The sequence below is a fragment of the Malaclemys terrapin genome, chromosome 5, assembly GCF_027887155.1.
Source record: "Malaclemys terrapin pileata isolate rMalTer1 chromosome 5, rMalTer1.hap1, whole genome shotgun sequence".
In the NCBI taxonomy this organism is placed as follows: domain Eukaryota; kingdom Metazoa; phylum Chordata; order Testudines; family Emydidae; genus Malaclemys; species Malaclemys terrapin.
In genome coordinates, this window is record NC_071509.1 from 8,963,827 (window position 1) to 9,105,705 (window position 141,879).

Genomic DNA, 141,879 nt, shown 5'->3' on the forward strand with positions numbered 1-141,879 from the left:
CTTAGCTCTCGTCCCCTAACGCCCCTACTCTACTTGCGCTACATTGATGACATCTTCATCATCTGGACCCATGGAAAAGAAGCCCTTGAGGAATTTCACCATGATTTCAATAATTTCCATCCCACCATCAACCTCAGCCTAGATCAATCCACACAAGCGGTCCATTTCCTGGACACTACTGTGCTAATAAGCGATGGTCACATCAATACCACCCTATACCGGAAACCTACTGACCGCTACACTTACCTACATGCCTCCAGCTTCCATCCAGGACACACCACACGATCCATTGTCTACAGCCAAGCTCTAAGATATAACCGCATTTGCTCCAATCCCTCGGATAGAGACAAGCACCTACAAGATCTCTATCAAGCATTCTTAAAACTACAATACCCACCTGCTGAAGTGAAAAAAAAAAAAAAAACAGATTGACAGAGCCAGACGAGTACCCAGAAGTCACCTCCTACAAGACAGGCCCAACAAAGAAAATAACAGAACACCACTAGCTGTCACCTTCAGCCCCCAACTAAAACCTCTCCAGCGCATCATCAGAGATCTACAACCTATCCTGAAAGATGATCCTTTACTCTCACAGATCTTGGGAGACAGACCTGTCCTCGCTTACAGACAACCCCCCAACCTAAAGCAAATACTCACCAGCAACCACACATCACTGAACAAAACCACTAACCCAGGAACCTATCCTTGTAACAAACCCCGATGCCAACTCTGTCCACATATCTATTCAAGTGACATCATCATAGGACCTAATCACATCAGCCATACCATCAGGGGCTCGTTCACCTGCACATCTACCAATGTGATCTATGCCATCATGTGCCAGCAATGCCCCTCTGCCATGTACATTGGCCAAACCGGACAGTCTCTACGCAAAAGAATTAATGGACACAAATCTGACATCAGGAATCAAAATACTCAAAAACCAGTGGGAGAACACTTTAACCTGTCTGGTCATTCAGTGACAGACCTGCGGGTGGCTATATTACAACAGAAAAACTTCAAAAACAGACTCCAAAGAGAGACTGCAGAGCTAGAATTGATATGCAAACTAGACACAATTAACTCCGGTTTGAATAAGGACTGGGAATGGCTGAGCCATTACAAACGTTGACTATCTCCCCTTGTAAGTACTCTCACACTTCTTATCACACTGTCTGTACTCGGCTAGCTTGATTATCACTTCAAAAGTTTTTTTTTTTTTTTTTTTTTTTCTCTTAATTAATTGGCCTCTCAGAGTTAGTAAGACAACTCCCACCTGTTTATGCTCTCTGTATGTGTGTATATATATCTCCTCATTATATGTTCCATTCTATATGCATCCGAAGAAGTGGGCTGTAGTCCACGAAAGCTTATGCTCTAATAAATTTGTTAGTCTCTAAGGTGCCACAAGTACTCCTGTTCTTCTTTTTGCGGATACAGACTAACACGGCTGTTACTCTGAAACTTTTCAATGCTTCAGTCTCTACGTCTTTCTAAGTCAAACTTGATTCTGGTGAACTATGGCCTAATGATTTTCCTTAGCTACAGCCAAAAGTTTAGCATCACAAGGTCGTGATCACTTCCAATATCAGCACCAGGGAAGCTCCCTGTTTTAGCCCTGTTGATCCCAGAATGAAATCGGTTTTGCACCATGATGTAGTCGATTTGGCTGTGATGTAAACCATCAGGTGCATGCCATGTTGATTGTCTGGATGCTTTATGTGCTCCTAATGTGTTTGCAAGAACCAGATTGTTACATCTGGCAAACTCCAAAAGTCTCAGTCCTCTCTCATTGGTTACTGCATTATAGAAAGGGCCACAATTATGTCGCCAATCTGCCTGGGTGTCAGTACCAACGTTAGCATTCCAATCTCCCGGTACAATCAGGATATCTTTCTTCTATACCTTATCGATGATGTCTTGGAGCTGATTGTAAAAATCTTCAATTTGCTCATTGTCATAGTCTGTTGTAGGGGAGCAGGTAAGTGTCAAGAGAGGCCATAGAGTTGTACCACTGTGATATTGAACGGTACTGCCTTTAGACGGATGGAAATAAGCCTGCTGAATATTGGATGGCATCCTCGTACTGAATTCTTGATATCTTTATGCACAAGAAATCCTACACCATTGACATGTTTGTCCTCTCCACTGTAATAGAGTACATGGCCTTCTTCCGTTAGTGCCTCTCCAAAGTTCTTCCATCTGACCTCAGAGATTCCTAGGAGGTGCCAGGTGTATTGTTCCATTTCGTACATGAGTTCTTTCAACCTCCCTATTTGTCTCAATGTCCTGTGACTATGGTGATGTTATCTCTTCCACGGATCCTTTTTGTTGGGGTTATACCAGTGGTATACTTGTTGTGTCCGCCTTGGTGGGAGATGGTTGCCGCTGTCATTATTAACCTGAGACATGGACCCTTACAGCAGAACTTGAATGGAAAATACAGGTAGTAGAGATGAGATACTTCCATAAAATCCTGGGCATCTCCTACTTCAACCACGTCACCAATGAAGAGGTCCGCAACATCATCACCCAACGCACTGGGTCATGTGAAGACTTCCTGATGAGCGTGAAGAAGCGCAAGTAGTACGGCGATGTAACACGATCATCTGGCCTATCCAAGACCATCCTCCAAGGGACAGTACAGGGGAAGAGAAGAAGGGGAGACAGAAGAAGAGATGGATTGACAACATAAAAGAGTGGACCGGAATGGACTTTGCGGAGACTCAAGCACTGACACACAGATCAGCAGGGATGGAGACAATTGGTTGATTGCTTATCAGTGATGGTGCCCCAATGACCAATGCGGTTATGGGAGGTGCTGCTGCTGATGATGAAGCAAGGGTAATAGAGTCAGTTTTCCAAACAAAACAAAAAACGTAGAGCTGCCCCTGGCAGTGCTGCTGCCAAGCCAGTTTCCCCCCATTCTGTATTTGTGCATTTGGTTTTTCCCTAAGTGGAGCACCTTACATTTGTCTTTGTTTAATTAAATTTTGTTGACAATAGTCCAGTTCTCCAAGTAATCAATATCCCTCTGAATTTTAGCTCTGACCTCCAAAATGTTGGCAACCCCCCCCCTTAGCTTTGTTTCATCTGCAAATTTGATCAGTATGCTGTGGATATTCCTACATCCAGGTTCTTAATAAAGATGTTAAACAACACCGGCCCAGAACAGATCCCTGTGGAACCCTACTTGAAACCTCCCTCCAATCTGACATCATTCCATTAATAGTTACTCTTTGTTTGCCGTTGTTTAACCAGTTATGTATCCACTTAATGGTAGCTCTGCCGAGCCTGCATTTCTCCAGTTTACTTATCAGAATATCATGTGGTTCTGTGCCAAAAACCTTGTTAATGTCCAGGTATATCATGTTCACCATATTTCTTGCTATCCACCAAACCAGTTACCCTATTAAAGAAGGAAATCAAGCTGGTTTGGCATGATTTTTTCTTAGTAAATCCATGCTGGCTGCTAGTGATCACCCCTTCATCCTCCAGGGATTTGCAAATTGAATGTTTTATACATTGCTCTAGTAGTTTCCCAGTTATCAAAGTCAGGCTGACTAGTCTATAGTTCCCTGGCTCCTCCTTTTCCCATTTTTAAAGATGGTTACTATGTTAACCCTTCTCCAGTCTTCTGGGACCTGCTCTGTTATCCATGAGTTTGCCAGTGGCTCCGAGATTTCTTCAGCTAATTCCTTCAATACCCTCGGGTGAATTGTATCAGGCCCCGCTGATTGGATTCATTCAAATTGGTCAGAAGATCTGACATGTTCTTTACTTATCCCGATCTCCAGCCCTTCCCCCTTATTGTCTATGGTAACTTCACTAGTTGTCTGGTCATGTTATTTTTAGTGAAAAGATTGAAGCAAAGGAGGCATTGAGCAGTTCTGCCTTCCTATCATCTTCCATTACCACTCACCTTCTCCGTTGAGCAGAGGGCCCGCACCAGCCCTGATTTTTCTTTTTTGTCTGACACAGTCTTTTGTCTCTAACATTTCTTGCCAGCTGTAACTCATTCTTTGCCTTTGCTTTCCTGATTTTGTCCCTACACGCCGGCACTATTCCCATGTATACTTCCTTGGTGACGTGCCCCTTCTTCCATTTTCTGAATGTATCCCTTTGGGCTTTTTAGGTCACTAAAAAGCTCCTTGTGCAGCCACATTGGCCTCCTGTGGCTTTTCTTATCTTTCCTCTGCATCGGAATAGCTTGATATTGAGCCGCTAATGTTACCTCTTTTAGGAACTACCAGCCCCCTTACAGTCCTTTTCTTCCTAATTGGTCTTCCCATGGGACCTTGCCTGCTGTTTCTCTGAGTCGGGTGAAATCCGCCTGTCTAAAGTCCACTGTCCTTGTTTTGCTGCTCTCATGTTCTCCTTTCCATAGGATCTTGAATTCTATCAGATCATAATCACTTCCTCGCTTGAACCTCCAAAGTTTTGAATTTTCCTCTCTGTTGAGAACCTATGATCTGTGAACAGGTTCTAAACGTGGCAAAACAACTTCTCCTCGCTTGGACACACACACTTCTAAAAATATTTTAAAGATTGGGATAACACTCAACAGTGAGAACCCAATGACATCTGCCCCTGCATAGGGGTGTCAGAAGGAACTCAGAGAGTCCCTTCCACCTCATCCAGTCTGGCACAGAAGGCAGATGTAATTTGGCTAGAGGCTGTGTGTGTGTGTGTGGGGGGTACAATGCTCCAGAAGGGGTGTGGGTGTCTAGGTGGGATCATGGCCCTGCCCCCAACCGCTTCCCTAGCTGCTTGCCAGGAGACAACTAGCAGGCTGCAATGGAGTAGTAAGTCCCATTGTTCTCCAAGGGGAGGGATAGTGTCTTTCGAAAGCATAATGTAGCCTGACACTGACATTCCAGCTGTGCACCTGCTCCTGCTCTCCAGAACAGCTCTGTTGCTGAAAAAGCATAATTTAGCCCTTGGTGATGGAGGTTTTTTATTTGGGGCTATGGGCATGATGACCAGGATAAGCAGGTATTTATTGCCTCTAACTTTTTCCCACTGGCTATGTAGTAACTCTGCTCTTCCCCCTTCTCCCTTTAGGGAGTTCCCTCCCCACCCATCTAACAGTGTCAAACTACACTTTCCTGTTAATGGAGGAGGCTTTCCCAACCCCTTGTACGGCAGCATTTGACATGTGGAAAGGACAATGATGTCAAGAATGGTTGCCGAGGCGACAGAATGTCCGAGTGCATGCACCCTGTAAAGAAATGCAGTGGTGGCTCAGGCCTGGTCTCTGGCTTCGTTTTGCACGAGCATGAATTTCTCCTGAGGAGCTAAATGGGATCCAGACCGTGGGTGAGATGTCTGGAGGCAGGCGTCAGCCAACTCTAAAGGGAGAACCGCTCCGAAAACTATACTGGACACAGGAAAATGATTTTCAGACAGATAAGTGACTTCTGTATACAGGAGTAATTGGATCTCTACAATGGTGGGACCTCATCTTGGAAAAATGCAGTGACTGATATTTGGTTCCATTAAACAGGAATACCCAATGGTATAGGAGAGACTAACTGGCTGTTCCTGAAGTCCCCATCACATTATGTAAGATTAAGAGACCACTTAATAAAATTACAAGGTCAACTAATTTCAAAAGGGTAAATGAGAAACATTTTTACTAAGTCCGTTGTAAGGAATTGGCTACAGTTTGTAGCACGGCTCTCTCTGCAGGAGAGAGAGAGAGAGTCGAGCTGCTCAGCTGTGTGACATCAGCCTTCTGTGGCTAATCACTAACGGCAATTCTTTGTTAGGCAGGAGCCTGTGCTTTTGCGGTAAGAAGGATCCGAGTTCTCTCCCTGCGATAGCCTTGAAGTTCCACATGGCCATGATGGTGTACAGAATGCTGTTAACTGGGGAGGCTGTCAGATGGCCATAGATTTATTACTGCATAACTTGTGGAACTCCCTGAAAACTACATTGATGCAAATACTGAAGTATCATAAGTTTCCAAAAAAGATCCACCATCTATGAATAAGAATAGTGCCCTTCAGTTGCGTTAGCTAACCAACAAATGATGAGGGCTATCGATATTCCGCCTTTGAACTGTCGACTACTATCAGCTGGAATCCCCGAGGAACCCCCATGGCCCAGTACATAATGTTGTTAATACGCTGTAGTACAGTCTCGGGACTGTTTGTTTTTTACACATTTTCCACAGAAGCGATCGATATTGGCCCCTGCTGAAGGCAATATGCAGGCCTTGCTGGAGCACTGTCCTGCAGCAGCATGACCTAAGCAAATAACTCATGATCGCTTTTTAGTCTGAAAAGTTCTCTGGCTACTTCTCAGGACAATGTTTTACAACTGTGACTGTAATTTGCCCCCATGGAGAGGGCCAGCATAGTCATAATCCTGCTTAGGTCTCAATTTACTAGGCGCCTACATCCAAATCCACAAAGGGACTTAGGGGTCGTGACATTCAACTGCTATACAACGAATGGGGGGAGAGAGGTGCTTAAGAATGTCAGCATGCTAAATGGGGAGCTGCCTAGAGTAGCCAATGGGAAATGCCAGCAAGAGAGGTGTGTCCTAAGTCCCACCCCTCTCTCAAAGTTAGGCATCTAAGTCCAGGGTAGAAAGGGGGGTGCCTCACTTTGCTTGTGATTCACAACCTGGACCCCCTCTTCTGGAGTCAGGCAGTGTAGGTGCCTATAGTGTTTCTTGTGAGAAAGACTTAGGCACCTGCCTCACTCCATCAAAACAGTAACAATGCCCATCCTGTCACTGTTAGCCCCGTGGTTAGTGCAGCCACCTGGTATGGTAGAGACCTAGGTTCTATTCCCCCTTCCATACAGACGGTTTAGTAGAGCATGTGCTTAACTTCAGGCACGTGACCCATGTTAGTCAATGGGACTTAAAAGTTAAGCATGTGGTTCAGTGCACTGCTAAAGTCAGGCCTCAAAGGGTACCCAGAGCAGGGAGGGGCAAAGGGCAGCTACAAATCTGCTGTGTGTTCTTTACCCAAAAGACAAGAGAAGCTCCACTCTAAATAGTACAAAAAATTAGAGTCCGCTCAGAATACCTCTCACTTTAATACATTGATGCAGTGAAGGGTGAGGGCATCCTCACAGTTGCTCCAGTCTGACAAACGCGAGACAGCTTTTTTTAATGGAAAACACACGTGTTATGGATGCAATTGATCTGATGGCTATAGCACAGCAAAGCTGATTAGATCATTGTAACTATATGCAGTGAAGTGTCATTCTTGCTTTTATAAATAAAGGTCAAGCGCAAGGCACTTCCTGTTACTCTTGCTGACATGTGGCTGCCCTTGAATGATTCAGAGGCTCTACACACTGCTTGGCAAACAGATGGGTTTGGGTTTGTTTTGTTTTTGAAACAGTTGTTGACGTATACAAGCACAACGCAGGATCTTAAAGGGACATGGTTAGAGCCATGCAAAGTGCAAAACGTATTCCAAAAAAACTGTTCACAAAAATCTAACCTCAGTAGAAATGAATCCGTACAATTGTTTACACTTCTATGGAGATTTACTACTTTTAAAAGAATAACTTTTCCCTGCAGAGTTTGCAACACAAGCATTACATCAGCAAAAATGCTGTGTGAGAACCAGCACCCGAAACTGATTAGAAACGGACAGCATCAAAATATTAATATCTTGCACTTTCCATAATGTTTTCATTTATATATCTTAGGGCTGACAAACGATTAAAAATTAATTGTGATTAATCGCGTGATTAAAACAATCGTGATTAATCGCACTGTTAAACAATAACAGAAGACCATTTATTTAATTATTTTGGATGTTTTCTACATTTTCAAATATATTGATTTCAATTACAACACAGAATATAAAGTATACAGTGCTCATTTTATATTTATTTTTATTACAAATATTTGCACTGTAAAAAACAAAAGAAATAGTATTTTTCCATTCACCTAATACAAGTACTGTAGTGCAACCTCTTTATCATGAAAGTTGACCTTACAAATGTAGAATCACGTACAAAAAATAACTGCATTCAAAAATAAAACAATGTAAAACTTTAAAGCCTACAATTCCATTCAGTCCTATTTCTTGTTCGACCAGTCGCTCAGACAAACAAGTTTGTTTACATTTGAAGGAGATAATGCTGTCTGCTTCTTGTTCACAATGTCACCTGAAAGTGAGAACAGGTGTTCACATGGCACAGTTGCAGCCAGCATTGCAAGGTATTTACATGCCAGATGCACTAAAGATTCATAAGTCCCTTCATGCTTTAACCACCATTCCAGAGGACATGCGTCCAGACTAATGACAGGTTGTGTTCGATAACAAACCAAAGCAGTGTGGACCGACACATATTCATTTTCATTATCTGAGTCAGATGCCACCATCAGAAGGTTGATTTTCTTTTTTGGTGGTTTGGGTTCTGTAGTTTCTGCATCAGATTGTTGTTCTTTTAAGACTTCTGAAAGCAAACTCCCCACCTCATCCCTCTCAGATTTTGGAAGGCACTTCAGATTCTTAAACCTTGGGTCGAGTGCTGTAGCTATCTTTGGAAATGTCACATTGGTATCTTCTTTGCGTTTTGTCAAACCTGCAGTGAGTGTTCTTGAAATGAACAACATGTTCTGAGTCATCATCTGAGACTGCTATAACATGAAATATATGGCAGAATGCGGGTAAAACAGAGCAGGGGACACACAATTCTCCCCCAAGGAGTTCAGTCACAAATGTAATTAACACATTATTTTTTTAACGACTGTCATCAGCATGGAAGCATGTCCTCTGGAACGGTGGCTGAAGCATGAAGGGGCGTACGAATATTTAGCATATCTGGCACGTAAATACCTTGCAATGCTGGCTACAAAAGTGCCATGCAAATGCTTGTCTCACTTTCTGGTGACACTGTAAATAAGAAGTGGGCAACATTATCTCCCGTAAATGTAAACAAACGTATTTGTCTTAGCGATTGGCTGAACAAGAAGTAGGACTGCGTGGCCTTGTAGACTCTACAGTTTTACATTGTTTTGTTTTTGAGTGCAATTATGTAACAAAAAAAATCTACATTTATAAGTTGCATTTTCATGATATAGAGATTGCACTAGAGTACTTGTATGAGGTGAACTGAAAAATACTATTTCTTTTGTTCATAATTTTTACAGTGCAAATATTTGTAATGAAAAATCATATAAAGTGAGCACTGTACACTTTGTATTCTGTGTTGTAATTGAAATCAATATACTGAAAATTTCAAAAAACATCCAGAAATATTTAATAGATTTCAATTGGTATTCTATTGTTTAACAGTGCAATTAAAACTGCAATTAATTGTGATTAATTTTTTAAATCATGATTAATTTTTTTGAGCTAATCATGTAAGTTAACTGCGATTAATTGACAGCCCTAATATATCTTAATGCTTAACAAAAGTTTATAAGCACTGCTATTTCTAACATGCAGATGACAAAAACGGAGGTACAGAGAGGTAAGAATGACTTGCCAAAGTTCACCTAGTGTGTCAACAGACTCAGGTTTCCTTATTCCCAGCCTGGGCCTTTGCCACAAAGGTAAAATTCACAAGATTGATTTCATTATCCAGGCAGAAGTGGGAAAAGCTTGAATGCAGATTTTAAGCTTCTTAAGGGTGGGACCATCATTTTGTTCTGTGTTTGTACAGCACCTAGCACAATAGAGTCCTGATCCATGACTGTGGCTCCTGCAATATACATAATAAAAAGCAAGCAAATGACATGAATAGTGAAGAATGCATTTGATTTTAAAAAAGTCTACTGGATTTAATATCTGGCAATACTACTAGTGACGTAAGTAATGAAATCTTTTATTTTAAAAAGTTGATATTTGACCCCAATAGTAGCGATAGTGCAAAACTGTGGGCAAAAAGTCTAATGCAATCCTTGGATGCATAAATAGAGAAATCTTGAATAGGAGTAGAGAGATTATTTTACCTCTGTATTTGGCACTGATGTGACTGCTTCTGGACTGTTGTGTCTGGTTCTGGTGCCCAGCATTCAGGAAGGATGTTGATACATTGGAGAGGGTTCAGAGAAGAGCCACGAGAATGATTAAAGGATTAGAAAACGGGCCTTATAGTGATAGACTCAAGGAGCTCAATCTATTTATTTTAACAAAGAAAAGGTTAAGGAGTGACTTGATTGCAGTGACTTGATTACAGGTTCCTGGGGAAGAAATATTGAATGCTCTTTGACCTAGCAGAGAAAGGAACCGCGGCCAATGGGAGCTGCGGAGATGGCACTTGCGGGGGAAGGCAGCGCGCAGAGCCGCCTAGCCACGCCTCCGCCTAGGAGCAGCAGGGGGAGGTCGCTGCTTCCAGGAGCCACGTGGAGCCAGGTAGGGAGCCTGCTGGCCCCGCGCCAACCGGACTATAAACGGGACTTTCAATGAAGATCAGAAATGCCGGTTTATCGATCTTGCCCGGTGGTAAAGTGCTGGATAACACAGCTTTTACTGTATATAGCAGTGACACCAGCCGATTATGATTTAAAGCTAACTGAATTAGGAAGGGTGTTCGCCTCTAAAATAAACAGAAAAGCAATGGCCCCAAACACTGCAGTAAACAGTCCCTTGAACCATTAGCAGTTCGGATCGTGACTGAGTGCAGAAGACGATCGTAGCTCTTTTTATACAGCATCAACATTTTCATTATACCCTGATAGAGCTTTGCAAAATCTCTTATTCTAATTAAAAAAAAACAAATGAGTTGATCCTCAACTTTCTTGCTAAGGGAGAGGTGCTAATTAGAACTGGGCTCAGATGCAGGAGCTGAGAACCGGATGTGTGAACAGTAATTCACATACGAACCATAATTTCTCTTTGATGTTTGGCCCTTTTAATTAATTTTTTGTAAACAATTTGATTGTCTTTTATTTTTTGTCTGTTCACTAGAAAGTTCAGGGAAGTAGAGAGAGCCGTGATTTCTCATGCAAATGCTTTCGGGTGAATGTTCACAGCACTTTTATTTTATTATTACAGACAAGGGCCCCATTGTGCTGGGTACTATATAGACACATAATGAAAAACAGTTCCTGCTATAAAGAGCTCACACTCTAAATAGAACAGGACAGAAAAAGGGTGGGAGGGGAAATAGAGGCATGAAGAGCTGAAGTAACTTGCCCAAGGTCATACAACAGGTCAGTGGCAGAGCTGGGCACTATGGCCCTATCCACTAGATCATGCCACTTCAAGTAACTTATTCAAGGCTGCTTCCTGGGTAGGGAGCAGAATCAAATACCATATGATTAGGTTACAGAACACAAACATCACACTAGAAATAGCAAATCATTGCAGCAATACGAATAGTCCATTGGCTGATACTTAGTCACCTGAAACGTGTCCAACATGGCTTTGAAAATACTAACAAATCTGTAGCAATCCAAGTCTATGTTTGCAACCTTTGTGAACAGAAGTTATTCCCTAGGCATTGTTTGCCCAGCTCTAGTATTTATCTGAGGTCCCCAATTTGTGATGGTGTTTGCTGAGATCACATCCCAATTCTTGCTGATCTGAGGTTCTTTTTGCTGTTGGCAGAACAAAGCCGTGGGATAGTGTTTACGTACTGTTTGTCTAATGTCACGGTAACAGGACGCTTAGCACCTAAAACACCATGTTTCATCAGCCTTTTCTTTTACTTTGAAACTTAAAGCAAAAAAAAAAAAAAAAAAAGTTTAAACCAAAACATTAAAAAAAAAAGCAGATTACGGGTTTGTCTACACTGGGATTAAAAAACCCACGACACTGAGTCTGAGTCAACTGATTTGGGCTGGTGGGGCTCAGGTGCCGGGCTAAAAACAGCAGTGTGGATGTTCAGGCTCGGGCTGGAGCCTGGGCTCTGAGATCCTCCCCCCTCACAGGGTCTCGTATGCTCAAGCCCAACCATTGACACTGTTATTTTTAGCTGTCCGATCTGAGCCCCACGAACCGCAGTCAGCTGACCCAGGCCAGCCGCAGCTGTGGTGTGGGTCTTTTAGTGCAGTGGAGATGTACCTTTAGAGATATATGAAACGTAGACACTTGGTCAAATTCTAATCCAGCATAAATCCAGATTTAAACAGGGGTAACAGAAAACAGAATTTGGCCCCTAGTAATAATGATACTTTCTAGTAGGCTTCAAAGTTTATATTCCTTGTTACCCTTTTATCTACCTCAGGATACACTGAAGGATGTGTTCAGCCGAGGACTAGCTGGACTTTGGGCCCAATCCAAATTAAGTCAGTGTCAGAAGTTCCACTGACTCCAGTGAAATCAAGACTGTGGTGGTCCAGTCTAAGGTCTGAAAAAAAAAAAAGAGAATAGAATTGGCCAAACTTTCATCCCTCCCCAGCATGGAGTCAGTACTTAATGAATGCCCTAGCACAGTGTGAGGGGCAAAGAAACAGATAGCAAATTGAGATCATGACTCCTTGTGGCTATTAAGGAGCTCATAGGGATTTTTATATCTACAAGAGTAGGGTTGCCCTGATTTCCTAGCCAAAGTCCAATCTGGGTAATTACATCCTATCTACCTAGAAATCCCTCTTTTGTTTCATTTGCACCCAATATTCTTCCCTTCTTGACCTAATCTGCAGTGTGATGCTGCTTTCTGTGTCCCACTCTACCTGGCAATAGAAGCAGAGCACCAAAGTTCCAGTGTCCTGGTCTAACCGCTAGGCATCACTGCCTCCTTTTTGCACCTTCCCGGGAAAACATAACCCATGTAAAAAAATTCTAGCAAATTTGTCATTCTTCTTTTACCGGTACTGCTGCTTTTTCCTTTCTTATTCTACATGCTGGACACACATCAACACAGTCTGCAGCTTCTGAATTATGTTATAGAGACTTTAACGTCACAGCAGGCTAAATAGTTTAACAAAGGAAAATTGTGTGCCTACTTTAAAGAGAAATAGCTTGTTAATGTTCCCTTGGGAACCAGCCATCAGTCTAGCTTGCTGGATTCCTTACTGAAGTGTGTGTGGGAGGGGAAATTCTACTTAGAAACAGTTCTGGTGCATAGGAGGGATGCAAGGTTCTTCACCCTTCCCTGGTTTTTAAGCTGGTTGATATGGACTGGTTTTTGACCCTTGAAGTGCCCCTCTTTAACAAGTGGGAGGGTGATGCTCTGACATCTACTTAGGTGGCTTTCAGCTGTGTTGCTGCCAGCGTCTAACCAGTGTGTGTGATGGAAGAGCAGACTTCTATAAATAATTCCTCTTTTTGGGGATTTGAGCTCCAGCTGCCAGTATGAAGAAATACTGGAAACCCATTGGTACCTGCTTTTTTGGTGCTATAAACGGACTTCTGCCCTGGAGGTCAAGCATAGTCCCTTCCTAGCTGCCCTGAGGGTCATGTTGCAATGATGATATTTCCACATTTAAGACCACCTCCTGTTGCTTCTGTATTTGCTGTCTTTTTGTTTCCTCCATGCACCTGGCCCCTTTATACAAGAGGTGACCTGTCTAGATGCTATTGCCTTTCTCCTATGTTGAATTTGGCTGGCTGGTTCTATTTTTCTGCCTCTCTTTTAAAATTCAGGATTGTTTTTATTGAGTCAGGTTCATGGTGCATGGATCTGCCACTTTCCAGGTAGGGGTGCTGCTTCTACACCTCTGTGTCCCTTCCCATTGCCCCACATGGATGTATGATTGGCTAGGATGCAGCATCCCAAATCTCCTCCCAATGGAGGGAGGAAAATGCTGCAAAGGGAATTTCAAGAGATTTCCTCCTCCCTTGTTTGTTTTAACCACGGGGTGACTTGAGCCATTGTTTAATATTGAGATGATTTATCGTTGTTAGATTTATTTACAATGCACTTATCCATCACTCTAGACATCTTGCAAAATGGTTATTGAATAGTAGTAGGGATTAGCCTTCCTTAATATAGCTGAATTATTGTAGTTGTGTATGAAACGGCAGATAGTGTAGACGGCCTTTGAACAAAGGACAGTCAGTCTCTGTGAACAAGGTTTTTGGAACCAATCATAGCTTATTTTGGGATATCCTTCACATATGATTTGAATGAAAAAAACTTTCAAAGAGAGACTGCCAGGTTTTTTCTGGTCCCAAATGTAGGTGTTGTAAACCTTTGGTAGAAATATTGTCATGACATTGCAGGAGGAGGTGGGGAAAGTCAATGAGAACTGGGTTTTTTGGGTTTTTTTTTTGATTGTTAACATTCCATGCTTGTGTTTGTGACCCACATTCTGTAGCATTGTGCTAAGTATTCGCCCATTAGCACTGCCTCAGAAAAAAAAACGTAGTAGTAGAATTTTATATCTATTTTAGAATATTTCTCTCTAGCACACATTTTGTGGTGTAGCACTCTGCACTACTTTTAAGTTAAGTGCTGTGACACGGGTAAGCGAAGTGCTCTGGCTCTGGCCAAGGTCGTAGGCATTCGCTAAGAACTGACAAACTCATAGCTGGAGACCAAACCAGCTCACCTGTATGTTAGTTTTGTTCAAAATAGATATTAGTCTTATAAGAATGTATTTAGTGTTTAGAGTCTATGAAATGCTTGTAAGTTGCTGCATGCATGAATCTCACTTGTAATGTCTGCATTGCATGCTACAAGGTAAAATATAAGGCCAGGTTTACATTACAAATTTACATCAGTATAACTAGGTCACTCTGGGGTGTGAAAAATCCATATGCCTCAGCAACGGTTATATTGACCTACCCCCTGGTGCAGACAGTCCTATGTCGATAGGAAGGCATCTCCCGTCAAGATAGCTACCGCCTCTCGCAGAGGTGGATTAACTACACCAATGGGAGAAGCTCTCTTGTCAGTGTATTAACGTCATCACTGATGTGCAACAGCTGTGCAGCTGCAGCGTTTTACGTGTAGATCTGTCCTTAGTTTGTTTTATAATTGTAAAAATGCCTCCTCTGAACTTCTGAACTCAGGGCAGGTGTACACTTAAAACACTGCATCATCCCGCTGCAGTTTAATGAAGATGCTCTAAGCAGTGGTTCTCAAACTTCTTTTTTTGTGTGGACCACTTGAAAATTGCTGAGGGTCTCAGCTGACCACTTAATGATCTTTCCAAATGTTGTAACGTTAGCTAACTATTGTAAAGCACTTTGGATAAAAGCGCTGTAAAAAAAACCCCTTAATAATTAACATTTTTTGTTCTACAAATAAAAGCACACAACTCATATTTTAATATCAGTAGTCTTACCTTTTTAATGTGATGGATGTGCCCTCTCTCCCCCCACTGCGGCAGCCCCCGGGCTGGGGCTGGGAAGGAGGGGGGTCTTTCCCTGGCAGCCGCAGCCCTGGAGCTATGGAAAGTCGCCTCTTTGGCCACCACAGCCCTGCATATCCCAAATTCCCCCCCCCACCTACTCCCTAATTCCCCCAAGGCCACCACCTCACCTTACATGTGCGTCTTCTCCAGGGTCCAGGCACCTAATTAGTGAAGCCACGTCTGCACGGCTCCAATAATTAGGTGGGTGGCCCTTCATTCTCTCATGTGTGGCTGCCCAGGCACGCACCTTAGAGGGAACTACCTGTGGACCACCTGAATGGAGCTCAGTCTGTGGACCACAGTTTGAGAACCTCTGCTCTAAGCCAATGGGGAGAGAGCTCTCCCGTTGGTTTAGTTAATCCACCTCTGCAAGAGGCAGTAGATACATAGCACTGTCTACTCCAGTGCTTAGGTTGGTATTACTACGTTGTTCAGGGGTATGGCTTATTCACACTGCTGAATGATGTAGTTATACAGAAGTAATTCTGTAGGGTAGACCAGGGCTCAGGTGGGAAGAGGGGCTCCCTCAGCCCATCCAGGAGGACTATCAAAAATTAAGTGGGCCATCATAGGACAAAAGCTTTGTTAATTGCCCCCTCTACCCATTGGGAAGTATGTGCAGAAGGCTCATCCCATCAGTTTGAATGCTGGAAGAAGGAAATAAAAATAGTTGACATGAAAATGTTTCATCTCTTTGCTGTTTGAACTCTCAGAGGGCCAGACACACTAAACTAAGGCAGAGATCCCTAGGAGTTACCCCTGGGTCCACCCTGAAAGACATTTTGAATTGAGAGATTACTACCTCTCTGTTATCTTAAGGAACCGCAGATGGTAACTCATTTGTGTGTGTATGCTTGCTTGCTTTAACCTGTAAGCAACTCTTGTTTCTTTTTCCTAGTTAATGAACTGTTAGTTAATTACAGGACTGGCTACAAGCGCTGTTGTTGGTGTGTGATCTGAGATACAAATTAATTTGTGGTATTTGACTGGTCCCTTGGGACTGGAAGTAATCTGAATATTTTGTGATCTTTGGTCTGGGAGACCAGTTATCATGTCCAGCTTGCCTGGGTAGCAGGATAGACTGGAGACCCAAAGGGGACTGCGTGTGACTCCATGGTAAGACTGTTATAGTGATCCAGGAGTTTACATTTGTTAGTGGGTTGGTGAAATCTAATTATAGAACATACCATCAATTTGGGGTGCCTGCATTTTTGACAGTCTGTCCCGAGGTTGGCACCCACAGTCATGAGCCACTCCAGACATATGCATCCGAAGAAGTGGGCTGTAGTCCACGAAAGCTTATGCTCTAATAAATTTGTTAGTCTCTAAGGTGCCACAAGTACTCCTGTTCTTCTTTTTGCGGATACAGACTAACACGGCTGCTACTCTGAATCCAGACATTGTGAGAGTGGTGTACATTTTTGCTTGATTAGTCAAATGTCACTAAAGTGGGGACTCAATCAGAGAAATGCTGTGGATTGAAGGCATAATAAAATACTGTATCTGAGATTTATAACTACATTTGCTATGTCTGCTTGATCTTTGCTTTTTTTATATTTTAATGTTTAATTAAAATCTTTTTTTTTAAAGATTGCAGAAAGCAAAATGGGTTGGTCTTTTCAAAATAAACAAAACAGCATAAGTGATCAAAAAGTAAATTGGACAGTTCTGGATTATTCTTAAATTATCTAAAGTATAACACAGTTTATTTTTTTAAAAAGTTATTGTTTTAATCTGACAATGTCCTATTCGAGGAAAAATTATGGCCTGATTCTACAATGACTTAAGCACGTGCTAAGCTTTAAGCACGGTAGTAAGTCCCTTGACTTCAGTGGGCCTGCTGGAGTGGTTAAAGATAATAATGTGCATAAATCTTTGCATGATTGGAGCCTTACTCTATAAAGCCTGGTGTCGCCCAATGGATTGGGCCCTGCAGTTGGAACATCAGTATTATTAAACTGTTAATTTGTAAACCTAGAGGATAATAAGGTGATAAGCAATAGCCACCATGGATTTGTCAAGAACAAAGCATGCCAAATCAACCTAGTTTCCTTCTTTGATAAGGTAACCAATCTAGTGGATAGAAGGAAAGCAGAAGACGTGATATATATGGACTTTATTAATGCTTTTGACACAGTCCCACATGGCATTTTCATGAGCAAACTAGGGAAAGATGCTCTAGAGAAAATTACAATAAGGTGGTTGAAAGACAATGCTCAAGGAGTAATTATCAATGCTTCACTGTCAAATGAGAGGATGGATCAAGTGGGGTCCTGCAAGAGTCCATCCTGGGCCCAGTACTGTTCAGTATTTTCAATGACTTGGATGATGGAGTGGAGAGTATGCTTATAAAATATGCAGAGGACATCAAGCAAATGGGAGATAACCGGCAAGGCAGCAGTGCTGCGTAAGAGGACGTGGGTCCTAATTGTCCACATTGTTCATTGGACACAATATTCCAGCTGAGGTCCCCTCAGCACTGAGTAGAGCAGAACAGCTGCCTCCCATCTCGTATATATGACAGTCCTGTAAATGTATCCCAGAATGAGATTAGCCTTTTGCAGCTGTATCGCATTGTTGGTTCAGATTCTATTTGTGATCCATTATAACCCCCAGATCCTCTTCTGCAGTACTAACTGCCAAGCTCTTGTTCCCTATTTTGTATTTGTGCATTTGGTTTTTCCTTCCCACATGTAGTACTTTCCACTTTTTATTGAATTCCATGTTGCTGGTTTCAGAGCAATTCTCTAATTTGTCAAGCTCATTTTGAATTCTAATCTTGTCCTCCAAACTGCTTGCAACCTCTCCCAGCTCGGTGTCATCCATAAATTTTATAAGCATATTCTCCACAGGGTTATCCAAGTCATTAATGAAAATATTGACTAGTACCACCCAGGACTGACCTCTGTACATCACTAGCTACGCCCTCCCAGCTTGACAGTGACCCATTGATAACTACTCTGAGTATGGTCTTTCAAACAGTTATACACCCACCTTAATAGTAATTTTCATCAAGACCAGATTTCCCTAGCTTGCTTATAAGAATGTCATGTGGGACAGTGTAAAACACAACACTAAAATCAAGATATACCACTACTACTGCTTCTCCCATCGCTAGGCTAGTACTATTAAAGAAGGTAATTAGGTTGGTCCCTGGGACGGGGGGGTAGGATGAGGTATTTCGGGGATGGTGGTTTGGGATCCATTGGGTATTGGTTGGATGGTGATATAGGGACTATGGAGGGCTGGACTCGTGTATTTGTGGAATGGTGGTATAGGGGACTTGGAGGATGGGGATGGTAGCATAGGGCAGTGGTTCTCACCCGGGGGTCCGTGAGCCCTTTCAGGGGGGCTGCGGGGCCCTGCGGCTGAAACCCGGTGCACCGAGCCCCAGCCCTGAAGCTGGGACCAGTGCGGGGCTGAAGCCGACGCCCTCCCCATCCCAAGCTGGGAGCGGTGCGGTGCGCGGGGCTGAAGCTTGTGCCACCCCTCCCCCCCCCGACAGGAGTTGAAGGCGCCATCTCCCCTGAAACCGGGAATGGCACCCTCCCAAAGCCAGCACCTCCCCCCGAAGCTGGGAACGGTGGGGGGCTGAAGCTGGCAATCCCCCCCCCCGAAGCTGGGAGTGGCCTGGGGCTGGGGCTGAAGCTGGCAAACCTCCCTCACCCCAAGCCAGGAGCAGTGGGGGGCTGAAGCCAGGAGCCCCCCTACCCATACACAGCCCCTAGATATCCCCTGCCTGTACCCTGAAAGGGCTCACGGTTTTCAAACTTTTTGAACTGAGTCCCCGCTTTGAGTTATATTTTTTGGTTGCGTCCCCCCACAGCCTAGACATGCTCAGTCAGGGGTGGAGGTGGCGCTCCCTCCCTGGATCCCGCAGTGCAGAACGGGCTCGAGCCCTGCCAGCCCTTGCTTCCCGAAGTAAAACTATGCCTATGGGATCCCCCTCCACCCCCATGGCCCCTAAACAAGGGGTTCTCAACCTTTGTCTTGCTGAGGCCCCCCTCATGCTATAAAAACTCCAGGGCCCAGCAGAGGGCGGGGGCTGGGCTAAGGTACCGGTGGTGTAGGGGCCACGGGGAGGCAGGGACAGGGTATGGGGGGGACCAGGCACTGGGGGGCTGGTGGTGTAGGGGTTTAGGGGTTGTACCAGAGTATCGGGGGACTGAGGTACGGGGGGCTGGGCCGCAGGGGGCAGGAACAGGGTATAGGGGGCAGGGTACCAGGGGAATGGTGGTGTAGAGCAGGGGTTCTCAACATTTTTCTTTCTGAGGCCCCCACAATATGCTATATAAACTCCATGGCCCACCTATGCCACAATAACTGGTTTTCCATATATAAAAGCCAGGGCCAGTGTCAGGGGGCAGGAAACAGGGCCTTGCCACAGGGCCGCCCACGAAGCTATATTGTTCAGGCTTCGTCTTCAGCCCCAGCTGGCAGGGCTCATGGCCCTGGGATTCAGACTCATGCGGTGGGGCTTTGGCTTTCTGCCCTGGGCCCCAGCAAGTCCAACACTGGCCCTGCTTGGTGGACCCCCTGAAATCTGCTTGCAGCCACCCAGGGGGCCCCGGACCTCTGGTTGAGAACCATTGAGGCTAGGGGGCTAGGCCGGGGTATTGGGTAACTGAGGTATGGGAGGGCTGGGCCTGGGTACTGGCTTTGTAGGGGCTGTGGAGGGCCAGGGTATGGTGGGGATGCTGGTATAGGGGCCGTGGGGAGATGGTGTTGTAGGGGCTGGGGAAGGGGGCTGGGCTGGGTATTGGGGGACTGAGATACGGGGGGGTCTGGGCCAGGGTACCAGTGGTGTAGGGGCTATGTGGGGGCCGGGTACCGAGGGGATGGTGTCATAGGGTCTGGGAAATTTGGGGACCTAGGTATGGGGGGACTGGCCAGGGTACCAGTGGCGTAGGGGCCGTGGGGTATTGGGGGGGGCTGGCCGGGGTTGCAGTGGTGTATGGGTTGCGGGGTATTGGGGGGAGGTGCGGGGGGTTGGCCGGGATAGCATTGGTGTAGGGGCTGCGGGGTATTGTGGGTGGCTGGCCGGGGTTGCAGTGGTGTAGGGGCTGCGGGGTATTGGGGGGGGCTGGCCGGGGTACCAGTGGTGTAGGGTCTGCGGGGTATTGGGGGGTGCTGGCCAGAGGGATGGTGGCGGAAGGGCCGGGGGGGGAGGCGTGGACAGGGTATGGGGGGTAGGGACCGGGGGGATGGTGGCGGAAGGACTGGGGGGTGGCAGAGTATGGGGGGTAGGGAGGGGTGGCGGAAGGGCCAGGGGGGCAGGGTATGGGGGGTAGGGACCGGGAGGAGGGGGGGACAGGGTATGGGGGGTAGGGACCGGGGGGATGGTGGCGGAAGGACGGGGGGGGTAGGGACCGGGGGATGGTGGCGGAAGGGCCGGGGGGGGGGCAGAGGATGGGGGGTAGGGGCCGGGGGGGGGCAGGGACCGGGGGATGGTGGCGGAAGGGCCGGGGGGGGGCAGAGGATGGGGGGTAGGGGCCGGGGGGGGGGCAGGGACCGGGGGATGGGGGCGGAAGGGCCGGGGGGGGCAGGGTATGGGGGGTAGGGACCGGGGGCGGAAGGGCCGGGGGGGGGCAGGGGATGGGGGGTAGGGACCGGGAGGAGGGGGGGCAGAGGATGGGGGTAGGGGCCGGGGGGGGCAGGGACCGGGGGATGGGGGCGGAAGGGCCGGGGGGGGCGGGGGATGGGGGGTAGGGACCGGGGGCGGAAGGGCCGGGGGGGGGCAGGGGATGGGGGGTAGGGACCGGGAGGAGGGGGGGCAGAGGATGGGGGTAGGGGCCGGGGGGGGCAGGGACCGGGGGATGGGGGCGGAAGGGCCGGGGGGGGCAGGGACCGGGGGATGGGGGCGGAAGGGCCGGGGGGGGCAGGGTATGGGGGGTAGGGACCGGGGGCGGAAGGGCCGGGGGGGGGCGGGGGATGGGGGGTAGGGACCGGGGGGGGCAGGGACCGGGGGATGGGGGGTAGGGGCCGGGGGGGGCAGGGTATGGGGGGTAGGGACCGGGGGCGGAAGGGCCGGGGGGGGGCGGGGGATGGGGGGTAGGGACCGGGGGATGGTGGCGGCAGGGACCGGGGGCCGGTGGCGGAAGCGGGGGGCTGGGCGGCGGGAGCGGCGTGGCCGGGGTGCTCGGTCCGTGCTCCGGGGGGTGTTTCCCACGCGCGGCGCGGCGCGGCGGCCCCCGGGGCAGGGGCAGGGCCTCGGGCCAGGCTGCCCGGCCGGCCGGCAGCGGGGGGCGGGCGGGCGCAGGGCCCGAGGCGGAGCCGGGGCGGGCCGAGCCGAGCGGGGAGGAGGCTGCGGAACAGGCCGCCGCTGGTTGTCGCCTCTCAGCGCAGCAGCCGAGCGGCAGAGCGGCAGAGCGCCGAGCGCCGAGCCGAGCCGAGCCGAGCTGGACAGGCTGCAGGAGCCCTTCGCCGCCGGCCCCCGCACAGCCAGGTACCCCCCGGCCCAGCGCGGCTCCGCCGCCAGCCTCCGCGCTCCCCGGGGCGCAGCCTCGGAGCCCCCCGCTTCCCAGGAGCAACTCACAGCCCGGGGGCCCGGTTCTGCTTGGGAGGGGGGAATCGGGGTGCTCTGTCCTGTACCCCCCCAGTCCTCCCCTTTAGGACCACAGACCCCTTCCTCCCAGTACCCCCCAGTTCTGCTTGGCAGGGGGGGAAACTGTGGTGACCTGTCCTGTGAACCTCCACCCCCCCCAGTCTCCCCTAGAGAACCACAGACCCCTTCCCCCAGTTCTACTTGGGAGGGGGAATTGGGGTGATCCATCCTGTAACCCCCTATTCTTCCCTAGATAATTCTCCCCCCCCCCTTTCCCTAGAGGAGCGTATACCCTGTCCCCACTGGGCACTGATGTTCTGTCATAGCTTCAGCTGCCCCAGGATTTGGGGGGGGGGGGCTTTCCCCCTGGGGACCTACATACGAAACAGCCTGTGTGGATAAGGTGACCAGATAGCAAGTGTGAAAAAGCGGGTGGGGGGTAATAGGTGTCTATGTAAGACAAAGCCCTGAATATTGGGAATGTCCCTATAAAATCAGGACATCTGGTCACCCTACTGGTAGATGTTATTCCCCCCGCCTCCTCTCCCCGCTTTTCAGAACCCTGCTTTGGTGTGCTTGTTTCAGATTCTTCTTGTGTCAGAGTCAGACTCCTGCCATGCAAACGCTGTGCAGTTAGTGCTCATTGAGGCTCCTTTCTTGACCTCTTTATGGGCTTCTGTTGTTGATGTTGCAAATTGATGGATGGAAAAGCGGGGAATCCTGAAACAAAGCCGGTTCCTTTTCCCCAGTCACGTTATTACACAGGGTTTCGACACTGACTACCGCTGCGTCTCACTGCAGTTTGAGATGTGCTCCACTTAGATAATGCACAGGGAACTGTGTTTGTTTGTGCATGCACACTCCAAAGCATAGAGTATATAATAATCATAATAACAATGGGGGTGTGTATTTTTTGTTGAGTTCACGTTTCAATATATAGAAGTAGTGAGAAATCTGTGTAATATCCAATGTAGCTCAAGGCCAGACTTACAAAATTGTCTTGGAAATGTACCAGGCACCCTCCAAAATTTCCCAACTCTTCTGTGCTTAACCTTGATAATATTAAGGAAACAGCTAATTATATTTTGACTCATACGTTTTTGAAAATAAAATTGCTCCAGGCAAGTAGAATTGTGCAAGGTGGGTGTGAGACAATTATTAATGGCTTCAACCTTATCTTTATGTCAGCTCATAAAGTAGTTGTGTGGGGTTGGTAATATATGTGTGTGAGTATATTTATATTAAGGAGTTTTTCTGGTAATAGCATGACAGTAAAGCTCCAGTAATAAATGTCCTCAAAATTTCAAGATTATTGATGTAAACTATGATCTGCAAATGTTTCAAGTATGCATTAGGTGTTTCTTGTTTGTCCCTGGGCTTAATAATGCTGTGGTTTTGGCATTAGTTTCTGATCTCATGTACTCAAGTAATTTAACTGACGGCAGTGGAAAGACTCCAGATTTACATTGGTGTAACTGAGATCAGAATTTAGCTCCAAAGCTGTAATATTATAATACCTTGGTAGCATTATAACGCCAGAGTCATCGTAAAACACCATATATAAATTACGGGCTACGAAAGCTTTGTATTTACATCAATAATCTCAGGATTATGGTGACATCATGAGAATAAAGCTCAAGTAATATCAGCAGAAACATCCTAATAAAAAGTGTGTGTATTCGATATATAAATAATAATACCCCACCTCCAAATCCACGTTGTAATCTAACCAAGATAAAGTTGATGCTTATCAATAATTGTCCTCCTGTATATGATACAATTACACACGCATATTAAAATCCATTTTGCGTATTTATGTGTAAAATTACACACACCCACTTTCTGATCTGACTTAGACAAGGATGAGGCCAAAACTCTTGTCCTTACCTCACCCTGGTGTGATGCAAGCTTTACTTAATATGCACAATATAGTATGCTGTTCTGAGAGTAACCAGGCTGGTTGATTTAAGGACATGGTGTCAGTTTAGAGCCATCGCAGTGTATTGTGTAAGAACGGGTGTGTGTTTTGAGTCACTAACAAACTCAGTGTATTGACATACTGATAATACTTAGCATTTATATAGCCCCTTTCCTGCTTTTAGTGCTAACCAAACATTCATTAATTCCTTACAAAACCCTTAGGAGTTGGTGAACAGTTGTCACCATTTTATACTTGGGGATATTAAGACATGGAAAAGTCAGGTTCATAAATGGAGATTAGAGCCCTCTTTCAGTCATTACCCCTCTGGACTATGCCTCTTTATTGAAAACAGTCTGATATTGCCAGTCCTGGACAGGCCTGCTCACTGTTAAACTTGTATCTTTCCTGCTACTGCTTCTTCTTTTTTTAAAAATATCTGTAGTGCTGAAGGTTGGCAAAGTACTTTAACAAGTTAATTACATTACTACTGAAATGCAACCACCTCTGGGGTGGAGGATAGCAACCAGCTTGCACATACTGTTGTCTGGGGTGTGGAAATTGTGGATGAACTAATTTGAAAAATGCCATGGGATCTCTAATGTCCACATTGAGCAGACAGAACATCTGCTTTTTATGGGTCCATTTGCAGGACCCTCTGCTTTAAAGTACATGCATGGAGCGAACTTATCCGCCTCAGCCGGAAGCAGCCTTAACGTTTTGGGTTTGGCCTCTGAGACAACTTTTTGTGGGTCCCCACTCCTAAAATATACCGGGATGGCCTAAGAAGGTTGGAGAGGGTTAGTAGGGTGACTTCTTGGGTACGTGTACTCTTGAGCTGGGGGCATAACTTTCAGCATGGGAATATGTATATACTTGAGCTTTGATAGAGCTAGTGCGCTAAAAAATAGACGTGTAGCTGCAGTGGTGCGGGCAGCAGGGTAGGGTAGCTGCCTGAGAAAGTACCTAGCGAGGGGGTGGCCAACCTGTGGCTCCAGAGCCAAGTGCGGTTCTTCAGAAGTTAATAGGCGGCTCCTTTTATAGGCACCGACTCTGGGGCTGGAGCTACAGACTCCAACTTTCCAATGTGCCGGGGGGTGCACACTGCTCAACCCCTGGCTTTGCCACAGGCCCTGCCCCCATGCCACCCCTTCCTGTCCCCTCCCCTGAGCCTGCAGTGCCCTAACTCCTCCTCCCCCCCCAGAGCCTCCTGCATGCCACAAAACAGCTGATCGGGAGGTGCGGGGCGGGAAGGGAGGCGCTGATTGGTGGGGCTGCCACTGGGCAGGAGGCCCTGGGAGCGGGGGCGGAGAGGGAAGCTGATGGGGGGCTGCTGACGTATTACTGTGGCTCTTTGGCAATGTTCATTGGTAAATTCTGGCTCCTTCTCAGGCTCAGGTTGGCCACCCCTGACCTAGGGTCTTCGGGTGAGGGTGTGTGTGGGGGGGGTTATATTCAGGCAGCTAGCCCACGTTGCTGCCTGCACTGTAGCAATCACTTCCATTTTTAGCACATTTTTAGCTTGATCCAATGTAGTGCACATACGTCTGCTTGAGCTGTAAGATACACCTTCAGCTCAAGTGTAGATGTACTGTTTGGCATACCTAACTGGCTCATTTCATAATAATGGTGGTTTGTCCACCCCGCTGCAGAAAACTGTCTTTCCAGGGAAAATGACTAGAATTTTTTTTAAATGAAAGCTGAGATTCTTTTTTTAATTACAAATCAGAGTGGGAAGGACAAAAGCTTTGACTCTGAAGGTTGAAGCAGGGAGTCAACCCTGCAGGGTCTTAATTTATATAAGTACATATTATATATCAAAAGAAATATAAATAAAAATGCATATCCCATGCACTGGGTGCCTTTGACAAAATACTAAAGATAGATTCTACCACATTCACAGATCTAGCAGCCTCTATGAGCGCTATTAACCAACCAGAAAACTAATAAATGTAGAAATATCCTCACCTGTGGCCATAGCCACCACTCCTTTTCATAGCCACCACTCCCAAAAAGGAATGAAAATATATTGAAATATTGGGTTTCACAGAGTCCAGGTGTTCCATACCTTGGAGGAGGGGGTGTGTTTGGCTATGAATAGTAATAGTTGTACTCTCACAGTGGTCACCATGGTAAGCCTTTGCAATTGCCACTTGCAAGTAGCTAACATTATTACTATGGTATTTCCTGTAACTAATTCTAGGAATAGTGTGGGTGGTAATGCGAACTATTTACAACAGAAGATTTTGATGGCAACCACTACTAGAGCCAAAGCCCCATGTGCTGCACAATAAACTAGGCTTAAATGATGTCGCAAGATCTTTGGCTTCTGTATTACAGTAGCTTCATTTAAAGTGAGGTTCTACTCTGAAAAATGCCCTTGTAAAAATATTATTGTGGGGTTCTTCGTTTCTCGGTAACTTCTTTTTCAGCAGTGCTCTGTATACATGTAAAAATATTTTGAGATGTGTGATTCTCTTCCCTGCCCCCTTCCCCCCACCCCCCCAAAAATACCCCCCTCCTAGCTTTGCAAACTCAGCCTGAGCTCTGTTTGCACATCATACCTATAATAAAAGTTCTGCAGCTTAAATTAGCTCCCCATTGACACAAGTGCAACCCCATTGTCTTCAACTGGAATTGGCACCAATAACTTTTTGAATAAACTGGTGTCTTTGTTTTAACGACAACATTTTTAAATAAAAATGAGGGTCTTTAATGAATTTAGTATAAAGGCCTCTATTGTCTGGATATATTTATTTTGCTTTTCCCCCACACTTTCAGTTCCTGATGTGCTGCAGATTTTTGTCTTGACAAGCTATAACTGCATCACAGAAGTTGTCAAGGGAGATGCTGTGGGGAGTGGTTTGGCAGCTGGGTAGAAGACATTTGGGGGTTTTGGCACCTGGGAAGGCATGGGATGCAGTTTGGATTGTGAGATAAGAACATTAAATGGATACCTCTGATAAAATGATCAGAAGCAAAATACTTAATGTTGACTTTAAATTGTTATCTTCTGGTTTCATCACTGAGCTGAATGGGATAGTAGACTGCTCTCTAGAGCCACTGTTTAAGGTTTTCTGCATATCTCAGGAAGACAACACTGTTTATTCTGTATTTATGTTTTCAAGGTTACCTTCAAAACCCTGAAGACTAGAAACTTGTGCTTAGATTCTGAAGCACTGCATCACAGGAAGAGAGATTTGCAGCCACAGAACTGAGGCATACTCAGAGCCTTGGTCATAGAACATTTCCTCTTCAAAGATAGTTTCCACATCATCCCTCTGAGATAAATATTATCTCCATTTTGCAGCTAGGGACACAGGCACCAACTTTCCTTGGTGCCGGTGGGTGCTCGTGCCCCACTGCCCCTGCCCTGACTCCGCCCCCTCCCTGCCCCTATTGGACCCCTTCCCAAATCCCCGCCCTGGCCCCGCCTCTTCCCCGTGTGCACCGCATTCCTCCTCCTCCCCCCTCCCTCCCAGAGCTTGCTGCGCGAAACAGCTGTTTCGCGGCGCAAGCACTGGGAGGGAGGGGGGAAGGGGGAGAAGCAGGATGTGGCGGCGTGCTCAGGGGAGGAGGCAGAGTGGAGGTGATCTGGGGCAGGGGGGGCGGGTCGGGGAGCTGCCGGTGGGTCCAGAGCACCCACCAATTTTTCCCTGTGGGTGCTCCAGCCCCGGCGCACCCACGGAGTTGGTGCCTATAGCTAGGGAAACTAAGGCAGGGAGGTGAAGGCTACATAGAAAATTCGTAGTAGAACTGGGATTAGAGTTTATAGGCCAAATCCTCAGCTACTGTAAGTCAGTATAACTGCATTGACTTCAAAAGAGCTACACCAGTGGTCTCCAACCTTTTTAAGCACAAGATCATGTTTTGAATTTAAGTGCAACCCAGGATCTGCCTCAAAGAAAATGTGAAATAACAGTAATCACACAATCCCAAACACCCTTTCCTTGTCCCAACCCCTCCCCATCTTTAAGGCCCCATCCCACTCACTCCACGCCCCCCCCCCGTTGCTCGCTCTCCCCCACCCTCATTCACTTTCATCAGGCTGGGACAGGGGGTTGGGGTGCGGGATGGAGTGCAGGCTCTGGGCTGGGGCTGAGGGGTTTGGAGTGTAGGAGGGGGTTCAGGGCTGGGAGAGGGGGTTGGGTTGTGGGAGGTGGTGTGGGGTGCTGGCTCCGAGAGGGGGCTCAGGGCTCAGGCTGCAGGAGGGAGTGTGGGGTACTGGAGGGGCTCAGGGCTGAGGCAGGGGGTGGGGTGTGGGATGCAGGCTCTGGGAGGGTATTTGGGTGCAGGAGGGGTTTCAGGGCTGGGGCAGGGAGCTGAGATGTGGGAGGGGTTCGGTATTTGGGCTCCAGCTGGGCGCCACTTACATCAGATGGCACCCGGGCAGGTGGGCTCCCCCATCTACAGGCACTGCCTCTGCAGCTCCCATTGGCCGAGATTCCCCGTTCCTGGCCAATGAGAGCTGCAGGGGCGGTGTCTGCAGACAATGGCAGCGTGCAAGACCCCCTGCCTCTTCCCTCCAGGAGCTGCTGCCGGACATACTGTCCGCTTCCGGGAGCGGCGCGGGGCCAGGGCAGGTAGGGAGCCTGCCTTAGTCCCTCTGTGCCACCGGACTATTAGCGGCCGATCTCCCTGTTTGGCTTATCGTGATCACTGGTGGTGGATCTTGGAGCCTGTGACGATCTCAGTCTCAGTGACTGAGACTGAGATCGTCTGTCAGAGGCTCCACGATCGTGATCTATCGGTTGGTCACCACTGAGCTATACTGATTAGGGGGATTTGACCTCATGAATTCATAGTTAAGCTGTGTTAAATTTCTGATTACAGTTTTTTTTAAAGCGCTATATCGACTTTGTTGACATCCTGTACCAATTTAATTTAAATCGGCCTTTCCTTTTCAAAATTAACAAGGTAAAGGTGTGTGAAAGGAGAGGAACCACCTGAAACAGAAAAATTGTCATATTCTCACAGTTGATATAACTGACAGACAGTGGTAGATCTCTTCCAAAGAACTGATAATTGTGTGTTCTGTTCTTCATGGTTCATTATTTTGCTGGGTAATGACAGATTTGTTTAAGATGTTTCTCCATAATTAGCTAAATTTAATTCATCGAAGTATATTATTGGCCTGTTTAGAATTACATGTTTTCATGCCACGAAGAAAAGAATAGGTTTTATTTTTAGGTTTGGTTCAACACTGAAGGGAAATAAACACGTAGTTCACTAATGCAGAAATAGTCAGTTGCAGCTACCTTGTAGCTGAGGTGTCAAGAGAATAACCTATGTTGTCTCAGCAGAGAGAGCTGAAAGCAATACAGTCTTACACTACCCCTAATCCAACTCTCCTGTACCTAGGGAGTACTTCTCCCGCATCACCGAGAACTTAGGATCTGTAATGTAGATGTGGCCTATAGCAGCATAATCAGCTAGTGTAGACAGCATATGTCAACAAGAGGAGTTCTGACGCCATAGTACCGCCACCTATAGGCGGCGACTTCCTCTGTTCCCAGGGGGTGCTCAACCTCCGCTCTGTCCCAGGCCCTACCCGCAACCCCCACCCTGCTTCTTCCCGCCCCCGCCTCGCCTCTTCCCCCACCTTTTCCTGCCCCCACTCTTCCCCCTCCGCTCCAGCACCTCCTGCACGCCGCTGAACAGCTGATCCGCGTGCTCAGGAGGTGTAGAGAGGGAGGGAGAGGAGCTGATCGGGAGGGGGAATGGGCGGCGCTGATCCACGAGGCTGTCGGTGGGTGCTGAGCACTATTTTTTTTCCCCCTGGGTGCTCCAGCCCCGGACCACTCATGGAGTCAGCACCTATGCCACCACCTCCCCGAATGGCGTTAGCAAAGCCTCGTAGAAGTTGTATGATAAGACTTTGTGCCTCTGTCATTTCTAGTTTATTTGGCCCTTCAAAAAGCATTTGACAAAGTTGCTTATAAGAGACAATTAAGAAAACTAAGTCATGGAGTGAGAGGCAAAGTACTATCCTGGAGAAGAAACAGGCTAAGGCAGAACACAAATGAAAGCTAAGCTTTCAATATGGCAGAATGTTAACAAGATGTCCCAAGGTGCTGTTAGAACAAATGTTTAATATAACAAAGATCTGGAGGAAAGCGATCGTAATAAGCTATACCTCTAACACTCACTTGGGGAGTGGGTTGAGCACTATTCCTGTCTTGGAGTCCAGGGCACACGTCGACTTAACCCCGTAATGTAGACCTGCCCAAAAAAGCAACCAAAATGGTGTGCTGCTTAAGGAATAGCATAGAAAATAACACTGAAAATACAAATGTTGTAGTTGTGTTGGTCTGATGATATTAGCCCTGGTCTACACTACAGAATTACTTTGGTATAACTACGTCTCACAGGGGTGTGGATTATTGAGCAACATAGTTATACTGATCTAAGTGCTGGTGTAGACAGCACTATGTCGCAGGAGAGCTTCTCCACCGACAAAGCTACCGCCTCTCATGGAGGTGGAATTATTAAGCTGATGGGAGAGCTCTCTTCCATTGGCTTAGAGCAGGTGTAGTCACATTTTTTTTTTTCAAGGTCCAAATTTCTTGGTCAAGATCCAGCCACCAGAGAAATATTTTTCACACTGCAAGTGCCCCTGTTCAATGAATGCATACATTGCTGTGTAATATACCCAGGGCCTATTGCTTATTTTTGAGTGCATTAAATGAAAAATAAAATCAAACCATTGTATAACCTGAAAATAACCTCCAAGAAATATGTAATAAATTACATCTGAGACTTTGAGAAAGTACGTAGATAAGATGCAAATATTAGCATTAAAATACTTTTAGACAACTGTTTTAAGTTTTGAATGTGTTTTGTCAAATAAAATTATTGTATCCATATGTGTATATAGAGAGATAGATAAACATATTCAAAACTTTCAAGACTTTTGTGGTTTATTTAATATAAGTATCAGGGTTTGAAAGAAAATAACCCCTAGTACACGTGAACTCTTTATCTTTTATGATTCGGGTCTTTCCAATAACAAATACACACCCACCTACAAGTGTATTAAGCAAAAGAATCATGAATAATTGCTGTGAAATACCTGTTAACACTGTAGTATCACTACTGAAAATGTAATTTTATATGGCAATAGAAATTTAAAATAAAATATGTGTGAATAATGTATAATTATACGATTTGCCATCAGTGGGAAAAGTGACAGGTCCTCTACCAGACAAGGGCCTAGAAGTTTGGCGTGAGTTCAGTCAAGACAAGATGGAGACAATTGCACAGACGATTATCAGTCAGAATGGAGTGTAGGAAAGGTCGGAAGTATGGCAAGAGACCACCCTGGCTTAACCAGGAGACCTTCAATGATCTGAAACCCAAAAAGGAGTCCTACAAAAAGTGGAAATGAGGTCAAATTACAAAGGATGAATATAAATAAATAGCCCAAGTATGTAGGGACAAAATTAGAAAGGCCAAGGCACAAAACGAGATTAAACTAGCTAGAGACATAAAGGGTAACAGAAAAAGCTTCTACAAATACATTAGAAGCAAGAGGAAGACCAAGGACAGGATGTTCCTTTTACTCAATGGGGGCAGGGGGGAGAAACAATAACAGAAAATGTAGAAATGACAGAAGTACTACATGACTTTTTTGTTTCAGTTTTCACCGAAAAGGTTAATAGGGATTGGAAATCTAACATAGTGAATGCCAGTGAAAATGAGGTAGAAGCAGAGAATAAAATAGGGAAAGAACAAGTTAAAAATTACTTAGACAAATTAGGAGTCTTTGTGGCACCTTACAGACTAACAAATTTATTTGGGCATAAGTTTTCGTGGGCTATAACCCACTTCGTCAGATACATGGAGTAAAAAATACAGTAGGCAGGTATAAATATACAGCACATGAAAAGATGGGCATTGCCTTACCAAGTGGGGGATCAGTGCTAATGAGGGAGATTGGAGTGCTAATCCAGGGAGATTGAAGTGTTCTCCTACTGGTTTTTGAATGTTATAATTCTTGATGTCTGATTTGTGTCCATTTATTCTTTTGTGTAGAGATTGTCCAGTTTGGCCAATGTACATGGCAGGGGGCATTGCTGGCACATGATGGCATATATCACATTGGTAGATGTGCAGGTGAACGAGCCCCTGATGGTGTGGCTGATGTGGTTAGGTCCTACGATGGTGTCCTTTGAATAGATATGTGGACAGCGTTGGCAACGGGTTTGTGTCAGGGATTGGTTCCTGGGTTAGTGTTTCTGTTGTGTGGTGTGTAGTTGCTGGTGAGTATTTGCTTCAGGTTGGGGGGCTGTCTGTAAGCGAGAACTGGCCTGTCTCCCAAGGTCTGTGAGAGTGAGGGATCGTCTTTCAGGATAGGTTGTAGATCCTTGGTGATGAGCTGGAGAGGTTTTAGTTGGGGGCTGTAGGCGATGGCTAGTGGCATTCTGTTACTTTCTTTGTTGGGCTTGTCCTGTAGTAGGTGACTTCTGGGTACCCTTCTGGCTCTGTCAGTCTGTTTCTTCACTTCCCAGGTGGATATTGTAGTTTTAAGAATGTTTGATAGAGATCCTGTAGGTGTTTGTCTCTGTCTGAGGGATTGGAGCAAATGCAGTTGTATCTCAGGGCTTGGCTGTAGACAATGGATTGTGTGATGTGGTCTGTATGAAAGCTGGAGGCATGTAGGTAAGTATAGCGATCAGTAAGTTTCTGGTATAGGGTAGTGTTTATGTGACCATCACTTATTAGCACTGTAGTGACCAGCAAGTGGATCTCTTGTGTAGACTGGTCCAGGTTGAGGTTGATGGTGGGGTGGAAATTGTTGAAATCCTAGTGGAATTCCTCAAGGGTCTCCTTCCCATGGGTCCAGATGTTGAAGATGTCATCAATGTAGCAAAAGTAGAGTAGGGGCGCTAGGGGATGAGAGGTGAGGAAGCGTTGTTCTAAGTCAGCCATAAAAATGTTGGCATACTGTGGGGCCATGTGAGTACCCATAGCAGTGCCGCTGACTTGAAGGTATAAATCGTCCCCAAATCTGAAATAGTTGTGGGTGAGGACAAAGTCACAAAGCTCAACCACCAGGTTCGCCGTTACATTATTGGGGATACTGTTCCTAATGGCTTGTAGTCCATCTTTGTGTGGAATGTTGGAATAGAGAGCTTCTACATCCATAGTGGCTAGGATGGTGTTTTCTGGAAGATCACCAATGGATTGTAGTTTCCTCAGGAAGTCAGTGGTGTCTCGAAGATAGCTGGGAGTGAAAGAATTGTAATTCAAAAACCAGTAGGAGAGCACTTCAATCTCCCTGGACACTCAATAACAGACTTAAAAGTGGCCATTCTTCAACAAAAAAACTTCAAAAACAGACTTCAATGAGAAACTGCAGAACTGGAATTAATTTGCAAACTTGACACCATCAGATTAGGCCTAAATAAAGACTGGGAGTGGCTGGGTCACTACAAAAAGTAATTTTCCCTCTGTTGATTTTCACCCCTTCTTGTCAACTGTTGGGGATGGGCCACATCCACCCTAATTGAATTGGCCTCATTAGCACTGACACCCCACTTGGTAAGGCAACTCTCATCTTTTCATGTGGTGTATATTTATACCTGCCTACTGTATTTTTCACTCCATACATCTGATGAAGTGGGTTCTAGCCCACAAAAACTTATACCCAAATAAATTGGTTAGTCTCTAAGGTGCCACAAGGACTCCTTCTTGTTTTTGCTGATATAGACTAACACAGCTACCCCTCTGAAATTTGACAAGTTAGATTTCTTCAAGTCATCAGGGCCTGATGAAATACATCTAGAATGCTCAAGGAGCTGACTGAGGAGATATCTGAGCCTTTAGCGATTATCTTTGAAAAGTCATGGAAGATGGGAGAGATTCCAGAGGACTGGAAAAGTGCAAATATAGTGCCCATCTATAAAGTGAGAAATAAAGACAACACGTGGAATTACAGACCAGTCAGCTTAACTTCAGTACCTAGAAAGATAATGGAGCAAATAATTAAGCAATAAGTTTTCAGACACCTAGAAGATAATAAGGTGATAAGTAACAGTCAGCATGGATATGTCAAGAACAAATCCCGTCAAACCAATCTAATAACTTTCTTTGACAGGGAAGCAGTATATTTGGTATATCTTGACTTTGGTAAAGCTTTTGATATTGTCTTGCATAACTTTCTCATAAACAAACTAGGGAAATACAACCTAGATGGAGCTACTATAAATTGGGTGCATAATTGGTTGGAAAACCATCCCCAGAGAGTAGTTAGTGGTTCATAGTCAAGCTGGAAGGGCATATCGAGTGGGGTCCTGCAGGGATCAGTTCTGGGTCCAGTTCTGTTCAATATTTTCATCAGTGATTTAGATAATGTCATAGAGAGTATACTTATAAAGTTCCTGGACAATACCAAGCTGTGAGGGTTTGGAAGTGCTCTGTAGAACAGGATTATAATTCAAGATGATCTGGACAAACTGGAGAAATGGTCTGAAGCAAATAGGATGAAATTGAATAAGGACAAATGCAAAGTACTCCACTTAGGACGGAATAATCAGCTGCACACGTACAAAATGGGAAGTGACCCTAGGAAGGAGTACGGCAGAAAGGGATCTGGGGGTCATAGTGGATCACAAATTAAATGTGAGTCAACAGTGTAACACTGTTGCAAAAAAAGTAAACATCATTTTGTGATGTATTAGCAGGAGTGTTGTAAGCAAGACACGAGAAGTAATTCTTTTGCTCTACTCTGCGCTGATTAGGCCTCAGCTGGAGTATTGTATCCAGGTCTGGGCACCGCTTTTAAGGAAAGATGTGGACAAATTGGAGAAAATCCAGAGACGAGCAACGAAAGATACAAAAGGTCTAGAAAACATGACCTATGAGGGAAGTTTGAAAAAATTGGGTTTGTTTAGTTTGGAGAAGAGAAGACTGAGGTGGGACATGATAGTTTTCAAGGACATAAAAGGTTACAAGGAAGAGGGAGAAAAAATGTTCTCCTTAACCTCTGAGGGTAGGACAAGAAGCAGTGGGCTTAAATTGTAGCAAGGACAGTTTAGATTGTACATTGGGAAAAACGTCCTAACTGTCAGGGTGGTTAAGCACGGGAATAAATTGCTTAGGGAGGTTGTGGAATCTCCATCACTGGAGATTTTTAAGAGCAGGTTAGACAAACAGCTGTCAGGGATGGTCCAGATAATTCTTAGTCCTGCCATGAGTGCAGGGGATTGGACTAGATTACTTCTCGAGGTTCCTTCAGATCCTATGATTCTATGATTACGTGATTTAATGTTATTCATTGTTGAGAATGCTGACTCACACATGTACGTTGAACCAAGCATAGTCAAAATGTTAAATGCCATCTTCCTTAAATATGTATAATTGCAATCCAGCACAAGAGTTGTCCAGAAAGTTTCAGATGTGCACCTTACACACTTCATCCGCTTGTAAATCAGTACGCTCTGGCTGTGGTTTTGCCTTTTTCAACATCTGGAAAGGATGCTTTTGCTTGATCACTCCAAGTGTCATTTGCTTGTACCATGAATGGGTTCCTTACAAACAGGAAGATGATACACCGCTTAATAATGTCCGCATCTGGAAAAGGTTTCCTGTGTTTGCCATTACCCCCACACATCTCAGTGAATCTTCAGTAGCCTTTTCCTAAGCACGAGTAGCCTTTGAAATAATATTTGTGCTCTGAAAATATGCATCCTTTAATGAAGTGATCTTGTCTGATCTTAAATGGGAGCCCAGTGGATGTTTGTAGTCAAAATCCATGGGCTTCATTTCGTAGTGCCTTTTGATGTTGCCGCTTTTAACGATAACCACGGTCTCTGTACAAATTAAACATACTAGCCGACCATTTGGATGTTGTGGCAAAACAAAATAGTAAGTGTCAGTCCACTCTTCTTTTTTTGGATGCCATGTTTGAACACGGTGCCATTAAACATTGACAGCGCCAGAGGTGGGACTACTTTGGTTCACCTTTGCTCCTCCTGCTGTTCCTGCGGCTCTTCACCCCCCTCCCCAGAGTCCAGGGAGAGGGGGTGCAGGGAGGGAGAGAAGAAGAGGGAGAAGCACAAGCCCTTTCCTTGTCATAGAAGTAGAGGGAAGGGAAGAGCAGAGCTGCCGGAAGCCTCTGAACTTTGTCTTCTCCTTCCTGTCTCATGTAAGAATGGCGCCTGCTGAGGGACAGGGGCAGAGAGCATTGCCTACTTCCTGCAGCAGCCCTGATTGGCTGCTTTTTCTCTTGCTGCCAATCAGAGGAGGTTTCTCCAAGACAGACAGGAAATAGGCACCCCTCAGAAGCTTAGGTGGAATTGTGGACATTTTAATAGCAGGGTCCGTGACCCAGGGGCGCCATTTCAGATTTTGATTGGGGCAAAGGGCGGCGACTTTAACTGTGGTTCATAGGGTTGCCACCTTTCTAATTGCTGGTAACCGGACTTTCGAGGCCCCGCGCCTGCACCGCCTCTTCCCTCAAGGCCCCGCCCCTGCTCCGCCTCTTCCCCCAAGGTCCCACCCCCATCGTTCGCTCCTCTTCTTTCTCCCCCTTTCGCTCGCTGGATTGTCTCAAAGAATCTGCCCGCAGGTAGGAGACAGCCCCACGGTAATGGGATTTTTGGTTAGGGTGCCATTTAGGGTTGCCACATCCCCTTTTTGACCAGACTTGCTGGTCAAAAAATGGGAACGTGGCAACCCTAAATGGCACCCAGACGCCAAAAACCGCATTGTCTGGGTAAAACCTGGATGGGTGGCAACTCTAGGTTACAGGAGCTACAAGGCTGTCAGCCCTGGGCAACGGGGCTCCTATGGTCAGCCCTACACGGGGTTTAAAGTCAGCCAGAGCCCCAGTAAATATTTTCAAACCTGTGGGAACCCCGGTGCCTCCCATGGGCCGAAACTCTGAGCCCCAGTGTCTCCCGTGGAGCGGAAGCCCCGACTCCCGTAGGGCTGAAGCCCAGAGTCACAGCGGGGATGCAGCCCTGAGTTCCGGCGCACCCTGTGGGGCTGAAGCCCCGAGTCTCGGCATGCCCTGTGGTCCGGGCAAAAGCCTCTGACAGTCCTGATTTCGCCCAAAGTGCACCTGTTGACTACCCCGGCTTAGAGCGTCTTCACCAGAAGCGCTGCAGCTGTGCCGCTGCAAGTTAGTAGCATAGATTTGCTCTTAGAGAGACAAGGTGGGTCTGGTAATCTCTTTTGTTGGACCAAGTCTGTTGGTGAAGGAGACAAGCTTTGGAGCTCTTCTTCAGGTCATCTGGCGTAAGTAGTTAACATGTTGTAATAGACCATTCAAGGTGAAGTAGCCAGTTAACACCTGTGCAGTCAGAGGACAAAAAGGGGGCGTTTGTGGATTACAGATTGTAGTAACAAGCGTGGGTGGCGGGTATAAGAGCCTCCCCAAACAGCTGACCTGCCGCCTTTGAAGTGTACTGCCTCTGAAAGGGCACCAGGGCTGTGGCCCCGTCTGTGCTCATCCTCTTCTCCCCGAGGCCCTGCCCTCGCTCTGCCGCTTCCTGTCCCTGCTCTGCCCGCATGGGGCCTCAGGGGAGGGGGTGAAGAGGCACATGCAAGCGATGAGTGGCAGGTGGGTGGGGGGCTTAGAGGAGGGGGCGAAGAGGCACAAACGGGGCGGGCAAGGAGGCAGAAGCAGTGGGTGGGCGGGGAAGCCTTGTGGGAGCGGTCAAAGACATGTGAGCAGAGGGTGGGGGAGGCCTCGGGGGGAGAGGCAGGTGGGGGGCCTCTGGGGGAGGGGCGGGGCCACGGGTGGAGTGTGGGCATGACTTTGGGAGAAGGAGGCCAAGTGGGGGCAGGCCTCAGGGCATGGCCACGGTCTGGGCATGTCCAGCTTCTCCAAATGGAAGAGCCACGCACCACCCATGGTAATAAACCATAAATCCAGTGTTTTTATTAAGTCTGTGATTTTAGTATCCAGCAAGGTTATGAATTTAAATTCCCAAGCTCATCTTTTGAAGGTGCTGTGCCGGTTTTCTTTGAGAACAATACCAGAGAGGTCCGATGTGGCGTTATTGCTTTGTGAAAAGTGTTCGCTGATGGGTGATAGGGTGTTTTTATCTTTTATCTTTTTTCTGTGTGAGTTCATTCAAGAGTGTAGTGATTGTCCTATTTCACCCACATAGTTGTTATTGACGCATTTAGTGCAAATGTCCCTCAGAGATTCCCGCCACAGCTTCAACAACCACCACCCATCCATCAGTCTCTCTCTAGAACACTCCCACATCAGCATCACCTTCTTGGACACCACAATCAGCATCAACAATGGATCCCTATTTACAGGAAACCCATGGATCACCACACTTACATTCACAGATCCAATAACCACCCCAAACACACAAAGAAATCTGTTATCCGTAACCTGCACTCAGATACCACAGAATATGCTTTGAGGAGAAAGTCTGGGATATGCACCTTAACACACTTAAAAACCACCTTCACCAAACAAGGAAACTCCATCAGAGAAGTAGATTACATCATGGAATGGGCCACCCAAATACCCCAAGAGAACTTGCTTCAATACAGGAAAAAAAAAAAAACCTCTGACAACACCCCCTACTGGTCACCTACTGCCTTACACTGCAATTCATACTGGGTATCATTAAACAGATAAAACCCATACTTGATGGGAACTACATCCTGAAAGACATCGTTTCTGAACCTTCTCTTCTGGCCTTCAAACAACCCATCAACCATGTCAAGCTCATTATTAGATGCAAGCTCCCCACAGATCAGGACACACCAACTCAAAGCAGCACCAGACCCTACCATAATAACAGATGCAAAACCTACAGACATATCTCCACTGTTGCGATGATCAGTACCCCCCACGATACACCTTTCATGATCCATAGGTCCAACAATACCTTAAAAAGATGTTCCTGGGAGCTTAAATGCATAACTTTGCTAGACAGTAAAAATCATGGACTTAATAAAGACACTGGATTTATGGCTTATTAGAACAATCTATAACCCGCTAATTCCCCTTTTTGTCCTCTGACTGCAGAGATTTTAACTGGTCACTTCTTCTTGAAAGGTCTCTCTTGCGAAGTGTTCCACCTTGTATTTAGCTGTGACACTATGAGTACCTTTCCCAGACCTGAAGAAGAGCTCTGTGTAAGCTCGAAAGCTTGTCTCTTCCACCAACAGACATTGGTCCAATAAAAAATATTACCTCACCTGATATGCTCTCACCTGGAATACGGTGTTCATTTCAGGTCCTCCTAAGACAAAAAATAAATAAAAAATGCAGAAACAGAAAGGCTTCAGAGATAGGTGACAAAAAGGATTAGAGACAGGAAGATATATTTTCATGGGTAGAGATTGAAAAGACTCAGGTTGCTTAGTTTAGAAATATGATGAACATCAGGGGATGTGAGCGATAAACAGGGCCCTCCTAGGACATTTTTTTAACAGTACAGGAACAAATGGACCTTCAATGAAATTGAGGGCCAGCAAACTTAAAGCTGACAAAAGGAAATAATTTTTAACACATAATTAACTTGTGGAGGTTATTGTCGAGATATCACTGAGGCCAAGGACACAATAGGGTTTTTTAAATGATTAGACATTTCATATAGATATTGAGAACGTCCACAGTTACATTAGATAGAAAGAACTTGTTAGAAGGGATGTTGAACACTCCATCAGACCTTAAGCCAAGTACTAACTGGCGGGTGTTAGGAAGAAAATTCCTCTGTGGGTAGACTGTTCAGCACGTGCTCACTTTGGGTTTTGTTGCACCTTCCTCTGAGACATTATGGTGTTGGCCTACATCAGAGACAGGATACGGGGTGATTATTATTTGTAATAAACCAGGGTCCCATTGTGCTAAGACAAGAGGGTGATCTAGTTTGGCATTTCCTGCTTTCCCATAGCTACTCTTCCATCAGAGGCTCTCCAAGCACATTGTAACAATCAATGAATTCAGCCTCACAGTAATTCTGCGCCGATGTAGCGCAGTAATGAAGACAAGCCCTCACATGGTGAAATGGAGTTGTGAAGAAGCTGAGTGATTTGCTCAAACTTCCAGAGGAGTCTTTGGGACAGCCAGGAATGAAATTGTGGTGTCCATATACGCATTCATTTGTTCTAGTAAATCCATGTATCTTGCATTTACAGGGGATGGATTTAATTACTGTTATTATTTATAAAGCTCCATACCTATGTATGGTGCTTTATTGTTCAGAAAGAAAATAAGGGCTCCACCGCCAAGAGTTTAGACAGATAGAATAGAAACACGTAAGACTCTGGCACAAGTGAGGCTGCAGACATTGCTGGAGGGGAGGTCAGTGATGCAATGCTAAGCAAATGATCAGTTATGTGTTAAGCACAGACAACGTGCTCGGGGCTGTACAAGACGCAAAGAAGGTCCCAGTCCCGTAGATCCTTGTATGCTGAAATATTTAAAGAAGGAGCAGAAAAGAGATTGCTTGGTGCATGGGAAAAGGGAAGTTGCTCCAAACACAGGGTGTAGTGTGGAAATAGGCTCCAGATCAAAGGTAGGAGAAGGAGAGAGAGGGAACAGTGGTGCAAGAGTGCCCTGACTACTATGGTCCTATGAAAATTGTTGTAATAAAAGGAGGGGGCACTCATGAGCTGCTGGGTTTCTAATTGAATAGTGGGAGCTGCATGCTAAATTTTGCTCCTGGTATTCAAATGCAGGGTTTCACAAATTCAGGTCATTTGTATTGCAGAGGATATTTTTCCTGTATTCCTCTTTTGGGAAGCGGGGAAAGAGTAACTCCCAGTGTTTGGTCCCACACAACAACTATTCCACACTTCTTTTCATATGGTGCATAGAAGTTTGCATGAATTACTATAGAAATGTTGAGGAGAAACCTTTTATTCTGGTGTCACTGCTGCTGTGTTTGTGTGGGTGTATATATATATCTTATGACTTTATATCTTTTGACACATTATAAATCAATGCACGGAGTGGGTAGGGTTTTCATAGTTCATGGGAGCCAGGTGCTGCAGGAAATAGTGTTGGTAACGCTCTTCTTTATGAACTGGTATTGAACCAACTCCTTAACATGGTCCTCTTTTGCTTGAGGTGCTGTCACTTTTATGGGATGTAAAATGTAGGCCCTGACCAGCTGTGGCCAGTTAGGATCTCCTGGCACTCTTCAGACTGTGTGGTGGACCAAATTATACAGAGTTACGAACACCTTGGGAATGGAGGTGTTCGTAACTCTGAACAAAATGTTATGGTTCTTTCCATAACATTTCCAAAATGTTAAGAGTTTACAGCTGAGCATTGACTTAATACAGCTCTGAAACTTTACTATGCAAAAGAAAAATTTTGCTTTCCCTTGCTCCTACTACAAGTTTACGTTTAACACAGGACTGTACTGTGTTTGCTTTTTTTCTTCTTTTTTTTTGTCTCTGCTGCTGCCTGATTGTATACTTCAGGTTCCATATGAGATGTGTGGTTGACTGGTCAGTTTGTAACTCAGGTGTTCGTAACTCTGAGGTTCTATTGTAGTTTGGATACCTATGTTCTGCCCATCTAATCTCTCCCTTCAATTTTAGTTGGACAATGATATTCTGCTTCACTTCCTATCCTAAACTGTTATGAACCATGGTGTCACCAACTGCTGTTAAACAGCTGATGCATTTCACCCCAGAAGTACATTTCAGTGGTGGGTAAAATTATTGCTTTGCATGTACAGTTGGTAATAGTTGGGCATTTGGGGATGAAAGATGCTATTTAAACAGAAGGCATTATTACATAGAAAATGTACGGGGACAAATGTTAGAAACATTATTTATGAAGATAAGCTACTAAACTGAAAAAAGAACAGGAGTTCTTGTGGCACCTTAGAGACTAACAAATTTATTAGAGCATAAGCTTTCGTGGACTACAGCCGGCATGTATGAAATCTGTAACATATAATTGCAGTTAAACTACATTTAAGCACATCATTTGAAATCACTGCTGTCCTTTAAATATACATGATAACTTAAAATCTCAGCCAACCTCAATAGTAACATATTTAACTGGTGTTTGATAATTGTCATTGCTTGATTATTATTGTGTACTTAGTAACTTAAAATCTCAGCCAATCTCAATAGTAACGTATTTAACTGGCGTTTTATAATTGTCATTGCTTGATTATTATGTCCTTAGTAAAATGATTCTGAGAAGCAATTGAATAACAAAGGAAGCAATTGGATTGGCATTTGATAGCTGTTGGTGGTTCTATGTGAAATGAATTTGGTCTTTTCTGGTTCTAAACGGACACATGTCCACATCACACAACACCTCAGTGACACTAGTTGAAATCCATATGGGACATCTTGGATATTATGTTCATATCAATTATCATGGGGTTTTAAAAAGAATATTAATTATTCATGCACAAGGCAATAGCCCCCTGTAAACTGAAAAATTTAGATATATTCATTTGAAACTAAAGGGGAAATTTTATATAACAGAATGTCGTTATCCCAGCTGAAATTTAGCTGCTCCCATTTACAAGCTTAACCTTTAATTGAGATTAATTTTCCTATGTGTCCCTGTGTAGACAAGCCTCAACAGTGTACAAAGGGTGTTTTTATGCGGTTAACTGGAGGAGCTAACCCCATTGTAAAGGCTAGCCTGGATATTCCTGAAACATGCAAGTGACAAATGTTTGTGGTTTACCCCTGGGATTAGTTTATGTACATCACTTACTTCTACCCTTACCCCCTCCCCCCTTCTTGCTATCAGGGAGGATTGATTTAAATCAAAGCAATTTAAATCACCAATTTTAATTGTGATTTCCATCAGCAAGCAGGAAACCTTGATTTAAATAATTGATTTTAATTGTTTTGCATTTGTACTTTTAGCTATTTTCCTAAAGAAAGGTGGATTCTCATTGGTTGATAGCTATTAAAAATATTGATTTGCAACTAAATATAGTCTTTACACTAAATTTGGTGCTTCTTTTTGCTAACCAGGAGAATATACACATTTATTTAAATAATTCTATAGCTTAACATATATTTATTCAAATTTTTACATTATTATTATGTTAGAAAATGCTGAATGATGCATTTCTTGTTGACAATATGATTAATTTTGTATTTGTGTCAAGCTCTATTTGGATGGACATTCAAATTCATTAAAAAATGCACAAAAACAGCATTTTAAAATTGTATTATTAAATAAACCTAAAAGTGCTGGATACATAAGAAAAAAGTTTATCAAAGAGTTTATTAAAACTAGTTTTGCATCTAAAAGTAACTGATTTACTGAACAAAGAAAGTTATTGAATTGAACTGATTGTTTCTGGTCCCCATGTCCTTCAACATTTTAGAAATAGAAGATCTCATAGTCTCTCACACCTAGTTTTTATTCATAGAAAGGAAGAGGAAAACAAGCTTTCCTGCTTTTTCAACTCCCAATTAGTTTCCTAACTGTGATTGAACTAGTCATTGAATTGAGCTAGTTGAATAAACTGAAATGAAGAAAATATTCTCTCTGCACCTGCAGAAGCGGCTACTGCTGTCAAAAGCTGGTTTAGCACTTCAGTAAACTATGGTTGCAAGTGCTTAGCCAGTGACTTCCACCAGGTCAGTGGCTTGAGTTTCTTTAAAGCTTCAACAGCAAACATGTACTGCTTCATATTTTTTGTATTTAATTTAAATGATTTTAATGGATTATAATAAGTTGAGACCGTATCATAGGTTGTCAATTTAAAATTAAATTTGAAATATGCGTATTTTAAAAAATAAACTTTTATTTAATTTAAATAAAAAAATCTGATTTAAAATTTTTGATTTTTTTTTCCTTTTTGTTCTTTTATTTTTAATCCACCTGGCTTGCTGTTAGTTCTTATGGAGCTTTACCTGTCTTGTCTGAGCAGATGTAAGCTTTTCATATACATCTTTTATATGGAACCTTGTCCAATGTGTGTCTCCTGCTTTCCTTGGACTTTGAAACATCTGGCTCTGGTAGCCAACAAATACACTATATTTTCTCCTTTAAAAAAATTGTTTTAAGTGAACTTAATGCTGGCAAAAATAATTTTATTGACGACTTTCGACACCAAAGTTCTCTTTTTCTCACTGAATAGGTACAGCACAAGCAGCCGCTGTGCAGAGTTCCTCACCAATGTGTCTTTACCCTGATCTGCAGGGAGAGGTTGGGTGGAGTATCTCTGACATTTTCAAACCCGTATGCCTCTGGAGACTTGCTAACAAGGGTGTCCGTTAGGATGTGTAACAGGAAAACAACTCCGGGCTTGTCTACACAGGCAGGGAATGTATTCTGGAATAAAATAGGATGTGAATTTAAAAAACAATGGCTCCCAATGTGGATACTTAAAAAGAAGCATGCCTTTTACTGATTTAGCTTAATCCATAAAGTGGATTCTAGTCCATTTCCCTGTATAGACAAGCCTTAAGACCACAATTGAGTTCTTATATATGCCACTGAACAGCTGTCAGATACATGAGACTGTGTTGCAGCTGACTTGGCCAGATTTGAATTTTTGACCTACAATACAAGTGAATTATAGCTGTTTGTTGTGCAGTGCGAGCTTGTCTGAATTGTGTTGAGCAGATGGTGGTTACACAATTTGCCATCATAATTTAGTCTGATCGTTTTCTCCCCTCTCTTTCCCAGCAGCCCCCCACCCAAGCCTGACTAATTGGCCTGCCTCGCTCAGCCCCCACGCCAACTCTCAGTAGTAATGTGGTACACTCTGAGCAGTTCGTCTACAGTGCTAGTAAGAGAAGAGAAGAAACGCTCTTTCCAGCTAGGCTAATGAAACTAGGTCATTTGGACAATTTAAAAATCAATTTCATTTATGCATTCCCCTATTGATTCTACATACTGGCAAAGAATTTCTCCTTCTGCCTGTGCTGTTGTCTGGACACATAACCTGTTTATAGATGTTTAAGGCCTTAAGGGACCATTATGATAATTTTATCTGGTCTCCTGCATAACACAGGCCAAAGAACTTCATCCAAGCATTTCTACATCAAGCCAATAACTTCTGTTTGAGCTACAGCATCATTTTTAGAAAGATATCCCGTCTTGATTTAAAGGCTTCAAATAATGGCGAATCCACCAGATCCCTAAGTAAGTTTTTCAATGCTTAATTAATCTCACTATTAAAAATTTCCACCTTCTTTCTAGTCCAATTTTGTCTAGTTTAGGCTTCCAACCATTGGATTTAATTATACCTTTTTCTATTACATTAAAGAACTGTTTGTTATCAGAAATCTCTTCCTCATGTAGGTACTTGGAGACTGTGATCAAGTCACCTCTCTGAACCTTCTTTGGGGTAAGCTAGATGGATTGAGCTGCTTTAGTCTCTCATGGCTAGGCAAATTTCCCAGGCCTTCAATCATTCTTGTAGCTCTTTTCTCAACCCTTTCCTTCTTATACATCTTTTATATGGTACCTTGTCCAATGTGTGTCTCCTGCTTTCCTTGGACTTTGAAACATCTGGCTGTGGTAGCCAGATGTTTGTTGTCTCTTCTTTTTACCCATCTGTCCCATCCCACCAGGATCTTGTAGTTCTTATTTATGATCATATTTAGATTTCAAGCTGCATGGGAATGGAACCTTGTCTTACACCTATGGCCATATAATTCTAAGGGAAGAGATAATTGCAGTCATCTACTTTGACCTTCTGAACAGGCCATAGAATCATCCCCAAATAATTTCTAGAGCAGTTCTTATAGAAAAAACATCAGTCTCGATTGAAAAATAGTCATTGATGGAGAGTCCATCATGACCCCAGGTAAATTGTTCCGGTGGTTAATTGCTCTCACTTAAAAAATTTATGCTTTATTTCCTGTCTGAATGTGTCTAGCGTCAGCTTCCAGCCATTGGATTGTGTTCTCAGATAGACTGACAAGTCCATTATTAAATATTTCTTCCCCGTGCAGATACTTACAGACTGTAATCAAGGCATCCCTTTACCTTCTCTTTGGCCTGGTCTACACTGGGGGAGGGGGGGGGATCGACCTAAGATACGCAACTTCAGCTACGAGAATAGCGTAGCTGAAGTCGACGTATCTTCGTTCGACTTACCTCACGTCCTCATGGCACGGGATCGACTGCCGCCGCTCCCCCGTCGACTCCGCTTCCGCCTCTCAACGCGGTGGAGTTCCAGAGTCGACGGCAGAGCGATCGGGGATTGATTTATTGCGTCTACACTAGACGCGATAAATCGATCCCCAATAGATTGATCACTACCCGCTGATCCGGTGGGTAGTGAAGACATACTCTTTGTTAAGCTTAATAGATACACTCAAAGAGCTCAATCACTATAATGCAGGTTTTCTAATCCTTTCATCATTCTTGTAGCTCTTGTCTGAACCCTCTCCAATTTATCAACATGCTTTTTGTATTGTGGGCACCAGAAGTGGACACAGTGTTCCAGCAGTGGTCACACCAGTGCCAAATACAGAGGTAAAATAACCTCTTTACTCCTATGTGCGATTCCCCTGTTTATGCATCCCAGGATCACATTAGCTCGTTTGGCCACCGCATCACACTGGGAGATCATGTTTGCTCATTATCCACCACGACTCCCAAATCTTTTTCAGAGTTAGTGCTACCCAGGATAGAGTCCATTAACCTGTAAGTGTGGCCTAAATTATTTGTTCTTAGATGTATACATTTACATTTAGCCATATTAAAATGCAGATTGTTTGCTTGCGCTCAGTTTATCAAGTAATCCAGATTGCTCTGTTTCAGTGACCTTGCCTCTTCGTTATTTACTGCTCCCCCAATTTTTGTGTCATCTGAAAACTTGATCATTGACGATTTTATGTTTTGTTCTAGGTAATTGATGAAAATGTTAAATAGTGTAGGGCCAACAACCTTGTGAGACTCCACTGGAAATACACCATCTTGATGACGATTCCCCATTTACATTTAAGCTTTGAGACCTGTCTGTTAACCGATCTGTAATCCATTTAATCTGTGCCAATTTTATATCAGGTTAGTTTTTTAATCAAAATGTCATGATGTACCAAGTCAAACGCCCTACAGAAGTCTATTATATCAACACTATAGCCTTTATGAACCAAACTTGTGATCTCATTAAAAAAAAAAATTAGTTTGACAGGATCTGTTTTTTCATAAACCAGTGTTGATTTGCATTAATTACATTACCCTCCTTTAATTCTTTATGAACTGAGTCCCATAGCAGCCACGCCATTATCTTGCCTGGGATCGATGTCAGACTGACAGGCCTATAATTACATAGGTCATGTGGTGGTAAGAACCAGGTCTTTTCTACTTAAGGTTCCAGTCCTGCTTCTATTGAAGGGGGAGGGATAGCTCAGTGGTTTGAGCATTGGCCTGCTAAACCCAGGGTTGCAAGTTCAATGCTTGAGGAGGCCATTTAGGGAACTGGGGTAAAAAAATCTGTCTGGGGATTGGTCCTGCTTTGAGCAGGGGGTTGAACTAGATGACCTCCTGAGGTCCCTTGCAGCTGTATGATCTATGAAGTCCATGACAAAACTCCCACTGGCTGGGAGTGAGAGAAAGAATAACTTTATCTGCTTCTGTTGTGTAAACTTCACTTGAAGTCACGTGTCAGGGTCTGTTCTCTGTTAGACCAATGTATGTCTGTCTGAAATGTCCACAACAATTGGCTGTTGGGGACGTGTCCTAGAGTTAGTTGAAATGTTTTTGATGGAACAGTTATCCATTGAAAAAGGCTGTATCTTTGAAATTGAAATTTTTGCGGGAGAGTGTTGATTTCAATATAATTTTTGATGGTAAAATTTTTTAAATTATTTGAAATTGAAATGGGAGTATTTCATTTCAGCTTCCTTGTTTCAATTTATTTTTTAAAATGTAATTTTAATATTTCTGTATTTACATTTTGACATCAGAACAAAACATTTCTGTCAGGGTTTTTTTCATGTTTTCTAATTGAAATATTTTTGGAATTTCCATACTGCACATTTTGACTTTTCGTACCAATTCGGGTTGAAGTTTTTTCGAAATGTCAGAATTTCCCATGGGAAGGAATTTCTGTTTTCCCACCAGCTGTAATTTGTCCATAAATGACTATGATTTTCAATATGGGAATAAAAGGTAGGAGCAGTTGACTTCTTAAGCCACAGTGTCATGGGGTGTACAAACCCCACACTGAGCAACGAAGACTTAAGGGCTCATTTTGGGCTCAGCTAGCCCCGCCCCACCATGCCTGCAGCAAATGCTCCATCTGTTGGAGGAATTAAAAGGCAGCGAATTAGCTCAGTTGGCGAGCAGTGCTGAAGGTGAGCAGACCTGCAGCCCACAGCTCCAGCAGAGCAGAGTGAAACCTAAAGGCTCTGATGCAGTTGCCCAAAGGGGCCCTCCGTGAGGGAAGGGAGGACCCTCCGCAGAGACAAGGAGAGAGGAAAATATCCTGTGGCCCTGGACAGTGGCGACTCCCTTTTTCTTGTCTTTGATTTGGCTTTTCCCACCAGGTGAATGCCTTGGACTGAGGTGACTCCAGGTGGGGGAGACGAGAGGAAGAGGCCCAGGGAGGATGGGTCTTGGTTGCCAGGTTACTGGTAGCCCAAAGGGCCCTGGGTCAGAGCCCGGTGGAGTGGGAGGGCCTGGGCTCCCCTCCCAACAACCCCCTTGGCAGTCTGGGGTTGTGGCCGTGACCACTAGGCCACGCTTCCCAACCAGACCCTGAGTGGAGACAATTACACACAGGCAGTCAGAGCCCAATTCTCATCTCACCCTGGTGTGAACTGGGAGTAATTCCATTTTCTTCAATAGATCTACTCCCAATTTACAGTGGTTTAAGTGAGATCAGAACCAGGCTTCCGTCTTTATAAAGAAACACTGATAATTAATCAACTTTTTTTACAGTTGTGCCAAAAGACCCCATTCAGGATTGGGGTCCCATTCTGCTGGGTGCTGTGCAAACAAAGGCATGTAGTCCCTTCCCTAGGGAGTACACAGGAGAAGAAAGTGAAGTGGTGGAGGATGTGGGGCCATAACTTAGTACTCTGCTGCCTGGCTTGTCTGGTTTATTTGTTACCATTTGCATGCCCCTATTCCAAGGCAGACTGAATGTGATATACTGATGCAGTTATGAAGTGTACTTTCTATTATCCAATTAAACAACTAGCTAAATGTGAGTAGCAGCACGTAGGCACAGAGGACAGTAGGCTGGTCCAGACTAGACATGTTCCTTATTTCTCCTGCACTTGCAGAAAGTGGTTTAAGGTTAGTTCAAAGACTGCTTTGAAGACTGGTTTTGTATAACAGTTTAATTTCATTTTAGGCCCATAAATGCATCACGTTTGTTTCCTTTCGAGTTATCACATGGCAGCTGTTCTGTTATGAAAAAGTTCTGAAAAATCTGGTTTTCACATTTACACTACCAGGATGGACAGGGCAGACCTCTCAAATAAGTCTCTCCAACATTGGGACTGCCAATAAGAATAGACCCTGTCTATGCTAGCAGCATAATTATGTTTAAAAATGCTTACCTGTTGTAATTGTTAAACCCCATTTTAAAATCTTTTATTAAAAGATTAGCTATTTAAAATGGTTAAAACTCAGTTTAGACGCAAGGGCGTTTCAACACTGGGAAACTACCATATAATAACACGGAACTCTGACATGTAGCAGACAGGGGTGGCTCTATGTATTTTGCCACCCCAAGCACGGCAGGCAGGCAGATTTCGGCGGCATGCCTGCGGGAGGTCCGCCGGTCCCACGCCTTCGGCATACCCGCCGCCAAATTGCCACCGAAGCCGCGGGACCGGGAGACCTCCCGCAGGCATGCCGCCGAAGGCAGCCTGACTGCCGCCCTCACGGCGACCGGCAGGCCGCCCCTCGCGGCTTGCCGCCCCAGGCACACGCTTGGTGCTCTGGTGCCTGGAGCTGCCCCGGTAGCAGAAACATGATCTCAAAAAGCTATGTCATAATATGGAAGAAAATGTAGTGTAAACAGGGTTAGGAAGCTTGCAAAGACCAGAGTACAGTAATTGGAACAAACAATTCAGTACTCAGAAAAAGTGAACTTTTTAAACCTCATGAATGCTCCAGAAGTCTTGCTTTCCTTACTGAGAAGGAAAAAAAGGTGGTACAATAAAGTTGGCCCAGGAACAAATGGGTATAAACTGTCCATGAATAAATTTAGGCTGAAAATTAGAAGAAGGTTTCTAATCATTAGAGAAGAGAGGTTCTGGAACAGCTTTCTAATGGGAGTAATGGGGACAGACAACCTAACTAGTTTTCAGATAGAGCTTGACAAGATTTTGAACAGGATTTTGTGATGTGGTAGCAGGGGACTGGGCTTAGTGACTCAGGAGATCCCTGCCAGTTCCTATGTTTTACCTCTTTGAAAAGGTTTGTCAATGTAATGACTTGTCATAAAATTTAAGAATCTCTATAGAATAGAAAGATATTGTAATATCCACTTCTTTCTTCGCATCAAGCTTTATTCTTTAGAGGTGCTTCCTTGGGGGTTAGAGCTTTAATCTTGGTAATAAATGTAATAATGGTCATGATTTTCAAATGTGACTAGTGATTTTTGAGAGTGTTTCTTTTTGGGTGTCCAGTCTAGCATCTTAAAAGGGACTGCGTGCTGAGCACCCACCCCTCTGAAAATCAAGTGCCGTCAAGATGTCTCAATGTGAGCATACAAAAATCACTAGTCTCTCTTTTTTTTTAAATATTGACCTATATTCCTGAAGATGACATTGTAAAGAGGAGGACAACTTGAAATAGTATGTTCCCAACCAAGTACTTTCTATAGAAAGGTTTGGTTGAGAATGTTAATCAGGACTTTTTATAAATTGAGGAGACTTTGCTTCCTCCCAAGTTTTCAAAACAAGCTTTCCAAAAACAGGGACTGTGCTTCATTCACGTATATTTTTTTCCTTTTTAAACTCGAAGTTGGCCCAGGGGGAAAAACAAACAAACAAACAAACAAAACCTCCCCAACCTTCTCTGTAGGACAAACCCTCGTGGTTGCAATGGAAAAATGAGGTGGGTCAGACTGGCTAAACAGGAAGGGGAAATAAAAAGAACCTTACACAAGGGAAACTCTCTAATCTAAGTTTAAAAAAGAATCCTCCTATGAAATAACTTGTCTTTAAGCATTATACTTTGGTTGACATTTACATCTGTCTAATCTTACTGTATTTCTTGTGGACATGTCATCTGATCTGTAGTAACGCATTCACCCTGTAGTTTCGGGCTTGATGTAAGAATTAGTAATTGAAATTATATGGTCCTGTGTTAAGGAGATGAGTCTTAACATCTTAAATGTACACGTAAGGGTTTTGGAGCCCTTTACAAATATGAATGAAAACACCCTTTTGACGTAGCTAAATATTATCCTTTTATTACGCATGAGGAAACTAAAGTGTAGAAAGGATAAAGTGTGACATGCTGAATGCAATCAACTCTCCTCAAAATACATGGAAATTGAGGGTACTTACTAGTTCATGGTTAGAATTTTATGTTTATTATCCCCGATCACACAGGAAATCTGTGGCAGGGCCAGGACTAAAACACAAGTCACCTGATTCCTAGTCCTCTGTGTAAGCCACGTGACCATTCTCCCTGCCCCTAAAACTTCCCCTATTTCTAAAATGTCACTTTCCTTCTTAGCTTATGCTTAACTTTTCTCTTTCTGCATAATTATTTACTTCTGGAAGGCGGTTTGAGATACAGTTTATTAAAGATGTGTAACACAAGATAAAGTTCCATTTGTTTAAAATGCAGTATATATTGGTAATCATTAAGAAATGTCACTCTGATTTTACCAATGTCACTCTAATTAAGCCATGGTGGGGAAAACTGAAAGCCGTGTTGTACAGATAAATAAACCACGGATTATGTACATCCTAGCGTACATAAGGCTAGGATCCAATGATCTCAATCCAAGAGCTCAGCTGAAGCAATTTTACTGTCACCAGAGCCCCAAGATAGAATTTCAGCCGTATGCTCTGTTTTGGTGAAGGTAATAATATGGAAACAAAGAACTGTCTGTTGTTACCATGCATTACTAGTGCATTTCTATCTCTTCTACTCTTCTCCTCCCTCATTTCACCAGCTAGGTCTTCTCTCTGCTCTGGGTCCAGGCACTAGTAATCATGAGGGCAGTGGAGAATGGCTTCTGGAGTTACAGCAGGGATAAATTTGGCTCCTTCAGTATAAGATGATTTTTCTTCATGGTAACATAGTGATGATTTGTCTTATTTCCTACAGCTGTCACCAAACAGTTAAAAGTTAGACATCAGCTAGCTAAAAGCTTCTACGTGCCTTTGCCACAGAAACATCTGTAAGATAAAAGGATGTGCATTTCATATTAAAAAACACACCCTTTGATCAGCACCAGGGAGATGTCTTAATCTTCAATAAGAGGCTTTTTGATTGAAACTTCATGAAGAAATTGGGAAATATGGGTGTATCATAAATCTCAGAAGCCCATCCATCAGTGTTACCAGAGAATTTAGGTCTGGTTTACACTGAAGTGTTAGGTTGACCCAGCAATGTCATTCAGAGGTGGGAAAAACCCATCCCCCTGAGTGATATAGTAAAGCCCACCTAACCCCGGCTGTAGACTGTTCTAGGTCAATGGAAGAATTCTTCTGTCAACTTAGCTACTGCCTCTCGGGGAGGTGGATGACTTATACTGACAGGAGGACCCCTCCCATTGATTTAGTTGGGGTTGGTCCTGCTTTGAGCAGGGGGTTGGATTAGATGACCTCCTGAGGTCTCTTCCAACCCTAATCTTCTATGATTCTATGGTGTTGGTAGTGTCTACACTGAAGCATTGCAGTGCTGCAGCTGTAGCGTTTCAAGTGTGGACAGGTCCTTTCAGGAAGCCCCATCCCATCCCATCCCATCCCATCCCATCCCATCCCATCCCATCCCACCCCACCCTTCTTCAACAAATTGACCTTGTACTGTATGTTCTTCCTCTACACACTACCTTTGTGACACTCGCTGCAGCAAGAACTGCTTTGGATTAATGATAATTTTCCTCTGTAAGAAAATAACAAACTTTTGAAATAACATCTGCTTTGTGTCTGTTTCTAGTTAATTATATTTATCAGGCCTCCCTTCCTGCCTTACACCTGGAATTTTAAAACGAGGTGTGGCGTGTTAAGGTTTATGTTGTAGGTGTTGCATAATCCTTACGTTAGTCTCTTGTGTGGGGCTAGTGAGAATTTAGGATTCTGCTGCTTCCTCTCATGACAGTACTTGATGGGCAATTAGAATTCTAGAAGAAGTCAGGCAAGGGAGCCCTTCTCAATCCGTATCCACCCAATGGGTCAAATTCTGCACTGATTGACTTCAGCAGAAATAGGCTAGGTATGAATGATATTGCTGTGGGGGATGAATCATTGTAGAATTTGGCCATGTATGTCTTTGGTTAGAAGCCAAGGCTTCCATTACATTTAATTATTTTTTCCTGTGGTTTGCAAGGGAAAGGTGTGGTTACTGCTTAAGGGTGGCTTTCAATCAAAGACTCAGAATGTGCGCGGCTTTCAAATATAGCATACATGATGCTGTTTAGAGAACTGCTGCTACTTCATGGCAGTCTGTAATGTCTGGATTCTAAGATGTGGTTCTTTTGATGTAGTGTCCTTAATGCAGTGTGTCCTGAATAGGTGGTCCTGCCTATGCTGTAGTAGACACAGTGAACATAGCTTCCTTCAGTGAACATAGCTTCCTTAACTGACTCACCTCCCTTTACATTGGTGAGTTGTACTCAGAACTCAGGCATCGCTCCTTTGCTTACTGTAACGCGTTTACAAAACAATCAAAATCCCAAAGCATTCAGAAGTCTAATGCGAATATGGGCATTGTCATTTATTTGATGCAGACCCCAGTTTGCTCAGTGCTATATAAACATTATAACTGAGGTCAGGAATCTGATTTTAAGACCGATCTTATTGAGTTAACAGGAGAGAGAACAAGAGTAAGGGTAATACGATCATGTGGTTACGTGGGCTGGGTAGTGCACAGCTGTTCCCTGGCTGTGCTACTGATACAATCACCTAAGGGAACCTAGCTGCAGCACTGGCCCAGTTTATAGCAAAACATGGTTCCAGTTTCTAGTGTAGACTGACCCTCCACCCACTGTCATATCCCCACTTGGTTTATTCTCCAATTTACATAAGTTGTCGCATGGACCAAATCCCCTCCTGTTTGCAATTCCCAGGCGTTTTTCCCTTCTGTTCATGAACTCATACCATCTCCATGACAACTACAGCACTTGGCTTATCTGCCTACTTTACTGTTCCAGGGATTTCCTGTATTCTTTTAACGTGTCTTAGGGCTATGCTATTCGCGTAGCTGAAGTCGAAGTATCTTAGTTTGACTTACCTGGCCGTCCTCACGGCGGCAAGTCTAGACAAGACGTGATAAATCGATCCCCGATAGATCGATTACTACCCGCCGATCCGGCGGGTAGTGTAGACGTGGCCTTAGGCCTGGTCTGTACTACAGAGTTAGGTTGGCACAAGGCAGGTTTTGTTGACTTAACTATGGAAGTGTCTATGCTTAAATTTGGCTCCCATCAACATAAGTGCTCTGCTACACTGGCTTAATAACTCTACCTCCACGAGAGGCGTAGGGTCAATGTTGATGTCATTACGTCGACGCAGTATCAGCGTAGACACTATGTTGCTTATGTCGACTGTTACTGGCTTTCAGAAGCCATCCTACAATGCCCCATACTGATAGTACAATCGATACAAGCATTCCTGTTGAGGATGCTCACTCCCGACACAAGGAGCCTAGTGTAGACACGCACAAGCGATTTAATTACTGCAGTATGCCAACATAAGTTAGGTTGACTTACTTTTGTAGTGTAGACATGCGGCTAGAAATGAGGAGGAGAGTTAGCACCATGTGAGCTCACAGCAGACCCCCTAGGGTCCATGGGCTATAGTTTGAGGCAAGCCAGCATGTAACATAGGTGTAGGAATCTGGGGCTATATCATCCTTTTCTTCTCCAGGGATAGAGGGGGAAGCTCCCCATTTCCTGTGGCAATGGGGACACACTGGAACGGTCCAGGAGTTGGGAAGTGCCACTTCTATGGCATTGTTGCTGCTGCTTCTCCTATAGGAAACCACAGGTATTTGGCTGTAGCAGGAGATAATGTAGTGGGAATGGGGGGTGGCTGCTCTGTGTGTTACTGTACCCTTCCCATCTCAGAGGACTCGGACCCCTCAGCATTAACTTACTTGTGTTTTCCTGCTCCTTGTTGTGGAACTTTGGGGGTGAGGGGGAGCCGGGGATTCACTGGCAGCACTTGCTTTCCTTTCAGGAGACATGTCTATAGAAGGATGTGGGAGAAACATAATTAACAGTAAAGGCACTCAAACTGTAAAGGCATTCAGAGTGAGGTGGGCTTTAAACTAGGCTTGATGGGGACAGGAGACTAAAGCCCATGGGTAAGACCAAAATATGGAGACCTGGGGGAAGGGTCAGAATTTGGGGGGAACATGGGCAGTCGTAGTAGGGACAAAGGAGAGACAAAAGGGAATATAGAGGGGAAATCCAATGAACATCTTAGATGTCCTAATGCAAGAAGTATGGGGAGTAAACGGGAAGAACTAGAAATACTAGGGAATAATCATAATTACAACATAATGGGCTTCACAGAAACTTGGTGGGATAATTCACCTGACTGGAATATTGGTATAGAAGGATACAGCTTGTTCAAGGAGGGGAAAAAAGGGAAGAGATGTTGCCTTGTATGTCATAGATGTTTACACTTGCACTGAGGTTGAGACAGAAGTGGGAGGCAGACCTATTGACTGTCTCTGGGTAAGAATAAAAGGGGTAAAAAACAAGGGTGATGTTATGGTAGAACACCTAACCAGAAAGAAGAGCTGCAAGGGAGGTTTAGGTTGGACATTAGGAAAAACTTCCTGACTGTAAGGGTACGCGGCAGGTAGTGATCGCTCTATCAGGGATTGATTTATCGTGTCAGACGCGATAAATCGATCCCTGATCACTCTGCCATTGACTCCGGAACTCCACCATGGCGAGAGGCGGAAGCGGAGTCGACGGGGGAGCGGCGGCCATCGATCCCGCACTGTGAGGACGTGAAGTTAGTGATTCTAAGTCGATCTAAGATACGTCGACTTCAGTTACGCTATTCTTGTAGCTGAAGTTGCATATCTTAGATCGATCCCCCCACCCCCAATGTAGACCAGGCCTAAGGGTAGTTAAGCATGGAAACAAATTGGCTAGGGAAGTGGTGGAATCTCCATCATTGGAGATTTTTAAGAGCAGGTTAGACAAACACCTGTCAGAGATGGTCTAGATAATACATAGTCCTGCCTCAGTGCAGGGGACTGAACTAGATGACCTGTTGAGGACCCTTCCAGTCCCACATTTCTATGATTCAGTGAACTGTACCAGGGAAAGAATACAGTGAACCCAAAGTTATACCCTTGCTGCAATTGTAAAATTCTCTTTAACTGCATCCTGTTTAACACTGAATCCTCTGGCACATTACTCAATGAAGGACCATTGCATAAGTATGCTGACCTCATTAGCTGAGTGGACAGGGGAACATTTGTAACCCAGGCCACAGAGCATAGGAGAACCGTTGTCTCATTCCAAGACAAGCCAGCAACCTTTGGATGTCCAAAGAGCTAAAGGTTGCGTAAAATGGTATTGAAGGGTTGTGGAATTGAAGCTTCTGCCAGAACTGGTTGACAGCAGCTAGTCCATCCCCAGCCAGTGCAGGAGGCCTCTGCAGTATGTTCCTCAAACCCTATTAAGTTAATTCTTAGCTCATACCTCTGGGAATCATTGCAGGATGGTCACTGACATCTGGGCATATGGATCAAGACTTCCTATCGTGGAGGAAATCCTCTAGGATTTACCTCCTTGGTTTAACTTCATCCCCACTTATCCTCAAGCGCTGACTGACCTTCACTCCAGGAGCTAGTATGAGGGGTATTTAGAGAGCAGTGCAAGGTGCTCCGCTCACCCGCTGGAGCTGGCTGAGCAAGCTGTATCCGCAGCACTCCCTAGCCTCGGGAGCAAGTTGAAGAGCCAAATGTGGGCCACCCAATTACTTTTTTCTCTCTCTGAGATCAGAAGGGCTGAGAAAACACACACTGGCAGGTTTTATGAGTGTTCTAAACCGACATGAGTCACATTCCGACCACCTGGCATGATGTTCTTCAACTTATTTTTTTGCTCTTCTGCTAGTTCGGAGCACTATATGGAAGTGCCCTTTGGCAGACCACCTGCTCAGCCCATATGTTAGTTTTTAAAAACAAACAAACAAACAAACAAATAAACAGGGAAGTCTTTAGACTGCCTGCCAAGATGTTTGGGAGCTTGTTAAATATCTTCAACTTAACAAAAACTGAATGTAATAAGTTGCTTTCATGTGAATCAGCTTCAGACCAGTTCATTTTACCCCAGCAATGTTTGAATACCGTAAAACAAGTCCAATCACACGTGGTAAAAATGTGCAGTGCTTTGATGATCAAAAGCTCCATCAAGTAGCCTTTGTTTAAGAAAAGAAAAACAGTCTGGGGCAGAGAGATTTTACATTCAGCAACTTTCTGGTGATGTTTGGGAGAGCGGGGAACGTTTGTTGCGTCAAATGCTTCTTAGCAGACAGTAGGAAATTATTAGAACCATATGCGTAGTATTGAATATTGTAGCTATCGTCACCTTTCTGCTAGAGGGATCCCAAACCACACTACAGTCTCAATAAAGGCATCGCTTCACTCAGCAGTGGCCTGTGGATTGCTACACGGTAGTTCTTTTTGATGCTCAGCAACATTACACAATGATATAAGGAAGCAAATGAGGAACCGTTTCTTATCCGACTGAAACTGCATGGCATGCGCAAGTAGGGAAGACGTAATTACCATGACTGGGACTTGTGTAAGATGTCAGGGTTAGCCTTTCGCTTGCAAAAAGTGTCACAGAATCTATAAAAAGCATGAAGCAATGGCAAAGTCAGGATTCCTGGTTGCTCTCTTGTGGTAAAGAGCAAATCAGCAGCCCAGTACCCATTGCCATGCTGATTCGCAGTGAATTAATGCCAAAAACTGTATCACCATTATCCAGAGACTGCTTTGAGGTTTCTCATGTGAGTATTAGCCATAGCCAACTCTGCTTATCTGAGAGCACTTATAGCCCAATGTCATGTTGAAGTGATCTGAAAGATTCTTAATGTAATCTTTAGTCATTAGAGATGGAATAGGACTGCAACCTCACTTTCTGATTTCCTGTTTGTTACTGTACAGGTTTGTGACTGCTAGGAGGAGATCAGGGACCCAATTGAGCCCTCATATAAACAGGCGTAACTCCATTGGAGGGAAGGGGCTTTTTTACAGGACCTCTGTGTTATTATTCAGTGGGATTCACTAGGGTTACCATACGTCCGGATTTTCCCGGACATGTCCGGCTTTTGGGGGCTCAAATCCCCGTCCGGGGGGAAATCCCCAAAAGCCGGGCATGTCCGGGAAAATCAGGAGGGCTCCGGTGGTGCTCGGCCGGTGCCGGCGCCGGTGCGGGGCCGGGGGCATGGTGCCGGGCCGGGAACCAGTGGGGCAGTGCCGGGCCAGGGTCACAGTGCCCGGCCAGGCGCGGGGCTGGGGTCCGGGGAGCCGGTCAGCCGGGGAGCCGAGTCCGCCGGGCGGGGAGCCGGGGAGCCGAGCCCGCGGGGCGGGGAGCCAGGAGCGGGGCGGGGAGCCGGGGAGCCGAGCCCGTGGGGCGGTGAGCCGGGCGGGGAGCCGGGGAGCCGAGCCCGCGGGGCGGTGAGCCGGGGAGCCGGGCGGGGAGCCGGGCCGGGAGCCGAGCCCGCGGGGCGGGGAGCCGGGCGGGGAGCCGAGCCCGCGGGGCGCCGGGAGCCGGGCGGGGAGCCGAGCCCGCGGGGCGGTGAGCCGGGGAGCCGGGAGCGGGGCGGGGAGCCGGGGAGCCGAGCCCGCGGGGCGCCGGGGAACCGGGCGGGGAGCCGGGGAGCCGGGCCCGCGGGGCGGGGAGCCGGGAGCCGGGCGGGGAGCCGGGGAGCCGAGCCCGCCGGGCGGGGAGCCGGGAGCCGGGCGGGGAGCCAGGGAGCCGAGCCCGCGGGGCAGGGAGCCGGGAGCCGGGCGGGGAGCTGGGGAGCCGAGCCCGCGGGGCGGGGAGCCGGGAGCCGGGGGGTGCGCCGGGCTGCCGGGGGCCGGCAGTGCTGGGCGGGCCGGGGGTGGTCGGCCGGGGCCGGCACCCCAGGGCCCGAGCCGACCCAGGCTGGAAACGCCGGGGGGCCAGCCTGGGCCGCGCCTCCTCCCCCCACACCGCCCCTTACCTGCTACAGGCTTCCCGCGAATCAAATATTCGCGGGAAGCAGGGGAGGGGGCGGAGACTTTGGGGAGGGGCCGGGGTTGGGGCGGGGGTGTGGGCGGGGCTGGGGGCGGGGCCGGGGGCTGTGGAGTGTCCTCCATTTGGAGGCACAAAATATGGTAACCCTAGATTCACCCTCCAGGACATGAGATCCCCAGCAGCGTAGGCGGAACTTGAAGGCTGCAGGTGGTGGTTGATCTGTTATACATGAATGCTGAAAAAATTATAGATTTTTGTGACTGCGTGATGCTTTTGTGATTTTAACATCTTGTTTTGTTGCATCAGCCGCTTTAAAAATTAAATGGAAAGCGTCTGTATTCAGAATCTCTTTTTGTAAAACAATATTTGTTCCTAAAATTCTCCCCAGTCTTTTTGTTGCGCATAGTGCTCTTCGTTGCTGTGTTCACCTTCCTAGCCACCCGCCTTGTTAGCTGTGCGTGTCATCTCGCTCTGACGAAGTTTGCAAGCATTTGATAAGCCTGGGAAATGAATCATTGCAATACAATCCCACCCTGTCCCGGGACATTTTGAAGACCATGTCATCACCCATGGGAATGTTGTTATATTTAGGTTTCACTTATTCTATGGCTTGTTTTACTGATTAGTCAGATACTACACACTATCTCACTTCAACTCTAGTTGCGATGAGATTGTGTATAGCATCTGAGTAATCAGTGAAAGAATCCAAAAAAGGGTGAACTGGTGCTTACTGGCTAGTGGTAGGGCTTGCCTGAAGCCTTTCACATCTTGTTTGCATAGCTGGAGATACCTTTAAAAATGTAGGGTTTGAGTATTTAGCTTTCTCTCCCTCACATTTTCCATTGATGATGATGTAGACAAGGGAAGATGATGCAGGGAGGACGATGAAGGGATGTTGTAGGAAGAGACAAAGGGAATGGCTGGCTTGGATCACACTTACAAAAATATATCTTGGTTTTTTTGCCTAAGAACTTAAAGTCTTTAAACTTCATAGAAAAATAAACATAAATGTTTAAGTGCTACTCTTGATGTATTGTATTGAGGTCCTTTGTCTCTATAGTATCTAATGTTCATTAGTATAATACTTAAAACTAGAAAAGCACTTTACAAAGATGGGTCATTGTTATACCTATTTGATGAGTGGGGGAAACTGAGGCACATAAGTGAAGTAGCTTGCCCAAGGTCTCACAGTGTGTAAATGGCCAAACTGGGAATAGGAGCCCAGTCTGGTGCCCTATTCACTATATTAATAGGAATTGTATGTATGCATTGAGGGAGCAGGTTCTCAGCCTGGGAGCTTCAAACACGTCAGGGGATTGCAGTGCCCCTGCCTTTCTGATAATGTTAAATGGGGGTGGAGGGTGGCTAGATGGAAGTAGGGGGACTTCAGGGGTAGGGAGGGTCCTGACATGAAAAGGGGGTCCTGGTCTAGAGAAAATAGGGATTCACTGTAGGTTGCGCTAGACGGATGGCCTTGTGCTGCTCCCCCTTTGCAGACCCTGGCATAGGGAGGAGTGCTGAGGCAGGCCTGGATCTAGGGAGGCAGGAGGGGTGGTATGCTTGTAGCTTCAGTGCTATGAGGATTCTGGGCTGCAGAGCAAATGACATGCAGTCCTGGAAAGGCTGCCTTTTTAGGCCCTCACGAATCCAGAATCCGGGCAGGACAAAGGTGGCTTAAAGCTGTCCTTGTGCCACCCTCCTTCCCCCGTCCTTCTGGGCTGCATCGCTCAGGTGACACAGCACAGAATCCAGCCTGAGGTCTCCATGCTGCCTCCAAATAGGCTGGTTTTGAGGTGATGTTGGGGCGAGCTGGGCTCAGGGCCATAGGCTCTGCAAGTGTACAAATCCAGTGGCCTGAACCCATGCGTGGGGGACATGGGAAGGCAGTGGAAGCCGCTGTTCCAGCCAATAGGGGCATACATTATGCTGTGCGCACAGCTAGTCTAAGTGAAAACATGCTCATATCATCATCCTCATTATCCTTCCTTGTCTGTTTGTTTCATCCGCCTATTGTGTCTTGTCATTAAACAAGACTGTAAGGTCTTCGTGACAAGGACTGTCTTTTTGCTGCAAACTTGTGCAGCGCCTGGCACGAAGGGGCCATTTTGGGGCTAATGTAATACAAATACGATTGATTTGCATTCCCCTCTGTCCCCTCAACATTTGCTTAGCACCCCGCACAAAGCCTGATTGCTTGGGCATTGTGCGGGGAGGCTGACTTTCACCCAAGATTTAAATCTTAGGAAAGTCATCTTTTGGTTTAGAAATCAAGCCACCTTGTTTCTGCATCTTGAGTCGTTGCTTTGGCGTCTGTAATGGGAATCGAGCCAGTGATGAATGAGGCATAACACGTCACGCAGTGCTATCAGGAGTAAAAACTTGTTTCTTTCACTTAAATAAGCGGATATGACTACAGAGAGGGAGCTGATGTGAGTAGTAATTCTTTGCACTTGTATATGTCACCTTTCATCTGAGGATCTCAAAGTACTTTACAAAGCGGTAAGAGTTGTTAGAGTTTGGAGATGGGACACTAACCGGTGGTAAGATATTTGGTGGGAAAGGCGGGAATGAAAATCCTGGAACATGTTAGCCAGTGCTGTTTTCAAGTAAGGAGGTGCTACTTTTTATTCTCCCTGCAGCATAACAGCATTTTAATGTTTAATTATCCTCATGTAACGATCTGCAGTGTATTTATTTATTGCCCAAAATGAAATGCTAAGTAAGGGTGTGAGTATTGACAATGGAGAGTAAAGAACCACATTTGAATAAACGAAGTTTGAGGTTAAGGATGAAGATGGTGAAATGACACTCGGTGAGGTGGTGGTGTGACAATTGGAATTCAACACAAATGTGTAAGGTTGCAATAGTTAGATATGTAGGAATTTCATAACAGCAGCAGACCCTTGTTTCAGATTGATGTGGTGTACTTGAGTTTTGTGTATTCCTTATTCTGCCTGCAGTGAAATGGTGCTGGTACTTAACCTGCGCTGGTGTAAACAGTAGTGCTGAAAAGCATCATGAATGGTCTCAAGAATTTGGCTGCCAGCCTGGGAAAGGGGCAGGGGAGGGGGGGGAATCAGGATGATCTTTCAGTTGGGCAAGTTTAGTTTTGAGAGCGCTGACCTCATGTTTCAGAGCAACAGGCAGTGATGCTTAATGCACTTGCTGTTAGAGAACTAATTAGAGTGTACAAGAGGGAGAAATTACAAAATGCTTGTTTATTGTCCCGGGAGACAGGATGACTGCAATTAAGATGCGGGAGGTACTGGTGATAGGCAGTGTTGCAGCAAACAGTACAATCCTCCTGCCACTCTGCCGGCTACTTCAGGCGTATTTTTTATCTGTTTAAAAGCACACACTGTTCTGTGCCAGGCAGTGTATACCCAACGGACAGCCTGAATTTCCAGAAAGGAGGGGGCATGCAAGGAGGTAACTGTTGGCAGCCTGAAGATGTTTATTATCCTTCCAAACACTTCCTTGCCTTTACTTGGTTAAAAAAAAGAAAAAAAAATGTACATTAGAGAAGATAATTGAATACTTTCTCACTGCAGTTAATTAGATAAAGGGTTTTTTTTTTATTATATATATTTTTTTAATATATGGAGATATCCCATCTCCTAGAACTGGAAGGGACCCCAAAAGGTCATCCAGTCCAGCCCCATGCCTTCACTAGCAGGACCAAGTACTGATTTTGCCCCAGCTCCCTAAGTGGCCCCCTGAAGGATTGAACTCACAACCCTGGTTTTAGCAGGCCAATGCTCAAACCACTGAGCTATCCCTCCCCCCTAAGGTTACTCATTAGAGCCTGGCTTGTTATACGTTTGCTTGATTCAAGTAGCACTAGGCTACTTAATGAGATAATGGCCACACTGTGCATAATCTTTACATCTGCTAAATATGTTCCCATTCCTGCTTCTGTTGTGTGAACCTTCTGTATATGGATTCCATTAGCTCTGCTTTCAGATAACAATCTGTTTTTTTGGCAGGGCGGGAGGAGAATAGCCGGTTGAAAAATGGATTTTCAATCCATTTATCTAAGATTGTTTTGGATTGTTTGGAGAGGAGGAAGCATGCTACTGAGTATTGTGTAATCCTTTTTTATTCTTTAAGGGACACCGAGAACAGCACACACTCCCATGTGTGTCGGTATATTGTATGGACACAAATTATAGAATCGTAGAATATCAGGGTTGGAAGGGACCTCAGGAGGTCATCTAGTCCAACCCCCTACTCAATACATATATTATTATACATACATGCACGTTTGTGTGCATAGTTATAGATTTCCTAGATTAAGGCCACAAGGGCCATTATGATTATCTAGGCTGACTTGCATAACACAGGCCAGAGAATTTCCCCCAATAATTCCTGCATCAAGACAATCACTTCTGGCTGAGCTAGAGCGTATCTTTTTAGAACGACACCTTGCCGTGATTTAAAGACTTCAAATGATGGTGAATCCACTGAAGCCTCAGGGGAGTTGTTCCAATGGTCAATTAACATTACTAGTTATTATTTAGCAACTTGGTGTCCTGATCATGGGCCAAGACCCCACTGTGCGAGGTGCTGTACAAACACAGAACAAAAACAAAGAAAGAAAGAATGGACCCTGCCCCAAAGAACTTACAATCTAAATGTAAACCAAGAGACAGCAGATGAATGCAGACCGGCCGGGGAGCACAAGTAAACAGTGATACAATACAGGTCATATTCCTAGTCTGAATTTGTCTAGTTTCAGCTTTCAGCCACTTGCTATGCCTCTGTCTGCTTGGTTAAAGAATCCTCTGCTACAGAAATCTTCACACTACGTAGGTACACCTCTACCCCGATATAGTGCGACCCGATATAACACGAATTCGGATATAACGCGGTAAAGCAGTGCTCCGGGGGGGGGGGAGGCTGTGCGCTCCGGCGGATCAAAGCAAGTTCAATATAACGTGGTTTCACCTATAACACAGTAAGATTTTTTGGCTCCCAAGGACAGCGTTATATCGGGGTAGAAGTGCATTTTTGGACCAAAGCATTTCTTATGCAGTATATAAAATGTATGTGTGTGTGGTGTCTTTACCAGTATTGATGATGTCTTAGATCATTAAAATTACTTAAATGTAAGGTCCTTCTTTTTGTCTTATGCGTACTGTGTTTATCTCTTGTTCTTCCGTTGGTCTGTGCAATGAAAACCGAGTTAGTCTGTTTCATTTTGCTGTTCCACACAAACCAGTGCTGGTGTCTAGGTTTCCAGGGCAGGATAACCTTTAAATCCTGTTTCATTGGAATTAAAAAATACTCTGTGCAACTGACTGTGTTAAATTTGTCCTTTTGCGCTTGAGGGAGTCTGTGGGTCAGGAGGGATCTTTTCCCCTGCTGACTGGATATAGCTTTTGTTAATTTTAGCACCTCAACAGGCACCTTTCATAAGCGCTAAAACATTCATTGGAGAATAGTGTCTAAAAAACCAAACCCACACAAATGAGCCTGGGAATAGTATGTGGACACACAATTCAGAATGTGTCCCATTTGTCCATGATTACAGCACGGTAGTATGCAGGTACTTCAGCATGCAGCTCCTTCCTGTGGCTAGTGCCTATTCTACTTTAGGTGAGTTAAGGACATTGTGCCAGCGTTGGCTCAGAATTGCCTTGTTTGCTTTTTTAATTTTGTTTGACCCTTGGCGATATTCCTGCCAAGTTTGCTTCCTGTTTTACTATTCTCTCTGACACCCGCTCCCCTCAGGGTCCTAGAGAAACAAGGCCTTATCAGGAGAGTGCCACATTCCAAGAAAACAGTGAGGAAGCAGCTATGGACTGCTGGAATATAATTGTCTCACTTGTGTACTGCAGGATTTTGCTGGCAGAAGTCTGATAAGATGAGAGGAAGTTTATAAAATGGATAGATCTGTAGGCTTGTTCTGGACTTTAGCTGTGGCTGCTGAATTTGGAGCACACGACTGCTGAACTTGGACCATCGTCTGTCTCCTCCATATCTGATCCCTGCGTACTACACAGAGGTGGAGAAGTTCAGTTAATATGTGCAAAGTGCTTTGAGATCCTCAAATGAATGGTACCTCAGAAGTGAAAAGTAGTGTGGTGGTTTTGTGATCATTAGTGCATTTAGTCACATTTCTTAACAATGCAATAATCAAATAGCCCTCTAATGAGCAAACCCTAGATTCTCCTCCCGCCCCTCGCTTTTGGTTCAGCTATTGGTTTGATAGCCGGTCTTCCTGCTTTGAGCTAAGTCCCATTTACCTAGTATCATATTTATATGATCTCAAGCTTATGCTTTGTGGTTGCCACAGAAGCAGAATAAAGTTACGTTACTTCTTTGAACAGCTAGTTTGTCACAGGGTGTGTGTTTTTGCTCTACCACAAAATTGCCACCTCAGTAGGTTATATAAAGAGACAGGAGGTCAGAAATCCTATGAATTTGCTGGAAATTGTTACATGGTTACAATGTAGAGGGTGGAGACTGCAGTAGGCTCAACGATTGATGCTCCAGAGTCGAGACCAGAAACTCTTACATCCTTCTTTGCCCTTTCTGTGGTTCCCATTTGAAAGGACTTGTTCTAGTTCGTAGGTTGACTTTCTTTTCTGCTAGTCATATATCTAGAGACTCCCCCAAATTTGCTTCTGTGCTGAGAGAAGGAATCCTTCTGAAGCGTGACGAGTTGTTGGCTTAGTTCCTTGAACCTGTTTGTTTGCTTTTCCTTAGATTCCTTAGAAAGAGAGCTTGGACGGCATGCAAAGTTGTGAAACATCTTCAGACAGCACTGATGATCCTCTTAGTAGTGGCCTACGGAGAAAACGACAGCCTCGAATAGTAGTTATTGGTGCTGGACTTGCAGGCCTGTCAGCTACAAAATCTCTCCTGGAAAACGGTTTCACGGATGTAACAATCCTTGAGGCGTCTGACCGAATTGGAGGCAGAGTGCAAAGCGTCAAACTTGGTAAGGAAAATGTTGTTGTACTGTTGTATCGGACTCTCTCATCTCGCGCGTCTGGCAAGGGTTCGTATTATTACGAGGGTTAATTTGTTAGATATCCTCTTAAAGCCATTTCCTGGTCATTTGCACCTGCAAATGGATATTTTAGCCTGCAATTACCAGGCTTCTGGGTGCAATGGGTTATTGTGCATGTGAGGGGCACAGAGCTTCCCAAGCACTCCTAGCTTTAGATGAAAGGCTCTGCAGAAGTGTAAAGTATTATTGTGAAGTGAAGGTGTTGGTGATCATTTGGCTTTATAAAGAGAATTCAGCGTGGCTGAGAGTGGGGAAGGGTATTTTTCTCCAGTAACTTGAATGTATGAACTAGGAAGATTTCTTCTGTGGCATCCAAACTTTGCTCTTGGCTAAGAACATTCAGTAATCTGCTGACCACAGAACGTAGGTATCTTGGGGTACATACACTGCAGCGGGGAATGAGTTTTCCAGGCTGAGTAGACAGACACTCTACCTCTGCTTGAGCTAAAAATAGTGGTGTGGACATTGTGGCATGAGCTAGTCACCTGAGTGCAAGGCCACCTGACCCTCTGGCTCAGCACTCAGGTGGCTAGCCTGGGCTGCTGCCCAAGCCACATCATCCATGCTTCTACTTTTAGCGTGCTAGCTGGAGTAGAGCTAGTGCATGTCTGTCTACCTGGGCTGGGATGAGATTAGATTAGAATTAGTATTCCCATCCCGTTAGCTAATACATGGTAAGTAAAGTGAAGTAAATGCCTAGTGAAGATAAGGCAGCGTGTAGCATTAACGTTACTCCTGGGGGAATTCTGTGCCACTGGCACGCGCAGAATGTATGTCCCCCGGAGATTTCTTTGCTTCCCCGCAGAAAAATGACTTTCTGACAGGGAAGCAAAGGGTAGCCACGAGCGGTCATGTGACCCTCCCCAGCAGTATGTTTTGGGTGCCCAGGGCAGCCAGCAAAGAGGTAAATCACTGTGGGGTAGGGGGCGAGACTGGGAAAGACCCAGCTCCCTACCCTGCTCCAAGCTCAGCAGCTAGTCCTGGCTCGTCTGGGGAGGACGGGACTTGCTCTTCCCCTGCACAGCATCTGGGGCGGGGTCAGACCCACCCCCAGATTTCTCCCCCAGCTGCAGGAAGCTTTGCAAACTTCTCCCGCTTCCTGCACCCATCACTCTTCAGCTGCAGGGGGAGGGATCCCTGTATAGAGAGCTGCTCCCCCATCCACCTAACCCCCATGCATCCAGACCCCTCATACCTAGACCCTCCCGTCGATCCTCACCCCCCGCATTCAGAACCCCCCCGATAAGCCCCACTCGCCCTGCACCTGGACCACTCCAATGAGCCCACCCCACCCATACCTGGATCCCCCACTAAGTCCCCCACACTCTCCCGCCTAGCTCTATCCCCCCCATACAGACCCCCTCTGCTGAGCCCCAACCACCTTCACCTGGACCCCCCTGCAGAGTCCCATTACCACTGCACCCAGAACCCCCCAACAAGCCTCTGTGCATCCACATCCCCCCCGCACCCAGATCCTCCCACTGAGCTGCCTGCACTCAGATTACCCCACACGGAACCCTCTCAACCCACACCTGGATTCCCCTACACAAAGCCCCTCCATACTTGGATCCTGCCTGCCCACACCTGGTGCAACTGGCATAGAGGGGGGTGGTGTTTTCAGGGCAGGCCCAATCCTTGTGCTGTGTCAGGGTCAGGTGCAGCCTCACTGCTGAGTCCATTTCCCAGGGGTGGGGGTGCTGCAGGGTGATCTCCCACCTTCGTGCAGCCAGTGGCCTGTGCTCCTCAATGCCATGCTGGAGCCTCCACATTTATTTGACAAATAAAATTTGCAGAATCTTAAAATATTGTGCGCAGAATTTTTAATTTTTTGGCGCAAAATGCCCTCTGGAGTATAACGTGTATTAGTTCATTGAGGTAAACCTTAGGCTCCAAATTGCCTGTCTTCACTAGGATTTTTCCTTGTGCTGGTTACCACGTGTTAGCTAACATGAGGTAAGAACACCCTTTTCTTCCTAGAGAAGGCAAGACCACAGAGTAACATAGTGAACAGGGAAGTCAAAATTAGGCCCTATATTAGTACTATACAAAATATTCCACAGGGAAAATATTGGCCCCTTAATATTTAAACCTTTAACACTTCCCTCCACTCACACGCATGGTCAAGGATATTTTGGACACAGCCCATGGGGAGTAAATGACACATTTCCCATTCTAATCTCTGTGCCAAGTCTCGCCAGCATTTGAAATGCCCTGTTCAGACTCCAAAGTTTAGATTTGTCAAATAGCCTTTTCATTCATTTCCCTTCTGAAAGGTCACAGGCACTCATGTTTATTTACTGTGGTGAGTTTATAGAGTAAAATACAGTAAGTGACGTAAGGCCGGGCTAAATAAAGTGAAAGACGACCAGCTAGAGGCCCAAGTTAATGAATACAGAGAACATGGTCAAAAATTAAACTAGTTAGTTGGCATTAGGGAGGTGATTCCATAAGACTGACGAGGTTCATTTACCTACTGGTAGCACAGAATGTACCTTCTTATCTAATGTAGATGCACCTGGGAGTATCCCCTTTCCTTCTGTACAAGAGCAAGGCTAGCAGATTCTGGCTCAGAGGGCCTTTCATCTCCAGATCTCCAGTCTCTTTGAAAACATTCCTCACGGTTTAAATATTCAAAGCCACATCCTTAGCTGGTATAAACTGGTTTAGGTTTGACTTCATTGGAGTCACGCCCGTGTGTACTAGCTGGTGATCTGGCTCGCTGTATCTGAGGACATATTGTTCCTGGTGGAGGGGTCTTGGTGTTGAATTCTTTGTTACCGGTCATCAGGAGGAGCCCAAGTTTTCCTCCTATTAGGTCAGGTTGCAAGGCCTTTATACGCAGCCCCTCCTCCTCAATGACAAAGCTAAGGGGTGGTCTAGTGATCTCTTCCTTGCGGTATGTCTTCACTGCAGAGGTAACTCAGGGTTTTACTTTAGTGTTGCCCCAACCCCCCTTGTGTCCACACACAAAACCCTCTCATCTGACGTTGGTAGTGCTTTAAACCTGGGCTAGCTGGCCTGACTGGAGGTGTAGGCTAGAACTTGAGTACCACTTTCACTTGAGCGGGTAGCCCGTCCACTTGACAATGAGGATGCAAGCTAAACCATTCAATTGCTGATAGTCCTCCAGTGCCTTCCCACAATTCCCCTAATGTTCTCTGAAGGACAGACAAGTTTTTCCACAAGTCCACTGGGAAAGAATCAGAACAGCTCAGCTTCCTGCAGCACAAAGATATGCCCCCTGAAGACCTAGTGACGCACACAGGGGAGCATAGCACTAGTTAAGACACAGGCTTTGCAGTGTGTTTGCTCACACCTGGGTGAGGTTAAGCTATGTGCATAGATCTGGGTGCTGATTACCTGAGTTATCTGCAGTGAAGACATACCCTTGAAGATAGTTACTTAAGGTCTAAATTCAGATACACTTACTTAGTATCTGCAGTTCCAATGAGACCTCTCATAGAGTTAGTTGTAACTCAACGTAGACAAGTTTTTCAGAATTCCACTCAGGGCAATAACAAAGAAGAGATGGAGTGTTCTGCTTTAGTTATACACCTCTACCCCGATATAACGCAACCCAATATAACATGAATTTGGATATAACACGGTAAAGCAGCGCTCCGGGGGGGGGGGGGGGGGGGAGCGCGCACTCCGGTGGATCAAAGCACATTCGATGTAACGTGGTTTCACCTATAATGCGGTAAGCTTTTTTGGCTCCCGAGAACAGCGTTATATCGAGGTAGAGGTGTGTATATATATATATATAATATATACGGCCTCTGCATTGGTCTGATGTATGGATTACAACAATCATCATAACATCCAGGTGCTACATCACAGTGATGCATGAGAAATACATATTATAGCTAAATAGCCATGTTAATGGGACCAGCAGACCCATTTTATGAGGACTGTATACTACTCTCTTACTAAGGGCTTGTTTACACTTACCGGGGGATCGACACACAGCCATTGATGCATTGATGGTCGATTTAGCAGGTCTAGTGAAGACCCGCTAAATCGACCGCAGATCGCTCTCCCGTCAACTCCTGTACTCCACCGGATCGAGAAGAGTAAGGGGAATCGACGGGAGACCGTCTCCCGTCAACATCCCATAGTGTGGACCCCGCAGTAAATAGATATAAGCTACAGCGACGTGAGTTATGCTATTTACATAACTCAAATTGCATAGCTTAGATTGACTTTATCCTGTAGTGTAGACAAGGCCTTATTCAAATGAGATTGGTATTGGAACTACTTAATTTTTCAAGCCCTGAAGGGCCCTGGAACTAAATGGCGTATCTGTGTAAAAGAATGTGATTAACTTCACAACTTTAAAGAATTTATCATGTCACTTACTCCAGGAAATAACTGGCTTATCTGCTTTGAGTAATGTCAGTTAATGGGTTTCTAAATATACAGGTGAGCTAGACTATTTTTAGTTTCCCTGTACAGTATTTAATTACATTCCTCACAACGGCTCAGATAGAACACAGGAGAAAAAGGCTTTTCCTTTTTTGTTTGTGCTGTGACAGTAAAGTAAATGCTATTGGGTAAAAATAAAGAAGAATATGCTAGTATTTTGTGTTACTTTAAAAAATGCTGATAATTGAAAGAAAAAGAGCCAGATTCTACTTGGAAGTCAGTATTAATGCCAATTCACACTAGTGTAACGGCAACCACAGACTGGCTGACATGTTTTATATACTACTCCTGCTAATAATCTTGTATGCCATGGATTGTATGAAGTTCCCAGGTAATAAGATCACTGTCACTTTAAACCTGAAATATTTATGAGCACTATACCGTTGACTGTTGGACTGAATCATTTCCACCAGACTGCATAATCTATGGGTATGTTCAGAAGTTGCAATGCCTTAAATATTAACACATTTAGGCCCTGATTTTGCATAGACTTGAGCACAGGCTTTATGTGCCCATGTAAGTCTTTGCACATTCAGGGCCTTGGTGGATAACTTCCACTGGCACTTTACTTCCTTTTGAAATTGTTTCTTGGCTTGGAAACCCAAATCTCTTGGGATTTGCTTTGAAATAGTGATTCATTCGTACAACTTGATAGCCTCACTTCTAACAGCATATTTGGATAGCATTGTGATTGTATTTACATGTTAAACACTATGTGATGGTGTAATCCAGCGGTTCTCAAACTGTGGGTCGAGACCCCAAAGTGGGTCGCGACCCCATTTTAATGGGGTCACCAGGGCTGGCTTTAGACTTGCTGGGGCCTGGGACCAAAGCTGAAACCCAAGTCCCACTGCCTAGGGCCAGAGCCGAAGCTGAAGCCCTACTCCCACTACCTGGGGCCAGGGCCGAAGCCTGAGGGCTTAAGCCCTAGGTGGTGGGGCTCAGGTTACAGGCCCCTTGCGCGGGGCTGAAGACCCTTGGGCTGTAGCTTTGGCCCCCCTACTCGGAGCAGGGGGCTGGGCTTTGGCTTTGCCCTCCAACTCCTCCTGGGACGGCCATGCTCGGGCGAGCTCAGGCTTCGGTCCCCCGTCCTGTGGTTGTGTAATAATTTTTGTTGTCAGAAGGGGGTTGCGGTGCAGTGACGTTTGAGAACCCCTGGTGTAATCAATTACGTGATTCTTACCTTCTTCAGTAGGAAGTGGGAAAACATCTAGGCTAGTAGCTAACCTGCTAATTCCTAATAAAATATCCACGTAAACTACAGGACATGCTGCATTGCATGGGGTTGACCATGATATTAAAGGGACAGTGTTGGGTCAGATTTAGTCCAAATTTGGTTTTGTACAAATGAGCTTTTACAAAACCTAACTGTAATAAGAAATAGTCCCATAAATTAAGTTAAAATCTGTTAGAAACAGTGTTTCTTTTTAACCTAATAAACATGCCCCTGTGTTATCAGCTTAAACTGTGCAGAATTGGGCTAATACGTGAGAGTCTGAGGGCAAAACTGATTAGACCTGGACTAAAGAGAACCATGTAACTGACTAATCAGTTTGCATTGTCCAAACTGAGAAATGCAAAAAGCAAACAAACAGCATAGGTAGTGAAAAATAAATGATTTTTTTTTATGTGACAGTGCATCTTTTTAAAGAAATCTTTCAAAGGCACAAATAATAAAATATGATCTAATTCCACCTTATGGAAATGCAGATAGCTTGAGTCCTTTTGGCAAACAACACACACGTTTAATTGCAGAAGGCGGCTTTCCTGCATGCTAAAGTCAGCAGCCTCCGGCTGCCACTACAGGACAGTCTCAGTCTTTCCTGCATTCCTCTGCTGTAGTGGAACAGATGCCTTTTTGCCCTGTACTTGAATAACAATCACCTTCCCTCCCCTTCCCTCAGACTAAATTTGATGTTTGAAGGCTTTGGGTGGCCTACCGATGCTCTTATTCTTTCCCTACCACTTCTTCAATATTTATGTAAGTATTCATTTATATTCTGTTTGCAGTAGTACAGTACAGAGAGCCAACTCCTCTTTTCCTCCCCTAACCCCTCACACTTTCTGAGCAAGAGAGATCAATATACCCTCTGGTGCACTAAATTCTAATGATGTTCGTAGGGTAGACACCATTGCATTCTGCTGTGACACTGCTCAGAATCTGATACCGGGATATAGAAAATACTCACATAGCTCTTTTGAAGATATAAAGCTCTGTGCAGAGGTCCTTCCAGCATCCTTGTGGTAGGTAAACGAATAGTATCTCTATTTTATAGGTGGGAAGGATGAAGTAGAGAGGCTAAGTGGCACCTGTAGTGACAATCATGGATTAGGACCTGGAGTCAGGGATTCTGCTTTGTTCTTGAACTATTAGATACCATTGCTGCTGCATACCTTGGAATCTCTTTAGGGAACACCCCTCTTGTGATTGCTCCCCTTTTGTAGCACTGTATGACACTGTTGTTCCGTAGAGACCTACGATGAACAAACATTAGTATGACACTTAAACTTGTCCTTAAGTGAAAGCACTTCTTCAGTGCTTCAGTGTTGTTTTTTTCGTAATGTGGCATCATTGGGCAAATGTCCTATTTGTGCTCTATTTACTGCTCTTCATTTGTAGACGGGGATGTGACATACAACATCTCTGTGTGAACGAGTTCATCGTACTGGTCTAATTGGATTGTTCCCCCCTAGAGAACGCCACTTTTGAACTGGGAGCTACGTGGATCCATGGTTCAAATGGAAACCCAGTCTATCATCTAGCAGAAGACAATGGCTTACTTGAAGAGACCACTGATGGTGAGAGAAGCATTGGCCGTATCAGTCTTTACTCCAAGAATGGGGTGGCTTATCACCTTACCAACAATGGGCAGAGGATTCCGAAAGATGTGGTTGAAGAATTCAGTGATTTATACAACGAGGTTGGTATTTAGCAGCCCCCTCCGGTTGCACATTGGTTTGAAAACCACTAGACGCTTGTCAGTGCCGAGACAGTAGAAAAACTTTTAATGCCTTCAGTTTCTCTACTTAAAATAAGTTTTGGTTTTTTTAAAAACCAATATGGTGCCTTCTACTTAATTCAGTCGCTGGTTAATGTGATCAGAGCTCCTGGAACCAAATCACACTCAAGGAGAATACCCCTTCTGTCCTGTCATATGATCAATTCTCATCACTTCCAGCAAATATTGTGGGATAATTTAATCAATAGCTGTAGACTTGCCATTTAGCTAATAATAAGGAAGGGGCCCAAACGAGGCGGAACATAATAACTTAGAAAGATCCAACTAAAAGATGTGGCAGTGAGACATTGTTATTGACATTATAACTACTACATTGTGCTGTGTAAGCTATGACATTCCTCCTAATATGAATTACAAGCTCGATTGCATCACAGGTGCTGTGACAAATGTTACAAGGGTTAAATATAATTTCTCTCCTGGCGAGAGCTTTCATTTTTATGATTTGGAAGCTACCTGTAATGTTCATTCCTCTATCTTAAGTGATTTTCTCCAAAGCGCTATGTAAAACAGTGTCTAAGCTCATGGTAGGGACTCCAGATGAACGAAAAATAGAAATGAAAGCACTAAAAAAATTAATAAATGGAAAATTGCAGACTAAAAGTGGAAATACAGGTTCAGTAATGAAACGTGTCCTAAGCAAATACCCAAGGAAAAAGCGATCTTCGGTGTCCTAGATAGGTAGGGTCAGTCTCACTTCGGTGTAAATAGGCACCATTCTACTGATTCTAGTGGAGTGATTCCTGCTTCTGCTCAGGGTGAATGTGGTCCCTGATAATTAATGGTTGAACAGATGTAAAATGGCATTACTTTTGTACTTTATAATACCAAGACTTAGGCTGTGTCTACACTACCGCGGTAAGTCGACCTACACTATGCAACTCCAGCTATGTACCTTAGACTGAGTTACCGCGGGGTCTACACTGTGAGGAATCGAGGGGAGAAAATTTCCTGTCAACTTACCTTACTCTTCTCGTCGGGGGTAGAGTACAGGGATCGACTGGAGAGCAATCTGCAGTCGATTTGGCAGGTCTTTACCAGACCCGCTAAATCGCCGGTGGATTGATCTCAGAACATCGATCCCTGACGTAGTGTAGACCTGCCCTTAGACTTAAACAATGCTAAGACCGCTTGCCAGGTTTCACTCTAATTATACTCCTGATTGGTTTCCTCTATTTCTAATTATATTTGGGTGAGGGGCCAATATAAAATTTCCCCAATCAAAATGCTCTCCGAGTGGGTTACATAAAATGGGGGTGGGGGTGGGGAACTATCCTTGCCAAGTTGTAGCCATTTGTAGAGCCCTTAAAGTTTGCAACTGGATCTGAACTTCACCAACACTTGTTTGGGTAAATCTTTTTTATAATGTCACACCCCTGGGATCAGCCGGACATCGTATAATATATATTTAAAAATATGTACATGGGTATTCAAACTGACATTGGTAAAATCCTTCACCAGAGGCCATTAAGGAAACAAAATAGTTATGGGGTGAGAGCTAAAGTGCTATCATGGATCAGAGACAGAGTGGAAATGCTGATTTTCAACAAAGAAAAACGTTGAGCATTGTGCCATGACTAGAGCTAATGAATACGTGGCCTATAAGTAATTGGGTTAATAGAGAGGATTGTGGGGAACATCCGAGGGGTCTAGTTAAGATAGGCAATTGGGCAACACAGTGGCAGATGAAATCCCACTTGGACAAGTGCAGGGTGATGCACTTTGGCAGGAATAGTTTGAGCTGCTTTTACTTATTACTAGGTTTTAAAATTAACGGTAGCCTCTCAGAAAAAAGAGCCGGGCATCACCATGATGAGCTCAGGGAAAACCTCAATTCAGAGTGCAGCAGTGATCAAAAAAGCAAATAAAATGTTGGGCCAGATCAAAAAAGAGAGAGGGAATAACACTGGAAATGCCGTAATGAATGACATTATGTAAGAAAACGGCACGCCACTGCTCTGAATACTGTTTTCAGTTCTGATCATCCCATCTCAAAGATACAGAAATATAGAAAGTGTTTTGCAAAGAGGAATGAAAATTACTAGAGGCCTAGAATGACCTGTTATGAGAAGGAAACAAAAAGAGGTGAGAATACAGTTTAGAGAGAAGACTAATACAAGTTTACAGAGGGATGCAAAGTGAATGGTGAAGAAAAGTCAGTTTTGCACTTGGGGTTACCCTTTCTCATAATACAATAACAAGGGGTCTGCCAGCGAAACTAGAAAGCAATAAACGTCAAGCTGATCTCTTTTTTTTTTTTATGCAATGCATAATTAGCTTGTTACTACCAGAATATAACCTTGTGGCCAATAGCTAAGAGTCATAAAAGGATTTGACGTTTATATGGGTAGTAAACACATCTGCTGTTACATGTGCTGGGATAAAAATGTATGAGGGATCTCAGCATTCTTACTTTAAGACATAAGCCAACCCTCAGTTGTCTGGGACTAAGAAGTAACTTTCCCCCATACCCGTGTTGCATCATTATTGCCCATAGTGGGGGAGTTCACACTCATCTCTGAAGTTCTGGTACTGGCTGCTCTCAAAGGTAGATGCTGGGTTAGGTGGATGATTGGTACCGGTCAGCTAAGGCAAGTCCTGTGTTTCTCCCCTCTCTCTATTTTTGGGAACAAAAATAAGAGAAGTTGTTATGATCTTTTGAAAACTCAAATTGCAAAAGAAACCAAATGTGCAATATCACTCGCTGATGGCTGAAGTAAATAGGAAAGTGCGTAGTATGTGCGTGTGGCTTCAGGAACTTTATTCTTGCATAATGCACAGACGAGAATGTGAACTTTACTCTTGCATAATGCACAGACGAGAACGTGTGTCTCTTTACACACAGACTGAGTTAGCATGTTGCATTACTTCTAGCTTTTATATTTTTGGTTGTGTTGGTTCCTTATGGTTTTACTGCTTTGGATGATTTGCAGGTTCTTGTGCCATGTTTATAATTAAAGGGGAGGGGGAATGAAAAGTGGGCATTCGGCCTGCTTCAGTTTGAATCTCCTCTTTATTAGTTGGTGGGATTGTATGTTGGGGCATTTTACAACATCCCTAAAACCACTCTGAGCAAACAACCACTACACTAAATCAGTGGCAAATAAGGCGAATCTGAAAACTGGATGCACGTGACGTATTTAGCTTTCCGTCACAGTCCTCTCCAGGGTCCTGACATACCTTTCCCTCACAGGGTGATCTCCAAGCCACTTTCTGAGCCCGGAGAATCCCCCACTGTGATCAGGGTCCCGGGGGGCCACACTGAGATTGCTTAATCAGGGCAAACTGCAAAGAATGGGGAAGATGATTCCCAAAACTGGTGATTGTTCTAATACTTAGATTTACCAAGCCAGCAACAAAGCGGCTTCTATAACACCTGACTGGTTACCCAGAAGCCCAAAACACAGTTCCCTTAAAACAATTCAGCCTTGGGCTCCCACCCAGACAGCCAAATCAAATATGATGAGGATTACTGAAAATCTTATTCACCATATAAAAAGTTCTACCAATCCCAAAAGATCAGACACATCGCCCACCAGGTCAATGAATATTTCAGATCTTACGCAGCCAATTCTTATTAACTAAACTAAGATTTATTTAAAAAGAAAAGATTATATGTTAAAAGATCATTATACATACAGATATGAATAGAGTTCTTAGGTCAGTTTCATAATAGAGATGGTGAGTTTTAGAGTTGCAAAAGGTTCTTTCAGAATCAATTCCATAGGTTATAGCCCAATGTCCAATATCTGGGTGATCCTGACTGGAGCTGGGGACCTCAGTCTTGGGACTCAAACGTCCCCTGAGGAAGCTGAAGCAGATCTGAGATAACAGGATCAGGGCCCAAGAGTTCCTTTTATAATTCTCTTGAAGCCTCTTGACAGCAGGTGAATAATAGGTGAAGCACAGTGGCTTTGAAGTAGAACTCCTATTTCCTCAGCATCACTGATCATTAGCTACATGGATCAGCATTAGGCAACTGCCCATCTCCCACCATTTGCATCCGAAGAAGTGGGCTGTAGCCCACGAAAGCTCATGCTCATATAAATTTGTTAGTCTCTAAGGTGCCACAAGTACTCCTGTTCCATTCACAAGTAGTTTATTACATACTTCAAAGAGAAATGAAGACCGTGCTAAACATTAATATTCCCTTTTGATCTTTGAATCAATGAAACATAGTAATAGACAGGAGCCGTCTGGTTACATTGTTAACATCTAACAAGATATAGGTAAACATAGACTAGTACAATCACTATCTTTTCCCAATTCTTTAACAATACAAGTCTACATTTCAAAGCTCTCGTCTATCTAACATGGCTTTGCTAGCTATTTATAAGGAATATCCCTAATTACCATTTACATACTTTCCTAATATGTCTTTAAAGGTAGAATTTGGGTCATTTAACCTGCAAGTTGCTTAACCCTTTCTGACTCAATATCACACCCACTTTTAGCCCTTTTAACTTCATTAGTCTCCCAGGATGTGGTCTTCATTGCTGGGAAAGGTGTGTTTTACATGGATGTAAAATTCTGGAGGAGACAAGGCACAGGTAGTTTCCACCTTGATGGACCTAGGTGAGGTAAACCCTGGGTGAGGGGGTGGTATAGTGTTGACCTTGATTAGCTACCTCAAGGTAAAAACAACAGGGCCTTGTCTCTGTAGGATTTTACATTCTTAACAATAATAATGTAAGTACCATAGTGCCTAAGAGCCCCATCTTCAGTTTCAAACCACGCCTACCTTGTGCATTGAAAACATAGCACAATCGGCCCCACCTCAATGACCCTTTTTCTGGTTACTATAGTTAATGGCCTCAGAGTCAGTCAGCGTTCCCCTGTGTGGTGCATGGTTGGTGGGTTTAAAGAGGTAGCTGGAGAATGATTAAGTTCTCTTCCCCTGAGGCTCCCACGCTCTGCTGGACTTTATGCCAGCTCAGAACTAAGCTGTTTTCCCCTGCCTCGTAGTCTATCACGCTACCATTGGCCTGGCCCACTAGATACCGAGGGCCTGGTTTGTACTGGGGTTACACTAGCGTAAGATTGCCAGGAGACAGGGGTATAAATCAAGCCCTTCGTTTTAAAACTGAGTTAGAAAGAGTGCTTGAGGTGAGTTCCGACAATCCTTAGGAAACTGCACAGATTGAGATGTGTCATCCTGGCCTTCCTAATTCAGCACTGGATAACTTTTAAAATTTGCTTTTCAACATCATTTCAGAAGGTTGAAAAAGCTACTAGGGGGGGAAGCTGTTCTAGACTTGATTTTAACAAATAGGGAGGAACTCGTTGAGAATGTGAAAGTAGAAGGCAGCCTGGGTGAAAGTGATCATGAAATCATAGACTTTGCAATTCTAAGGAAGGGTAGAAGGGAGAACAGCAAAATAGAGACAATGGATTTCAGGAAGGCAGATTTTGGGAAGCTCAGAGAGCTGATAGGTAAGGTCCCATGGGAATCAAGACTGAGGGGAAAAACAACTGAGGAGAGTTGGCAGTTTCTCAAAGGGACACTATTAAGGGCCCAAAAGCAAGCTATTCCACTGGTTTGGAAAGATAGAAAATGTGGCAAAAGACCACCTTGGCTTAACCACGAGATCTTGCACGATCTAAAAAATAAAAAGGAGTCATATAAAAAATGGAAACTAGGACAGATTACAAAGGATGAATATAGGCAAACAACACAGGAATGCAGGGGCAAGATTAGAAAGGCAAAGGCACAAAATGAGCTCAAACTAGCTACGGGAATAAAAGGAAACAAGAAGACTTTTTATCAATACATTAGAAGCAAGAGGAAGACCAAAGACAGGGTAGGCCCACTGCTTAGTGAAGAGGGAGAAACAGTAACAGGAAACTTGGAAATGGCAGAGATGCTTAATGACTTCTTTGTTTCGGTCTTCACCGAGAAGTCTGAAGGAATGCCTAACATAGTGAATACTAATGGGAAGGGGGTAGGTTTAGCGGATAAAATAAAAAAAGAACAAGTTAAACATCACTTAGAAAAGTTAGATGCCTGCAAGTCACCCGGGCCTGATGAAATGCATCCTAGAATACTCAAGGAGCTAATAGAGGAGGTATCTGAGCCTCTAGCTATTATCTTTGGAAAGTCATGGGAGACGGGAGAGATTCCAGAAGACTGGAAAAGGGCAAATATAGTGCCCATCTATAAAAAGGGAAATAAAAACAACCCAGGTAACTACAGACCAGTTAGTTTAACTTCTGTGCCAGGGAAGATAATGGAGCAAGTAATTAAGGAAATCATCTGCCAACACTTGGAAGGTGGTAAGGTGATAGGGAATAGCCAGCATGGATTTGTGAAGAACAAATCATGTCAAACCAATCTGATAGCTTTCTTTGATAGGATAACGAGCCTTGTGGATAAGGGTGAAGCGGTGGATGTGGTATACCTAGACTTTAGTAAGGCATTTGATACGGTCTCGCATGATATTCTTATCGATAAACTAGGCAAATACAAATTAGATGGGGCTACTATAAGGTGGGTGCATAACTGGCTGGATAACCGTACTCAGAGAGTTGTTATTAATGGTTCCCAATCCTGCTGGAAAGGCGTAACGAGTGGGGTACCGCAGGGGTCTGTTTTGGGACCGGCTCTGTTCAATATCTTCATCAACGACTTAGATATTGGCATAGAAAGTACGCTTATTAAGTTTGCGGATGATACCAAACTGGGAGGGATTGCAACTACTTTGGAGGACAGGGCCATAATTCAAAATGATCTGGACAAATTGGAGAAATGGTCTGAGTTAAACAGGATGAAGTTTAACAAAGACAAATGCAAAGTGCTCCACTTAGGAAGGAAAAATCAATTTCACACATACAGAATGGGAAAAGACTGTCTAGGAAGGAGTACGGCAGAAAGGGATCTAGGGGTTATAGTGGACCACAAGTTAAATATGAGTCAACAGTGTGATGCTGTTGCAAAAAAAGCAAACATGATTCTGGGATGCATTAACAGGTGTGTTGTGAGCAAGACACGAGAAGTCATTCTTCCGCTCTACTCTGCTCTGGTTAGGCCTCAGCTGGAGTATTGTGTCCAGTTCTGGGCGCCGCATTTTAAAAAAGATGTGGAGAAATTGGAAAGGGTCCAAAGAAGAGCAACAAGAATGATTAAAGGTCTTGAGAACATGACCTATGAAGGAAGGCTGAAAGAATTGGGTTTGTTTAGTTTGAAAAAGAGAAGACTGAGAGGGGACATGATAGCAGTTTTCAGGTATATAAAAGAGTGTCATAAGGAGGAGGGAGAGAACTTGTTCACCTTAGCCTCTAAGGATAGAACCAGAAACAATGGGTTTAAACTGCAGCAAGGGAGGTCTAGATTGGACATTAGGAAAAAGTTCCTAACTGTCAGGGTGGTTAAACACTGGAACAAATTGCCTAGGGAGGTTGTGGAATCTCCGTCTCTGGAGATATTTAAGAGTAGGTTAGATAAATGTCTATTAGGGATGGTCTAGGCAGTATTTGGTCCTGCCATGCGGGCAGGGGACTGGACTCGATGACCTCTCTGTCGTGTTTGCTGGTGTGTTACTGTTTGTATTTAGAGCTGTCCCTTGGTGGAAGGGGTAAGATGACATTAATATTTGGCTTTGGAATTTTTGCTAATTGGCCTGGTGCGGTCAGATCCTGCATACATGTGCTTTCTAAATGGAAAGAAAATCAGTAGAATCTTGTACACGCTCCTGGGCACTTCATCTTGCCAAGCTCTTTGAAATAAACCTTGTTTGGAGTCTCTTGGGTATGCTTTGATAGCTATGTTGTAGGAAAAAAATAAAATTAGGTGTTTTTCTGTGTCCCGTATTTCAAAAATGCCATTTCCCAGTAACTTTAAATGGAGTCTTGTACACTTGTTGATGTTATAGTTTTTTTCAGGTTTTTCTCTCAAGAAACAGCCTCAAAGTATCTCCAAATGGATGAATACAGTTCTGTCTCCCCTTTATTAGAAATTCTCATTAACCGCACAGTCTTGGTTTGACCTTTGTATGGTCACTTACAACAGCTTTTGCTGTATGTATGTATATATAAAGGATACACTTCCGTTTTTTTGTTTGTGTGTGTGTGCACGCATATTCTTTCCATCATTAGAAGCATAAATATCCCTTTCCACAAGCAGATTTAGGAAGTGTGTTCAATCTTAAACTCAGTCAATACTTGGTACATTATTAAGAGAGACTTCGTTGTAAGATTCTCTTGGCATTTCCAATTTGCTTCTTTGCACGTTGCTGCTGAACGAGCTGCCATTCACAAAATCATTTAGCAGTGCAGGCCCGTGACTGGGGCTCCTTGGTGCTACCATAATAAATACAGACGATGATATTTTCCTGTTGTCTGACCAGTTGGATCACATACTTAGGGGAAAAAAACTCATTTGGTGTTTTCCCCCCTGAGGGAGAAATGTGTGTTTCTCTTCTTTCCTCTGGTGCCCAGTGAATACTACAATGGACAATGAAAACATGCCTATGGCTAATTTAGTCTCTGGGCCAAGTGGTAACTGGATTTTAATACAGCTTTGCTTGTCTTGTGAATGTGTTATCTGCTTATAGTCTGCAATCAGCTTATGAAAGCTGACCTGCATTATGCTGAGGCAAGGTCTGCGGCAGCTTTTAGCAGTACTTGTTGGAAGTGGTTAGACCTCAGAAATCTGTGCCATAGTGTAGGCCCATGAACTGCCGACTGCTGAAATTCCACAATACTACTGATGTGGGGGCGGGGGAAAGAGAGACCATTTCCCCCCCTCCACTGCTAAGGACTCCCAACCTCTCTTGTTTTGAAATCCCTATGCTTTGGGACAGCTCTGTTGCCTCAATCAGTATCCTTCTCTTTTTCTGTTTTCTACCAGTTTCCTTATTCTCTTCTGTGTGTCTTCCCGTCTCATCATTTCTTTTTCTATGTTTTGTTTTTTTCTGGTACCGCTCCTTCATTTTTTCTCTCTCTCACCCCAGTTCACTTCCTGTCTCTTTTCTCTCTGTTCATGTTTATTAAATAAAACTTCAAAGCAACCCCCCCAAATTACAGTCACAACAGGGGGGCAGTACACAGAGGCAAAAAGGAAACACCCAACCCCCTCCCCCCGACTTTTAGTCCTGAGAACTAAAAGGTCAATTTGATACCATAGTCCCCAATACCGATTGCCATTTTGCCAGACTCATCGGTTTTTTTCTCAGATGTTTTTAGCAGCCGAATGACTGCACAAATAGCTCGAAGTACAGTTTCAAGTGAGTCATCCTGTGCCTGGAAACAGCCAAACAGCAACTACTGCATTAACAACTGCGAGGGTCTCAAGGAAAATACATGGCAAATGTCTGTCCTTCCTTAGCCAGGTAGATGCTGAATCCCCTGGTGCCTGAAAACTCCAAAAGTCAGTTGTCTACAAGTCTGGCCACGTGACAGCAGACCTCTGAGTTTTGAGGCCAACTGATCCTTTCTCTCCCGCTGCAACTGCTGTCTTGTGTTTTGTCCCTCACGCTGCCCACTGGCAGCCAGGCCTTTGTAGTGCACCGAGGGACTGGGATAGAACACGGGGACCAGCTGTGGTGGGTGGGAGAAAGCATGTGGCCTCTATGGCCCCTGCAGCTTCTTACTACAAGCCACAGGGATGGACATGCCAGGATCCTCCTACCTCTCTTCTGGCTGGGAATTGCAGCTATATGGAAGGTGCAGGGGACAATTAGTTTAAACCATTTTCCATAATTACTCCTCAACATTGGTATGTTGAAACCATGACTATCCAGTTCTGTCAGAGAGGTCAGTAGTTTTAATCCAAATACCTTCGATGGGAAAAACTCTCCAACCTGAGATCTTGTCTCTCCGCTTATAAAGCACTATGCTTCCCTGTGGTGCTAGATAAATAAGAAGGTGGCACAGATTCTAGACAAATAAGTTATTCCTGGGATTGGTTGTACGTCTGTGATTTATCTTTAAGGGCTTTCCTGCCTGTCTTTGTTCTGGTAAGTTTTTCATTTAATATGAAGTACCATTACTCACAGTTGAGCAGTTCTTGGAATCATGCAAACAAAAGACTTGATTATTCCAGAGGGGCACAAGTGGTTGGTGGTGATGGTTGTGTTTTAATAACCACTTCCTCCTCACCAACAGTAACAATGACACAAGTTGTTGGGTCATCTTGTTATATGAAACACCTTCTCCAAAAAAAAAAAAAGAATTCTAACTTGATTTCTTTTGATGAGATTACAAGGTTGGTCGATAAAGGTGATAGTGCTGAAGTAATGTACTTAGATTCCTGTAATGCATTTGACTTGGTACTGCCTGGCATTTTGATTAAAAAATTAGAAATTTATAAAATTGACATGGAACACATTAAAAGGAGTAAAAGCTGGCTAATTGATAGGTCTCAAAATGTAACTATAAATAGGGAATCATCGTCAGACGGGTGTATTTCTGGGGGGGTCCTTCAGAGATCGGTTCTTGGCCCTACGCTATTTAACATTTTTATCAGTGACCTGGAAGAAAACATAAAGTTTTTATGTTAAACATTACTGATAAAGTTTGCAGATGACACAAAAATTTGGGGATTGGTAAATAATGAAGAACTTGAGTCATTATTATAGAGCAATGTGGATTGCTTGGTAAGCTGGAGACAAGCATCTAGGAATAAAGAATGTAAGTTATTCTTACAGGATGGGGGATTTTATCTGGGGAAACTGTGACTCTGACAGAGATTTGGGGGTTGTGGTGGATAATCATCTGAACATGGGACATGCTGAACGGTGAAATATAGTGGCCAAAAGGGCTAATGTAGCCCTTGGATGCATAAATGGGAATTTTGAGTAGGAATAGAGAAGTTATTTCACCTCTGTATTTGGCACTGGTGCGACCGGTCCTGGAATCCTGTGTCCAGTTCTGGTGCCCACAGTTCAAGAAGGATGTTGATACATTGGAGAGGGTTCAGAGAAGAGCCATGAGAATGATTAGAGGATTAGAAAACCTGCCTTATAGTGATAGCCACAAGGAGCTCAATCTATTTAGCTTAACAACAACAACAAAAAAGGTTAAGGGGTGACTTGATTACAGTACCTACCTGGGGAAGAAATATTTAATAATGGCTCTTCAGTCTAGCAGAGAAAAGTGTAACACAATCCAATGGCTAGAAGTTGAAGCTAGAGAAATTCAGATTGTAAATAAATTGTAAATTTTTAACAGTGAGGGCAATTAAGCACTGGAACAATTTACCAAGGGTTGTAGAGGATTCCCCATCACCGGTAATTTTAAAATCAAGATTGGATGTGTTTCTAAAAGCTCTGCGTTAGGAATTATTGGGGGGGAGTTCTGTGTTATACAGAAGGTTAGCCTGGATGATCAGAATGGTCCCTTCTGTCCTTGGAGTCTCTGAATGTATGAAATGGTGGAAGATTCAGCCAGTTGAGCAATCTCAACTGGGAACGCTTGGGTGCTTCATGACCGTATATGAGTGGTCACTTGTGTATAGGGTGGCCACTCCCACATTCCCAGAATACCAGACATTCCAGTACTTCTGGGAATGGGGAGGGGGCCGCCCCTGCTGGCATGTGCACGCAAGGTCATGCTGCATGGGGGACCTCATTTTGAGGAGGGTGCCGCCCCAGTCATGCTGGCAGGGGTGGGGCAGCATGCTCTTTAGAATGGTGTCCCCCAGACAAAACCATGTGCAGTTTGGTCTCAGTACGGGATGGGGGACAAACCACCCAAAAAGGGGGACTGTGGTTTAAAATCAGACGAGCAGCCTTCTTACTTGTGAATCATTCACACTTGTATATATTGATTTCAACATAAGAGCCCCTGTTCCAGAATATTGGATTCCTGGATAAATAACGTAAGAATACAATCTGTTAGAATTTGGGGGATATGTAATGGTCAACCTATGGATTCCATTTTTGTTTTGTGAATGTCATGTTGTATTTCAACCACCATTTTGAATGTAACCTATAGCGTGGCTTTGAATGTTCGTTTGTAGCAGGAACTTGACACCATAGAAGACAGGCTGTGTCTAGGAAGCTGTGACAGCGTAATTAAAGGCCATCAACACTGAATGGCTTATACCCTGGTGGAACAATGGGTTTGCTATGAGCAGTGCCATTGATTTTGGACAACTCTCTGCCTAGAAGCTTGGCGAAGAGGGGGTGTTCGAACCTGGAATTCCCTAGCAGGGGCAAGAAAGGTGTCAGAGGCTGTCTTTAAAACTGGAATGCTCTGTATACAAAGGAAGCCATTCTCCTGCCAGAAGCAAGGATAGTCAGGCCAAGGAAGGTCAGGCTGCCTGGCCGAAAGGACTGAGCCCAATGCCAGGACTCTCAAGGGTCGTGAGGACATTGAGGGGGAATTGTATTTATGGAGTTTATGGAAAACGATAGATTTGTAATTCTTGTGTTTTTTAAGAGTAAAGTGTGCGTCTGTGCATCAGACCTTCCTTGACCAGGTGGACTCTGCAGATAACGTGGGGGCTCTGGAGGACCGTGGCGCTGGTTCCAGGGTCTAGGCTGTTGAACTGTGGGATCCCACTGCCTAAGGAGAGTGTCAGACATGGGGTCTATACCTGAGAGACCCATAGCTAGGTACAGTGGCCAGACACTGTCCAGACCCAGGAGGCTTAGAAGGGTGTGGGACTGAGTTGATGGATCCACTCACAGCAGACTGGTATCTGTCCAAAGCATGTGACAGGGCCAGGTTGTGACAGTCTGAGAAACACAAAATCAGAAATAGCAAACCCAGTCACTCGCCCTACAAAAGAAGCCAATCCCTCAAACCAAACATTCTCCAACTCCATTCTCACCCTAACAAAAACCCAAACTTCAACCCTGCCTGTACAGAAGTAGTATTCAGATATAGGTGCTCCCTGGTCTGCCACCATTAGAGGGCAACTGGGCCACAGACAGTAACAATATTGGTACTGTAGCTGGAGTAGCAGGATTTAGCCCCTTGAGGGTGCCATGATTGCACAAGAAGCGCTGTCCCTTCCTCCAGTGGAAGGTAATGGTGAAACGCCCATATTTTGGGAGGACCGACAGACATAGTGTGCTCCTAAATAGCTACCATAGAACATTTTAGGCAGGTCAGAGTTCTTCCAATTTGTCTTTGACCCTCTGATTTCCTATCCTCTGCTGACTGGCAGAGCTGTGGATAGAATCCTAGAATATCAGGGTTGGAAGGGACCTCAGGAGTCATCTAGTCCAACCCCTTGCTCATAGCAGGACCAATCCCCAACTAAATCATCCCAGCCAGGGCTTTGTCAAGCCTGACCTTAAAAACCTCTAAGGAAGGCGATTCCACCACCTCCCTAGGTCACCCATTCCAGTGCTTCACCACCCTCCTAGTGAAAAAGTTTGTCCTAATATCCAACCTAAACCTCCCCCAATGCAACTTGAGACCATTACTCCTTGTACTCTTGGTACATCTTGTGAAGGGCAACATGTGATCAAATAAATTCCTAACGCCCTTTGGCAACACAGTGGGGTGGCCTGGGCTTACCGATCCTGGGTGAAGAGGAGTGCGCACACCGCTCGGGGCTTGGATTCTGCACACTCGAGCTACTTGCTGCGAGTGACTCTCTCCCTCTTTCTGTCCTGTCTCTGGCAGGTCTATAACCTGACTCAGGAGTTCTTTCAACGTGGTAAACCAGTCAATGCTGAGAGCCAGAATAGTGTGGGCGTCTTCACACGGGATGTGGTGCGCAAACGCATCAAAGCCGATCCAGATGACTCGGAGACCACCAGGAGGCTAAAACTAGCCATGATCCAGCAATATCTTAAGGTATGTTTAAAAAGGCAGTTCAATCATGGGACATTAGAAAGCTGGCTAAGAGTTATGTCCTATCACTCGGGAATTACTTACATTGGTCGTCTTTGCAGCTGGGATATTTCTAGTTCATCTATTAAATTTTCCTCATAAGCTGGACATCTCCACAATGGGCTGGCAAGTTATGAGATGTCTCATCAGTTCAGTTAAATTCCTCTGTGTGGTGTTATAACATTCAATCCTCTATTCTGCCACTTACCAGCCAAAGACAGCATACTGCCAGCTCCATTTAGGAATGCTACCTTTTTGCCCCATACCATGGACCATGTGCTGCAGGCAGAGTGTCATTTATCCCCTTTTGCCTTTCTCCAGAGCTTGGAAACCAGGAAAATTAACTCTGATAATACAAAGCTGTTGGGGCAATCCCTGCAAAATAAATCATAGAAGGTCATCTAGTTCAACCCCTTGCTCAAAGCAGGACCAATTCCCAACTAAATTATCCCAGCCAGCATCCCCCCCACCCCGCAAAAAAAATCCCAAAGCATCTTTACCTTTGATTTGATTCTCTCTCCCCTTTCAAATTAATGTTAACTGTATTCATTAGTACCTCCATGCTACTTGCCAAGTAGATCCTGCCTTCTCTGTATCTTATCTTGAGGATGGGACTTGTGCAGCACCAAGCAGTCAACACTATGCATCTGAAGAAGTGGGCTGTATTCCACAAAAGCTTATGCTCAAATAAATGTGTTAGTCTCTAAGGTGCCACAAGTACTCCTGTTCTTTGTGCGGATACAGACTAACACGGCTGCTACTCTGAAACCTGACAGAATAAATGTTAATCATAATTGGGCAGTTTGTGCTTTGAAATTGTCATGTGAATTAAAGGCTTATGAAGGAAGGCAGGGGAGCCACACGCACAACACTCTGGCACAGTAGGTAAGTATACGTATCCACAGTTTACCTATGGGAAACTGAGGCAAAGAGAGACCTAAGGTCACATAGGGAGTCTGACAGCTGCTGTGACACTCTTCCCTCTGAGTCATTATTGAATGAGTAATAGTCACTCGTGGTCATTAAAGAACCTAGGGCCTTTCTGGTAAGAAAATGAGCGTTAACTCTGGTGTCTTGGCCAAATTCTAATCTGAATAGTTGCATTTTGCCTCCCCAAGATTCCTTCTGTAATTTTGGTGCTGAATCATTGTAATAACTTGCTTTTTTTATTTAGATTTGATAAAGCTTTTCTACCATAGCCAGAACAACCTATACAACTACCACCGATGCGCTAGCCCCAGACTGTAGATTGTCCTATAACCAGGGAAAGGAGAAGAGCAGAGACTTTAAAGTCCATCAAGGACCTCTCAGCTGCAGATCATTAGCTAGTTGAATGTTAATGTTCATGGCGTGCTGAGATCTGCCTCTGAGGGGGTGGCTTTGAAACCCTTTGGTTCTTCTAATGTCTCCGTATGGAATGTGAATCTCTGTCAACGTTGGGTAGTGGAAAAAGTGTTTAAATAAGCATGGCACCAGCCTCTGTTTGAGCAGCACCTCAGAGCTGATCCATGCTCAGCGCTCCACCCCTTCTCTAGCAGAAAAGTTCAATGGGATTTGTACGTGATCAAAAGTGGCCAGGGTCTTGGTCCAACATCATGCAGAAGGGGCATCAGAGTACTATAGCAGAACACACTCAATTGGTCCTTAGAGAGAGAGAGAGAAAGTTGGTAAGCAGTATAACAAGTGATCTGTTTTGTCTAGCTCTTTGGCTTTCAGGTGCTATATCGGTAAATGTCAGTGTGGCCTAGTGCAAGGGACTGGGACTCGGGACTCCTGGGTTCTATTCCTGTCTCTGCTGTTAACTTGCACTATTCTGTCTGTACCGTGGTGAGGTGGGTAGCTCTTTGGAAACTTGGTTTTGTGTTGCTTTCGCTAGGTGGAGAGCTGTGAGAGTAGCTCCCATAGCATGGACGAGGTCTCGCTCAGTGAATTTGGAGAATGGACTGAAATCCCTGGGGCCCATCACGTCATTCCTTGTGGCTTTATCAAGATTGTGGAGATCCTGGCCCATTCCATTCCAGAGTCGGTCATCCAGCTCCGCAAGCCAGTCAAGTGCATCCACTGGAACCAGTCGGTCAGCAAGGAGATTGAGCGTGTGGCCGACCACAACAGCGACCGCCCCGAGGAGGACCAGGGCTACCATGTCTTTGTGGAGTGTGAGGACTGTGAGTTCATCCTCGCCGACCACGTCATCGTGACCGTATCGCTGGGGGTCCTGAAGAAGTACCATGAAAGCCTGTTCCACCCTGGCCTGCCTGAGGAGAAGGTGATGGCCATTCAGAAACTGGGCATTAGCACCACCGACAAAATCTTCCTGGAGTTTGAAGAGCCCTTCTGGAGTCCTGAATGCAACAGCATCCAGTTCGTCTGGGAGGATGAGGCAGAGAGTGAGAGTTTGACTTACCCTGAGGAGTTGTGGTACAAGAAGATCTGCAGCTTTGATGTCCTATACCCACCGGAGCGGTATGGCTATGTGCTGAGTGGCTGGATCTGCGGGGAGGAGGCTTTGATCATGGAGAAGTACGACGATGAAACTGTGGCAGAAACGTGCACTGAGATGCTGCGTAAATTTACAGGTCAGCAATGCTCTCGTTCCTTTTGTTGGTGGAGAAGAAAGGGGGGACCGAGAGGAAGGAAATGCAGTGAAGTAGTCAATAGCTCCTTGGCCTTTTGTTCCTTTTGAAAGGATGTGCAAATGCTTTAGAAGCACCTGCTGCAGAGATGCACTCTATGTAGCTATGTAAGTGCCACTGCTCTAAAGGCTTGTGTGTGTTTTGAGACTCATTTATATAGAGATGATGATGAAGAACTGGAGCACACTACATCAACTGGTGGGTTGAGTGCAGTCAGACTCCAAATGCTTTTTTAAAAAATCTCCACTATCATTTTATCAGCTTTAACAGTTACAGCGATGCACTGACAGTCCGGATTCCCAGGGCCAGATCCTCAGCTGGTGTAAATCAGCATAGCTCCATGAAAGACAATGGAGTTACACCAGTTGAAACCAGCTGAGAGTCTGACATTTGGAGTCTGTCTCTGACTCCCACTCACTGCATGTGTAAGTCACATAGGACTAAATTTTCAAAAATGAGCCACCCCGGGCCTCACTTTTTCAGAGGCCCTGAGCACACTTCTGTTCAGTGTTAGCTGCCAATAGTTTACAGCAGTGAAAATCAGGGAGCACCCAAAAATGAAGGCACCCCAAATGAGTGACCTTTTAAAAATTCAGGCTGTAGCAAGTCTATTTGTCAGTTCTGCATTACCTGTCTAGCTTAGCTGAGGGAAGGGGTATGTTTGTGAGGTGTAGCCCATTCATGCTGCAAAGCTCGGTGAGATACTCAGAGGAAAGGTGCTGTATAAATATGCAAATCATCCCTGAGTCAGTGTGTTTCTAGTGGGGATGCCCAGGGATTAGTTCTTGGCCTGATGCCATTTAATATTTTTATCAGTGACCTGGAAGAAAACATAAAATCAACACTGATAAAGTTTGCAGATGGCACAAAAATTCGGGACTGGTAAATAATGAAGAACTCAGCTCATTGTTATATAGAGCGATGTGGATGCTTGGTGAGCTGGGCACAACCAAACAATATGTATTTTAATACAGTTGCATGCAAACATATGCATCTAGGAACAAAGAATGCAGGCCATACTTTCCCATACAATCCCCCATGGGGGATTCTATTCCAGGAAGCAGTGACTCTGAAAAAGATTCGGGGGCCATGGTTGGATAATCAGCTGAACTTGGACTCCTTGGGTGATGCTGTGGTCTAAAGGGCTAATGTGATCCTGGGATGTATAAACAGGGGAATCTCGAGTAGAGAGGTTATTTTACCTGTATTTGGCACTGATGCGATCACTGCTGGAATACGGTGTCCAGTTCTCGTGTCCACAATTCAGCAATAATGTTGATAAATTGGAGAGGTTTCAGAGAAGAGCCAAGCAAAAGATTAAAGGATTAGAAAACATGCCTTACAGTGATAGACTCAGGGAGCTCAACCTGTTTAGGTTAACAGAGAGAAGGTTAAGGGATGTCTTGATTACAGTCTATAAGTACCTACATGGGGAAAAATATTTGATAATGGGCTCTTCAGTCTAGCAAACAAAGGTATAACGTGATCCAGTGACTAGAAGATGAAGGTGGGCAACTTCAGAGGGGAAATGAGGCGTCAATTTTTAGCAGTGAGGGTAATTAACCACTGGCACAATTACCAAGGGTTGTGGTGGATTCTCCACCACTGGCAATTTTTAAATCAAGATTGGATGTTTTTCTAAAAGTTCTGCTCTAAAAATTATCTGCGGGACATTCTATGGCCTTGTTATACATGAGGTCAGACTAGATTATCACAGTGGTCCCTTCTAGTCTCGGAAGCTATGAAAAATACTTTGCAGAAATGCAGAACAGAGCATTGTACAGTCTTGGTCCAAGGATTTTCGGTTTTAGGGACTACTCCATACTGAATTATAATTTTTTTTAAAAAGAGGTGCTATCAAAGATGAGAAATCCTTCTATGCTTCCAGAAGCTTCTTTCTTATTATTAACATATTTGTATCCACACATCCATCCCATGCGATCCAGACCTTAGTTTTTTATTAACTTCCATCATGTCTCCCTGTTCTATTGACCCCCAGACATTTGAACATAGTTTGTGTTTTCACATGGTATGAACAGTCAGGTTTCTGCTGTGCATACCAGCCAATCATGGTTTACAGCTTAGCTGAAGGAAGATGACAAGTTAGCAAAGTTCCCTTACCTGTTTGTTGGCTATGAACCATATTCAGATCTTCAGCAATGTTATTTGGATCAGCTATGCTGATGAGTACTTGCTAATTAGTTGCTTCCATTCAAGAGGCAAATAATAGCTTCTTGTGGATGTAGCCTCACTTGTACATGTAGACGCAGAGTCTAAACTCCTGGGGTAGAGACCAGGGGTGAAATCCTGGCCTCATGGAAGTCCATGGCAAAACTCCTCTTGACTTCATTCAGACTAGGATTTCACCCCATGTCTCCTCTTTAGTTTTGTACATCATGGAGTACCTTCTCACCATTCACTTAATAGACTTTTTAGTGGAAAAGGACAGCCATTACTCTTTTTTCTTTTTAAATCCCTGGCTAGAGACCTTCTCCAACACTTCAGGTGGAGACATTCAGAATGTATTTAACAATACAGATTTTGACTTGCAGTTTTACTGATGGTCAGGATTTATTATTCCTCAAGATAAATATTGGCCTAAACTTCCTCTGTCAATCATCGAGCTTCACCTCCAGTGCCCATTGAAGTCAATAGGAGTTGAATTGGGACCTAAATCTTGATACCCACACCAATGTAAATCAATAACTGTTAACTCTAATAATAAGTGGGACTTGTTACTGACAATAACAGGGCAGAAGTTAACTGATGACTTAGTTGCTTTATTTTGCAAGTACTGTAGCACGTTCTCTTGGCCAGTGGTTTGTTGCTGGTTGAGCCACCAGGATACCTCAGAGCCATTTCTGGCAGTAGATTAAATTCCTGTGGCAACTTTAACTTTAAGAGAAATCTATGACCTTTTGCTCAGCAGTCTGAAAGTTCACATGGCAAGAAACATTTCTCACCATGCGCAGCATTAAAAACAGTGTGTGGTACTGGAAAATACTATGCCGTTAAATAGGGATTTAAAGCTACATTGCCTCCCTGAATCGGGGTGTTATAGAATCATAGACGATTAGGGTTGGAAGAGACCTCAGGAGGTTTATAGATTCATAGATTCATAGATTCTAGGGCTGGAAGGGACCTCGAGAGGTCATCGAGTCCAGTCCCCTGCCCGCATGGCAGGACCAAATACTGTCTAGACCATCCCTGATAGACATTTATCTAACCTACTCTTAAATATCTCCAGAGAAGGAGATTCCACAACCTCCCTAGGCAATTTATTCCAGTGTTTAACCACCCTGACAGTTAGGAACTTTTTCCTAATGTCCAACCTAAACCTCCCTTGCTGCAGTTTAAGCCCATTGCTTCTTGTTCTGTCCTTGGAGTCTAAGGTGAACAAGTTTTCTCCCTCCTCCTTATGACACCCTTTTAGATACCTGAAAACTGCTATCATGTCCCCTCTCAGTCTTCTCTTTTCCAAACTAAACAAACCCAATTCTTTCAGCCTTCCTTCATAGGTCATGTTCTCAAGACCTTTAATCATTCTTGTTGCTCTTCTCTGGACCCTCTCCAATTTCTCCACATCTTTCTTGAAATGCGGTGCCCAGAACTGGACACAATACTCCAGCTGAGGCCTAACCAGAGCAGAGTAGAGCGGAAGAATGACTTCTCGTGTCTTGCTCACAACACACCTGTTAATACATCCCAGAATCACGTTTGCTTTTTTTTGCAACAGCATCACACTGTTGACTCATATTTAGTTTGTGGTCCACTATAACCCCTAGATCCCTTTCTGCCGTACTCCTTCCTAGACAGTCTCTTCCTATTCTGTATGTGTGAAACTGATTTTTCCTTCCTAAGTGGAGCACTTTGCATTTGTCTTTGTTAAACTTCATCCTGTTTACCTCAGACCATTTCTCCAATTTGTCCAGATCATTTTGAATTATGACCCTGTCCTCCAAAGCAGTTGCAATCCCTCCCAGTTTGGTATCATCTGCAAACTTAATAAGCGTACTTTCTATGCCAATATCTAAGTCGTTAATGAAGATATTGAACAGAGCTGGTCCCAAAACAGACCCCACTTGTTATGCCTTTCCAGCAGGATTGGGAACCATTAATAACAACTCTCTGAGTACGGTTATCCAGCCAGTTATGCACCCACCTTATAGTAGCCCCATCTAAATTGTATTTGCCTAGTTTATCGATAAGAATATCATACGAGACGGTGTCAAATGCCATACTAAAGTCTAGGTATACCACATCCACAGCTTCTCCCTTATCCACAAGGTCATATAGTCCAATCCCCTGGTCAAAGTAGGACCAACACCAACTATCATTACCACTTCCTCCTTCTCCTCTTCGACTCCATCTGCAGCCAGAACTGCCTTAAGCACAAGCAAGACAAAGGTCCTGCTTGGGGCCCAGTGAAGTCTGAGCAACTCATTATTTATTTCCCACCTCCATCTGTTTAGGGGGGAAATACTTACAAGGCTCGATTTTCTATCTTCGGGACTTTCGAATTGCAAGATTAATCCAGCCTGAACTCCACTGCACTCCACTCTTCTCTTGTTCCCATCCCAGCCTCCACTGAGATTATAAACAAGAGTGCAGTGGTACCTTAAAAACATCCATATAAATTGAATCAAAATCACTGTTCTTACTAATTACAGCAGGTCAGCTCCAACCTTCCATAAAGACAAGAGAAGGCTCTTTTCTTAACATCAAGTTGTCTTAGTGCTCCACGATGATGCTTTCCAAATCTTATAAATAATCTTGATTGCCATTGTTCCTCCTATTTAAAACTGTTGAGCTTCTTTTTCTAAATTATTTTATTAGGTGGGAACTAAATTCTTTAGCTTCCCCCCTCCTACTTTGCATCTACCCTCTTACAAGTAAAGTTAGTTACCGAACTCTCTCTCCTCCCTCTCACTCCTCTTTTCAGGGGAAAATAGTTTGAAATTGGATCTTCGGTGTCCACTACGGTTGCTGTTCCGCATGATCCAACACTTGCTCAGTGTCCATCAGGTTCCTCAACCATCCCAGCTGTGACCCATCTTCGTGCTGTGTAGTGATCTAATCCTGGGTCAGAATCTCTGGTTACATTTGCCAGATCTCCACAGCCAAACTGATCTCCTTTCTCTCGGGCACTCATCACTGCAGGGAAAAGAGGGTTCTTGGAGCACTTTCATTATGCCTTGTGTCCAGTTCCACCGGTGAAATGTTCATGGTTTGATTCATTCCCCCCAAGCAAGTCTTTTTATCTGCTGGAAAGTTTTTCACAATGCCCATAGCTGTTCCTCCAAACCTCCCTGGGATAACGGGGCGGTTTTTTCATTGGTGTTTGCTGGGTGAATTTTGGTGCTCCAAACCCATACTTGGATAGCTAACTAAGCAGCCTGACCTCCCTCAGCCACTGTTGAAGCTCACCCTTTTCACAGTCAAACCACTTCTTCAGGTGCTTCAGACACCCAAGTCTGGAGATTTGGGCCTTAACCGCTCTGTGTCTGTTTAAAATGACTGCACCCCTCTGCAATACTTCCCTGCCTCACAAGAGGCTTGAGAGACATAATCAGTGTTTTGAGATGCTCAGAGGAAAATGCTCTCTAAGTCCAAATGATTATTACTGTTGCAGGGAATAGGACTACTTGTGACCTAACTCAGAACTTGCCACCAGCAATCTAGAAATAACCCTAACCCTCTGCTCCATCAGGCCCCATCATTAATGCTGTTGATTTTTATACCTCTGGGTAGCTTCCACACACGGATGGGCATTGAGGGACAGTGCAGTGCTATCTCATGCTCCTTTATAAACAGAATACAGGAGTCCCTAGGACTCTGCTCTTCAGCTGTACATTTAAGTTACAGGGTCTGGTCCAGTGCCCATTGAAGTCAGTAGGATTCTTCCTATTGACTTCAGTGGGTGTTGGATCAGGCCCATGTTCTATTATTTTAGGCTTAGCATAATTTTACTCTCGGTATACTTCTTGGAGGAGAGGAGATTATCTGCCTCTGGAACCTTAAATTTCACATGTAAATGAGAGTAGTGGATTATCTATATTTGCTGTGAAAGCCCTCTAGGTTTTGCAGGTCGGCGAACCATTGACAATTCCAGTAATTCACAACTGGGTAGCTGAAAAATGTAGTGTCCTCTAAATCTGATTAAAACAGGCTGGCTCTAGCCCATAGGCCTAGTTTGACTGCTGTATTTGGGGTGGGAGGCAGCTCCAGCCAAGCCAATAGGGCCGTGTGTGTGTCGGGGGAGGGAGAGATATGTTCTCTCTCTCTCCCTCTAGCCCCCCCTTTCGCTGGTTCTATTCCCCCTCCTGGAGTGGTGGACACTGCGACGGGCTGCGCACTACCTGTGCTGACGGTGCTGGGGGGTGGGGTGGGCCAGCTTAGCCGGGGAGCCCTGGATGCTGATGCTGTCTGCTGTGCTGACCTGAGCGGGGGAGCCATGACCACTCTGGCACCAGCTGCTGCCGCTGGACTTGATGCCGCCATTTTCTGGTGACTCCTGGCACTGCTGTGGCTGCCTTCCTGCCAGGGCTGGTGCTGCTGCCGAGGGGACATGGCATGTCAGGCTCCCGCTGCACCGCACAGAGACACGCGGCAGCGTGGGCCCCACCAGGACCACCAAACAGCCAGTACCCCGGGCTGCTGGGGGACAAGGAGGAGAAAGCTGGAAGACAGGAGCTGCTGGCAGGGGCCCAGCTAGGTGCATTAAGTTAAATGCACCGAGCCTTTCACCCTGACTACAGCGCCTCCCTATAAGGCTGGCCTTGTTTGGGGGGGCCAACGTCCTCCCCCGCCCCCCAACTATGCCCATGCTCTAGACAGTCTGAGGCCTTGTACCCATTACTGTGTTGGCTAAGCTCTCAGTGTTGAGAATTTGGATTTCTGGGAGCCCGTGGCCAAGGCACTCACTCAGCCATGCTGCGTTTTTCTAATGCTGACGCAAGCTGTATTAAATCTGCAACCTCCCTGTGAAATGTGCTTTGTTCTTTCTGCATCATACATGCTTCAGCTTTTAGACTTCCACATTTTCACAGTGTTTGCAAGTGCAAAATCTAAAATAACGTTCAGCTGTGCTCATGCTTTTCAGTTTAACTTTTGGTTAGGGTTTGAACATGACTGGACTTCCTGCAATAGTGAACAACCTGCATGGAGTTCCAAAAGTTATTCCAAGCCACAGCTGAAAAGCGTGACCCCTCAGTCTTCAGGAACACTTGGATCCTGATCTGTATTTCGTGGGTGGCTCCTAACTCTACAATGGACCAAACAAACGGCTTGATATAAAGCCCACGGATATGAATGAGGCTTTCTGTAGACTAAAGTGAGCCCTAAATCCCCAGATCAGAACACCACCCAACTTTCTGAGGAAGTTAGCTCTAGACCCATTTCTAGGAGGAACTGATCTAAAGGAAGTAAATCAGCTCTGCCTACTCACTCTTAAGCAAGTTACAAGCTGGCTGACTCTGCAAAACACACAGGCAAAACTCCACTCGATTTCAATGGGAGTTCCTTACCTACGTGCATGCACCACACATTCATCCCTCACCAGGCCCTAAAACTATGATACCCTGGTTTGTGTCTTGTAAATCCACATACCCTTGCCTCAGAACTAGTACTATGAAAACAGAATAAAGAGAGGCTGGTTTGGGTTCCATGGATTCCCCCTCCACAGATTCAGAAATATGAACCCTGGTGGGGTAATAATGGGTACACTCTGTGACGCTTCCCAGGAGTACCTCGCTACCACCTGCCCTGAGCATGAGGGAGCCTTGTCTGTGGCTGCTCAGAGTCAACGCCTGGACACTGCCAGCCATAGGAAGCACTCTCAGCCTACCCAGGCTCTGTCATCCCTTTGCAGATTAGTGATAGATACACACCAGTCCCTGAGTTCTCTGAGCATCCGCTGGAGTATCCAGCCCCTGATCCACTGGGCGCTCACAGAATTCACAGATCCACTACTCCCAAGGGAACAGTATGCACCGGCCTATCAGTGTCACCTCTCCACTTAACACACAGCACTTAGATATGTTGATAGTGCAAACAGGAATATGTTCATTTGACAAGGAACAGTGATTGGAGAAGAAGCAAGTAGGATTAATGAAAGAAATGATTACAAATAAAATCAAATCATAACACGCATTCTAGAGCTTAATCTCATAACTAGCAAGTTGTCCTCCTCACCCAAAGTCCTTCTCACAGTGTTTTTCAACTGGATGGCTGAGCACCTGCCTTTTGTAAGCCCAAGCCCACTGGCAGCTTGTCTCCCCAGATGGAGGATGTCAGGGTGTCTCTCTGCACCCCTCCATGTAACAGACAAGTCCTTTGCTTTTCACCTGTAAACGGATTTCTCCCCCTGCCGTTCTTCCAATTAATTTCTTCTGAAGTTCCTGCAATCTCCTCGTTAGCATGTGACTCAGTATGCAAACAGACTCCTGTTGTAAAACACGCAATGCACAATGGTCAGCCAAGCATTTAAGAACATAATTTGCAGTATACATACACGTCTCCTTACATAGTATCCACTCATACATTTTGCAAAGATTAGGATGACCAGTGTGACACAGGCTTTCAGTAGAGAGCTGAAGTGATACTCTTCAGTGGAGTGGTGTGTAAATACCACACCCAGGGTACACCTCTAACCCTTCTGCATCCCCCTGCCAGTTGGCAGCAAGAAGTCCTAGGGTCACACACTCCTCTGTTAATGATAGCCAAAGTCTTTGCACAACCATCATCTCTCTATTTGAATAGCGCAGCTATGATCCTTTCTTAGGGGTTTCCACATCCACATCAATGCATTTATCTCATCTGTGGACAAACAGAAGCAGCCCGAATATCCAGCTATCTATAAAAGAGTATCCTGTTAGATGAGTTTCTTGACAGATTTTCAGCTGAGTTTTGCTTCCCTGCCAGGCGGAGGTAGCATTTCTAATTGGCTTTCTTCCCCTACAAGGGAGCACTGCAACATTGTGGCTTGTAGAGTTTGTCTATTTCCCCTCAAATGGAGCCTCCCTCTATCAGTCTGCCATGGCTGGCCAGGTGGAAGTTAAAGACACCATAGGATTTCTATTGCAAAGTTGAGGGATAGTCTGTTTCTTGGCCAGCATTCCCCACAATTTCTCACCCCAAATGTAACAGGTTTCTAATATTTAAAGTGGCGTGAATGCTACAGTCAAATGCATAATAGATACTGCTGTTTACCTACACCTACACCTCCACTGTACTGCGAAGAGGAGGATGGTCTGGGCACAAGCACAGGGCTGACAGTAAGGAGGTCTCAGATCTACATCTGGCTCTGCCACAAATACTTCGGTATGACCAGGGGCAAGTCACTTTATCTCTCTGTGCTTCAGTTTCCAATTAGTGATATGGGAATGGTGCTGCTTCAATCACAGAAGGACTGAAGCTTAACTCATGAGGGTGTACTTTTGGAGATCTTCAAAAAGGAAACACAAAGTTGTTTTTTACACGAGTATCCGAGTCATTGCTTTAAGCCCGCTGATTTTATACAACTGCCATTCAGGCTAGAGATACCCCAAACTCTCTTCCTTTCACAAATTCAGTAGCTCCCTGGCTTCTGTAATATGTTTGCATGCTCCCTAGCTCTGAATTATCTCTTTCTAATCTCTGTCTCTGCTTTTGTCTGATTCTCAATTTAAAATTCAGTACTGGTAAGGGCGACGTCATGTTCCCAGCGTTATCAACTTTTTATTATTGTTCTGTTATGTATTGACGCCTGCACCTAAAGACCTCTGGGCACCTTGACAATATAAAATGAGAACATGCACCCTTTACAATGTGAGGGCAACAAAGGCTCATTTCTAACCACCTCCTCTTATTTGGATTGGCACTGTACAATACATTGTGTGACTTTTGTGTAAGTGCTTTGGAATGTGCTCTGTAAGAAGACTTTAGAGTACAACAGTATTTGCATTGTGTTACGGCACTTGCCATATGTTCTCTTGGGCTTATGCTCAACCTTTTCAAAATAAAATGTGACAGCAATTTCCTTGACAAATCTGATATCTTAAAATGTGGCTTCCTATTTCTGCACAGCTCAGACACTTATCAGACCCAAGTCATTGCCCGGAACCACTGCTGGTCTTGCTCCTAATTTTCCTGGAAGAGCATATTTTTAATTCCTTTGTTTTATCCTTGAAATTTTACTAAAACCTACAAATGGCTGCTTACATGTTCCTTGACTGTGCAGGTTCAAGAATAAAGGTCTTGCTTATTTGTCCGTCTGTACTATACTTTAGTCCCATTGGTCATCAGTTCAATAATACCACTATGCCACAACATACGCTTCTGTGGAGGAACTTCCTGTTGTACGCCCACCTAATATTCTTACAGCGTTGTAAGCATACAAGGGGTGAGCTGTAACCAGAGGAATAACCAGCCCCTGTCCTCAAGAGAACTATTTTAGGCTTGTTACATATTTGTCAGGCTCACTATGGTTAGGCCCTTATAGTTGTATTTTAAAAATGTGAAGAAATAACTGACTGCCCGGGCAGGTTGCAGAGCTCCCCAGTTGTCGCCTCCCCGATGTTGCAGCCGCTTTTCGCTGGACTGTGTTTTCTCCTTTGGTTTTGACCCAGGGAATCCAAACATTCCGAAACCTCGCCGCATCCTGCGGTCCTCCTGGGGCAGCAATCCCAACTTCCGAGGATCCTATTCTTACACCCAGGTCGGGTCTAGCGGGGCTGATGTGGAGAAGCTTGCCAAGCCACTGCCTTATACGGAAAGCTCCAAGACGGTTGTAAGTATTGAACGCTAGGATGGAGAGAGAGATGGTTTGGCTATGACTTTATTAAGGGGACTTGCTATTTTCCAGCTTGCTAGATTCCACGGTGTGTAGCCTACTTTCGATACAAAATTTATACTGATCTGTGCGAGCCTCTAGTCTCCTCTCCTTGCAGTTCTTTGTTTCTTTTACCTACTGGAAATCTGCCCTCAAATATTTTAAACCTGTTCTTCGGCTGATTTTATTCAGAGAGGTTTTGCCTCCCTGCTTCACCTGCCTGTTCTTTTTACTACTGCTTTTGGGGGTGGCATGGGGGCACTGAACACAGAGAGGGACCTTCGGACATTTGCTCCCCATCAGCCGGGGCAGGCACCTGTAAAAGAGAATCTCAGGTTGGTCATGATTGGCTGATGCGTTTTTAAACACTACTTTCTCTGTCTATGCTAGATGCCAAGTCCTGTTTGAAATGATGGGTGTTAAATAGCGATCATTTACTCATTTTAAAACACAACCCTTTTTTCATAGTGTTCCTGGGAAGCAGTGACTCTGAAAAACATTTGGGGGTCGTGATCGATGTGCTCCCCAGTGTGATGCTGTGGCCAAAAGAACTAATGTGATCCTGGGATGCATAAACAAGGGAATCTTGAGGACGAGCAGAGAGGTTATTTTACCTCTGTATTTGGTTCAGTGTGAACACTGCTGGAATCCTGTATCCAGTTCTGGTGCCCACAATTCAAGAAGGATGTGGATAAATTGGAGAGGGGTCAGAAATAAGCCACGAGAATGATTCAAGGATTAGAACAAAATCATGCCTTATAGGGAGAGGCTCAAAGAACTCAGTCTATTTAGCTTAACAAAGAGAAGGTTAAGGGGTGACTTGATTACAGTCTGTAAGTGTCTACATGGAGAACAAATATTAATAATAATAAAGGGCACGTCTGTCTAATAGAGAAAGATGTAACATGATCCTAAGGCTGGAAATTGAACCTAGACAAATTCAGACTGGAAGTAAGGTATAAATTTTTAACAGTGAGGGTAATTAACCATTGGAGACCGGTAATTTTTAAATGAGGAGAGGATGTTTGTCTGAAAGCTGTGCTCTAGGAATTATTTTAGGGAAGTTCCATGGCCCGTGTATACAGGAGGTCAGACTAGATGATCACAATGGTCCCGTCCGGCCTTAGAATCTGTGCATCTCTGAATGAGTGTTAAACATGGCCGCAGTTGACTTGTCCTGAGGGCTAATTCGGAATATGCCAGAGCAGTGTATTGAGAACTCCTTCTGTGGCTGTGCTAGTACATTAAAGAGATCCTGCCCCTTGTCGTGAAGCTCATGCGTTGGGAGTTCAAGTCTGTGTGATAAAATGTTCTTCTCAGGCAGTCCCAGTTCTTTGAATGTGGTGCTAAGAAGACATGTGAGGTGTCCACTATGTCTGTGTAATTTCCCAGGCTACATGCTTTGTCTCAGGATCTAGACCAGGGGTGGGCAAACTTTTTGGTCCAAGGGCCATGTCGGGGTTGCATAACTGTATGGAGGGCCGGGTAGGGAAGGCTGTGCCTCCCCAAACAGCCTAGGTCCCGCCCCCTATCTGACCCTCCCACTTCCTGCCCCCTGACTGCCCCCCTCAGAACCTCCGACCTATCTAACCCCCTCCACTCCTTGTCATCTGACCGCCCCCTCCTGGGACCCCCGCCCCCTATTCAGCCCCCCTCTCCCTTGACTGCCCCAACCCCTATCCACACCCCTGCCCCCTGACAGCCCCCCTGGGACTCCCAACCACCCTCTGCTCCTTGTCCCCTGACCACCCCCTTCCAGGACCCTCCGTCCCTAACTGCCCCCCAGGATCCCACCCCCTTATCCAACCCCCCCTTGCTCCCTGTCCCCTAACTGCCCTCCGGACCCCTATCCAAATCCCCACCCCCTGACAGGCCCCCCGGGCCTCCCACTTCCAACTCTCCCTGTTTCCCATCCCCTGACCGCCCCCGCAGAACTTCCACCCCATCCAACCGCCCCCTCCTCCCTGACTGCCCCCCAGGACCCCACGCTCCCTTACCCAACCCCCCCCGCTCCCCGCCCCCTTACCAGCAGCAGGCGCTTGCAGCTGCGACACCCGGCCAGAGCCAGCTGCACTCCCCACGCTGCCCAGCAGGAGCGGCGGGCCAGAGCATGGCCCGCGTGGGGGCGTGGCTGTGGGGGTGGGGGGACAACAGGGGAGGAGCCGGAGACTGGGATCCCCGGCTGGGAGCTCGGGCCGGGCAGGATGGTCCTGCGGGCCGGAGTTTGCCCACATCTGGTCTAGACCCCCTTCCTAGAGAGATGATGACTTGTCAAGCTGACTTCTGTGATCCTGTCTCTTCTTTTGGCTATGCATTTTTTGTATAATTATGAGGGGCAGAGGTGCCTATTAAAAGGGGAAGTTGAGATTTTAAATCATTTAAATTCTGTGAACATCTCTACTTCCTGTGGAATTCACCACTTCGAAGCCCATGTAGCCTTTTCCCCTTTCATATCTCTCACGTGTGGGGGAATTAAATTAATAAAATCTCTGGATGAACCAGAGCTTTTTCGTATGCGATCCCCTTAACAAGCACATAGATACTGTGGTGAGAAACGCTATAAAATCGAGAGAGATGCCACTGTTCTCTTAGTCCAGGAATCTGGTGGCTTTGGGATGTATCTTGTCATACTGGGGAAAAATTAAACTTAATCCTCAAAAAGAATACAGTGAACATGGCATCGTGTGGGATGAAAGAAGCAGAAACTGAATCAGCAGAGAAGGTAAAGCTTTCAAACCTCCTCTAGTGTAGATGTGCTGCAGTCGGCTAAAAAATGATTTGCACCAGTACAGCTGCATTGGTGTCTCCATGCCCTCAGAGGATGGTACTACACAGTCACGCTAGCCAGTACATATTTGGTACTCACAACTGCACGTTTTGCATGTAGCTGTGGCACATCCCTTTGGAAATTTCGCCCCTGATGCCCACAAGAATTTGGGTGTTAATTTTGAGCGTGTAGAAGGGCAATAGAATGTTTGGCTCTTTCCCGGAGCTGTAATGGATGGAACGCTGTAACTTCCACTGACTTTCTTTTCTTATCTCCAGCCTATGCAGGTGATGTTTTCGGGGGAGGCCACTCATAGGAAGTATTATTCCACTACCCATGGTGCTTTGCTTTCCGGCCAGAGAGAGGCTGCTCACCTCATTGAAATGTACCAAGACCTCTTACAATGCAGGAACTGAAAGGCTTAATGTTTGAGAAGAACCACTAACTCGTGATACCTTTTACAGTTGTGTGTAGGTTTTTTTAAATTAATAGTAGAACAATTTTTATCTTTTTATATAAAAAAAGCCCTAACTGTTTAAAAACATAGTCACCTGTAGCTTATTTCCTTTACTGTATTGTTAACAGAGGAGGGTGCTCTTTCTGTATGGTAAACTTTGTGTGTGTGTGTGTGTGTGTGTGTCATTTTAATTGCACTTTCAGTGCCTCTTCAATTTTTTTTTCTGTTTTGTAAGTGCCTTCTCTTCTAAAATAAATGTTGTAATAAAATATCTGAGTGGTGTGGTACATCCTGTGCACTTGTTTGGGAGCGTCTGCTCAATACCTTATTTTTCTCTTTCCAAAACGTTTATGGATTTCTGTTCCCTGCCATGGGATTTTGAATAGGAGGGGTCTTTTCTCTTAAGGTGTATCTTCACTGCAGAATTAACTTGGGTGATGGGCACGGCTTAGCCTAGCTCAGGTGTGAGCAGTCACGCTGCAAAGCCCTGCCCAAGTTATTGTGTCTTCACTGGTGTTGCACTCCCATTGGACTTCTGGGGACATATCCCATGGGGTTTTGTGCTCCCATAAGTTGAGCTGCTCTATGATTTTTCCCAGTGAATTGTAGGAGAACTTGTCTGTCCTTCTGGGCACCCGGGGGGAATTGTGGGAAGGCCCTCGAGTACTTGAGTGGTTTAGCCTGTATCCACAGGGCAAAGTGGTCAGGTTAACAGCCTGAGTGAAAGTAGTATTAGCCTATATCCCCAGCTAGCTTGGGTTTAAAGCACCACCAAACTCAGGTGAGAGCGTTTTGCATGTGGATGGGAGCAGGGTCAGGGGGAACACCCGTGGAAGAGCCCAAGCTAACTCTGCAGTGAAGACAGATACTTAATTCTGTTTCTTTGGTGGCAGTGCCCCAGATACGCTTTCCAAACAGAAGAAGACAAGGGCCCAAAGTCATTTGAAGTCTGAGACTACTACTCACAATAGTAAAGGCCATGCCCAGCAGCAGTTGTTTGCAGGATTGTGGATGGCTGGGTCCAATCATGTTATAACAAAATCAGGTGTTTTTAAAAGTATTCTGAATGCTCCAAATACACTGGTAGACATGGACCTGAGCTAGATCCCCAGCATCTAACCATCAGGAGGCCAGATCCAAGCTTTGCATCCCAGGCCTACCTGTGCACATTTGAGACAGCATATCCTCAGAGGGGAGGGACCAGCTTCCCTCCTCGGCCTGTTCCATCTCTAATTCCCTTGGCTCTGTGAGAAGGAATATTCTGCTCATACGCTGTAGGCGGTACCCATCTGAGAATACAGAGTGGGCTCTGTTGTTTGAGGCGGATGCTTACTGCACACTCAGGTTGGGGCTAACTGTTTCAAACACCTTTGGGTTGCCACCTAGCTTAATTTTGTAATATATGTGGGGGTAGAAGGATTTTGGTTTTTGCATGTCTCGGTGATCCCTTTGTGAGGCCAGCTTTCTGTAACAGGCCTAGGTCCTGGGGCAATCGGATAAAACAATGGCATGACATCTTCCCCCCACCTTTGTTTTATTGAAAGCTCTTATTCCATTATGCCTCGGACTGAGAGCCTGCCACTGATTTAACAATCCAACTCCACATTCCATGAGGAGCCTAAACATCATGCAAAAGATTAGGGAATCTCTCTGCCAAGGTTTGTTTATGGTGTATTCTGTCTCCTTCTTCTTGCATGTCTGACCCTGGTGTCCGGCACTGACTGGGGTAATACACTTTTATCGAGGGAGCATCCCAAGGCAATGATACCAGCAGTAGTAATCCAGCACAGCTCTGCCCTAGCCACATTTGGCTTATTTGAAAAATGGTTAAAACTGAAGTTAGATTAAATTTCTAGCCCACAGGACAAAGCCTTGAAAATGTAATTAAAGAGGGAGAGAGCTTGAAAAATGATACAATCATCTATTGCACCAGGGGCCTCTCAAAATGTCAAGGACAGCTGAGCTAGAACTTAAATTTTCCAGCACCAAAAGGACCCTTCCTACTTGAGCTAAAGGAGAAGCTCATAAGAACCTAAAAAAGGCCATACTGGCTCAGATCAATGGTCCATCTAGCCCAGTATCTTGTCTTCCAACAGTGGCCAATGCCAGAGGGAATGAACAGAACAGGGTAATTTGAGTGATCCATCCCCTGTCACCCAGCCTCAGCTTCTGGCAGTCAGAGGTTCAGGGACACCTGGAGCATGGGGTTGTGGCCCAGACCATATTGGCAAATAGCCATTGATGGACCTATCCTCCATGAGCTTCTCCAATTCTTTTTTGAACACAGTTATACTTTTGGCCTTCACAACATCCTCTGCAAATGAGTTCCACCGACTGACTCTGTGTTGTATGAAGAAGTACTTCCTTATGTTTGTTTTAAATCTGCTCCTATCAATTTCATTGGGTGACCTGCTGGTTCTTGTGTTATCTCCATTAGCAACTAGCCATATAAACCATATGACATACAGTTGAACAGTTCTGTTTGCGTCCAGGAGAGGTCAGTGTAACACATAGAGCCCTGCACAGAGACAACATTTATATCCACATCCGATCGGCGACCCACAACAATGGTGCGCAGATATCTGCAGATTTGCAGGTCTCTACACACAGTCATTCCTCAGTGTACCAAATGGTTTCTGAAGGGGCACCTTAGTGATCGGATTTTCCAGCTGTAGTTTGTATTCCAGCAATGCAATCTGGACCATGAAAATCTGTTTCACTGTGAAATGAGGAGGAGGGCACCAAATGCATAATTAGTAGAAACCATCTGTGCCAAATCCCCAGAGCTACTTATCAGTTTAACAGAGAATTCTCCTAAGGTCTAATTAGGCTTCTCAAAAAGAAACTCACTGTTTATTTTAAAAATGTGCTTAATTGGGGATTAGCATTAGCAACAGGCTGAAGCATATGTGTGCCTATGTGTGTCATTTACTTCTCTTGAAGTTTTTTCCTTATTTGTGTAAAGCAAATATTTGCCAGAGCATATGTTCCTTTTATACTGTAAACACAAATGGGCCATAAAACAAAGCCCGACTTTTCAGCAAATACTGAACAGGGATCTGGGTGCAAATGCAGAGGTGGTTTTGGTTTAGGCAGATTGTCGTTCAGGGTTTTTCGGCTCCCCTGAATTCTGTGGACAGTTTGGCTAAATGGGTCTGGTTTAGACCCTTTACTGCAAAACCAAAAATCTATAGTTGAAGCCTATATTGTCACTCTGGTAATCACACACCCACATCCACCCCCAGTCTCCTCTGCCATCGGGTTAGAACACCAGGAATGACCACATTGGGACAGACCTAGGAGCCATCTAGTCCAGTATCTTGTCTCTCTGACAGTGACCTGTATCAGATACTTTAGAAGAAGGTGAAAGAAACCCTGTGGTAATGAATCTTGAAAAAATGTACCCCGGGGTCTGTAATTTTGGAGTACAAATCATTTTGTTTTTCTGAGAACTATACATCTTTTCTTTTTAAAGATGAATGAACAAAAATAGACATGAAATTATCTTTAAAACGAACAAAAATGCTGTTCTAAACAAAACATGTGGATCTCAAAGGACACACGCCATGTGCCCCTGCTTAATCTCTTAGCTCGTTGTTGCATTCTGTCCACTGTCTGTCTGTCTACCTGGACAAGGGGATTATGCTTTGGCACTAAAGCGAAGCACATGTGCACATATTTGCAGGATTAGGAGTTTAAACTATTAACTCTGCTAGATGGGGATCGTCTTTTCATGCTTAAAGCACCTAACTTTCTGTGACTAGTGGGTAAATAACGCCTCTGCTGTGAAGTTCTGAGTGGCAGCGCAGTGCAACATAGCGTGGCCTTCCGATTCTTCCTGGGTATGTGTATAGTGAAAAATACCCCTTGCAAAATGAAGTTGGAAAATGTCTCCATTTCATAGGCTGCTCCAGTTTTGCAGGAGTTTTGCACCTAAAAAAACAAACTAATTCTACTGAGCTCCACAAACAAGACATGTCCATGATGAATATTTCATCCAGTTCTAATATGGATGCCTAGCAGAAGAGCCGGAACAAGCCACGCCTGGGGAGTTTATCGTCTCCGCACATGACACGCTCTGTACATCACAATGACGCCTTAGGATTATTTCCTAGCGGTCAGATCTATTAGGGGGGAATAATCTCCCAAATGAAGTAGTGGAAGCCCCATCACTTGAACACACAATGTGGAGAGGCATCATGTCTCTGGTGATTAGCTAGCTGTTTGCAGGGGGCACACTCAATTGCTACCGCATAGAACATATTGACTCCATTCAAAGACTGCACCTGCTCCCTCTGTGCTTCTGGAGGCAATTTATGGTGCTGTCTCTCACCTGTAAAGCCCTATATTGGTTGGGCCTTAGGTACCTGGCTCTTTCCCCATGTGCCAGTGTGGCAGCTGAGGTCATCTGGAATGTCTGGGGCTGGAGACACTTTGTTTAATGGAGAGCCAGTGCTCTGGAACTTGCTTCCCCAACTAATCCACCAATTAGCCGTCTGCACCTGGTGTACTGCTCAGAGGCATGTGGGTGGGTGGAACCTGCAATAGTTTATTAGAAAGTGTCTTCCAGTGCAGACATTAGGACAGCCCGGTCTGTCTGTTTTCACAGCTTTTAGCTCTGCGACTGTGTGATGAGTGCATTTATAAATGAAATAAAAATAACTCTGTCTGCAATAACAACAAGGAGTCTGGTGGCACCTTAAAGACTAACAGATTTATTTGGGCATAAGCTTTCGTGAATAAAAACCTCACTTCTTCGGATGCAGCATCCGAAGAAGTGAGGTTTTTACTCACGAAAGCTCATGCCCAAATAAATCTGTTAGTCTTCAAGGTGCCACCAGACTCCTTGTTGTTTTTGTAGATACAGACTAACACGGCTACCCCCTGATATCTGTCTGCAATGCAATACTCCATAGCCTCTTTATCTGCAGTGTAACCCAACCTGGTTGGTGGAGTCAGATGGTTACCAAACCAAAGCACAGGACCTGGAAATGAAGAGGGCCAGGCAAAGAAAGAAAGATGGTGGTGGTTTGTGAGATGTGAAGAAAGCTGGGCTTGATGATGATACAGGAAGGCAGTGCCAGATGGCAGAAGCTGCAAAGAAAGAAGGCACTTGGACCAACAAGTAGAGAGAAAGAGGGAGAAATCCCTGTGCAGTAATACCCAAGGAGGTAGCTATGATCTGATTAGCACCCCTCTAGCTGATGTAGTGCAGATGCAGTTATCATAGAATCATAGAATCATAGAATATCAGAGTTGGAAGGGACCTCAAGAGGTCATCTAGTCCAACCCCCTGCTCAAAGCAGGACCAATTCCCAGCTAAATCATCCCAGCCAGGGCTTTGTCAAGCCGGGCCTTAAAAACCTCCAAGGAAGGAGACTCCACCACCTCCCTAGGTAACGCATTCCAGTGTTTCACCACCCTCCTAGTGAAATAGTTTTTCCTGATATCCAACCTGGACCTCCCCCACTGCAACTTGAGACCATTGCTCCTTGTTCTGTCATCTGCCACCACTGAGAACAGCCGAGCTCCATCCTCTTTGGAACCCCCCTTCAGGTAGTTGAAGGCTGCTATCAAATCCCCCCTCATTCTTCTCTTCTGGAGACTAAACAATCCCAGTTCTCTCAGCCTCTCCTCATAAGTCATGTGCTCCAGACCCCTAATCATTTTTGTTGCCCTCCGCTGGACTCTTTCCAATTTTTCCACATCCTTCTTGTAGTGTGGGGACCAAAACTGGACACAGTATTCCAGATGAGGCCTCACCAATGTCGAATAAAGGGGAACGATCACATTCCTCGATCTGCTGGCAATGCCCCTACTTATACAGCCCAAAATGCCGTTAGCCTTCTTGGCAACAAGAGCACACTGTTGACTCATATCCAGCTTCATATCCACTGTGACCCCTAGGTCCTTTTCAGCAGAACTGCTACCTAGCCATTCGGTCCCTAGTCTGTAGCAGTGCATGGGATTCTTCCGTCCTAAGTGCAGGACTCTGCACTTGTCCTTGTTGAACCTCATCAGGTTTTTTTCTGCCCAATCCTCTAATTTGTCTAGGTCCCTCTGTATCCGATCCCTACCCTCTAGTGTATCTACCACGCCTCCTAGTTTAGTGTCATCTGCAAACTTGCTGAGAGTGCAGTCCACACCATCCTCCAGATCATTAATAAAGATATTAAACAAAACCGGCCCCAGGACCGACCCTTGGGGCACTCCACTTGAAACCGGCTGCCAACTAGACATGGAGCCATTGATCACTACCCGTTGAGCCCGACGATCTAGCCAGCTTTCTATCCACCTTACAGTCCATTCATCCAGCCCATACTTCTTTAACTTGGTGGCAAGAATACTGTGGGAGACAGTATCAAAAGCTTTGCTAAAGTCAAGAAATAACACATCCACTGCTTTCCCCTCATCCACAGAGCCAGTTATCTCATCATAGAAGGCAATTAGGTTAGTCAGGCACGACTTCCCCTTCGTGAATCCATGCTGACTGTTCCTGATCACTTTCCTCTCCTCTAAATGTTTCATAATTGATTCCTTGAGGACCTGCTCCATGATTTTTCCAGGGACTGAGGTGAGGCTGACTGGCCTGTAGTTCCCCGGATCCTCCTTCTTCCCTTTTTTAAAGATGGGCACTACATTAGCCTTTTTCCAGTCATCTGGGACCTCCCCCGATCGCCATGAGTTTTCAAAAATAATGGCTAATGGCTCTGCAATCTCACCCGCCAACTCCTTTAGCACCCTCGGATGCAGCGCATCCGGCCCCATGGACTTGTGCACGTCCAGTTTTTCTAAATAGTCCCGAACCACTTCTTTCTCCACAGAGGGTTGGTCACCTTCTCCCCATGCTGTACTGCCCAGTGCAGCAATCTGGGAGCTGACCTTGTGCGTGAAGACAGAGGCAAAAAAATCATTGAGTACATTAGCTTTTTCCACATCCTCGGTCACTAGGTTGCCTCCCTCATTCAGTAAGGGGCCCACACTTTCCTTGATTTTCTTCTTGTTGCTAACATACCTGAAGAAACCCTTCTTGTTACTCTTAACATCTCTTGCTAACTGCAACTCCAAGTGTGATTTGGCCTTCCTGATTTCACTCCTGCACGCCTGAGCAATATTTTTATACTCCTCCCTGGTCATTTGTCCAATCTTCCACTCCTTATAAGCCTCTTTTTTGCGTTTAAGATCAGCAAGGATTTCACTGTTTAGCCAAGCTGGTCGCCTGCCATATTTACTATTCTTTCTACACATCGGGATGGTTTGTTCCTGCAACCTCAATAAGGATTCTTTAAAATACAGCCAGCTCTCCTGGACCCCTTTGCCCTTCATGTTATTCTCCCAGGGGATCCTGCCCATCTGTTCCCTGAGGGAGTCAAAGTCTGCTTTTCTGAAGTCCAGGGTCCGTATTCTGCTGCTCTCCTTTCTTCCTTGTGTCAGGATCCTGAACTCGACCATCTCATGGTCACTGCCTCCCAGGTTCCCATCCACTTTTGCTTCCCCTACTAGTTCTTCCCTGTTTGTGAGCAGCAGGTCAAGAAAAGCTTTGCCCCTAGTTGGTTCCTCCAGCACTTGCACCAGGAAATTGTCCCCTACACTTTCCAAAAATTTCCTGGATTGCCTGTGCACCGCTGTATTGCTCTCCCAGCAGATATCAGGGTGATTAAAGTCTCCCATGAGAACCAGGGCCTGTGATCTAGCAACTTCTGCTAGTTGCCAGAAGAAAGCCTCGTCCACCTCATCCCCCTGGTCTGGTGGTCTATAGCAGACTCCAACCACGACATCACCCTTGTTGCTCACACTTCTCAACTTTATCCAGAGACTCTCAGGTTTTTCTGCAGTATCATACCGGAGCTCTGAGCAGTCATACTCCTCTCTTACATACAACGCAACTCCCCCACCTTTTCTGCCCTGCCTGTCCTTCCTGAACAGTTTATATCCATCCATGACCGTACTCCAGTCATGTGAGTTATCCCACCAAGTCTCTGTTATTCCAATCACATCATAGTTCCCTGACTGTGCCAGGACTTCCAGTTCTCCCTGCTTGTTTCCCAGGCTTCTTGCATTTGTGTATAGGCACTTAAGATAACTCAACGATCGTCCCTCTTTCTCAGCATGAGACAGGAGTCCTCCCCTGTTGCGCTCTCCTGCTTGTGCTTCCTCCCAGGATCCCATTTCCCCACTTACCTCAGGGCTTTGGTCTCCTTCCCCCGGTGAACCTAGTTTAAAGCCCTCCTCACTAGGTTAGCCAGCCTGCTGGCGAAGATGCTCTTCCCTCTCTTCGTTAGGTGGAGCCCGTCTCTGCCTAGCACTCCTTCTTCTTGGAACACCATCCCATGGTCGAAGAATCCAAAGCCTTCTCTCCGACACCACCTGCGTAGCCATTCGTTGACTTCCACGATTCGACGGTCTCTACCCCGGCCTTTTCCTTGCACAGGGAGGATGGACGAGAAGAGTTATGCTGACAGAAGAGTTCTTCTGTGGGCTTGGTTAATGTCTGGGGAGGTGGTATAGCTATGACAGCAAAATTCCTTCTGTCGGCTTATGCTGCATATCCACTAGGGGTCTCTGCTGACATATCCATATTGGCCAGGGCTCTGTAGTGTAGACAAGTGCTAAGCTACAGCTAAGTAGCCTCCCGCCTCAGAGTACGGCACCCACTGAATTCCCTCCAGCAACACTGCCCTCTTTGGACAGTCACAGCTAAACCCCTGGTCTGTTCAGGCTTTGATTCCGTGCCATGAAATCTGAGCTCCGGGGGTGTAAATTGACGAGGAACCTGATATGCAGTTACACATCCTCACATTAGGTCTGTGGCAGGCCTGGGAAGAGAGCCCTGGTCTCCTGGGTGCCAGTCCTGTGTTCAGTCCATTGTCCCAGGCCGCCTCCCATTGAATGGAATTTCTTGTTTGCAATTAGTTGCTTCCCCCAAGCAGCCGTAGTAATCTCACATTTTTTCACCCCTATCCTGATCCCCTAAATGTAGCCGTTTTTTCCAGACAGGCCCTGAGGAGCATTTTTAGCAGTCAGAGGGCATGAAATACCTAACAAAAGATGACCTTACAACTCCCCCTCCCCCCTTCCCTACAACCTACTACACGATCCAAGATATACACAGCAGACAAACAAACCTACAGACTCACCCAGATGGGCACTCGTTACTGAACCAAACACGGGAGGAAAAGGAGGGATGATGGCTCTGATCACAGGCAATCTCCCAGCAGCCCCCACTTACAGAGAAATAATTAGGGAAAGTTCTCCCTTAGTAACTAACTCAGAAGAGCAACACAAAGTCAGAGCTGGGCCTCCAATGGCTGTTTGCTGTCAGCCTTCTAGCTGGTATAACGTTATGATTAAAGCTGACCTAAAAAATGACAGCAACTGATCCAGGCAGCTGTAATGTTGCTTGATGTGTCACTTGTCAATGGAATCATCCAACGCCTACATCTCACTCCCTCTGCAGCATGCAGAACTGATAGGTTTAAGCACCACCTGGTGATGAATGATTTGTGTGTCTGGCCTCTGCTGGGTGGAATATGTAGTGCACCTGATTGTTGGCTCATTCTACAGGCTGGAAGAGGAGACTTTCAGTTTGATCTCAATAGCTAGATGTAGTTTTGGTTTTGATGGGTAAATATCAAGATGGCCCCAAGCCACCAAGGATCCAAATTTCCCCAAAGTTCAGAGGGGCTGGAATCTAGTTGCCCCATCTCAAAAACGATATATTGGAATTGGAAAAGTTACAAGAAAGGACAACAAAAATGATTAGGGGTCTGGAACAGCTTCCACATGAAGAGAGATTAATAAGATTGCGACTTTTCAGTTTGGAAAAGAGACGACTAAAGAGGGATATGATTGAGGGCTATAAAATCATGACTGGTGTGGAGAAAGTAAATAAGGAAGTGTTATTTACTCCTCATAACACAAGAACTAGGGGTCAGCAAATGGAATTAGTAGGCAGCAGGTTTAAAACAAGCAAAAGGAAGTATATCTTCACGCAATGCACAGTCAACCTGTGGAACTCTTTGCCAGAGGATGTTGTGAAGGTCAAGATTATAACAGGATTCAAAAAAGAACTAGATAAATTCATGGGGGATAGGTCCATCAATGGCTATTAGGCAGGGATGGTGTCCCTAGCTTCTGTTTGACAGAAGCTGGGAATGGGCAACAGGGGATGGATCATTTGATGATTACCTGTTCTGTTCATTCCCTCTGGGGCACCTGGCATTGTCCACTGACAGAAAACAGGATACTGGGCTAGATGGACCTTTGGTCTGACCCAGTATGGCTGTTCTTATGTTCTTAATCTGGAGTGTTGGTTTTGGCCTCTTGTCACTGAATTAGGCAACAACAGGTGGGGTCTTTTACAGTTATTTGTTCTGATTGCACCTAAGCCTGAGTACCTGGTATGAACCCACTCTGGCATCATAGGAAGGGCCAGTAAACAGGGAGCCTCTTCTGAATAGGAGGGATTATTTGAGAGACACGAGTCACATGTTGCAGCAAGTAACCAAGGCCATGTCTACGTTACAAATTTATGTCGACCGAGCGTACATCGGCACACAGCCTCTGCAGTGATTACATGGCTTGTGTGCGCACGTTTAGCTCCTTGTGTGGAACGGCTCCTGAAAGCCAGTAACAATCGACGTAAGAACACACTGTCTGCACTGACCTAACTACATTGACCTTGACTCTGAGCCGCTCGGAGAAGTGGTGTTACTAAATCAGCGTCGATGGGAGCCAAATTTAAGTGAAGACACTTCCACAGCTAGGTTGACGCGAGGCAGGTTATGTCGACCTAACTATGTAGTGTAGACAAGGTCTAAGTACAGAGATCAGGGTGAGTACCCCTCTGGGCCTAACCATTTCAGTTAGACATGGGAAATGTGGCTCAGTTTGCTGCCATATCTAGGTGGTGCAGGTGTCGTGTGTTTGTGCGTGTGTGTGTGTGTGTGAGAGAGAGAGAGAGGAAGGGATATTGCAAGGTTCCTGCCTTAGGAGGAGAAATACTTGAACTCTTCTTTTCCTTTTAAATCTATTGTTCTTTTGCTTCACCCCGTTTCTCCTCAGGAAATTTCTCTTAGGCTATGACTCCATTACTAGTGCTACAGCTTCACAGCTATGGTACTGCAGCTGCGCCACTGTAGTGTAGACATTTACTACAGCAACAGAACGGATGTTTCCATTGCTGCAGTATATCCACCCCCCTGGAGAGGCAGTAGTGTGGTCAATGGAGGAATTCTTCCATTGGCCTAGTGGTGTCCGTACCAGGGCTTAGGTCGGCTTAATGATGTCTCTCAGGGGTGTGAGTGATGTAGCTATGGAGACCTACGTTTTAGGTGTAGACCAGGCCTTAGTTCCTATTGGGTCTTTCTGTTGACAGCAGAGGGCCAAATTGTGGTGTGAATCCAGAATAACTCCCCTGAAAAGAGCAAAGTTCTGGGGAGTTGTACCAGAACAGTATCGCCAACTCTGAGTGTTAAAAAAATCACGAGCCAGGCCTAAGGAAAAAAGATAATGAAATTGCCTCAAAACCATGAGATCTATATGAATAATGTTGGTGATTTTTGTTTGTAGAAAGGTTTTTAAGCCTTCGGGGTGAGTGTGTGAGTCACATTTTCAAGTTTTTCTCTGCTGTTTTTTTTTTTTATGAATGCTGAGGTTCTTATGTAATCACCTGACTCCAAGATCTGGGGCTTTTAAAGAAAACAGGAGAGATTGCATGACACACAATAAAAGCACAAGAGTTGGCCATACTGCCAGTGTCCCCACTTTGTCAGGCTTACGAGTCAAACCCAGGGACCAAGCAATCTCTGTGTGCTGGATGCTCCTAAAAACCCTAGCCAGCCCCTTCAGATGTTCTAACTTACCCCTCTGTGGCTCTCTGGTTAAAGGGCTGCAGCACTTCCTGGCTGTGGTGCCCTTTGTTGGCACACAGCTGCCTGTCCCTAGCCGGCTCTGTGGCCCTTCCAAAACCCATGTGCCCTTCTTCTCGCCTTCCCCTCCAATGGCCAGCCTGCTGCTCCTTTCCTGTCCTTGGCTAACAGCTTGGTGCAGCTTCATCTGTGACTTCTTATGGAGATTATTTAGTGAGGGTGACTGGGTAATAAGCGGACACTGGTCAGGCTACTGACCAGGGCAAGACAGTACAGCTCTGGGGTTCTAGGCCGGGCAGCTGGGGGAGTTGGCCGGAGTCTTCTCTATTGTTGGTTCATGAGTGGCTGGGAGAAGCATTCATGTAACTCAGTTGGATGTGTCCTTGCCTGTGGATGTCTGTGTACGTGCAGGACCTGGAGGGGTTTGCAGCTTATCACAGCATCACAGTGTGAGAGGGAGCCCGGGTTGGTGAGACAGAGGGCTCAGTGGTACCCCAGTTCTAGGTTACAGCCCGGGGAACCCATAACCCCCCCCCTTGGTTTTGATCCCATGGCCTTCCTCACCATTTTAGCCACTGTCACTGCTGATGCCACTTCACCTCCCCCACCTAGGGGTTCCACGCTGGCCAGGTTCCCGAAGGGCGCGTAGAGGTTGCCAGCTATCTGCACCAGCTGCCTCAGTGACCTCTGGTGGCCAAACGGCAGTTCCCGCAGGAGGGTCCACCTGGGCGTCAGGAACATGGACAGGGCTGCTAGGTGCATGAGCGTCACGTGAGATGCCGGACACTCAGCAGCCCCGCCCTGTGCCGGCTAACACGACTGCAGCATCCCAGTCCAGGCACCCCAGGCCTGCCTGGCTGCTGCTTCTGCTTTAGCTGGCCCTCTTTGCAGGGACGCCGCGCCGCGGTCTTTGCTCTTTGGAGGGGTTCGTGGGAGGGATGGGCCCAAGCGGAACAAGACCCAGACTTCAGGGTCCTGCTGGGATCCGAGTGTTGGGTTTTCCCTAATGTGGCCTCAATTATATCCCCCCTCAGGTGGGGGAGGGGTTTCATGTCTCTTGCCACCTTCCCCCGCCCCCTCACTCCCCTCTGGCCTCCTCATGCTCTAAGGCCCACGGTTCATGCCCTCACCGTCCCCAGCTGTGCACTGGTACGGCTGACACACTGCTCTCCCCAGGGTGTGCCATCCCCTCAGAGGTGTGGGGTCCTCAAGGCGGGCCCTGTGGCTGGAGGTGAGCTCCCACTGTCGGCAGGGTGTTCTCCACACAGAGGGGATGTGAGGGTAGAAGTGATTTATACCTGATGCCTGGCCCCAGAAGCCAGAGTTTCTCCTGGCTCACGCTGACTCTCGCTGTTCTTGTGGGGGCCAGTCTCCTTGGCTGGATTGCAAACCCCATTGATTGGCAGCTCTAGGGTACCTCAGCAGCCACCCAGGTCCCTGGGGTTAGCCGTGGACTCAGTCCCCCACCTGTCTGTTCTCGGGGGCGCTGCTAGCCCCACTGCATTGCCCGGGCGAGGGCTGCTACCAGGCTGATTGGTCTATTGGGGGATGCTTCTAATCTGTGGGTCAGTCTCTGTGCTCTTGTATCACATTGGGGGTGTCTCTTGCTCTGCAGAGAGACTCAGCCACCTACCCCTGTTCCTGGCCACCCTAAGTAGGGGGCCTACAAAGCAAAGGTCATATCATGAGCCGTCTCTCATCCAGCTCCTCTCATTTCTTCTCTCTCATTCCTCCTGGTTATATCATCCGCTGGATCTCATATCAGCGCTGCCTTCCTGGGATTCCGCTTCATCGGACCCTTCACTCAGCAAAGCAGTCCCTGAGCACCATCTCCTGGAGAGCATTAGGTACTACAGCTGGGAGATCTTAAACTGAGTGTAGAGGTGCTGGCTGGGGCTTGACTCTCTCCTGGCAATGGGGTGCCTCACCGGCTCACTGCACACAGCTGAGGTTTGGGGAATTAGTCCGGCCACGGGAGCCTTCCCTGGCGGCCCTTGTGGAGGCAGAAATAAGTGCAGTTATGATGGGGCCCTAGGTCAGGGTGGGCAACGATGACTCAGACCCGCGGGCAGGGGCTGAGCAATAACGCTATCGCAGTAGCAATATATACAGTAGTGAGCCCCAGCCCTAGGCCAGGGCGGGGGCATAATGAGCCAGGAGCTCAGGCCCTCAGGTAGGGCTGAGCAATAACAGTAGGCCCAAGCCTCTAAAAGGCCTGGGAGAGAGGGAGACAGCCACCCGCACGTTGGGTGACAGGGGGGACGCAGGCCCACCCACTCCACTGCGTCCCAGCCCAGGGCCCTAACAGCGGCAGGAGACCCGCTGCTGGGTCAGTGGGGATCCTGGCCACAACACACTGACATCGGCTCTGGGTGTGCTGCAGCCAGACTAGGGTCGGCTGCCCCTGGGCTACTTCCCACCTCCCCCTCGTGTGGTACCTGAGTCACAGTTCCTCGGGGTAGTGGGCGAGCGGCAGGCCCGGCAACTCCTCCGGGTAGCAGGCACAGGGCAGGTTTGGACAGTCCTGGCGGGCATCTTGGGCCGCGGGGGTTTCCCAGTCGCGGGCTAGGCCTCAGGGCCAGCTTTAGGGCGATTCAGCCGATACCCCGGAATCGGGCCCCGCAATGTCCCGAAGGCAATGATTGAGCTGCCAAGGACAACAGTGCCGGGACTTCGGCAGCAGCTCAATTGGCTGCCGGTGCCTTCGGCGGCACTTCGGCGGAGGGACCTTCCTCCGCAGCAGCGATTGAGCTGCCGCCGAAGACAGCAGCGGGACTTCGGCGGCAGCTCCTTCGAATCAGGCCCCGCGGTGCCTAAAGCCGGCCGTCTAGCCTCCCTGGTGTCTGGCCCTCTACTGCGCAATGAGGGCGAGCCTTTATACTGACCCTCGGAGGGGCGGGCTCAGAGCTCCCTAGCTCCGCCCACCCCGGCCTCCGGATAGGCTCGTCCCTCTCTTGGGTGGTGGGGAGCCACACCGCCTCACTACACCGATGTATTGAATTAGTGGCACTAATGCAGTTCTGCGGTTGATAAATTATATATTGGGGAAATACTTAAAACAGCACATAGGTCACACTAACAAGCTGGAGATTGAATTTTGTAAAGCAGTGACTCTGAAAAGGCCTCAAAGCAAAGGCGATGCATGGGAGGGGGGCAAGTGCTCCTCCCACCCCAGATTTCTGCGAACGCCAAGGTGCCCTTGCAGGGCTTGCCCTGTTCGCATTGCTGGGGGAGGGAGGGGCTCTGTCCTTCTCCCTTTGTGCCTCCCTCCAGCATGTTTCTGGTGCACTCAGCCCCTGTCCCCAGCACCTCAGCCTGGGCAAGGAGCGGCGGGGTTGGGCCACCACTGCCTCCCCAGCCAGGCTTGCTCACAGACAGCCATCATTAAGGTTAAGAGTTTGTCACGGATATTTTTAGTAAAAGTCAGGGACAAGTCCCGGGCAATCACCAAAGATTCACGGAAACCTGTGATTGACTTTTACTAAAAATATCCCTGACAAAATGGGGAGGGGAGAGGATCCAGCACCTGCAGCGTCTGGGAGCTCTGGGGTCCCCCGCTGCCTGCAGGAGTCCCCTCCCTATAGTGGTTGGGAGATCCGGGGTTCCCCCCACCTGCTGAAGGGAGTTCTGGGAGGGGCCCAGCCACCCATGGTGGCTGAAATGTCTGGGGTCTCCACGCCACCCACAGAGGCTGGGAGCTGCGGGGTCCCCCTGCTTGCCAGCTGCTTGGAGCTCTGGGGGACCCCCACCACTGCCACAGCTGGGAGCTCTCATAAGGCACAGAGGCAGCAACCCGGAGTGGCCACCCTCAACAGGTGTGAGAAGCGGCTCCATCCTGCCTCCTCTGCTCCCTGCGGGATAGGGAGGGTCAGCAGGACAAGAACAGCAACCCCCCCCGACACACACACACTCGCTACTGAGGCCAGAGAATGGGGATTACTTGGCCACATGCTCTTTTACACGGATGCTTAAAATAACTTGGGCCCAAGTGATTTGCCCCTGGGCATAGTGCAAATCAGTGCAGCAAAGGGGCCAGATTCTCAGGTGAAGCTTGGGGGAAGGGGTCGCAAAGGTGGGCGTTGCATGCCCTGATCCTGGGACCACTCTATGCTGGGCTGGTCCCTGGGCACAGGTCTCTAACTTGTACCAGCTGTCATTAGCCACAAGCGGCTGTTACAGCAGCTGGGGATTGTTGAGGTGCAGTGACACATGCTTCCTGGGCTGGCTGAAAAGCTGGCTGTGGAAGGAGTTGTGGGCACTGCTATGGCATCTCTGCTACACCTGAGCACCCCCCTACCTGTGGAGATCCTCTGGGGACTGCATCTGCTGAATGTCGGGCTGCTCTTAGGGTTGTTTGCGAATTTTTTGGACAAACTGTGGGGTTTTATTGCCCCAAAATGCTGATTTGTCAAAACCAAAACTATTCATGAAATGTCATCGGGGGTGTGTGTGTGTGTAAGGAGTTCTACCATTTTCGGAATGTCCCGTTTCAGCAGTTTTGACCTGAAAAGTTTTGATTTTTCCAGTTGAAACAACATTTAAAGGCAGCCTGGACTAAAACGGTCCTGTAAGGAGCGATCTGACACTAGCTACGAGAGGGCTTTAATGACTGAATAGGTCTTTTCCATCTCTCACGTTAGAGGCTCCAAAGGTACCTATTACAGCCATGTTAATTGGATTATAAAGTGACTGAACGCTGCCATCTTGTGGCAAATTTAGATAGCTATGAGATCTGGTTACAAAAATGAAAAAAAACAACAACCAAACAACAGGAGTCAAGTCGAGCATGAATTCCTCGGGCTTTAGGTCAAGCTGTTTATTTGCAAATAAATGATTCTTGTGCCAGGTGCTGATATTCACAGCGTCATCTCTCACATAACCACATAATACTCAGGTAGTGCTGAGCATGTTCATGATTCGAGATGGTTTCACTGATTCGTTCTGGAAGCAAGTCCACCTGGTGAGCAACGTCTCGAGGACAGAAAGATGAAGAAACCTTAATCTGTTTTGGTCAATTTGCATTAGCTCATTATCTGGTTAAAGATAAAGATCTTGAAAATTGACTGTATCTTTGTATACGCCTGGTTATCACTACAGCAAAAATTTGGTATTTTGTGTCTCATTTTTAAGTTTGTATTTTTAAGTAAAGTTTAGTTGTTAATTTAAAAAAAATTAAGTTTAGTCAAGTTTTAGTTTCTTTAGTTTGTTTGATGAATAAAAAAAATGTCCTTTATGATTGAGTATTCAATAAATGTTCACCTTTAAACAATAAAAATTCCCTGGGTGCACGCCCTAATGAAATGTGCTGCGCACGCCTATGCTCTTATCCCTAGATGTGGTGCCCTCCAAATCCAGACAGGAGAACAGTGGCAGGCCAGTGTAGGTGAAACTTGCTGTCCACCTGCCGACAACAGAGGATTTCCCTCTTCAGGAGCCGCAATCCGTTGCCTTTCTCTACAGTCTCCCATTTACTCAAAGCAATGCAAAATCCATGCCTAAAGCAACCTCTCCTAATGACTTTAAAGAGGCTTCCTGTCTGGGCTCAGCTTAGGCACTTCAGCATTGCCTTGTTTGCTTTTGGTATCTGGAAAATAAATGAACCGACTGAGTAAAACAACATAAAACAGAGATAAAATGGTCCGAAAACTGTTATGTACCCGGGCGAAACAACCATAAACAAGTTCTCCTGTGTAATAGGAGCCCAGCCAGGTGGCTGACAAATTGCAATTAGCAGCATTACCTCACGGACAGGCAAACCCAACAGACATGACGAAGGAGCTGGAGGGATTTGTGGTGGAAGATTAAAAAAGAAAAGGAGCAAAATATTTACAGCTTGACTGAGCAGCAGCTAAGGGATGAGACGAGGGGCCTACAACATTTGGAGGGCGTTCACATCAGGGAAGGAGAGGCATTCTTGATTGTAGTGCCAGGGGGAGCTAGTAGTGATGGGATGGAATTAAAATAAGGAGGCTGTAGATTAAGGGCCACGTCCTCAGCTGCTGCAAATCAGCATGATTCGCTTGTCTTCCACGGAGCTCTGCTGAGTCACGCCAGCTGAGGACTTGACCATAAACATCCAGGGAAACTTCTTGACAGAAGGGAAGTGGTGGAAACCTCCTGACTTGCAAAAACGAGGCGGCTAAAGCACGAGAAAATGTACGATGTGAATGATCAAATGTTTGACAGTGCTCTGGAGATGGAGGGCCAGGCAGTCTGAAGCCTGGATAAATCAGCATAATGCTACGGAGCTCGACGAGGATATGCCGTTTTAGCTGCAGATCTGCTCCTGAAGGTGCTACGTAAATGCTAAGCAGGGCCGGCTCTGGGGTTTTTGCCGCCCCAAGTGGCGGGGGGGAAAAAAAAAAGCCACAATCGCAATCGGCTTCACCGCGCCGCTTTCTTCTTCAGCGGCAGGTCCTTCCCTCTGAGAGGGATCGAAGGACCTGCTGCCGAATTGCCGCCGAAGAGCCTGACATGCCGCCCCTTCCCCTTGGCCGTCCCAAGCACCTGCTTGCTGGGCTGGTGCCTGGAGCCGGCCCTGATGCTAAGTCATCTTCTGGCACTGTTATTTGTCATGTAGCCAGGGAGCAATCCCGCACTGGCATAAGCGCCGACTCCATGGGTGCTCCGGGGCTCTAGCACCCGCGGAAAAAAGTAGAGGCCTTGGTTACACTTGCAGCTGTACAGCGCTGTAGGTAAACCTCTCTTCGTACAGCTGAGTAGGGAAAGCGCTGCAGTCTGTCCACACTGACAGCTGCCAGCGCAGTGGCGTGGCCACACTTCAACATTTGCAGCTGTGTTGGGAGTGGTGCATTATGGGCAGCTATCCCAGCATTCATGTGGCTGCAACGTGCTTTTCAAAACGGGGGGGGCGGGGGGGGGGAAGGGAGTGTGACAGGGAGTGTTGGGGGAGAGAGAGTGCTTTTTAGAGCATGTCAGCACTGTATTTTGCAAATTCCGAACTCCCGGCCCCCTGCTCATTCATTCACTCACATTTTTCTCTGTGGTATGAGCTTTGAAACCGACACTTCCGCATTCCTGCAGCTGGTCACAACAATGGAGAGGATTGGTCACTTGACAAGGTGATCAGTACAGCGCTGCAGGTTGATTCCTGATACATGCTCACAGGGGAGAGTCGTAGCCACTCCACTGTATCTCTTATGCTTCTCGGGGAGGTGGAGTACCTGCAGCGGTGTACCCAGAGAGATACAGCGCTGTACGTGCCCTGCCAGTGTAGCTGGTCAGTGAGTTACAGTGCGGTTGGCGGCTTTACAGCGCTGTAACTCGCAAGTGTAGCCAAGGCCAGAGGATGCGCAGGAACCAGAGCTTGAGTGTGCAATGTGATGAGTTTGGTGCTGCTAACAGCTTCTGCCCTTGGGGTAATCACCCTGCCTCTGTTTATAAAGATAACAAAAGGCTTGTCCTTAAATTAAATTAAGGAGCGTTAGATGATCCTGAAAGCATTGCCAGGAACTCCAGTTAAGAGATCGGAAACAAAGGGTAGGAATAAATGGTCCATTTTCAGAATGGAGAGAAGTAAATAGGGGTGTCCTCCAGGGGCTTGTACTGGGATCAGTGCCATTCAACATAGTCATAAATATCTGCAAAAGGGGAAAAGGGTGCAGTGGCAAAATTTGCAAACGATACAAAATTACTCAAGATAGTTAAGTCCAAAGCAGAGTGCAAAGAGTTACAGAGGAATCTCACAAAACTGGGTGACTGGGCAACACAATGGCAGATGAAATTCAATGTTAAATGCAAAGTAATGCACATGGCAAAATATAATCCTATCTATACATACAAAATGATGGGACCTAAATTAGCTGTTACCCATCAAGAAAGAGATCTTGGAGTCATTTGCAGTATTCTGGAAGCACTATGCTTCTGGAGTTCTGCAAATTTATAAGAATCCTTCTCACGGTGCCTGTATCATCCTGCACTGCAGAATGCTCATTCTCCAGCTTCAGAAGAATTAAAAATTATCTCCAGGCATCAATGGGACAGACACAACTGAATAATATCACTGCCCTTAACGTCCATACCAGGGAACTAGATGTAAATAAGATTGCTGACAGTTTCATCCAGAAAGCTATAGTGAGACATTATGTCTTTAAACTGGGACGTTAGTGAAGACAGCTTGTAGGTGATTGCAATGATTTTAGTATACTGTAATTCATGTAGGGGGTTGGACTAGATGACCTTCTGAGGTCTCTTCCAACCCTAATCGTCTATGATTCTATGTAATGTAATTATCAGGGGCGGCTCTATGTATTTTGCCACCCCAAGCACGGCAGGCAGGCGGCTTTCAGTGGCATACCTGAGGGAGATCCGCTGGTAACATGGATTCAGCGGCATGCCTGCGGGAGGTCCGCCGGTCCTGCGCCTTCAGCGTACCCGCCGCCGAATTGCCGCCGAAACAGCGGGACCAGTGGACCTCCCGCAGGCATGCCGCCGAAGGCAGCCTGACTGCCGCCTTCACGGTGACTGGCTTGGTGCGCTGGTGCCTGGAGCCACCGCTGGTAATTATGTAGTTCATAACCATTTAATTATGATTAAAATAGCAAAGATACCAATGATAGACACATTCAATAACTAGAACATGAAAGAAGCGTATAAATATGCTGAAAATAGCCTCCTTCCCAAAACTGGCAGAGCGCCCTCTCCCCCTCCAAACAAACACACACGTCTTCAAAAACACCCACCAGCAAAAACAAAAGTCAGCACCTATGCACACTGCCGTGGGGGAGCAGTGGGGGACTTAGCAGTTTTTCTCCATTGTTAATGTCTATGACTCAGTTCTGTACATAGAGACAAAATAGAAAAGCCTGAGGACAAATACAGCAGCTGCCGCCCAGAGATGGATTTGTTTGTGCTGATGGATAAGTCACAGGACAGTGCTTAGGAACAGCTGTGTCATATTGGTCACCCTGCTGCACCTTGGTTTCCCCTGGTGAACCGACTGAGTTGGAGTCCACAGGGCTTATGGTCCTGGGTGACTTTGGTGCTCATACAGATGATAGCTCTTTGGGGTAGACTGGGGATCGCTTGTAAATCATGTCAGCTGAAGGGTTACCCAAGAGGCATTCAGACTCAATGCACAGAGGTGGTCACGTGCTGGACTGGGCTTGGAAATTGAGGTGAGGTGAGGAGCAGGCTCGTGCCATGGTCTGACTGGCCCTTCCTCCAGTTTGCAGTCAGGGATCACTTCTACTTCTGCCAGGGCAGAGGACCCTCTTGCATTAGTCCACTTGTGGAGAATAAGGGACCTCTTCAGCTTCTGATCTCTCTAAGGGAAAGCGTGGTACAGCCAGCTCGCCATTCTGTGGATGGTCTAGTAAGGCATCAATATGGTGGCACCTACACGTCCTCTCCCCACACTCTGTTCCCGTACATCAAAGGGGTATGTAAATGGCCTGCAACGGATGGAAGGCACAGGGTGGAGAAGATAGTGTCTACAGAAGTCATTCCATTCTGGAGTTGACTGATTGCTGCATGATGCTTTTAAGAAATCTTCTCTGTGTATATTATAAAGGTGAAGAAAACATCCTCCTCCCCACCCCCCCAAGAGCAACTATTGTCTAGTGGCGCCGCTCTGGGTGCAAAGCAATGGTGGATGCACTCCAAGCTTTCCTTCCATTTCCTGTGGTATTCCCCATTCTCTCTCTCTAACTGGGTGCGACTGTGAGGTTCTGCTGGGACTAGCTGCTGGGTCCGTGGAACAGCCAACACCTCCACATCACTACCCGACCGCCGTGATAGAGTCGTATGCATTATCACATAGACCCTGGGGAGATAAACTTCACAGGAAGTACTGCCTTGGAAGGCTAGACTGACAACTTCCTGTATGGCCCCTGATTGGTCCAAGCTTCCTATTTAAGCTCAGGAGACATTCCAAGAAGTGTCCATGCAAGAAGGTGGACTCCCCTCCCATCCCACCTAGAGATGGACCTGCCTCTCCGCTCATATTCCTGACCTTTGTTCTGACTCCTGGCTCCTGGCTTTGACCTTTGGTGCTGTTCCTGGTCTCTAATTGCCATTGCTCTAACTATTAGGCTGATTGCCAATGCTCTGACCATTAGACCTGACTGTCCAAGCCCAGGTCGTGACAGCAACTTTCTGAAACAGAAGCAATATTTACGTGCTACTCCTCTACAAAGCAACAAGGATTTCCTGGAGAGATTTCAATCCATAAAGCTCTGTGCCTAATGGAATGACACAGCACCATTCTTCCATTGGTAACCTCTTGCTAGCCCTTTTCTGGTTCTCTAAAACCTCTTGTATGGCTCACTGTTGGAGACAGGACCCCAGACTAGCTGGAAGATTGATCTCTCCTAGATTGGCTATTTCTATACCCTTGCAAAGTGAGACAGGCAAAGAAAGAGTGATAAACACGGGTATGCCCTTAACAGAAGAACTCACTAAGGGATTAATACATTCAGAACAGGAGAGTGGCTGGGGAAAAAAAATCTTTGAAACCTATTGTTGAACGGCCTAGGAAGTTTATGCTATTTCTGGGCAAAAAGGCTTTTAAAAATAGAAAGCAATTTCCAAAGGCATTTATGGCGAAGAGAACCAGGGGAAACAAATTCAGGTCAAGCACATATTGTGTGTTGGCTTTTCAATGAAAAAAAGAAGTTTATGAAAAAATGCACACACTGGCCCCAATCTTGAGCACTTTATTTTGTTTTTAATCTGTCTCACCAAGGTTCTTAGATACCACAGTGACGGGCACAATAAGGATGCCAAGCAATGCAAGGACACAAGCAGATCTCGGTAAGCGCTGCCCAGAGCTTGCCTCACCCCATCCTGTGCCCCAACCTCCTGCCCCCTCCCACACCCAAACTCTGCTGCTGGTAGGGCGGGGGAGGCACAAAGCCAGGTAGGGAACCTGCTGGCCTTGCCAACCACCACCCCCAGCACCAGCGGGGTCCCAGGCCACACACTACCGCCCATCCCCATTCCCAGCAGCGGGGCCGCCCTTCCACAGCACCTGTGGTGCCACCGGGCAGCCCCCAACCAAGTTTTAGTCACTGGTATTTTACTAAAAGTCATGGACAGGTCATGGGTCATGAATTTTTGTTTAATGCCCGTGACCTAGCTTACCAAACGATCCAGATCACTCTGTGTCAGTGACTTGTTCTCTTCTTTATTCACCACTCCCTCAGGCCAGGTCTACACTACACACTTACTTCAGTATTAGTAGGTCACTCAGGGGTGTGAAAAATCCACGCCCCCTGAGTGACGTAGTTATACCGACCGTAACCCCCTGTGTAGACAGCACTATGTTGACGGGAGAGTTTTTCCTGCTGACATAACTACCACCTCTCGCTGTGGTGGAGTTATTAAGCTGATGGGAGAGCTCTCTCCTGTCAACTTAGGGCATGGCTACACTTGCAGATGTAGAGCGCTGTGAGTTAAACCTGCCTTCGTAGAGCGCAGTAGGGAAAGCGCCGCAGTCTGTCCACACCGACAGCTGCAAGCTCACTGGCGTGGCCACATTTGCGGCACTTGCAGTGGCATTGAGAGCAGTGCATTATGGGTAGCTATTCCAGCATGCAAGTGACTGCAACGTGCTTTTCAAATGGGGGGGGTGGGGGGTGGAGTGTGACAGAGTGTTATGTGTGTATGTGGGGGGAGAGAGAGTGGGTTTTTGGGGTGCTGAGAGTGTGTCAGCACACTGCCTTGTAAGTTCAGACCCCCCCCCCCCCGTCTCTCTCTCACTCACTCAAAGCAAACAATAAATGTTTGCTTTTTCTCTGAGCTGATAAGCAGCCGGCTTCTCCAAAATGGAGCTTTGAAAGGGCATTTCCGCATTCCTGCAGCCGATTTCACAACAATAACAAGAGTGACCACTTGACTTAAGGGGATTATGGGACGTTTCCGGAGGCTGATCAGAGTGCAGTAATGCAACACCTCGTTCACACTGGCGCCGCAGCGCTCCAGCGGGAGCACAGCAAACGTTATTCCATTTGCCGAGATGGAGTACCAGCAGCGCCGTAGCTGTGGAGTCAGAGTGCTCTACGTGCCTTGCCAGTGTGGACAGGGAGTGAGCTAGGGGGCCCAGGGCTGCTTTATTGCGCTGTAACCTGCAAGTGTAGCCAAGGACTTAGAGCGTCTTCACCAGACAAGCTACAGCTGCGCAGCTGCATCTGTGCAAGTTTGTAGTATAGACCTGCCCTAAGTCTTTGCCTCACTTGCAAGCTTTATCAGTGATGATTCTATGTTTTCCACCAGGTAACTGATAAAAATGTTAAATAGTGTAGGACTAAGAACTGATCCCTGCGGGATTCCATTAGAAACACATCTGCTCAATGACGATTCCCCATTTATAATTACTTTTTGAGATCCGTCAGCCAGTTTTTAATCCATTTAATATGTGCTCTGTTAATTTTGTGGGAGACAAGGTGGGTGAGGTCATATCTTTTGTTGGGGAAAGGGACAAGCTTTTGAGCTTACACAGCTCTTCTTCAGGCCTGGGAAGGGTACTCAGATTGTCACAATAGAGGGTAGAATAGATAAGGAGTTAACACATGTTGCAAGAGACTATTCAAAAGGTGAAGTGGGCAATTAAGCTCTACAGTGCTAGGACAAAGGCAGGTTAATGGGTTACAGATTGTTGTAATGATTGACCATAAACCCAGTGTCTTTTTTCAGTCCATGATTTTTTGTGACAAGTAGAGTTATGAATATGAGAGCTCCCAGGCTCCTCTTTTGACGGGGTTGCGCGGGTTTCCTTTGAGGACTAAGAGGTCAGCTAGTGAGTGATCGTTTTGTGAAAAGTGTTCGCCCATGGGTGATAGGGTGTTTGTGTCTTGTATTCTTTTTCTGTGTGAGTTCATTCAAGAGCATAGTGACTGTGGGTGAAACCAGACATAGTTGTTACTGTGTACACTGGATGAGGTACACCCCCTCTGGCAGCACACCCCAATTGCCACCTACCACCCCACACTGGAACCCATACAGGTATCATTAAACAGGTACAACCCATACTCGAAGGGGATGACATCCTGGAAGAAATCTTTCCTGAATCCCCTCTTCTGGCCTTCAAACAACCCCTCAACCTTAAAACCCTATTCAGAATGAAAATAGCCTTAATTCGGTTTAGCTTAATTCACTTAATCAGAATGAAGGTGGCCTTAATTTGATTTAGTTTAACAGCATCCACACAGGGATTTAAAGCAGTTTAACTAATCTACTTCAAATTCACACCTTTAGTTAATTCAGATTAATTTTACTGGATATTCCCATGTAGACAAGACCAGATATTTGTTTTTAAACAGGCTGCTTAGTATCTGGGCCTCAGCAGAATGGTTTTGATTGGAAATTCATCTAATGAGAATTCTAATGGTGAACATTTAACAGGGGCAGCCTCTGCCTCCATCCATCCATCCATCCATCCATCCATCCATCAGCATAGTATCTGAGCGTCTTTTCTAACATTTTCTCATATTAATATTATAATGATCATTTCCTTCTACCACCAACTTTCACACACACGTTAGGAAATAAATCATAGAGGCCCAAATCATCCCTTCTCATGGAAAAACCCATTGGAGGAGGCTCTGGGAAAGGAAATCTTCGTGAGGATTCTCCTCAGCAGTCAGTGGTATTGGGGCTTATATTGAGGTGTCTACATTCTGCCCAACCAACAGCTTGTCAGGAGCCCAAAGGTCATCACATAAATTACATGAACTGGAGAAGATTATAGATGGAGCAATACATGCTGGGACTTGTAGTCTCCCCAGGCCCCATCCTCATATTAAAGATTACAGCAACTGTGGGTTTAAGGACTCCATGTTTGCTCATTCCTCGTTCTAGCCCAGCCACTGGATAGGGAGCTAATAACTCCGGAGCAGGGCTGAGTCTGTCCACAGGGGTAGTGGTAGCATGGCACATACCAACCTGGGTGTACGTTGCCCTCTGGGGAAAATGAAACTGCTCCCACTCTTGAAAGATGTTTTTCTGGGGCCTTGTGCCAATTGCATGTGTCTCTGTTCATACAGCGCTCTGCCAATGAGGCTGCAAAATCATCCCGTGAGTTTACTTCAGTGCTTGTCATCTAAAAATACCATATGAATGCTGACAGCGGCGCCTTTCTGCAGCTCTCTGTTGGCCGAGGAGATGGTGTCTGACGTCTCAAAGTGCAGCACAGCCGTAAAAGTTCCTCACCACAGGCCGCATAGTTGACCCAGAGCATTTTTTAAAGACACTTTGTCCTAAACATTGGCCCTCTTCCAACATCGCACACCCTTTGGTAATAGGAGGAAGACTGGTCAGCTGCTCTGCATTTTTGGCAGTGTCCATATCACACGCCTCGTTAATTCTATTTTCAGACGCCCTCTTGACCTAGGCACCCGTTGGGACTGGCTGTGATGGATCCATAGGGATGTGTTTTTGTTTTTTTTTCCAGTCCAGCTGGTTCAGGGGACAGGTGGCAAGCTGGGAATGGGCGAAAGGGGATTGGATCACTTGATGATCACTTGTTCTTTCATTCCCTCTGGGGCACCTGGCATTGGCCACTGTCAGTAGACAGGATACTGGGCTGGATGGACCTTTGGTCTGACCCAGTGTGGCCGTTCTTATGTTCTTAAGCTAGGCCCCCATTATCGCTAGGCCAATGGCTTGAATCCAGGAAAGCTCAGGAGAGTAGAAATCCTTGTCAGCTGTCTTGGTGACCTATGTGAACTGAGCTTGTTGGTCTTGGCCTAGTGCTTAGGGCCTTTTCCAGCTCCCCTTGAAGTCAGTGGGCATCTTCAATTGACCTCAAGGGGGGTTGGATTTGGCCTTAAAGCCGGGATTACCTAAGGAAAGGAGGTGCCCGTCTCCCATTGGCTTTTAATGGCAGAGGAGGCCCATTACTTGCCATCCCCCCCTTAGGCCCTTTTGAATAATCCCAGCCTGAGTGAACAAGCACAGCTGGCACTCACTGGCCTCGTGGCTGGCGATCTCAGCACAGATGACACCAGCCTGGGCCAGGGTCTGAGAGGTAATCTGCTCCAGGATGCAGCTATGTGGCATAGCGGTAGGTGGTGCCGTACAGGGTGGCCTCCATTGTGACGGTACAGGCAGAATCTATTTTTTAACAGGAGGGTGGGGGGGAGGGAGAGAGGCCCCCAGGGCTGTCCTCGTGGCACCTTTCCCTGGCAATAACTCACTCTGAAAACTACAGACATAAATACAATGAATCAAAACCGCTTTTTCTAACCCCGCGGCCAATTCCCAGGAGCGAAAATAGCTGCAATGGCCCTTGATGGATAGACTTTAAACCACAAAAACCAGAATCTAAACATAAATGAATAAACGACTGACACTCTGTCAAAAGCAAGCGAAAGTGTTGTTGTCTCTGGAGCTTCAGAATGGCAGCAGGTAACTCCCCAAGGCCAGGTAAGTCTGCTCTGTTGAGCAAAGCAGGCGTGCTCTTCTGGGCAATGCGTCCTGTGTTCAGTAGGATGTACTGTCCATCCCCTAGGCCAGGTATAGATGTATAGATTGTTCAGGCCAGAAGGGACCATTACGACCATCTCATCTGACCTCCTGCATAACACAGGCCAAAGAACCTCACCCAGTGATTCCTACATCAAGCCCTTCACCTCTGTTTGACCTAGAGCATATATAATTTAAAAGATATCCTGTCCTGACTGAGACTTCAAGTGATGGAGGATCCACCCGCTCCACAGGCAATTTGTTTCAGTGGTTAATAACCCTCACTGTTAAAAATTGTGTCTTATTTCTAGTTTGAATTTGTCTCGTTTCACCTTCCGTGGATCTTATGTGGTTTTCTGCTCAAGAGCTATCTATCAGAAATCTCTTCCCAGATACTAAGAAGTAGCCTTTTTAAACAGTAGTCTGTGATGAGACTAACTCAGTAGATACACATAAACATCCCACATGACTAGCAGTTTGCTAAAGCAGGGGTGGGCAAACTTTTTGGTCGGAGGGCCACATCTGGGTGGGGAAATTGCACGCAGGGCCATGAATGTAGTGCTGGGGCAGGAAGTTGGGGTGTGGGGTGTGGGAGGTGGTGGGGTGTGCAGGAAGGGGCTCAGGGAAAGGGGTTGGGGTACAGAAGGGGTGCAGGAGGGGGCTCAGGGCAGGGGGTTGGGGTGCAGGAGGGGTGTGGGGTGCAGCGGGGGCTGAGGGCAGGGGGTTGGGGTGCAGGGTGCGGCAGGGGGCTCAGGGCAGGGGGCTGGGGTGCAGGAGAGGCATGGGGTTCAGGAGGGGGCAGTGCAGGAGGGATGCAGGGTGCAGCAGGGGGCTCAGGGCAGGGGGTTGGGGTGGAGGAGGGGTATGGGGTGCAGGAGGGGCAGTAGAGGAGGGGTGCAGGGTGCGGCAGGGAACTCAGGGCAGTGGGTTGGGGTGCCAGGTGAAGGAGAGGTTTGGGGTGCGGGCTCCAGGGTGGCAGCGGCACGCAGTGGAGCTAAGGCAGGTTCCCTGCCTGTCCTGGCCCCGCGCTGCTCCTGGAAGTGGCCAGCATGTCCGGCAGTGGCTCCTGGGAGTGGGGTGGGGCAGGCAGCTCCATCGGATACTGCCCTCACCTGTGGGTACCATCCCTGAAGCTCCCATTGGCCGCCATTCCCCATTCCTGGCCAATGGGAGCTACGGGGGGCGGTCCCTGCAGCCGAGGGTAGTGCACAGAGCCCTCTGCCCCCCCCCACCTCCAGGGGCTGCAGGGACGTGGTGCTGCCCAATTCTGGGAGCGGAGCGGGGCCAGGGCAGGCAGGGAGCCTGCCTTAGCCCTGTTGTGCCACAGGTCTGGCAATCCCGTGGGCCAGATTGAAAGCCCTGATGGGCCGGATCCGGCCCGTGGGCGGTAGTTTGCCCTCCCCTGTGCTAAAGGATGGATTGTGATCTAGAAGTCACTGGAGGGCTGGACTCCTGGGTTCAATTACTGCAGTAACTCTACCATTGATGTTACAAATCAAGAATGAGCTCTTCCATCTGCAGAGAAAGGTATAGCATGATCCATTGGCTGGAAGCTGAAGCTAGACCAATTCAGACTGGAAATAAGGCGTACATTTTTAACACTGAGGGTAGTTAATCAGTGGACCAATTTACCAAAGGTTGTTGTGGATTCTCCATCACTGACAATTTTTAAATCAATATTGGATGTTTTTCTAAAAGTTCTGCTCGAGGGATTATTTGGGGGAAGTTCTATGGCCTGTGCTAATCAAGAGGTCAGACTAGATGATCACAATGGTTCCTTCTGACCTTGGAATTTATTAATTATTAATTTACATATCTTCCATTAAAATAGATGTGTCTAAATCTCCTAGACTGTGTTGAAAATATCTGCCTTGGCTGCTGGCCTGATTGCCAATTCCATTTCACATAGGTCACCAAACAACTGTTGAGGTTGAGGTTGCTTTTACCCAGACTTGGATTCAAACCAGTGACCTACATGAAAAAGGCTTTGTAGCCCATTACTCACCCCTGAGCCACTGAGCTCAACTATTTGGTTTATATGAGTGATTATCAATTTTTTTTTGGCAGAATAGATTTCCATTGGAAAATGCAGTTTTGATGAAATTGAAACATTTTGCAGGAATATGTTGATTTCAGCAAAATTTTCGATGGGAAAAGGTTGACATAATTCCTTTTGACTGTCTAACTTTATGAAAAAATGTCAAAACATTTTGCTTTGACCTTATTGTTCTGTTTCATTTCATTTTGACTTTTACATTATAATATCTCAATATTTATTGTATGCATATCTTTAATTAGTATACAGATGATGACAGTGTTTTGACATTATCAAAACAAAACAGCGTTACCTTTGCACAATGAAATGTTTTGACGTTGTTGAAATTAATCAAGTCTATATTATGAGCATGACATGATTCAGTCTTTCTAAAATGAAAACTTGGCATTTCTATTCATGGAAAACTTTTACTTTTCCCCCTCATTTGGGGGTGGAATTTTTTTTTGAAATGTTGGAATTTCCCATGGAACAGAAATTCCATTTTCCAACTAGCTCTAGTGTCGACAGAATTGTATTTAAAAAAATAAATGAATAATATAGTCATATAGCTGGTCATATAGCTGCCATGAGATCTCTAGTGATGCTGATTAACATTAGAGGTTTTATAACTCTTAGCTGGCAACCAAAGGGCATTTGGGAAGTAAAGATGTTCATTATTTTGGTCTGATAACACGCAAGAGCTGTCCTTTGGACCTTGCTGAGCGGAGACATCTTTCAGCTATTGCTAGCAGTAGCCAGCAATGAAAAGATGCTTCCTATTTCCCCTGCCACACTGTGTCAATCATGATGTTTCTGGATATAAGTTTCGTAATAGTAAAATCTTTTGCCGATTGAGATGTGCTATATGTCCCAATGCTCTGAAGGCTGATTATCTCCAATGCCCCAATGGTGTCTATGGGAACTGATGGAGCTTAGCTCTTCACAGAACCAGGCCAACACTTATTAATTCGGCTGACCAGTGTACGTGGTTCTGGCATTCGGAATCATAGCACTGCCTTCAGCAGGCTCTTGGGAATTGAGTGAGTTTTGTCTTCTTTTTACCATGTGCATCAGGCGAACCACACAACACACCCAGATGCCAGACAGACGTGCTACATTCAAAGGACAGCCACAGGCTATCTGCCTTTGAGCCTCTGACTTAATAGCTAATGGTATATAACCTTCCACATGGAACAGCCAGAGGAAGTGTTTCACAAACTCAATGGCAAGGCAAGGTGAAGGGCATGTGTGAAAGCTGAGATGGGACATTTTACCCAGGCAAATTCTATGGTACAGAAAGATTATTAAGTACAGTACATGTGACAATGACAACTTCCTTTATTTTTTTTTCCAGGCCTCTGCAACATTACAAATATTTAACAAAGGGAATCAAAGGGTGTTCCCCTGCTCCTGTTGCATCTAAAATTTCACCCCGACAAGTGGGTACTAAATTGTAGGCAGAAGAAGCCCTTTTAAAAAGGTTGAACCTCTTAGTCTTTTTCATCCCTAATATCTGTGATTTTTGTACAGCTAAAGCAACATGGGATCTACTCGGGCTGTGGTTTATCACTGGCATTGTAAGGACCTATTTCTGTCTCCCTGGGACAGAGGCTCTCAGTAGAGCTGGTTGGAACACTTGGTCCCCCACTCCCTCCACACACAGAAGAATTCAACTTTTTGGCAAAATACTTTGCCCCAAATCCAAAATATTTCAATTGTAAAATGCTGTTGTGGTGCCTCACAAGAGTTATAGTTTGGTTGCCCCATGATTCCATTCTCCCTTTAGGCTAGGCCCCAAGCTGAACTTCATCTCCCAGAATGCACTACTGCCATATGACTGCCAATATATGCACTGCCTCCCTTTACCCAGAAGGGAGATCGTGATGCTTCATGGGAGATGTAGTCCAGCCAGGGAGCCTGAGTCATAAAGGAGAATGGGAGCATGAGATACTCAAGTGACAAGTCCCGTGAAGCACTTCACAATGGAACTATTTCAGTTTTCATACATTTTCAACAAAAAATTGAAAATTGCCAAGGAAAGCAGACATTTTTCAGAAAAAAATCATTAACCCCTTCCCCCAATTTTCCATCAAACAACTGTTTCAATGGAAAAATTTTCAATCAGACCTAATTTTTAATGTTTATGATACTAGGGTCCCCTTTTCCATACCAGAACCCCCACCCCACCCCAGGACACACGCTCCCTCCAGAACATGCCCTCCCCCATTCAGCAATGTGGGAAGAACAAAGTTGTCATGCCCCCTGACACTGTTTGTGATCCTCAGCTTGGGAATTCCTGAGTTTAGATCATTTCAGGAAGAAATGGCTTCTTTTCAAACTCCCATCGTATACACCAGCTGGTCAAACTTTTATAATCTTTTTAGACCATTTATATGTGGGTGAAAATACATGAATTAAAAATGTGCGCTTTATCACAACCCTCCCTCCCATATTTCAAAAATTATATAAAGCAACAATACTGCACCTTAACAATAATACTGCACCTTTTATACAGCATTGTGTGTGTATTTGGTACAAACCAAAATATGTGCATTCAGTTTTGTAGATTTTACATCAATCCAACGTACCTCGAATCACGGAACAGAAATACTTTGACTAATAAATACATCTGAGGATGAAAAATAAAAATCTATACATTAAAAAAAAAATCCAGCTGTTGGTAAAGGAAATGTACACTTATATACACACTGTAAACAATAGAAATGTAACCAAACTTCAGTCCAGCTTAATGGCAGATAAAACCTTCTGCCCTCCAGGAATGGAAGCTGGGAGGTTCTGTTGACATACGTGCTGCGGCCAACCAGTCTTAGCATTAGTTCATTGAAGCAACAAAATATAACAATGCTAAAAGTGACCCCAGAAAGCCAGCAGAATGAAGTGAGAGCTCTTGGACACCAGTGATGCACGTGCTTTATGAAATGGCCCAATGATTAACCACTTGGAAGGTTTGGAGATGTTGAGACAGAGCTTCACCTGGGTCCAGCCTGGCTCCACTGAAGTCAATGGAGCTGTGATGTGGGCATCAGCTAAGTATCTGACCCATTTCCTCACACTGGTAAAGGAAAACTGAATGAGAAAAGGTCTCCTCCAAACGTTCTGCTCTTTGGAGGGCCCCTGCTGGTTTCCATTGGTGACGGGATCACAGGGCAATGCACTGGCTATAGATACCCTATCTAGATGTCCCTCTCTCCCTGCAAACTGCCTACGCTGAAAAACGTTCTTCTGGTGAATGCTTGGGAATGGCCAATCATAGCCTGATAGGACACAGTTCAGGATTTCAGTTCAACGTGAGAGGAAGGAAGCCAGTGCGGGTGGATTATGGTTGGGGGGTGAGGGCACGCCGATGGAGTTCCAGGGGCTGCCAGAAGATGGAGGTGGAGGGCAGCTGGTAATGAAAAGCAAGGGTCCATTTTGCAAGGAAGCCACTTGCCTTTGGAAGATCACAAGATCTGCAGGGTTCTAGCTATCTAGGTATTTATATGGCCCCCATCACCATAGTTAGAATCTGAGTGCTTTGGGCCGGGGGGGTGGGGTGGGGAAGAGCAGGAGCTGAGTCTGCTGTTCCTTGTGTTTGGCTCCTTATGTGGGTGTGGGGGTGGGGAGGAGAAACAAATTCTGTCTCCTTGACAGAAAGAGAGAGAAACCATGTGAATTTCAGCTGGTGGAGTCACTGTTCCCCTAGGGCAGGGAGAATGGGGTCCCTATTATGCACAGCATGAAAAGGAACAAGGTCAGAGAGATTTTCAGTGGAGAGAGTGTGAAGACTTTTCTGCAGTGGGATATTTTGTGCAGGAGAAGGTTAGGCCCGAGCCATATGCTCCTCTTAATCCAAGAGCCTAACAACACTTTCCTCTGATCTTAGTGCAAGGGGTTGGTGGCCTTAGGCTTTACCAACTGATTTTTACAGTGCTGTTTGAAAAACTTAAGCTGGGTCTGAATCAAAAACCTCTGTGTCCTAACACAGGGGGTGTTCAAATTTGGAGGAAGTGTTGTTTTTTTAAACTGCATTCAGAGCTAAATGTTACAGCTCAGGTCCATCTGTAGTTTGGATAATGATGATCAGCTCTCATGCTTCAGGGCATAATTCCCTGCAGGGGTCAGGAAGGAACGTTTTTCTGATGGACATTGTTGCACAGTTGGGTACATGCATTAGGGGTTATTTTCTCCTTCCTTTTCAACATCAGGTGTTGGCCACAACATGGAGACCAGACTGCCTGAACCTTATGCTAATTAAATATTCCATGGGTTTCCATGGATTTTTTACTGAATGTGAATTTGATACATGTGACCGCTGCATTAATTCAATTGTATATTGGTTCAATAGTTTGTAAATACAGGATTTACAGATTATATCATATGGACCCCTATAGTTTATTGGGTAAAATATCTACTTTCTGATGTGGGACTAAACCTGTGTTGGGTTTTATTTTTTTTTTAACTGGATACGTCATAACCCTTCCTAAGGAGCCATTATGATCAATTATGTAAATAAGATGCATTTTCAAAATGAGTGCTTGTACCAAAATATATGTCATTCCACGTTGCAATTAAATCAGTCACAGGAAAATGTCATTTATAAAGTGTTTATCAAAGTCATTATCCAATCAGGTAAAAAACCTGCATCTTTCCAAATTCCCACATTAGTGTTTTTTCACTCCTCATAATAATTATTTATATGAGCCAAGATATTGGTTCCCTTGATAGACTGGGATGGTCTCGAGAGGAATTTTGGACTCTAACTATCTATAGGAAACACTCCAGCCCATATACTGACCCACTGATATCCTGCATGTTAATATTAACGGGAGCTTTGTGTGAAGAGGTAAGGCTAGTGTATGACCCTGATTCTGTTCTGGTGTCCCTCTAATGTAATTCCACTGAATTCACTGGAGTGACTCTAGATTTACATCAGTGTAATCGAGATCTAAATCAGACTCCCAGTAAGTATAAATCAGCGTAGCGCCAATGGACTCCAACTTCAAGGAAGTGATATTAATTTGTACCAGCAGAGGAGCTGGCTTTTTTGTTTTAGAAATGCTTATTTTCTATTGATCTCAAATAGTCCAACAAAATCCCTCAAATAAGTTAAATTTTTCTGTAATCCATATTTAACCAATGCTAAGGTTTGGTCTCCAGACTGACCAGGAAGATAGAACTGAATCACCTAGGGTGACCAGACAGCAAGTGTGAAAAATCGGGACAGGGGGTGGGGGTAATGGAAGCCTATATAAGAAAAAACCCCAAATATCGGGACTGTCCCTATAAAATTGGGACATCTGGTCACCCAAGAATCACCCGAACATGGGCAGCTACAGTTTATGATGTCCCAGCCTGTACTGAATGGTGTTATAGCTTCCATATGTGCTTAGTTAATCCCCACATTGATCTCAGAATCAGAAGGGCAGAATTTGGCAAGACACTGTAAAAGTATTGCACAGCAGCCAGCGTTGGAATCCTTTCCTCTGATGGATTCAGTCTCTCTGCACAAAACTAAGCCATCCCTGTTAGGGGGAACTTGCATTCCTGGTTTAAATGAAGAACAAAAGTGCTGCCTAAATGCACTTGGCTACAGCAAGTGGCAGGTATTATCAAACGACTTTATAGTGAATGCCCCAACATAATTCTACTTTATGCTCTATGCATCTCCAGCTGTCTTAATTCAAACACCAGGACAGCTGTAATTAACAAAACAAAGGAGATGTGTGGGGTTTGTTTGCTTGTTTAAGCCTACTTTTATCTCCTCCGTTCCCCTGCGGCTCTGACTAGAACCCGGAGGGAGAAACGGTGAAACACCCAACCATTAGGCACTGCTTTGCTGAATGCTTTCAAGTGATCAGAGGTCATAAATTCAGGTATATGAAATCATAATAATGAAACAGAAGAAGCTAATTTAAAAGGTCAAGCAGAAGTGTTAGCAACAGCCTCAGCAACTTGGGAGGAATATTTGATAAAATGCTTGCCAGGAATGGCTAGACAGCCCTGGAAAATCTTCAGTTTATGAGAAAATGTCTGTGATTCGGGAAATGACAGTATGCTGGTATATATATATATTTATATATATGGGTGTGTGTATCTGTATGCAGCATATAAATCTACACACACATAGACACACGGATGGATGGATGGATTCTCATCTCACTGTATGGGAAGTTACCCGCAGAAATCCATTAATATTATATGAAATTCCCATTTAAGATCAAATTTCCATCCTGCCCTTAACTAGGCCTCCATTTTGGTGGGTGCAATTAACATCACTTGTACAACTCACAGCCTGATTGCACCTGGAGCTCAGGTATTGAGATGGCTAAATGTCCGCAAATTACCACAGCTACTAACGTGGGCACATGATTATAAGCACCTTTTGCCCCTGGTGCTTTCTTTCCTCTGCATACAGCAGATCTAGACTAGGTAGCTGCTTCCATACAGAACCTTAGCGGTCCAATGGATTAGTCCCATTGTCAGTGCAGATCTCCCCTTAACATCAATGGAATACATGCACATGTGTCTGGAGTCGGGGGAGAAGGGCAGGGTGAATGGATTCTTCTCCTTCCAGAGCTCCTGACAAGCATCTGCTCTGGGCTGGATTCCAGCGCCAGTGACCACACAACGCTCTGGCTTTGCCTGCCTGGTGCTGTCTCATAGTGCTATGCGCCCAACGGTGCCTTTAAGCTGCAAGCTCCTTGGCTCCAGTCTTTGCACGGCTGTGCTGTCCCGGGCGTGGCTACACAATGCTCCTACTCATCGGAAGTCTTTCCACTGACTTGAATGGCCGGGGGATTGGGCCCCAAACAATTAGCGGTAAATAAACAATAACTGCGAATTGAAAAGCGCCCATCAACCGCAGTGGGAATTTGGAGGGGCCAGGGTTAGGCCCTGTGTCAAGCTTTGTATGTTAACCATTTGCAGGCACTGTTCGTACACCGCTAAAGGGCTGTTTGGTTATTCTCAGCTCTGCCTTTATTTATGGTCACCGCAGGGCTCCTACAAACCCGAAAAGAAATACGCTTTTCCCACTGAGACGGCCCAACTGGGTTCCCCTGGGGAATTTTGGCAGGACTGGGCCGACTGGGATTTCTGAGCGCTCTTTGGCAAGCCCATTAGCAATCTTTGCACACACACCATAATGAACCAGACGTGGTTCACAGCGAGTGCACCATTGGCCGGTGCTGCTTGATATTGTTGGCTTCCTGCAGGGACATAGTTTGACACACACCAGACTTGGCTTGTGCAATAATTCATTTAGTTCAGTGTCAGCTTGACAAGGGTATTGCGGAGTTCAGCTACAACCCGCTCCATACACGGCCTCCAATAGATTAGTTTCTTTCTTTCTTTTTTTTACATGTCGTATATTGACTTTCCATTTGAAAACAAAGAGAAAGGAGGACAAACCATAACACCCGGTTTTCCTAACACGGTGAGCCTGGCAGCTCGGTTTCTCTTCTTGCAAAATCTTAGTCAGAGCGGCTGGGTAAACATACGTCAGGCCCCAGTAATGAAAGCCATGTTAGTCTTAATGGGCCAAATTTGCTCCAGGTGGGACTGCACTGACCTGGGTGGGATTACACCTGGGATGGATTTGACAGCATGTCTCCACTATGGAGCATGTTTTCCCATATTTGTATTGGCACCAGAGAACAGACCTGAGAGAAGACGTTTAGACTCAGATCCACGTTCTGCCCAAGTCCCCAGGGTATCTGAATTCAGGGATTGTGGGCTGAGTCTATTTCTAAGATTAACACACATTCTTTGTGGAGCATACTGGGCTTATCAGCTGCCCCAAATGCAACAAAATAGACACATGAAATACACAGCGGGGTGTGGCCTGACCAACTCATTGGCTGAGTGCAAATATACAACAAAGCATAACACACAACACTGTGCCTGGTCATACTCTGTTGGTGCTACCGATGTTGCCCTTTTGGGGGGGTCACACATCTTCTTTCTCCACATAGTCTAGGGCACTGAAGGCCACTACATCCTCTTGGATGTGGGTTCAATCTGGATCTGTGCATGGTGGGGAAAAAAATCATTGCTACCCTTTTTGGCCACAGCAAGAGGAAACAAAACCGACGATTACTGAGGGCCACTGAATGTTTCAGCTTGGGGAGCGCCACCGGCTCGGCAAGGAATTGTATCAGAAGGGCACAAGAGCGCTGACTATCATCCTGGACTGCCTCAGCTCAAGAACCCTGATGCATTACAAGGGGGAACGGCAACCTCTATGGAGAGATGTTTGACTTTAGCGCCGACACACTAACCTCAGAGATGGGCCTACATGGAAACCTCCATCCCAAACTATGGGGAAGTTTGAGTCTTGAGCTGAACTTCGCTGCCACCATTTCTCTCCTATAGTTTGAGAGAGAGAGAGGAAGAGGTGGTGGCAGAAGAGCCAGATATGTCCCATATCCAAAAGCATGTCCGGCAGTGTTTCCTCACTGCTGACCCAGAGCAATATGTGCTAGCAATGGTGCTGGCAGTAGGTGCTGTGCGAGGCTCAGGGCGCTTTTCAAACTCAAAGTAAAATGAAAAGTGTAGCTCAGATTTGGATTAGAAAAAGGACCCGCACTTCCCTTTGCTTCAGTGTGTAAGTGAGGAGGACTGTTCAGGCATAAACTCATCTTACGCATATGTAGTAACCTGTGGCCACATATATCAGAG

At 45.7% G+C, this 141,879-nt stretch overlaps 1 protein-coding gene across 1 annotated transcript; it reads left to right on the forward strand.

The window, feature by feature from the left end:
* The first annotated feature begins 21,586 nt into the window (after nucleotides 1-21,586).
* Nucleotides 21,587-104,143, forward strand: SMOX (spermine oxidase). Its single transcript, XM_054030673.1, has 7 exons — nucleotides 21,587-21,673; nucleotides 65,672-65,906; nucleotides 73,098-73,324; nucleotides 86,996-87,169; nucleotides 89,082-89,781; nucleotides 100,446-100,606; nucleotides 103,694-104,143. Exons 2-7 carry the CDS (start codon nucleotides 65,699-65,701, stop codon nucleotides 103,829-103,831), a joined length of 1,608 nt encoding a protein of 535 aa, XP_053886648.1. The 5' UTR covers nucleotides 21,587-21,673; nucleotides 65,672-65,698; the 3' UTR covers nucleotides 103,832-104,143.
* Nucleotides 104,144-141,879: the final 37,736 nt, after the last annotated feature.

Bases quoted from the DNA above. Each gene is read 5' to 3' on its own strand.
- SMOX (XM_054030673.1), top strand. From the start codon at position 65,699: ATGCAAAGTTGTGAAACATCTTCAGACAGCACTGATGATCCTCTTAGT. The intron at 65,907-73,097 runs GTAAGGAAAATG...GTTCCCCCCTAG, and splicing joins AGTGCAAAGCGTCAAACTTG to AGAACGCCACTTTTGAACTG. The intron at 73,325-86,995 runs GTTGGTATTTAG...TGTCTCTGGCAG, and splicing joins TCAGTGATTTATACAACGAG to GTCTATAACCTGACTCAGGA.